Genomic DNA, 144,179 nt, shown 5'->3' on the forward strand with positions numbered 1-144,179 from the left:
AGCGAGACCCTGCGCTCTTCAGCGGGACCGACGACACAGACTGTGAAGACTGGCTTGAGTCGTACGAGCAAGTGAGTTCGTACAATAAGTGGAACGACGCCACGAAGTTAACAAACGTCATGTTTTATTTGACCGGCGTTGCCAATTTGTGGTATCGTAACCACGAAGCCAATATCACGATATGGGACTCCTTCAAAGTCAATCTTACAACCGTGGTTGGTCGTCCAGCAGTACGCAAGCTCCATGCTGAACAATTAACGCCTGCACGATCGATTACAGCGGTCAGGCGAAACATTTACAAGTTACATTGAAGATGTTGTCCATCTGTGCAGTCTCGTCGACGCACATATGTCCGAGAAAACCAAGATAAAGGATATCCTGAAGGGCATCGAACATGACGTCTTTCAAATGCTAACGGCCCGGGATTTGACTACTGTAGCCGAAGTTCTCAACCTTTGCCAGAGTTACGATGAGTTGCGCAAGCAGCGCCTCATCACTCGACCGCCTCCATGGCCTGTGGAACCACTTTCTGGTCTCTCCTCTACATCTGGGAGCTACACGCTGCTGCAGCAGCTCAAAGACTTTATCCGGGAGGAAGTTTCTCGCCAGATATCATTACTTCCCAAGAACTGCAAGCTGTGTAAAAATTTGGCGCCCCTTCGACAGGCCACGCCGACCGCGTGACGTGCGCTCTTCCCTCTGTCGCTCCGCCAGCGCCCATGCCTCAGCCCGCCCCAGCCGTTGAGACCTTCGCATACGCCGATGTTCCTGTCCCTTCACCAACGACGCCCGCTCCTGTTGCACCGCTGACGTACGCTGCCGTCGCTGCCCGATCACGCTCACCTAGCTATCCTGTGGTGTACGCTACGCCTCCAGAGCCTGTACAGCAATTTCTTCAGGCGCCGCAGCCCTTTATTCCACATCGTCCGCAGCGCCGCAACTCATGGCGAACAAGCGACAACCGTCCCAGCTGCTATGCCTGTGAGTTTGCTGGCCATGTTGTCCGGTACTGCCAAAATCGCACTCCCGATGATTTTGTACAGCGCCGAATGTCAGCTTCCTGGCAGCCGCTCCGAAACCAGTACACAGCCACCGATTCATCTGCAAGTTCCGTCGCGAATGACTATGCCACTTTTCGTCGCCGATCAGCCTCGCCACGCATCGCTCCCTATCTCCTCTGCGACGACGTCCCAATCTTGCTCAAGAGGAAAACTGAATGCCGCAGTTCCTGAGGCGAGAACTGCGCAACGAGCGAACTGTCAAAGACCTGCCGAATCTCCGGCAAATCTTGAAATTTCTGTTGAGGGCGTATTAGTACTGGCTCTGGTCGACACCGGCGCTGCTGTTTCTGGCATGGTTGCAAGTTTTGCCGTTCAATGCGCAAAGTGACGACACCAATTTCAGGATTCTCGCTATGCACAGCAAATGCTCAGCCTGTAGAGCCTATAGCAGTTTGCACAGCACACGTCATAATTCAGGACGTTATGTACGCAATATAGTTCGTCCTTTTGCCTTCCTGCTCGCATGGTCTTATCTTGGGCAGGTATTTTCTGTAGCGCCATAATGCGGCAATAAACTGTGCTCGTGCCGAACTGGAGATTTTCGCGCTAGACAAACCGTAGCCTTTCCTTTTCCCAAAGTCGTCGTTGCTGAAGATATTGATCTCCCAGCGTGCTCTTTCGTTCTTGTACCCAGCGCTAGTGGTTTTTCCCGCAGTACTGATGTACCTTTTACCCCATCACCTACCTTTCTAAACCGCAAAAGTCTCCCCCTGCCTTATGCCTACTATCTATATCAGCTGGCCTCACCGCGCTCTGGATTTCTAATCCGTTGCGAGTCAGCGCTCGTCTGCTGTGCGTCTCTTCTTGTGTGTTTCGTATTTTCGCGCTGTTCCACCCACTATGCTAACCCGTTCTCATTTCCCGCATCCCTGCGTCGCGGTGAATGCCTCAGCTCCATCCAGCTCATGGATTCTATTCTCACCACTGACGAAACACCCTATTTGCAGCCCGCTGACTTGGCTGCACTCACACCGCCTGTTCTTGCGCTGGACCAGTCTTCTGCCGACGTTTTTCTCCGCTCCATCGATGACAGTCTTCCCGAGCCTCAACGCTCTGAACTCGCATTGCTTCATCAGTTCCGCTCTTAATTCGACTCTCATCAGCCTGCTTTGAGCCGCACATCACCTGTTGCCCAGAACATTGACACCGGTTCCCATGCTCCTCTGCGCCAACATCCCTATCAAGTGCCTGCCACCGAGCGCAGAGTTATTGAAGCCCAAGTTCATACTATGCTTCAGAATGGCGTGATTGAGCTGCCTAACTGTCCGTGGTCCTCTCCTGTGGTCCTGGTAAAGAAGAAAGACGGTCTATACGCGTCTGCGTCGACGAACGTCGCCTAAACAAAATAACGAGAAAAGACGTCTATCCCCTCCTGCGTATTGATGATGCATTGGACTGCTTACAAGGTGCTGAACTCTTTTCTTCGCTTGATTTACGATCTGGCTACTGGCAGGTGCCCATGGCTGCAGAAGATCGCCCTAAAACCGCATTTGTCACCCCCGATGGCCTCTTTGAATTTACCGTCATGCCTTTCGGTCTCTGTAATGCCCCTGCTACATCGAGTCTATGATGGATACTATACTGCGTGGCCTGAAGTGAAAGACGTGCCTCTGGTACCTTGAGGACATCGTGGTGTTCTCGCCGGACTATGCGACCCACCTCTCTCGCCTGAAGCAGGTCTTGACATGTATTGCGAACGCCGGCCTACAGCTCAACTCGAAGTGTCGTTTCGCTGCTCGTCAGCTGACCATTTTGGGCCGCGTTGTGTCTAAAAATGGTATTCGTCCTGATCCCACCAAACTTCGAGCTGTGACCGAGCTTCCGAAGCCTACTACCATCAAGCAATTAAGAAGCTTTTTGGGCCTGTGCTCATACTTTCGAAGTTTTATACGAAAATTTGCTTCCATTGTCGCCCCGCTGACTCAGCTCCGTGGTAATATCTCTGTAAGGGTGCGTTGAAGCTCAGGTCGGTGTTTCGGTCGACCGTTTAACTAGCGCGTCAGTCTCTTGCGTCTTCTTCTTTGTCTGCCGTCTTCTTTGTAGCACGCGCCTTTCGACATACGCTCGTCGTCTTTGTCACCATCGACAGTCACCGAGCGTTGTTGTGACACTACAATTATCACCGGGAGAAAAAGGAGGCATCCTGTCGACTCATGGTGTGGACACAACAGGCGGGTCATAACAGGGCTTGAGGCGGTCAACGTGCACTGTTTCACGCCCGCGGCGACGCATATCCGGTGTCGGTACAAGCGGTTTTATAACGTAGTTCACCGGAGAGGTCTGGCAAATAACCCGATATGGGCCATGGTATTTGGAAGCAAGTTTGGTAGAGAGGCCGGAGGGGGTGGCAGGAACCCAAAGCCACACGAGGGAGTCTGTACTGTATGAAGGAGCTGGACAAGACGGTGCGCGAAGGAGCTGCTGGTGACCTTGGTTCTGGGTTGTAACTGATCGGGCCAACTGGCGACATTCTTCTGCATATGCTGCTGCTTGAGAGGCGGTGGTCGCTTCGGAGGTGTCAGGGCGATAAGGAAGTATCGTGTCCATAGTTGAGGTGGGTTCACGGCCGTATAGAAGGAAAAAAGGGGCGAAGCCGGTCATGCTTTGTAGGGCAGTAGTACAAGCGTTCGTGACGAATGGGAGAAGCCGGTCCCAGTTTGAGTGGTCGGACGCTACACACATGGCCAGCTTGTCACTTAAGGTGTGGTTAAAACGTTCCATCATGCCATTTGTCTGCGGATGGTAGGCCGAGGTAGAACGGTGGACAATGTGGCACTGCTGAAGAAGGGCTTCAATGGTCTCGGAAAGAAAAACACGGCCACGGTGAACCGTGGCGCAGAACGAGATGGGGCAGGACGAAAGACGCAACGTCTCGCGCCGACGCAGAAGGTAAAGAAGATATTTCTGCGTAGCGCGTAATGTGGTCAACAGCTACGATGCCCCACGGTTACCAGCTGGAGTGACTGGTAGTGGCCCGTAAAGATCAATACCAACAAGATCGAAAGGTCGACTGGGGCAGGGCATGGGCTGCATCGGAACGGTGGAGTGTTGTGGAGGGTTTTTGCGGCGTTGGCATTCCTGGCATGCGCGAACGTAATCACGCACGAAGCGGTGCATACCCTCCCAGTAATAGCGGAGGCGAAGACGAGTGTAAGTCTTCAACACTTTGGCTCGGGCACACTGAGGATCGGCGTGAAAAGCGGCGCATATTTCTGAACGGAGGTGCCGAGGAATGACAAGGAGCCACTTACGTCCGTCGGAAAGGTAATTTCGGCGGTAAATCATGCCGTCGCGGATGGAAAAATGACGAGCTTGACGGCGAAGCTTTCGTGAAGCTGGGCGCAGAGAAGGTGTAGATAGAATCGTGCGAAGAGAAGCGATCCAAGGGTCTTACCTTTGTTAATTGAGCATGTCGGCAATTTCTAGCGAAGATGAGTCACTTATGGTGATAGCTGTCGAGTCAGAGCCGCATTGAAAAGGTGACCTAGACAGGGCGTCGGCATCAGAATGCTTACGGCTAGACCGGTGGGTGACCTGAATGTCGTACTCTTGTAAGCGGAGGGCCCAACGAGCAAGACGGCCGGATGGGTCTTTAAGGGTGGACAACCAGCAGAGCGCGTGATGGTCCGTAACAACAGAAAAGGGACGATTGTAGAGATATTGGCGGAACTTTGCAATGGCCCAAATGGTGGCCAAGCACTCCTTTTCGGCTACAGAATATTTTTTTTTGCCTTTTTTAAGGTGCGGCTGGCATAAGCAACAACATACTCTGGGTTGGCGGGCTTTCGTTGCGCAAGCACAGCGCCGAGACCTACACCGCTGGCATCACTGTGAAGTTCGGTAGGCGCCGCAGGGTCTAAATGGCGGAGAATCGGAGGCGACACTAGAAGGCGGCGAAGCGTCGAAAAGGCCTCGTCACAGTCGGATGTTCAATACGAAAGAATGGCGTCACCGGCAAGGAGATATGTCAGCGGCGAGATGATCGAAGCGAAATTGCGGACGAAGCGACGAAAATACGAGTACAGTCCGATAAAACTACGCAGCTCCTTTAGAGAAGTTGGGCGTGAAAACTCAGCTACTGCACGGTGTTTCGCAGGATGTGGACGAACACCGTCTTTCGAAACAACGTGTCCCATATATAGGAAGCTGGCGAACCCCGAAGCAGCACTTTTTCAAATTTAGTTGCAGGCCGGCATCAGTCAAACACTTTAGCACACGCTCGAGACGGTCCAAATGTGACGTAAAATCTTTTGAAAACACGACAACATCGTCCAGGTAATGATGACAGTCAAAGCACTTGAGTCCGCACAGAATTGTGTCCATCATGCGTTCGAAAGTGGTCAGCGCGTTGCACAATCCAAACGGCATGACGTTAAATTCATAGAGACCGTCAGGTGTCACAAAAGCGGTTTTTGGTCGATCATCAGCTGACATGGGTACTTGCCAGTAGCCCGAGCGAAGGTCCAGAGATGAAAAGAATTCGGCACCTTGAAAGCAATCGAGAGCGTCATCACTACGTGGAAGGGGGTATACGTCTTTTCGCGTTAGCTTTTTCAAACGCCTGTAATCAACACAGAACCGTATAGAGCCATCCGTTTTCCTCACGAGAACAACTGGAGAAGCCCAAGGGCTGTGCGAAGGCTGGGTGACGCCACGCTGAAGCATGTCATTAACGTGCTCGGTGATAACTTGACGTTCTGCAGCCGATACCCGATAAGGGCGCTGGCGTACCGGGGAGTGCGTACCGGTGTCGATGCAGTGAGTGACTACGGATGTGCGCCCCAAAGATGTCCGAGGAAGGTCGAATGATGAACGGAAGCGCCGCAGAAAGCTGACGAGCTGGTCGCGTTGATCTGCTGAAAGGCTGCCATCCAGACAGCCAGAAAAAGCTGCACTGGAGTCGTCATTCTGTACAGAAGCAGGCAAGTCAATAGTATCGAGCTGAAGTGGGGCTGGGTCTTCTGAGACGGCAGATGTCATAGCGTCATCAAAGGACTCGACATGACCAAGACATTCTTCACGAAGAAGCGTTGACGGACAAGGCGACTGGTTGAAGACATATATGGCGCTGTAGCTACCACAGAAAGTCAGAAGGGCGAAAGGCAGGACTAATCAATGGCGACGATTAGCGGCATGAGTCAGAGTGAAAAGAACTGTCGAATCAGAAAACAGGCGTCGGAAATGAGCACGAGAACGGTAGAGCAGGCGGGGATGTCAGTATCTTCGGCCACGGTTATCTTATCGACGTGGAGCGGTGTGTCAGACGAGGCGGCCGGTGAAAGCGGAGACAATTCGATGCTGGCTCGGGCACAATCAATAATCGCATGATGATTGGTGAGAAAGTCGCAACCCAGAATCAGTTCATGAGAGCAGTGAATCAGCACAAGAAATTCGGCGACGTACAAAACACCCTGAATGACAATTCGAGCTGTGCACTCCGCCAGCGGTTGATTGCGATGTGAGCTGGCAGTTCGGAGAAACAATTTCGAAACAGGCGTCGTAACTTCACAAAGTCGGCAGCAAAGGTTGGCACTTATGACAGACACAGCGGCGCCAGTGTCCACAGGCGCGAGAACTGCGACGCCATCAACAAACACTTCGATAACGTTGGCTGGGCAAGACGGAGGACTTGCACAAGTAGAAGAAAACGCAGTTCTTTCCTCCGGAACTGCGGCTGTTAGTTTTCCTCCGGGCCAGCAGGAGAGCAACGGCGCAGCGGCGAGAGGGAACGATGGCGGGGAGACGGCGATCGGCGGGAGGAGTGGGAGGAGCCGTCAGGATAAAATGAGTCCGTAGAGTGCCAGCAGGGACAGGGGGAGGGGAAGGTTTATAGTTTGAACTGTAGTTGGAACTGTACAGGCGGGGGTCATTGCGGTACGGCTACGCGCGCTGGCTACAAACCGGGCGACGTGGCCAGGAACGCCACATGAATAACAGATTGGGCGGTTGTCGGAGGTCCGCCATGGGTTGTTAACCGGACGTCGAGGAGGTAGATAAGGGCGGGGCGGAGGTGGTGGCGGTGGTAACGGCGTAGCATACGCGACAGGGCAGAGTGGTGGTCTGGCGGCGACAGCGGCGCACGTTAACGGGGCTGTCACAGGCATAATTTGAGAGCTTGGCGGCAAAACATCTGCAACTTGCTCCTGGATGGTGCGTCGAAGTGCAGAATCTATCGATGGGGTGGTTGCGGCAGAGGCAGGGAGGAGCGACAGTTGGCGAGCCACTTCCTCCCGTATAAAGGCCTTGATCTCGGGAAGGAGGGAAGGTGGTTCAGAAGTGACACCGCATGCTGTCGGAGGCACGAATAACCGATCGTTCACGAGAGAACGCCGGGTAGAAGCTCGTTGCCTCTTGAGAGCGTTGTAACTCTGACAGAGCTGAACCACTTCGACGACGGTTTGCGGGTTTCTGGCCGTCAACATGTGAAATGCATCGTCGGAGATTCCCTTCAGGATTTTGGTGATCTTGCCAACTTCGGACATATTAGGATCAACACCTCTACAAAGATCCAAAATGTCCTCTATGTAGGTAGTGAACGTTTCATCGGGATTCTGAACGCGGGCTTCGCGGCGTCATTCGGCGCGCAGTTTCCGCACAGCAGGATGCCCGAACACCTCGGAAAAGCTCGTTTTGAAGGCCGACCAGGTGGGTAGGTCGGGTTCGGGGTTGTGGAACCATAAATTTGCTACATCGGTCAGGTAAAAGAGGACGTTGGCTAACTTGGTGGTGTCGTCCCACTTGTAGGCGCTTACGCGTTCGTAGGAGGATAGCCAATCATCTACATCTTGGTCGTCCGCGCCACTGAAAAAGCTGGGGTCACGCTGGCGAAGCCCACCAGGGCACAGGATGGTAGGGGAAGCGGTGGGATCAGTTGAGCGTGGAGTGGCGGTCTGGCTTGTTGCCTCAGGCATAGCGGATGGCGGAGCGAGTGTGCGGCTGCGAAGCTCCAGCGTAGAGGAGGAAACGAAGAGCAGCCTCCACCAAATGTAAGGGTAGTTGAAGCTCAGGTCGGTGTTTGGATGTGGTCGACCAGATCGAGATATTTCGATGTGGTCACCAGCATGTGACGGCGCCTACAACACATTGCCCATCCTGCGTCATTTTGACCCTCAGGCGCCCACCGAAGTGCACGCAGACGCCAGTGGTGTCGGCATCGGCGCTGTGCTTGCTCAGCGCCCCTCCGGCTTCGGTGAATACTTAGTTGCGTATGTCAGCCGTACTCTCACAACGGCGAAGCGAACTACTCTGTAACGGAAAAGGAGCGCTTGGCCATCGTGTGGGCCCTCACGAAGTTTCGCCTTTACCTTTACGGCCATTCGTTTGAGGTAGTCACGGACCATCATGCCATCTGCTGGCTTTCATCTCTCAAGGACCCTTCCGGCTACCTGGCACGGTGTGCTCTTCGTCTACGGGAATATGACATCCGTGTTATTTACAGATCTGGTCGGAAGCATACAGACGCCGACGCTTTGTCTCGCTCACCGCTACCAGCCGACCTTTCCAGCCTCCCCGTCTTTGACTCCGCGGCATCTTCCCTCGGCATCAATGACATTCCCGTTGAACAACGACAAGATCCATGAATCGCACACCTTATTGACTACCTTTCCAACAATTCAGTGATTACCCCTTCACGTGCTCTGCGTCGTCAAGCTTCCCACTATGAGATTCGGGATCGCCTCCTTTAGCGGCGCAACTACAACTCAAGTGGACGGAAATGGCTCCTCGTGATTTCGCGCCATCTACGTACTCAAATATGTACAGCTTTTCATGTCGATCCTCAGTGCGGTCATGCCTCAGTTTTCAAGACGTACACTCGAATCCGTCTTCCCTACTATTGGCGCGGTATGTTCAACTCAGTTCTTAGGTACGATAGTGCTTGATTAGCCAACGTCGCAAACCTGCCTCTCACCGTTCCGCTGGTGACTTACAGCCTCTCACATGCCCCCTTAGACCCTTCGACTGCATTGGAATTGACCTCTATGGCCCTCTTCCGTACACAGCTGATGGCAATCTCTGGGTCATAGTCGTCGTCGACCACCTGAGGCGATATGCCGAAACCGCAGCGCTCCCAGCTGAAACAGCCCGAGATGTCGCCGGTTTCGTACTGAAGAACTTCATTCTCTGTCACGATGCTCCTCGTGAATTGCTCAGCGACAGAAGCCGTGCTTTCTTATGTGACGTTGTTCAAGCCCTGCTCGCTCAGTGCTAGATCATTCACCGGACTTGCACCGCCTACCACCTGCAAACAAATGGCCTTACTAAACGATGTAATCGCACCCTCGGTGACATGCTCGCGAAGTACGTCGGATCCAAACACAGACTGGGACATTGTCCTTCCTTATATCACCTACGCGTACTACACTGCTACGCAATCCCCCCCCCCCCCCCCCGGCACGGGTTTCTCTCCGTTCTTTTGCTTTATGGTCGGCATTCATCTGCTCCCCTTGATACTGTCCTTGCCTACGACCCGGACGCATCAGAATGTATCACAGTCACCGAAGCAGCACAGCACGCAGAAGAATGCCGCCAGATTGCACAGACATTCACAACCGACTCTCAGTGGCGCCAAAAATATCTACATGACACCAATCAAAAGAATGCCCCACACTTTGTGCTCGGCTCACTCGTGTGGGTATGGGTTCTATCCGGCAGCCCCGGCCTCTCAACAAAACTGATCTCGAAGTATCCTGGACCCACCGCGTCGTCAAGCGCACTTCACCAGGGAACTGTATTGTTAAACCGTTTACGCCATCTTCCTATTTGTGACGCCGTGGCTGTGAAACTGTTCATGTGCAGCGCCTTAAGCCGTTCTACGACCCCATTGTATCTTCGTAAGTCGCCAGGATGGCTCCTTTTTCCCTGGGGGGCATTGTGAATAAGAAGATGGTCCTCTTCGCTGGACGCTGATGAGAAAGAAGCAGTAGTGGAATGGCCATCGCGGAGAATGTGTGGTTCTTGATCGCCCCGATTCCTCGCCGACCTCGACGCCGTTCTGGATGTCCCTTTTCTACAAGTACAACAAAAAACGCAATCCTAAAATTTGTATTACAAAAAGAATCATATGGAATTTTTCGGCTGGGCCCAGCACGTGGCCCATTTCACTCTCGGATATGATGACAAAAATTGTTCTCTTCCAGGTTTGCTAGTTTCGCTAATAAGTCTCGAAGGTTCCGCAGCCAACAGAGTGGATAATGGTCAGTTACGATAGTCCGTAGAAATATGAACGGAAACGCTGCACAGCAAAATCTACAGCCAGGCATTCCTGTTCGGTGACTGTGTAGTTTCGCTCCGGTTTGCTCAGGGTACGCTTTGCGTACGCGATAACATGCTCTCGTTCATCGTGCCGTTGGACAAGGACTACCCCGAGACCGATTCCACTAGCGTCCATGTGAACTTCTGCCACTGCAGCAGGATAAAAGTGACGTAGGATGGGTTTCGATATTAAAAGAAACTTCAGTTGACGAAATGACGCGTCGCAGTCTGGTGTCCAGTCAAAAGTCAAGTTTTTGTTGAGAAGGCACATCAATGGGTAAGCAACGTTAGCAAAGCGATGTATAAAGCGTCTAAAATACGAACACAACCCTAGAAAACTGCGCAACTCCTTCACTGTTTGCGGGGGTTTAAAAGACTCAACAGCGGCAGTTTTCCGGGGATCCGGCATTACAACATCACCATTGACAAGTTGTCCTAGCACCAGCGCTTGGCGCTCTCCAAAGCGGCACTTTTTCGTGTTTAGAATTAGGGCGGCGTTGTGCAGACAATTCAAGACGCGTACTAGACGGTCATTGTGTTCTTGGAAGGATTTCCCAAATATGACGACATCGTTCAGATAGCAAAGATAAATGTCCCATTTTAAGCCGCGCAGAACTGTGTCCATAAAGCGTTCAAATGTGGCTGGCGCATTACACAGCCCGAATGGCATAACATTAAACTAATAAAGGCCATGTGGCGTTACGAAGGCTGTTTTTTTCTTATCCGCTGGGTCCATTGGAATTTGCCAGTAGCCAGACCTGAGATTAAGACAAGAAAAATAGGACGCGCCAGAGAGGCAGTCGAGGGCATCGTCAATGCGAGGAAGAGGATAGACGTCCTTTTTCGTTACATAATTTAGACGCCGATAATCGACGCAGAATCGCCACGAACCGTCTTTCTTGCGTACGAGAATAACAGGGGCAGCCCAGGGGCTAGATGACTCCTGTATCACCTTCTTCCGTAGCATGTCCTCCACTTGCTTATGAATGACTTTGCGCTCAGATGGGGACACGTACGAATGGGACGAGCCGAACCAGTGTCGATAGTATGATGGGTCCGATGTGCAGGGCGAGAGGTCGGTCCATCTGTTTGAGAAAAGTCAAACATAGGCGAAAAGGGTAGAAGAATATCAACAAGAGTACGGCATTCAGGTTAGCTGAGATCGGTGCTGATCATGCGGAAGATCAAAGTTTCATCAGCAGGCAGAGGTACGGTGGCGCTCGTAGCATCTGTGACAAAGCAACGATGTGGGGCGTATCGGGTCCACAGGAGGCAAGCTTCAATCCCGTTGGTAAAACTGCGGGCTCAGACGATGGATTGATTGTCCATAATGAGGCACTACCGTGATGCACTGAGATCATACAGTGAGGGATAATAACATTTTTCTTCAGGCATGCTGAGTGAAGAGGATGCACCATGGCCTGAAATGAAACCTGGTCAAGAAGTGGAGCGGACACGGGGACGAACATGGCAGACAAAGGTGAAACTACTGTGTCTTCGGTAATACTAAAAACTGTTTCTTCATTGCGGCCACTTTTGCGAGCCGTCAAAATGAACCTCTTGACTTCGGCAGTCCACGGTAGCGCCACAAAACTTCAAGAAGTCCATTCCTAAAATGATGTCATGCGTAGAGTGGGGTAAGACTACGAATTCGGTTTGAAAAATTGCACCACCCACAGACACTTGCACACTGCACACACTCAGTGGCCGCAACGCCTCTCCACTCACACCACAAAACGTTGAAGCACGGTCATATTCAAACATCACTTTGCGTCCCAACAAGCGCCGAAACTCTTTACTCATCACAGACACAGTCGCACCCGTATCCACCAAAGCTAATGTACACACACCATCAATGAACACACGAATTTTGTTTTTGAGCATTATAGTTGGAGGGATGTTGGCACACAGCCCATTTCCAGCGGCCTCACCCCCATTGGTCGCGCTGGTTAGTTTTCCTGCTTACGATGCTGAGGCGACATGGAGCGCCGTCGCGGTGATGGAGAACTACGCGCACGGAAGGCGGGTGGTGGAGTAACACTTCTATCAGATGCAGGGGAGTGTTCGCGGATATTCTGGTTATGGATGTTGCAGTAATAAACATGCTGAGTATTTGATTGTTGAAACACGGGACTGTATTGCCGATTGTTGGGTACTGTTGGAAGCGCCGGACGGTTATAGCGAGGTGGGAACCCACTGTGGCAGTATCTGGCGATGTGCCCTTCGACGCCGCAGCGGTAGCATATCGGCGGGGAAGGTAGAAAATGCTTGGGTATCAGCGAGCTCAAGTGGACCGGAAGGGGAGAATTTAGCTCCGGTGACCATTATGTCTTTTATTGTGGGCACGAATCCAAGAGAAGGAATGGGGTCGCTCTCATAGTAAATAGAAGAATGGGCAAAGCAGTGCTAGGCTACAACCCCAAAAACGACCGAATGATTTCACTTCGGATCCAAGGTCACCCTTTAAACATAACAGTTATCCAAGTCTGTGCACCAACCACTACTGCTGAAAAAGCTGACGTTGAGAGATTTTATGCGGACCTGCAATGCCTTTTAGACCGCACTCCATCAGACATCGTTTTCTCATAGGAGACTGGAATGCTAAAGTCGTGAGTGAAGAAATACCCGGAATTATAGACAAGTCCGGTCTTGGTGAGCTAAATGAAACTGGGCAGAGGCTAGTAGAGTTTCGTCAAGAAATGAACCTGACCATAGTGAATGCTCATTTTCAACAGCACAGGAGGCGCCTGTACACATGGATTTCACCGGACGGTCTGTACAGGAATCAGATAGATTATATTCTTTGTCGGCAGAGATGGAGAAGCGTTATACAAGCAGTAAAAACAAGGCCCGTAGCCGGTTGTGGCACCAATCATCAACTTCTTGTTGCCAAATTTAGGCTTCGATTGAGGAAAACGCAATAAAACTAGAAGGCCTTTCAGGCATGATCTGGATCAAATTCCATCAGAATATGGTGTGGAAGCGAGGAATCGATTTCAAGAATTAGATCCAGAAGACAGAGAGCCTGAAGAGATGTGGACCGATGTTCGTCATATCATACAACAAGTTGCTACTGAGGTATTTCAAAAGCAAAAGAAATGCAAGAAAGCAAACTGGTTATCTGTAGAGGCTTTGCAAATAGCTGAGGAAAGGAGGATGGCAAAAGTTATAGGAGAAAGATACCAGGTTTTCAACGCGGATTTTCAGAAAATAGCAAGCAGAGATAAGACTGCCTTCCTGAATATACAGTGCCAAGCAGTAGATGACAACAGCCAATTGCGAAACGCAAGAGCTCTGTATAAGATAATCAAAGATATCAAAGGAAGCTTCTGCGCTAAGCTGGGCGTGATAAAGGACAAACGAGGCAAGGACTTTACTGAAGCCTCAGAGATAAAGAAGAGGTGGCAGGAATACACAGAAGAACTGTACAAGGACCCGGATGTGCAAACCCAACATAAAACGGTTGTGATTACTAATCTCGAGCGGGGCATCCTGAAGACTGAAGTTGAATGGGCCTTAGCCAGCCTTGCTGAGAACCAAGCTAGCGGAATTGATGGCATTCCAGCTGAGTTGTTTCAAAACCTCAACCATGACGCTGTTAACATTCTGCATACATTATGTCAGAAGATTTGGACAACCCTGCAGTGGCCACAGGATTGGAGGAGGTCAGTTTACATCCCCATTCCAAAGAAAGGCAGTGCCAAAGATTGTTCCAACTACCGTACGATCGCGCTAATTTCGCATGCTAGCAAGGTTTATGTTGAAAATCCTCCAAGGCAGGCTGCAGCAGTGTGTGGATCGGGAGCTTCCGGACGTGCAAGCTGGGTTTCTCAAGGACAGAGGAACTAGAGACCAGATTGGCAACCTTTGCTGGATGATGGAAAAAGCAAGAGAGTTCCCGAAACCCATCTACTTCTGTTTTATTGATTATGCGAAAGCGTTTGACTGCGTAGATCACAGCACATTGTGGCAAGCTCACCAAGAGATGGGAGTTCCAATTCACCTCATCTGTCTCCTTTGGAACCTGTATGAAGGGCGATAGGTCACAGTCAGAACTGGGCATGGTCTTACTGATTGGTTTCCAATTGAGAAAGGAGTGAGACAAGGCTGCATACTGTCACCCTGCCTATTTAACCTATATGCAGAGTGCATCCTGAGGAAGGCCGGTCCGGACGAGTCTTCAGCTGGAGTGAAGATTGCTGGAAAACATATCAACAACTTTAGATATGCGGATGATACCACTTTGATGGCAGAAAGTGAAGTGGAACTCGAGAGACTTCTGATGCGCGTACAAGAAGAGAGTGAGAATTTTGGGCTTAAACTGAACATTAAAAATACAAAGATCATGGCGTCCTGCCCTATCAAGTCCTGGAGCATCAAGGGACGAGAAGTGGGAGCTGTGACGATTTTCTCTTCTTTGGCTCCAAGATTACCCCGGAAGGAGACTGCAGCCATGAAATTAGAAGACGCCTGCTTCTGGGAAAGAGAGCTATTGTTAGGCTTTACAGCCTAGTAATGTGCAGAGATATTAGTCTGCCAACCAAGATTCGTATAACGCGTGCTATTGCCTTTCCAGTTGTGATGTATGGATGCGAGAGTTGGACTGTGAAGAAGGCTGACCGCCGAAGAATTGACGCGTTTGAATTGTGGTGCTGGCGGAGACTCTTGAGAATTCCTTGGACTGCCAGAAAATCAAATCAGTCAATATTGTCCACCATAAACCCTGACTGCTCATTGGAGGGTCAAATTCTAAAGTTAAAGCTCAGCTACTTTGGTCATCTGATAAGGAGAGGAGTCGCTGGAGAAAGATTTGATGTTGGGAAAGGTTATGGGTCGCCGAAGAAGGGGTAGGCAGCGAACGCGATGGTTAGATGGCATCCTAGAGGCGCTGCATATGAAGTTATGTGATGTTAGGAAGATAGGGCGAGACCGGAAAGCGTGGTGTGACATGGTCCATAGGGTCACGAAGAGTCGGACACGACTGAACGACTGAACTGAACTGAATACGATGCAGTAAGCAAAACACGGCTCAAAGGCAGCAGCAGGCCCTAGGCTTTGCTCAATGCGATACGCGTCTTGAGGGCAATAAAATCTCGCCTTCACCGTTAGTTAAAATATACGCAGTGAGATTCCGTTCATGCTGTCGTGCCGTACAAGCTGCCACTTTCGCGACGTGCCTAGGAGGCCATGCTGGCCGGGACGCCGTGCGGTGACACTGCATTGTCGCATCGTTCGAAAATGCGCACACGCAGCGCCAGTTAGTTTCTCAACGAGCTCCCACAGTCTTCATCTTGCTGTAAAGCTCTACAACGAGTATCAGAACGAAAGACTGATTGACACAGATTACCCACTTTGAAAGGAGACGCTTGCAAAAGGCAGCACACAATGCTGTATGTTGACTCGGGGCTGATGACGCGCCCACCCCGCGTGTAAGAAAGCTTATGTATGAGCACTGAGCAATGTTCAAGCTTCGGGCAACTACTCAACCGATACTAATTTACCACGAGAGGTCGGTAAAATTAAGTTGAAATATTAATATAATTTACTTTATATTAAATTAATATACATATAACACATTTTTCCTTACGCAAGAACAGAAAACAGCATTCATATCGGCGCGTGAATATTTTTGCTATCTATAGTTCTTTGGAGTAATCTTATTTTTCGTGCTTTAATATTTTCCCGCACAGTTCCCACAGGCCCTTTGCAACATCCATCATCATCATCATCCTGATTGGGTTGATGCCGCTGGCAATAGGCAGCTTAGCGCATTTTCTTCAAAGTAGCGCGATGTGTTGCATTTACCTTGTCAGCATTGGTGAGACTGCAGTCCTTGCCGGGTGCTCGAGATGGAGGCAACACAGCAGTTTCTTGTCGCTGCTGTCACGCTGTCTGCGATGGTGCTCTCAGGCATGGTGAAAAATTAACTTGCTTTTCTAAGAATATGCCGGTTGCGACGTTTTCGTAATGCATTCAAGTTGCTTCTCAGTATTAGATGGGATGCTTTCCAGTCTTGTAAGTCTGTCGTTTTCTCGATCACCTGCGGCTATAGCCCTAACTCTAGTTGCGCAGTTGTGGCACGCATTTCGTTACTTTCAAAGCGCTTGGAGCTTATAAAACTGAGCTAGTGGCATGCGAAGGACTGACACGCGGTGCAACACCCAGGACTTTATGCGGTCGGTGTCACACTACATTGTTTCGGCGGTGCTTTCACGCGTGAACTCCCGCCTGCATGTGTAGTCGGATGCCTTACGTGCGCGCTTTGTCAACTTACATGTGTTGGTCAGTGCTGGCTTTGTTGTACTTACATTTTACTGGTATACTTTATCACTGTATTTATTGCCTTGATGTAATAAAGCAGGGCTATTTTCGAGCGATACTTATTCGACACTCTGTTTTGACTTGTGCGGTTAAGCCAGCGCTTTGAAGGTCATGCTGTACAAGTATGCTGAAACTATCCTTTTGGAAGAGGTGGTGGTTTGCTCCCTTCCTGAGCAGTCTTTTAATTGCTGGGCTTGATTGTCAACTAAACTCAGACAGCAGGGTTCAAGCCAATTAGAATGAAAATTGTTGGAGCGCTGGAAGGCGCCCTTCAAAAGGACGGCCTCGAAAATACGGCAGGGTGCATCCAGTAAACTGGCACTTTCTTTTTCGCGCCAATGTTACACGTAGTCCTGACGTCATTCAACGTCACTAATTCAGTTGGCCCCCAAATTTTCAGGTGGCGTGCAAGTGTCCTGAGTCGCCATGTTTTGAACTTATGGGCCATCTATGGAGCCTTCGCCCCCAGTATATACATATAGCTTGCCCGCGCTGTCTAAATGCGGTGCCGCGGTTTTATCGCGATTAGAAGCGCATGCCTCACTGCCAGCCGCGTCCAGACAAGGTTCGCTCGCGCCTGCCCTCGAGCTAGGCCTACGCATGTCGGCCTGCCACTATAGTAGGATACAGGTAAAAAAAAACGGCAAACAGCCCTCAAAGAACCCCTCTCCACCCAGTGGTACTGCTCCAAATGTGTGACTTCGCGGCACACATAAGAAAAGAAAAAACAAACAAACAGAAAAACGCGTTTTTCCGCGCTCACGGACTCGCGAGGTTTAAAATAAGGGGACCCAACCGGCTAAAGGAATAGGGTAATAACCTCGCGACGATGTGCACGTGCTGAGGGCTGCGATAAATAGGCATAGGATAATAACCCCGGAAGGAGACTGCAGCCATGAAATTAAGAGGGACCTGCTTCTGGGAAAGAATGCCATGGTTAGCCTTGACCGCCTAGTAAAGAGCAGAGACATTACTCTGCCAGCCAAGATCCCAATAACTCGTGCTATGGTCTTCCCAGCTGTGATGTATGGATGCGAGAGTTGGGCTATGAAGACGGCTGACCGCCGAAGAATTGCCGCGTTTGAATTGTGGTGCTGGCGGAGAATGTTGAGAGTTCCTTGAGCTGCCAGAAGACCAAAGCAGTCGATATTGTCGACCATAAACCCTGTCTGCTCATTGCAGGGTCAATATCTTAAGTTAAAGCTCAACTACTTTAATCATCTGATGCGAAGAGAGGAGTCGCTGGAGAAAGATTTGATGTTGGGAAAAGTTGAGGGTCGCCGGAGAAGGGGCAGGCAGCAAACGCGATGGTTAGATGGCATCCTCGAGGCGCTGCAGATGAAATTATGTGATGTTAGGAAGATAGTGAGAGACCGGAAAGCGTGGCGTGACATGGTCGATAGGGTCACGAAGAGTCGGACACGACTGAACGACTGAACTGAACTGAATAGCGGGGTGCTAGTGCGCATGCCCAGAGTAGTTACCGCACCCCTCACCTATTCATCGCCGCCGTACGCGCCTGCGCATTGTCGCCCCGCTATTATCCTATTCCCCTAACCGGTTGGGGCCCCTTATTAGGCAGTTTTAGAATAGGGTGACCCTATCGGTTAGGGGGATAGAGTACTAGCGGGGCGCGAGGGCGCATGCGCAGAACCCAGCGTGCCTTGGGTTTTTGGGTCAGCGGACGACTGTCACCCTATCTCGGCGAAATCGCATGAACCCTATTGCCGGATAGGGTCGGGGAACATGGCAGCGTCGGTCGAAGCGGAGACCCCTCGCCTCATATCGCATTCGCCGTGGATTCGTCCCTGTAAGTTGTATGTATCGCAAATAAACCAAGCAGCCTGATGTCGCTTCCTTTCAGCTTGCCTTGAGCGTAAATAATAAACAATGAAATGCTCGTTTTGTTGAGATTGCTTCTAGGCACTCGCAGTGGAGATTTAAGACAGGAGTCTCGCTGTTGTCACGGAAACGTCAGGAACCAGACGTTGTTGAAGCACAAAGAAAAAAAGGAATGTGAAGAGTCGAGCAGTGTTTCACATGGCGGCAGCGAAGATGACCGCGGGCTTCGCGATTGCAGTTCACAGTCACTGATGACGGGCCTATACTGAGCGAGGTCTTAGCAGTAAACCCCTTCAGAGAGTCTTGTCGATCGTCCGTTGTTGCTTACAACCTTAAGGCGGCTCTGAAAAAAAAATTACGCAGCGCGCAATACGCGACCGATGTGATCTGCTGCTGGGGCAATTTAAACACAACGACAGGGCCAACCTGCGCAAGTAAGTACCACTTTCATCATTTTCTTCCAACCTTGCATAATTTTTCTTTCGTGATGTGAGCGTTGTATTTATGATCGCGAGCTGACCCCAGTGCGTAAGGATGGTGTTTACACATGCAGGTCAAGCACGGAAGAGCTGTATGATGAAATGGAGAAGCTGCTGCAAGAAATATGTGATATCGCCTAAGAACACAGTCATATAGCAACAATGGCAGCTGCCAGAAAGGTGGTCTGTGTCCATCCACTGCCAGCGCCCATACGACCTGCGGACCGGAACTCCGCGTGATTGGCCAGGCATGCAGCTGCCACAGCCTACACTGCAGCCCTGGACGCAGATCCCTGCACCGTAACCTTACATGTTTAGTGGAAAACGCATCCCGATAGAAAAAACCGTATGAGAAATGTACAAGAAATGTGTGATAGCTGATTGACTTATGTGATCTGAACGATATATGTACGATAAAGATGATATTTTTGACCGATCTCATACAAAGGTGGAATTATTTCTGTTTGAGATCATATAACTTGTCTGATAGCGTCAGTCATACAACATCGTATGTCACCCGTCTCATTCAGCCCTCATACAACTGGAGTTGATATCATATACCCTGTACAATACTATATAAGGTCACAAGAATTGCGGGATATCCTATCATTCAAAATCATTCGCTGTTACTTTCGTATTACATTATGCAAAATCATTTTTGTGGACAGCATGAGAAAGGTGTCACAGTGCTTAAGACATAAGGATACGTTGATGGGCATGATATAGGTTGTAAAATGTGTCACGAAGAAAAATGAGTAATGTAAATAACTGAATGAATTGCTGCGCAGCTTTGGACTTACATCTTTGGTTAACGCAGTCAATTCAGATCGTTAGTATGAAAGAACACTGCACAATATATAGTTATTGTATTAAAGGAACCGCACACCCCATAAAATAAAATTAGGATAATTTACTAAAGGAACCATGCTGTGCAAATAAAAGTCAACTTCTTTTAACCCTGCCAAACCGTGGCAATAAACAGTGCTTTCACATGATTTGATCGTTTTATGCGGAGTTAAACCGCGGCTAACTTTGTCGACGACAAAAAGGAAAACTCCAGAGCCGAAGCGAATACTCCGAGACGTACGTACTTGTTTCCGCGAAGTTTCGCCACCCTGAACGCCGGCTGAGCGCCTGCTTCTGAACGTATGCTTATGCAAATGTGTCCGTGCGTGTGTATGGACGCGCTGGCGGCCGAACTTCAACGACATTCAAACCGGCAAGAATGCCGCGAGCGGGCGCTGACGAGGCCATGAGTAGAATGCAACCGGCGTCCGCCGCCGTTTTTGAACGGAACCATAGATCTGCCGCGACTATACTAGCTTCGAAGACCCCACGCAGGCAGTACCCCTACCAAGTACGAAGGAGGTAAAAAAAAGGGGATAAAGGAAGACCTGCAGAGACGGGGGAGGGAGGGGGGAGAAAAAGCTGCGGGGGGGACAGTGGCTTGCGAAACGCCGTACGAATCAGTCGTCCGTACCATTTTCTGTACAGTTTTCTTGATGTAGCCAGTTAAACGATTTGTCAAGTTTCACCGGAGTTATGTTCTGTGGCCAATACCCCAACGCATAGTTAATGACAAAAAAGAAACTTGCTTCTTGTCACTGCCATGTGGCACCAAATACCATTTTGAGCGGATTATAGCTTCGATCAATCCAATAGCACCATCAGCGCACTCAGAATTGTGAAGTGCCCGAGGGGACTTGTGCGCAGCGCCGATGCCGGTCAACTAAAAAAAAGTGTGTATTTTCCAGCTGAAAACAAAGTATTTCAAATAATTTATATCTAGCTAGGTGATATATTAGATTATGAGCTGAGTAATATTTTTAGGTGGTGACCCAGTGCGTGCATCCTGCAACCAATGTTTCTGGAAATAGCTGGCTGTCGAGCATTTTGCATTTTGTTCTGCAAACAAAAACACAGATCACGAGAGTGATTTAGTTTTTCTTCAAAGACTGCATCATGATAATTATTGAACTTAATTTATTCAACCACAATACGAGCACTGCTTCTGAGATCAATCCGAGAAATAACGCCACTTTTGAGATATTGAAGTAAACAAAATTTAGTGACAAAATTTTTCACTTCTGCATTAAGCTGAAGCGTGAAGGAACATGTGAATATGTAGGAAAATATGTATATCGAGTTATGTGTTAAATGTGTGTGTTAAAAAAGTATGATCATTGCATTCGCACCAAGCCTTATATTTTCAACACCCGCTTCAAGATGCATTTTTTCTCAAAAAATATTCGGCAGAATACGAATCTTTATACCCATTACGAGGAACGTTTTTTTTATATGATAAATCTGAGATAGTGCCGTGGTGAGACAGGCCGTACACCTGGGATGTTTGAGACGGAATGACCGAACTACAATGATGTAAAAGCACCTGGAGTATACTTAAACTCTAGCATAAATTCAGTTGTCAGTGAGAACCCACATAAAAAACGAGACTGAGAAACTGATCATAGCACGATTATGCGACCTTCAGAAGGTAACCTTTTTATTTCCGAGAAGGAAGACGTTGCCTCAAGGGAAGTTGAACAAACAACCGTGTTCACACTAACTTTTTTTGAACGCTTTTGCTGTAACCATTAGGCACTTCGCACCGCGTCGTCTGTTTGGGCAAGGACCAAATGCGCTGTGCATGTTTTTTACACATATGACGTGCAAAACGTGCAAAAATTAAACACAGGGAGACTCTCGAGATTATCATTTTAGTTTCTTGCCATTTGCAAGGTGCCTCTCTCCTCCTAAAGAAAAAACAAAAAAGAACAAGAAAACAAAAACGGCAGTTACTCGCGCATGCTGCCAAAGTCTCAGCACGTATATACGGCGCTCAACACATAAGTAGTCATGGCTAAAGAATAAACTTGTTTATCATTACAACCTCACTACGCGGTGGAAAAGGAATAAAGAAATACTAGTCAGAAGGAGCGGTTCCTACGAGTTGGAATCGAAACAGGAAAAAAAAAGATCAGCGTGCTTGTCAACGCCTGACAAGTTTGTTGCGTTACCAGAAACTGTAACGTGATTGCGGACAGGGCAAAATCTTCTGGTCATGACAAAATGGAAAACGTTATCCTTTCACGCTACTGCAGGAGTTCCATATTACTCGCAGATGTGTGCATGCCTTTCGTTAGCAGAGCGGCCGGCCACACTAGGTCTTTGCAAGAGGGTGGGGAGGGGAGAGATGGTCAGGATGGGCTCGTACCCGCGCAACGCGCCCAGGAGAGATAGCCATATCTATGCAGGGCTCTACTATTGTACCGGGGTTCGCTCGCTCTCTCCCTCTCTTCTGTCCCTTTGTAGCTCTCAGGCTGCCATCGCCTCAGGGGCTGAGGGGTAAAAGCATTAAGTAGGGATGTGTTGTCCGCGAGGCCCAGTAGGAGAACCCAAAACTAGCAAAAAGAAATAAAAATGGGTTAAAGGGTGAATTAGAAGGCTGCTTATTTTTTTAGACCAAGCGCTTGTGGCTGCTGCTGCGTGGCTGCGCTGCCTCCTCCATAAACGTTCACTTCAGAGCTTGCTGGAGAGGTTACAAGACCTGCGACCGCTTCTTATGCCTTCCTTTAATTTCTTCCTTCGTTAATTTTTTTTTTTTGCGCCTATACATGGTACATGTGCTCTGGTTTGTGCTTGCCACACATTTTGTGAATAGAAGAGCTGGGAAATGTCACTGACGTACGGCGTACAGCAACGGCGGGAAACCATCGCCATTGTCGCACTCGGAGAACGTCGTCATCTTAGACCGTGAGTATATATCCTTGCAGCATGCCTTTGGTCTATACGGGGTTCTGTATAATCTCCTACCAATACCAAGTGTTCTGTTTTTTTTTTTTTTTTTTTTTTTTTATCCTGCTGGAAATAACTGCGCAAAGCAGGACTTTAAAGGACTACGCGAATTGTCGTCAGGGTTACACGCAAGGGAGTGCGTGGACTTATTTTGCTGACGGCGATATGGACAACTTTTGCGCTGAAAATTGAGCAGCCGTGCATAACAGGTGTGCGTGGCACCAAAGCGCGACCGAACGCTCAATGCAGCTATTTGCGCAAATTGTCTTGAGTGCGCGGCGCACCGCAATCAATTAGTGACAAGGTACTACGTGGCCGGCTTTGCTTCTCTCAGGAACCCATGCTTGCTCCTGCAGTTTTTGTATTTTTAATAGTGTATAAAGGGCGGTTTTTAGCTTTCACTTGTACATACATTGTTATGAAAACTGTCTTTGGGGCCTGTGCAAACTGATTTTACAGTGGAGCGGACATTATGTGCGTGATACCATTTGTTTATTAGGCTATAATTTAGTCATAATGAATTCTCATTTAAATAGAAAAATTATATTGCATTGAAAGCCGTGATCAGCGCAAGTGAGCCCCGTTTTAAATTTTTCTCAACGACCCCTGGATTCTCTCCCCTCCCTCCGAGCAAGCGTCTTGTTGATTCCGCCACAGGCACGTGTCTTCACGGGCTGTACCGGGCTGGTTTCGCCACCACGGGAAGCCGCTCTTCAGAGGAGGAAGAAAATAACAAAACAAGCAAAAAGGAACACACGCCGCGTGTGCACTGCGCTGCCCGTGTCACTGCAAAGTAAACAATACGCATTGACAGCCGGTGTGGGGCGACCATACCATCCGAGATATATCGTTCGAGACGCGCTCGGTCACGGCGCGCACTTTCGGCCGAATTTAGACAGGACGTCAGGTCCTCCCGTTTAGCAATTACAGCTCTGTGCCTCATGTGTCGTACACATGAAGTGCACGTCATAGTCATCGCAGAAATGTTGAAACCGAAGCAAAGTCTACCAAGAAATGAAATTCTGGTATAAACTATTCAGCGTCCTAGGTGAATACCAAGACATCATTCGGGAGTAGAAAACAGCAACTGAGATCAGATGTGAATGGTTCTCTAGTGAACAATAGGCATAAATAGGCGGTTGAATAGCTACAGTAATGGAGTGTTGCGTCAGAATTTTTTGCGGCCGTGACTGCAATAAATATTACTCATATTGCTCTGCGTTTTAAGCTCTGGTATTGACAAAAAACTGACTATCAGTGACAAACTGTTTAGAGCTGTTGATGAAAAGGCCGGCCATCATCCTATAATTGCAGGCATATTTGCCCCTTTTTGTACCTCTGTTTCTTGCAAGCAAAACTTAATTTCGTTCCCTATTCCTAGGGACGCTGGACCTCTTGCAACACCCACTGTTCAGTCACTCTCAGTCACGGTACAAAAATGGTGAAATGTGCATGCATTTATAGGACAGCCGCTCTTTCCATTAACAGCAGCAATTAATATGCCACTGTTGCTCGGTTGCTTGGATGTGGAATAGTCAATGGGGGTATCTAAGATGCCGAGCAATTGCCGTGATATTTATAGCAACCACTGCAGTTAAAAAAAAGGTAACCCTGCCCCACAGTAACTGCTGCATGCACCTCATAATGGGCCTTAATTTTATTGCCTATTCATATAAATCCTGAACCTCTTCCTACTGGCTTTGTTCAGTTACCGCCTTTCATTGCTTCAGTTCCTATCTGTCCACCACTTTGTTGTTGCTCTGAGTATGATCATTTCATATCATTGTCCAAATCTTTTTATCGCTTGTGAATGATTTCTCCTAAACATACACACCTTCTTTTTTTCCTTTTAGTTGCGCATCTTGAGTAGTTTTAGCGAAGAAATGGATCGATTGAGTTGAATCACTTGTGACCTGTGTCTAGAACACGTGTGTTCTGTGGTTGGAAGGGGAATTAAAGAAGAGGATAATCACTAGAAAAGCCTACCTAAAATACTTAAACATGGCACAAAAGCGAAATGCAGATCAGGGTGAGTGTTTTATTTCTTCTCAGTTATCCTACATCACTTGCTAGGTGATGTGACTATTGACGGAGCACCATAGTGTAATTTTATGGTATACTCGCTGAAAATTGTGAAACCATCAAATTTTTCCTTGCGCATTTTTTTGGTTTTCAGTGACGGGCGCAATGGAATAAAACTCGGTCATCCACGCAAGATACTAGATGCGTGGATGACCTCATTAGTAGTGTTCTTATGTGAATATGAAATAATTTGTCATATATAATAAACTTTTACAAATCGAATTCGCCTATTGTTAAGTGGAGTAATACACACACTCCTTACCATAGTTTTAATCTGCCTATAATTAGTAACTGCTCTTTTTCAAATTGTACTCCACTATAGTATGCGTAGGTTATCTTACTTCTATTTAACTGGTAAACAATTTGCAATCGAATTATGTTTGTGATGTTTCAGCTGCAAATAACGGATTACGGTTGTGACATTATAGGGGGCTTTAGGTATAACATAAGGCCTGAAAAACTAATATATTCAATGATATTTGTATTCACCGCATTGCCTAAACCAGCCTTTTCGAAGAGACGTAATGAAAATAAATATGGAAGTGTTCGGATAAGAACGATAAGCGATGCCCGACGACCATTATTTTTATTAGATTTTTGTATGTGGGTTGCTAATGTCTCGGCACAAACGAATGACTCTTGGGTTTGCAAGATGCGGTGTAGTTTCGTCGGAAAAGAAATCGTTAGAGAAGAGAAGAGAGATAGAAAACGTCGTTTTTGTCTTTTCAAAAAGTTGCAAGTTTTGAGACCTGCTGCGGCGAACTAAAATTTTCCATACATTGTTTCTTACTCACTACGTCTTAGTAACTTCTATTTTTATAAGAATTATTAAAAGCTTGTCTTGTTTATGCAGTTGAGTTAGTAAAAAAATGGAAAACATTGCTTCAGGAGCAGCGCACTACAAATACGTTCATTTGCAACCTTACATACTGGCAGGATGCTTTGTGTTGCTTGCACTAAAACACTTTCCGTTTATTGCGCAGGCTATATTGTTAATTTAATGCAGAATTTGGAGCTCTAGACAGCTAGGTGTGTTCCCCACAATGAAACCAAAACTCCACAAAAACTCGTGCGCCAAAGCAATTTGTTATGATAGTATATTTGAAGTGCTCATTAAAAAATAATCTTCAAAATATGGTATTGGTAATTATTGCCAAAATCGAGAAATGGAATATTACAATTACAAAACTGGATTGAATACTACTGAACTTCGCAATAAAAAAGAGGGCAAGATACAGAAAACAATCAGCCTTCACTTGCGTTCTGATGTGAAATTTCAAGAAATAACGAATATATACCATTTTAAGCTATATTCAACCCTTGCCAACAAGCAGAAAAAGACTTTACAAGCACTGTGAAAGCTTTGGTATTTACATAAAATATAATATTCCTAAACGCAGCAAGTACTAAACGGAAGTTTTGATACCTACTTTATAAGGTAGCTGTAAGCACGCCTATAGAATAAAAGCATGCGTTTTTATATTGATATTGTTACTTCACATAATTCAATACTTTTAGTCAATGACAATACTAATGTACTAAGCATTGTTCCCAGAAATTTCGATAAAGATCGAAATTGTGCGATTGAGCTTTCCAGCTTTTGCTATTTTGGAATTTTAGCCGACTTCAAAATAATCTGCAGAAAGAACAAACAAATCTTGAGTTTCAAACTTTTCCAAGATTAAAAAACATAACCTGGATATCATAGAAAAATAGTTTCAGTAGCTAAATTTAATTGAATCGTGCCAAATGCAAGGCTGAATTTGGCAATTTTCTGGAGAAGCACTGTTTTATTTTAATATATTTTCAAACATTATAATGCTACGTTTGTTTGTCCATAATATTTCGAGGTACTGAATAACCTTGCGAGAGCAATGAATGAAAATCGAAGATTATCTTTTCAATTGGAATCAAATTTGCCCCCTTTTTTCTGTTTTCAAATTTTGATGCATTGTGGAGAACGCACCTAGTGGTCTAGAGCTCCAAATGTTGCCTGAAATTAAGACCATTAGACGCATATGAAAGAGAAAAAGTTTTAGTGCAAACAACCCAAGCAGAACGCCGTCAGTGGACCGCCACTGGTCCAATATTGGGATATATTGGTCCCAATATTGGTCACTATTTGCGTCTGATTGGGGTGCACAAAGATCCAAGATATAAGTCAACCAATTTGATGGTCTCTCCTATCAAAATCAGTATTGGCATACTACCTTGTTTACTGACATTCAACGGCACTCAATGGCTACTCAATACCATCCACCCAAGCTTCCACTCACTGGCCATCCAATATCTTGCATCCATGCTTATCCACTGGATATTCACAACTGGCATCCAGCCAGATTTATCAGCTGCACAATTTTTCCAATTCACTCTTGCCCACTGGTTTTCATTAGTTGAATCCAGCCAGAACAATTGGCAATCCGGCACATTATAGTGCTGAACGCTTCAATAATCAGTACCACTGCTAGTTGCTTTTTCGTGCTATGGCTAATAGGCAACTACAAAGCCATCCCATACGTATGCAGTGCTGATATTTTTCACGCAGCTTTTTATTCAAATAAAGATGCTGAGAATAATCATGCACAGAAAATAATACAGCTGAAAGGTTCACTGCATGGTGATTTGTTAGATGTGCATGTGTTACAGGGCGTGGAAAAATTTAGGCACGACTCTTAGAATTCAGTTCTCCTGTTTTTGCGTCCCTTGGCAAGGTCTTCTCAGGTCCCAGGTTGAAGGAAGGCGCTGAGTTCATCGCAGCTTCTTTTGTAGTCGGTTGTAGGGGCAGCAGCTCCCAGCAGCCTTTAAAGATATGAACTTGAGCAGCGTGCATAACAGTGTATTTCCTTTCGCAGATGGCACCTGGAAATAAAAGCAACATTCATAAATCCCATTAAGACTGAAAACTTTTGGAAAGTGGAAGTACAGCTAGACCGTGGAGTAAAATTACAAAATAAAGCACCACCTGTTGGCCTGGCCCTCAGGCAACTTTCTTGTCTGGTTTACTCAGGTTGAAATAAGCTGCATACTCGGTGAGGCCGGCCATATTAACTTGGTTACATTGGTTGCGACATCTGGCAGTGCACGGCTTCCCATGTGGATGTGTTGTTGACGCTGGAAACATAAAACAAAATGATATTTGCCGTTATTTATTCGTTAAACGGTAGTCAGTGCTTGCCCCCTTCTACTTGAAGTGACTTTCTGATCGAACACCTGTAGAAGAAAGACGTCGTCATAACTGCATCCCTCAAATCGATAGCTTTCCTTTGGATAGTTTTCATTAGAATAGATTGCTGCAAGAACTGAAAAGAAACTACAAAGGAAAAAAAAGACGCAAAAAATGGAAGTCGCACTAGGACCGCAGCTGCTAAAATTAGTGTACACCACATCATTACTGCAAACAGAACGTTTCGAAAGTTCTCAAAGCTGCAGCCAAATCAGTGTACGACACAGATCTTTTGGGGTTTGTGTGATACATTCAAATTGACCAAATAAAGAAATCCGTAGCTTAGCATCACGTTTGTTGTGGGAACACGTTTGTACATGTGGTAAAGTGTAAGAACTATGGTAGCAACTGTAAATAAGAATCTTCTTTTCAGAATATTTTTCCCATACAGTTCTTCGCGCGGACAGTAGAAGCTCTTGCATGCAGAAGATAAAGTGTCATGTTTCAGGCAAAACCCTTTTCTCTGTGCGATATAACAATCTATAATTGTGGATAAGTGTATTCTTGAACGAAAAGTTTTGTTTTATTATTTCAGCAAATAATCAAATTTAGCAGTGAGAATAAGTGCGTTGGCAGATCTTCTTTCCGGACGCATTTGGTTTTCTACAATTGACAGTAAAACTGCACCTGTTGGCTATTTTATGACACTTCTACTACTCGGGATTAGCGCAGGAGAAAGATCAAACACATGAATAAGCTACACGTCGTGTAGACCTTTCCAATAGCGCCTGTATGACGGCGAAATATAATATTAAATATTCGCTTCCAACTAAAAATCATGTCCCAGAAAGCTAAACTTAACTCTGAGCTTTGAATGTAGTTTGTAAAAGAAACTGATGAATTCCGACAAACAATACACGCGCGATGATGTTGTAACCTGAAAATCGCACAAAACACGCATCATGTTCTACAGGGCCACGTTTTTCTTTTGCAATGCAATTTGGCAACCTATGCACCGTAAATTTTATCATTGTGACCAGAGTTTATGCATACAAAATAGAGCGCTGAAAATACAGTTCAGAATTGACTGGCGTGGTGCGGTCGAAATAAATGTCTTCCTGTTCTCGCAAGCATATCGGTTAGTGAAATGACTATCAAGCTGACAACATACCGCACCAAATCATGCAAAAAAAGATATCTTACGATACGGCTAGCGCAGATTCGCAGACCTCAGCTGCAACAATCCAAAAATAATGTTGCCACTCAAAGTACATCCCAGTGATCTGATGCTTTATTATACCTGGTAAGAAAAAGTAGCGATCTTACAAGGAGACAAAGCAAGAAATATTCTCAGAAAGCTCAGTTATGAACAAACAACTTAAAATGCTGGTGGTACCCACAGATATCCTCTTTCAGGCACGACCATTAAAACAAATCGGAACTTTCACAAGGCTTGGTTTTTCGGTTCTGCGGTCCAAAGCTGCGGCAGCTCGAGCAGCTCGGGCGGGTGGGGATTGCTTGGCTGGTCGGACGCCTCTGAATCAGCCGTTTGGGTCGAGTTTCGAGGCACGGTTGGAAGGGGGCAGAAGGATCATTGTGTTTTCTCTCTCTTTTTTTTTTTGCTTGAGATCTTTCGAAAGAGCAGGCATAAAGCTCGAAAGGGGGTGAAAGAAATGGAAGAGGTCCCGTAGGACCGCGTGAGCCCAGATTGCTGCCGGCCAGGAAAGTTGGCTGGAAGGAAGGGAAGAGTGCGGGGGAGTAGAGTGGGGGGCATTGTGAGCAATGCATGCCTAGCCGGGAGGAAAAAGAGGGCAGTGATGGTCGCTGCCCTTCCGCGATGACTTCTTCACAGAGAGAAAAGGCTACAAGACGGGAAGTTGAAAGCGGTTTGGAGAATTGCTTTAGTCAAGGCCCTGGGGCGGAAAAGCCACGAAATGAAGAGAGAATGGAAACCATATGTTCTTTGCACCAAGCTTGTGAGGAGGAATGCACAGAGCTTTGTCCTTGGCTTCGCTAAAACAACGAGGAGTGTGTTCGGAGCTCTTTGGTCGCCTCGACTGTTGGCTCGGTAACGTTTTCAGTGGCATGATAATTTCGGTTCATTTTTTTGTTAATGAAAAATGCGTTTTACCTCAGTGTTTCAAATAATAATCACATACGTAGAACAATGTTCAGTTTTCACGGAATCGTTCTCGGTTCGAACAAATGGGCATATTGCCGCGAAACATTCAAAATTGTATTTGTTTTTTTTAACAGTCGCCGGCGTACGACCTTATCACTTTGATTCTGGGTCACGTATCTGTTCTGTATTCTTTGTTTGTTAATGCTCGCGAGTCGCACCTTTCTCAGTTTCGTTGTAGCCTAAGTTGCACCGAGATCTGTTTCGAAGATTCCGGCAACTCGTGCGTCTTTATACAATGTTCCCGCTTGCGCTGGTAGCTGTTTACGACGTTATTTAGATTGTTCTGAGCAGCCTTTAAATTGAGCGTTGAGGAGTGTGAAGGGCAGTCTTCGACGATCGGTGAGCACTTTTGTTGGTATCGACGCCGCCGAGTTGCTTAGTTCTTTTGCGGGCACAAGTCAGCCCAATAGAGTAGTATTTCAGTACCATCAAGCCTGTGTCTTACTTTGGTGTCAACGGCCTTGTCACCACTACGTGACATCTGGTGGAGGTGCTGTCTTTGATCCTTTAAGCGAAGACCCCAGCCTTGCTCATATTACCCTGGAGGGACAGCCAACAGGCCACCGAACCAGTCGTGGGCTTCAAGGGCTCCAACCTGAACACGGTCTGCTGCCGGACCCCATTTGATCTCGGAAGGCGTCGACGCTGACAATGGCCCAGCCTACAGCACCGGTTGTTTTCGTTCAACCCCGTTAACCCCCTGCTTCCATGGATGACCGGACAAAGATGCAGAAGACTGGGTGGACCTTTTCGACCGTGTGGCAGAATTCAACAGCTGGAACGACGCCGCGAAACTCAGGCAAGTCTACTTTGTTCTTCAAGGCCATGCCCGAGTTTGGTTCGAAAATCATGGGGCATCTATGAAGGATTGAAAGATTTTCAAAGAAGCGTTTTTGGCTCCCTTTTCAAGCGTCGTCCGAAAGGAAAGAGCCCAGGCCCTCCTTCAGTTAAGACTGCAACTTCCTAACGAGCCTGTCCTGGCGTACGTTCAGGAGATGAAGCGCCTCTCTCGCCGCACCGACCCGAACGTGACCGATAGTGAGAGTCAAATTTTTAATGCCAGGCGTTAAAGAATCGCTTTTTGCAAGTCTTGTCCGAAATCCGCCAAAAACTGTGGTGGAATTTGAAACGGAAGCGTCGGCCATCTAGAAGACATTGAACACCGGGATGCGCCACTACGAGCCACCCCTTCAGCCAGACTACTCAAGCCACTACCACAGCGCATCTGCAAGCGGAGAGAACCTTCGGGACCTCATCCGGGAGATCGTGCGCGAGGAGCTTCGCCGATTGATGCCATCATCGCAATAACCCCAGGTGGCGACGCTCGCGGTCGTCGTCCGTGAAGAAGTCCAGCAGGCGCTGGGCGTTCCTCAAGCGACGGCTGCGACTGTTCCAGCACAAGTGGCAACAGCGATGAACTACGCTGCTGCATTACGTCGCCCTGCGCCCCGACGTGATGACTTTCCGAGCCCTCGCCGCTACCGTCCTGTTCCTGAAAACCGCCCCTTGGGCCCCACCCGCCAAGCCTACCAATGACCCCGAAGCCCCAGGAAGTGCGACGCCTGGAGGACAGCAAATAACCGGCCATTATGCTTCCACTGCGGTGAGGCCGGCCACATTCTGCGCCACTGCCCGTACCGACGAAATGGTCTCCGCGGATTTGCAGTCGACGTTCCCCGACTACGCCCATGTGAACGACCGCAAGAAACTGACGACTATCTTCGTAGCGGTGAGATTGCATCACCAAGCCGTCGATTCAGATCTCCATCGCCGCACAGGCCGTAACTACGATGAAAGTGTGCGCGAAGGTCTCCAAGTCCGCGCACGGGAAACTAAATAGAGCAACCTTTGGAGGTGAGGTTGCTCAATGGCGAAAAGACGAACGTCCTTCGCCGCCGACGACCACTATCCAGGAAACAGCCATTTCACCGCCGCTCCACACGATGACATCGACGACAACACGACCAGAGTGCAAGCCGACACCGCCGCCCAGCGAAATAACAACGGTATGCCCCGGCCATGACCTGAAGAAACGACGGAGCCGAGATCGAACACCGAGGCCCACGTGCAATGCGAGGACGCGAACAAGTGACCTTGAAGTTGTTGTCAACGGTCGCAGAGTCACTGCCCTTGTAGACACCGGAGCTTACTATTCAGTCATCAGTGAACTGTTAGCCTCCCATCTCAGGGAAGTTACAACCGCCTGGGATTGCCCACTGATTCGCACGGCAGGTGGCAACCTGATTACTCCATCGGGACGATGTACTGCAAGAATAACCGTAAATGGGCGTACTTACCCCACCAGCTTTGTGGTCTTGCAGCCGTGCTCCCGCGACGTGATTTTAGACATGGACTTCCTAAATGAACATAGGGCTATCATCGACCTGCAGTGCAAGCTTATCAAGCACTCTGCAAACAAAGTCATTCCTGCGACCACTTCGACGCAACACATCGCTCTAAACGTCCTCGATGGAGAATTGACCGTCCCGCCCCGATCAAGCGTCGCAGTCGGCGTAGGTAGCGCAAACATCGAAACCGCTGAAGGCATGTCGAAGGAAATATCCAATTGCTCGTAGAACTAGGTGTCGGCATCGCAAAAGGCATCGCGAAATTTCGGAGAGGTCAAGCTCAGGTACTGGTAACAAACTTCCCCGAAGAATACCGGCATCTCAACAAGGGCACGACGATCACTTTTCTCGACGAATTCGCGGACCTCAAAGATATGTTCACCATCCACGACCAAACGCTGGAAGACGCATCGGACCAATTCCGTCAGCTCATATTTGACATCAACCCGGCATTTACCCACAGCAGGAAAGACCAGATTCTCAGTCTTCTTCGAAGCTACGGGGAGTGCTTCTCGTCATCATCGAAGGTCCGACAAACACCACTGGCCAAGCACCGTATTATAACGGACGAACACGCCCAACCTTTGCGCGAAAGCCCCTATCGTGTATCACCGCGAGAACGCCTTGCCATACGCGATCAAGTTGAGGAAATGCTGCGTGATGACGTAATCCAGCCATCGAAGAGCCCCTTGGCGGCACCCGTCGTTTTGGTGATGAAGAAAGACTGCACACTTCGCTTTTGCGTTGATTACCGCCGCTTGAATAGCATTACTAAGAAGGATGTCTACCCGCTTCCCCACATCGACGACTCTCTCGACCGGCTCTGCAATGCAAGATACTTCTCATCGATGGACCTGAAGAGCGGATATTGGCAAATTGAGGTCGACGAAAGAGATCGCGAGAAGACCGCATTCATCACGCCGGACGGCCTTTTGAGTTCAAGGTGATGCCATTTGGCCTCAGCTCCGCACCAGCTACATTTCAACGAGTAATGGACACAGTCCTGGCAGGCTTGAAGTGGCAAATTTGTTTGGTATATTTAGACGACGTTGTTTTCTTGTCGTCAAACTTTGAAGACCACCTAAAACGACTGAAGACAGTGCTGGAAGCCATCAAGTCATCGAGACTAACGCTAAAAGCAGAGAAGTGTCACTTCGCCTACGAAGAACTGCGTTTCCTAGGTCACGTCGTTAGCAAGGATGGCATTCGCCCAGACCCGGAGAAAACAGCTGCATTCGCGCAATCCCCACCGCCTGCCGACAGGAAAGCTGTGCGCCGATTTCTTCGGCTGTGCACTTATTATCGATGATTTGTCAGAAACTATTCGCGCATCGCCGAACCATTGACGCAGCTTACAAAGGCTGACCTACTTTTTAAATGGGAAGCGCCGCAAGGGGAAGCCTTTGAGGAACTCAAGCGCCGCCTGCAGTGCACTCCTGTACTTGGCCACTTTGACGAAAACGCTGAGAAAGAAATTCACACCGACGCGAGCAGTGTGGGCCAAGGAGCCGTTCTCGTCCAGAAGAGTGCCGGACAGGAGAAAGTAATCGCCTACGCTAGCAGGTACCTCACAAAAGCCGAAGTTAATTACTCGACGACTGAGAAGGAGTGCCTTGCGATCATCTGGGCCACTTCTAAGTTTCGTCCATACCTATACGGCCGACCATTCAAGCTGGTAAGCGACCATCACGCGCTCTGCTGGCTGGCTAATTTGAAAGATCCCTCCGGCCGCCTTGTCAGATGGAGCCTACGACTTCAAGAATTCGACTTGACTGTAGTCTATAAGTCGGGCCGGAAGCATTCCGACGTATACTGCTTATTACGCGCTCCCGTCGACGCTCGGCCGAAGGACGATGACGACGACGCCTTTTTGGGGCCGGTACGCGCCAGCAGTTTCGCAGAACAGCGATCAGACCCTGAGCTGAAAGCGCTAACCGTTTACTTGGCAGGAAAGACCGCTTCCCCTCCTGGTGTGTTCAGGCGACATTTATTATCATTCGCCTTAAGCAATGACGTCATCGTAAAGAACTTCGCTCCCAACAAGACAGCGCATCTTCTTGTCGTACCTAAAAACCTCACAGAGGAAATTATTCATGCATTGCACGACGAGCCAACAGCAGGGCACCTCGGTTTTGCACGCACGTTGCGTCGAATCCAGAAGTACTACTGGCCGCGACTGCCTGCCGAAGTTGCCCACTACGTGAAGACATGTCGCGAGTGCCAACGACGCAAGACGCCGCCGATCAGACCAGCAGGACTACTAAACCCGATTCCTCCCCCAGACCTGCCCTTTCAACAAATTGGGATGGATCTCCTCGGCCCCTTTCCAGGTTCATCTATGGGTAACACGTGGATCAACGTGGCCACTGACTACCTTACCCGTTACGCCGAAGCAAAAGCACTAGGGAATGGTACTGCGGCAGAAATCGCCAAATTTTTTGTCGAACAAATTCTTTTGCGACACGGCGCCCCAGAAGTGCTCATAACGGACAGGGGAACGGCGTTTACGGCAGAGTTGACGCAAGCTATCCTGGAATAGTCATACAAGCCATCGGAGAACTGCGTACCATGCTCAGACCAATGGCCTTACGGAGCGCCTAAACAAAACCATAGCGGACATGATTGCTATGTACGCCGACACTGAACACAAGACCTGGGACGCCATCTTGCCGTACGTGTTCTTCGCGTATAACACGGTAGTCCAGGAAACGAGCAGAGCGAACCCGTTAGAGCTTGTGTACGGCAGGGAGGCCACGACGACGCTCGACGCAATGCTACTGCACGTAACCAACGAGGACAACCTTGACGCCGCCGCCTACCTGCAGCGTGCAGAGGAAGCCCGACGACTCGCACGGCTGCCAAGATACTTTGTTGGGCGAGTTGGTACTTATTCATTATTAATATAAACAGCGCGAACACGAAAACAAGGGACAAGAAACAAGAAAGCCACAATACATGCGCTGACTCACAACTAAGCCTAAGCCGTTTACTCCAAGGCCCAGAAAAACAAACATGAAGAAAACGAAACAGTCACGTGAAAAAAACCCCTGGGTTCACCTGCTGCATAAAAATTACTTTAAAAAATCACTTAAAAAATCACTTAAAAAGACACCTCTTTGCTTGAAAGAGCAAGTGACGTCTTGCTGACACACTTATTGTCCGTTGAAATAAAATACGCTTCCACTATCTCTCTCGTTATCTTCTCTTTGTGGCGATATAAAATCTTAACACTGTCAAACTTAGGAGTGCACTTCTTCTTCTCCTTCTTCATTATTTCACATGACTGGCAATGGGATACCAGAAAACGTTTTGTCCTTTCCAATTTCCAAGTTGTTACAGTGTTCTTGTAGTCTCTTATTTATACACCGTCCGGTTTGTCCTATATAACTGGCTCCACAAGAGAGTGGAAGCCTATACACCACACCTGTCTTGCATCCAACATAGGGGTTTCTATGTTTCACCCCACATTCTTGCTTCTTCTCTTCTCTTTCCCTTTGAACAGCCGGGCAGATCCTCTTCATCTTGAGCGGGGCGGTCAGTGCGACGTCCACATTATACCTCTTGCCTACATTTTTGAGGCCATGCGAAATCCTGTGCACATACGGTACCACGGCAACCTTCCTCTTCCTCTCACCCATGCTGGGCAGGGATTTCAGTCTGTGCGTTCTTTTAAGGTTCTTCAGTACCCGGCAACTGGCCTCAATAATAATTGACTCCCAATAACCGGCCTTTGCAATTCTCTTCACTTGTCTTTCAAAACTCTTGCCCATGCCGTGGTAACAAGATTTCGTCAACGCATTTAATAAGCAAGTGTTTATCATCCCATTCTTCACTAATTTGGAATGTCCTGAATTGGAGCCTAGCAACGGCTTCATCGATCTCGGGTTGTATTCCCAACAAACATGATCATCACCGAATTGAATCAAAATATCTAAATACTGTAACTGATCGTCCACTGGTTTCTCAACAGTAAATTCCAGGCCGGATCCACACTCAGTAAAAACATCCATTATGTCCTTCATTCGTTGATTGAATCCCTCACGGTCTGGTAATACTAAAAAGTCGTCCACATACCTGAAGGTGGAATAATGCAAGCCCTCCAAGTTATCCTTCAGGTGTCTGTCCACGTACATTAAGAAGATGTCACTCAAGACCGGTGCAACACTTGATCCAATGCAGACTCCAGCCTTCTGCGTATACAGCTTGTTCTTCCATCCTATGAAGGTGGATTTCAGGTAGAACCTCAAAAGTTCAAGGAAACTTTCAACACTAACACCTGAGGCGTCAATGAAGTCACATTCATTATTGTCTTCTGTAATGCACATTTGTACTCGCTTAAGGAGGCAGTCATGGGGAAGGCTATAATATAAATCCTTGACATCCATGCTGAACCCGACACAATTTCTTGGGTTGTGTTCATTGAGGAACACGACAAGGGCTTCAGAGTTAGGTAGCCTTAGAGGGTCTGATAAAGTCAATGAGGAAAGGTGCTTCTGCAAATACTTGGAAACCAGGTGCTGCCACGTGCTCTTCTCAGAAACGATGGCTCTGAACGGAACATCTGGTTTATGGGTTTTTGCCGAAAAGAATACTTCCAAATGTAGTTGCTTGCATTTCTTCACCTGTTCACGTATCCGTTCAAGCCCCAGATCATCTAGAAGAGCCATAGCCCTCTCTTTTATCTTGGTCGCTTCCATAGGAAACCTTTTGAAATTCTCAACAGCAGCCTCGGCTTTTTCTTGAAACTGATTCTCAGAAAAAATAGTAAAATACCCTTCTTTATCTGATAGTATAACTCTGAGGTCTCTTGAGGCCATCCATTTAGCAATATAGTTAATAGGGCACCGTTTCCCCTTCAATCCTTCTTTTGTGTGCTCTAGCACTTCCATGCACTCATGGATGCACCGCGACCTTTCAGAATCTTCAACTCTATTTGCAATACAGCGTGACATGGTCACCTGTTCAGCCTCATCAACTCTAGGCTCAAAAGCATGTTTAGGATCCAGCCTCAGCATCTTATCAATACCTAGAGGTATATCTTCATCAGCGAAATTCAATACCTTGCCTTGCTGATCTTTCTTCATCTTCTTCTTCCGTGGAAGCAGAGGTAGAACCACCTTCCAAAGGAATTCCGTCAATCTTTCACTCAGGGCACTCCACTCTGTCTACTTGCGAAACGCGCGCTGCTTGCTGTACATGCACTCACACACGAGTCGTAGACAATCCTTGAAATGGCGGGCTTGCCTCCACATCTCAGACACCATTATAAGGCAGAGTCTCCTGCAATGAACAGTAGACGGCGTCAGGAACCCAAAGGTCTTCAGGAATTCCGGAGGCACTGTGCCGAGCTTGAGGTACCAAGAGGCCTTTCTGTTTTTCTGGGCCTTGGAGTAAACGGCTTAGGCTTAGTTGTGAGTCAGCGCATGTACTGTGGCTTTCTTGTTTCTTGTCCCTTGTTTTCGTGTTCGCACGGCTGCGTATCAAAGACCAACAGCGCACCGACAGCCGACGATACAACTTACGACGACCGCACGCAGAATACAATCCAGGAGACCAACTGTGAGTTTGGACACCAATTCGCCGTCGCGGACTAAGTGAAAAGTTGTTGCGTCGATACTTTATACCGTACAAAATCATTCGCCGCATCAGACCACTGGACTATGAAGTCATCCCCGACGGAACGTCAGCATCACAACGGCGAGGCGCACGCCCAGAAATTGTACATGTACGACTGAAGCCATATTACGCGCGTTAAAGAATCTGTGGTGTTTAAACTTTGTAGTGTATATGTTTAAGTTGCTTTCTTTTGGAACATCGAGGCGATGTTTTTTAAGGGGGGAGTAATGCCGCGAAACGTTTAAAACTGTATTTGTTGTTTTTTAACAGCCGCCGGCGTAGGACCTTATCACTCTGATTCTGGATCGCGTATCAGTTCTGTATTCTTTGTTTGTTAATGCTCGATGTCGCAATTCGCACCTTTATCAGTTTCGTTGTAGCGTAAGATACACCGAGATCTGTCTAGAAGATTCCGGCCACTCGTTGTCTTTCTACAATGTTCCAGCTTGCGCTGGTAGCTGTTTACGACGTTATCTAGATTGTTCTGAGCAGCCTTTAAATTGAGCATTGACGAGTGTGAAGGGCAGTCTTCGACGATCGGTGAGCACTTTTGTTGGTATCGACGCCGCCGAGTTGCTTAGTTCTTTTGCGGGCACAAGTCAGCCCAATAAAGAGCTATTTCAATACCATCAAACCTGTGTCTTGTTTTGGTGTCAATGGCCCTGTCACCACTACGTGACAATATTTTTTTTACTAAGGATGGCACACAGGTCGCTGTTCCTGACGGAGTACTCTTGAAACGTCATCACGAGCAACTGAGCGATGCGACAGCCCGTATTCTTGCTGTATTCCTATTAAGGAAAAGAATAGCGAAAACGACCATAACTACGGGTACCTCAAGGTTAAAAATTCCCATGCTAATAATTTTTATTTTTTTCAAATCAGGTCGAGGTTTAGAGCAAGAAACAATCCGCATAGAACTAAACGTGGGCATGTAAAGCGGTAAGAAATACAAAATACTCGACGAGATAAGTCCAGAAGAACTAAATTGGCAGTGAAGAAAATATAGAAAAAGAGCAATGGCCAACATTGAAACTTACAGCTACGAACTTGGGACAATGTATAGTCGTCGGAAAGAAGCGCGTTATAATCATCTTTCAGCCCGCGGAAGCAAGGCTTGTGAAAACGGCCGAATATTTCACAAAGGAAGCATAATTCTCAATCATGTGCTAAATTCTTTGAGAGTGGTGTTCTCAAAAAATGCTCTAAAACTACTAAAGTAACGGACTGCATTATTTTTATTATATATGAATTCCCATTAGCTGCCTGGTTGACACGATGGGAAAGAATTATTTAGTTCTCTAGAGGGGAACGCCTTCGGTGCAGTGATTGTATGGTTGGATAATAATTCAATGAATATCTGAAGAATAGTGCTTAGGAGAACGCTGTGAAACGCTGTAGTGAAATGCATCATTATAAGCCATATATTGCAGCTTCCGAACAAAAATAAATTCCGTAAAGAGCATCGTTATTATGCAATTTCAATTTTATTACTATATATGCTGGCGACACATGAGGGCGCCTTCATTACATTATAGGTTTTTGTTTTAAAGTTTTATTTTTTTTTCGTTTGCCTTGCCCCATGTAGTGCTGTTTATGGTTTTATTATCTTCCACATGCACACAACTTTTTGGTAGTGTGCGATTTACGCCGCATTAGAATACGAACCATTCCAGGGCAGTTCAGATTTCTTTTCTTGTCAAATGAATTAGCTAGACATAGTGTAGAATATGTGTTGGTTGTATTTTTTCTTTGAGCTGAAATATTTTATGCGCTGCTGCACCGATGTTCAAAGTCGTTCAGTCTTATCTGTCTGTTGCTGAAGCCCACAGCTGAGCATAAAAGAGTACAGGAAAAAGATGCAAATATATATTGGAACTCTAAGGTCTTGAAAGCAGAACAACATATCTGTCTATAAGAACAGATAGTAGTGAGGAACGGCATAGTCGGTGCTGATGCTGAATGTCGGAAACAGCTAGCGTAATTGAGAATCATGCAGTACGCGTTCGATTGGCTAGCGCGATCGATCTCTTCCACCTCTGCTATCGCTTGAACATGTTGGGTTTCTTTCCATCACGCAAAATAGATGGCAATAATGATGCTACGTGTGCGTGTTTCCAATCATGGACAAACGTTTATAGGATGGGGATTCACCGGATATATTTGATCGTTTCTCCGTTTACTATCCAAACGTAACCCTTGGTGTTTGTTCAAGCGACACACACGTTCGGTGGCGTTCTTTGCATTTGAGTACCTTGCGTTTCTTTACTGCACAGGAGTTGTTTCGCGGACACACATCTATTAAATTTTTGCTTGTCAGATGTGTGCTCGAGCGTGCGCGTATGCTTGTGCACTCGTATGTGTATATATAGGCCCATGGAACGAAATCCCGCGCGCGAGAGTTGTGCGCGAGATGTGTTCAGGATCTGTACATGGATATATCTGTATATTGGATTTGTGCACTGATGTGTCAATCAGTTTCAATCATCCTGATTTGACGAAATCAGAAAAACAAATCTCCACCAGGAATCCAACTCCTAGCCTATCTAGCGCTTTAACCAACTGCGCTAAACCCGGGATCGCGAAACTAGCACCATATATAATTCTCCTTGTCTGCCTCGAGGATAGCGACGAGAATGACGCTTCAATTAGTGATAATGACAATGATGACAGTATCAATGGTAATGACGCTGCGTTTAGTTGATAACGATAATGATACGTGATGCACCCTATGCAGCAGCATTATTCTCGCCTTTGCAAATTTCTGCAGTGTAGAGTCCACGTGCTGTCAGAATTTTATCAACACTTGTCTAAAATTTGGAACACTATCAGTGTTGGCTACGTCCACGCGTGATCGACATCCGGCCTTTTAGTCTGCAGGAATTGTCTCTAAAATATTATATGCAGAATTTCACATGACAATTGATCGTGCCTAAAATCGTAAATAAAGGAGTTCTCTACCAAAATTGTCAAATATAATCACAGGTCATCCACAACAATTAGCGAATCACGGAAAATGTATTCAGAGAAATATATTCTACATTTTCCGTGATGGGTGCTTCTGTGCGTTTTGTGTGGTCAGCTCAGTCAATGTTAGGACAATCTATAAATTCCAATAAACATTATATATATGGTGGCCCAAATTAGGTATGGCATATGAATATCTTCTACAGTTGAACGTAAATTGGCGTCCGGGCAAGCATAAATTGTATTTGGGACGAAATTAGCCCAAAAACACTGTCATATTGGGATACATGCACATTGAAAAATGTCTGTGTCGGTCAGAGTTGCTTCTGCTGTTTTTTAGCGCCGCCGCAGCAAGAAACGTGCAATGGAGGCCAGCCATCAAAGCTACTAGAAACCATGGTATATACAATGTTGGGATGACACCAAAGCTGATGGGACAATACTTACCAATCTATGTCAAGATATATTCAATGTTGACAAGCCATCCATAATGGCAGAACATTATTGTCCAACCAATGCCATTAGGGTGCAATGCTGGCTAGCCATCACAGTCCGTTGAACAGTATCGAACAATATAATGCAATATGTATACATTGTTGGCAGGCCGCGATGACAGGTGGGTCGTTATTGACCAATATATGCCAAGATTTTTTGATTGCTGACAAGACAACCATAATGGCCAGACAATATTAACCAAATTATGCCATCATATGTGCAATGCTGGCCAGCCATCCAAGCTCATTAGACAATATTGACCCCTATAAACCAAGATATATACAATGTTAGGATGCCACCAAAGCTGGTGGGGCACTATTGACCAATGAATGCAAAGATGTATTCAATATTGACAAGACAACCATGATAGCCGGACAATATTAACCAAGCTATGCAATTTTATGTGCAATGCTGGCTAGCCATCACAGTCCATCAAGCAATATTGACCACTATAAGATGATCTATAAACACTGTTGGCTGGCCACTACGACTGTCGGAACAACATTTACCAATGTATGCCAATATATATTAAATGTTGACAAGACGCCTATATTGGCAGAACATTATTGCCCAACCTATGCCATGATATGTGCAATGCTGGCCAGCCATCAAGGCTCATTAGACAATATTGACCGCTAGAAAGCAAGATATTACAATGTTAGAAAGCTGCCAGTGTTGGTTGGACGTTATGGACCACTATGTCGTGATATATTCAATAGTGAGAAGCCGTTGTTATTGACCGGAAAATATTTACCAGGTTATACCATAGTGTGGAAAAGATTGGCAAACCATTGCAACTGGTTGGCCAATAATGACCAGGTTGCCTCATTGTCGATACAATAATGTCAGGCTGTTCAATATGCATGGACGTTATTGACCGCTATTAGCCGGTAGAATGCCAATAACGGATATGGGTGAAATTCACTGGGCCAATCATGGTTATCTTATAGCGTGGCTGCGCATTATTGGAAGCTCATTGACACCATTGGGCCACTTGAGGGCCAGTTCTCCAACCAATCTCCATTATTGGGTCGATAGCATTGGATTATTGGGATGACGTAAACGCGTCATGCCAGTATGTAAGGTTAAAAATGCATATTTTGCACCACGCTGCTCCGTAAACAAAGTTCGCTAATTTTACTAAATTAGCTACAACAACCAAGCAATTTTTGAATAGTTCTTTTAAAAGTAAAAGTTCGGTAGATTTAGTGAGGAAAAATAATGGATGACAAAAGGTTATTCCGCTAGCAACAGGTCTCCAAACTTGCAATTTTTTGAAATGGTAATAATGGCGTTTTCCATCCCTAGTGAAATTGAAGTTTTTTTTCCGAGAAAACTACGCCGGACCATGTAAAATATTAATAATAATTCACCTGGAGAGATTTTCCCACCACATATAAAATCCAATTGAAAAGAAAAGAATGGTCATGGTACCTTGATTGCATTCCTGTCTAAGCACCCAAATTTACGAGCGGATTTGTTGACTTTCTTAGTGCCTAGCTTGACCTAAGCACCACTGATGTAAACGCCATTGTCCACTTGTTCAAAAACAAAATGTAGATGAGGAGAATATCACCTGCAAATTCAGTAGTGGCCAGTGCTGAATTTCATGCGCTTGATAAAAATGCGCATGTTCAATGCATTGTTATTGAGGAGGAAACGCAAATCTAAATTTAGATCTCCGTTCAGCTACTCATTTGCTCTGATTTGCGCTACTCATTTATTGCTCATTTGCGCATTCAGTGGAGGCAAAAAGAAAAATGTGTCCATCTGCAATGCAGAGAACAGTGTCAGCCTGGTCACCTTGAGGACGTTTAAGCCTGCATATGATGTCGTACACTATTAGTCTTATTCTCAGCTGGAGCAGTATGCGCCTCGGATTAAATAATAATTACTGCTGACATCATTGTTTCTGCAGGCATATCGAAGAGTTGTAGCTGGTTTAAAAAATAAAACAGCGCAAAACACACAGACGAAAGAATAGAAACATACACCACAAGCGCTGGTGTATGTTTCTATTCTTTCGTCTGTGTGTTTTGCGCTGTTTTATTTTTTAAACCAAGCAACCTAAATTTAGTATGTAAAATATTCTGCCGACCAAATGCCATTTCTATGCGAAAATTGAGTACCAAGAATTCAGCAGTGTAGCGGAGAAAAGCATTGTAAGGCGCACATGTAATTGCGCAATGCGCTGTATTCATACAAAACAGATAACCTGGCCAAACATGGACATTCTAGAATTAAGATTCTTTAACAGTGCCTTGAAAATGCGGTTTAGCAGCGAGGCGCGAGCGCTGCATTACGTCGACAAACGGATTATGAACGGCAGTTCGATGGAATGCCATCTTACATCTTAGGCTTAGTGCATTGTACGAACTTTCGTTATTTGATGCTGGGCTTTTAAGAATTTCTTTTCGGAAACTGCTCGCCAAGTGGAGCGCCCGCATCGTTCGCAAGATTGGCCGGGTTATTTGGAGGTACAAATGAAATTAACACTTGCCTGCACAATTTCCCAAACGAATAGAAGAGGGAACACCACTGTTGCAGTGAACTACCACTGTTACAGGCGAGAACGACTGGGAGACGCCTAACGGAGGTGCGGAGGGTCTACCATAGAGAAAGAAAGAACAAAAGAGGGCACTCCCATAGACCCCAGCGGTCCAATCTAAGGCTTTAGCCCAATCGACTCTTGCTCGCCTAGCGGCGGTTGACGTTGACTTTCGAATGCTTCTTGTTCCGGTTTCACTGGCACGAATTTCAAATTGCTTACGCGTCGTCCAATGGATTTTAGCGTGAAAGCAACTGGCAGTTAGTTCTTGTTTCGGTTTCATTGCCGCAAATTATAATTTGCTTGCGCGTTACGTTTGTGGCCTGAGGTGGATGGAATGTCTCATCTAATCCCTTCTGCGAATTTCGTCGTCCCGAAATTCATTTGAATGTAAGATGTACACAAACATTGGGGATGTACAGAAACTGTTTGGAGCAAGTAGTCATTCAGCATGCAATATTTATTAGAGACAGAGTGTCGAGGAACATTTTTATTTCAGGGCAAAGTAAAAAAATGAGCACAAAATCTTGGCACAAACTAAGACAAGCATGACGGAGAAAGACTCAATAGCAAGGCAACTGTGTTCCTTAACATAATAACATTTGAATAGATATAATAGCAGAGAACACATTTACAAAAAAGGTCAACACAGCGCTAGTGCTTGCAGAAAAAAAATTAAGACAAGATGGACATACTCAAAGGTACAGGTAATGCTTTGCAGCTGGTACAGAGATTGAAAAATAAAAGGTACGTTAATGTCGGTAGCCCTTTTCCCTCTTTTATGCACCACTTTGTCACAAGTTTGAGTATTGTGTGACCTGTCATTCATCGTCAGCAGTTCGCATATATCATGAACAGAAAGGAACTGTAGTTCTCACTGTCGTGCTTTCTATGGTATGCGGAAAAAACTAATTCTCGACTTCTTGTGCATTCTGTCATTGTTCTGGTACTACGACACAGAGCAGTGGCTGCTGTAGGAAGGGCCGCCGGGCGGCATAGCACAGTGGTCTGAAAAATGTCAGTACACGCACGTGTTATTCTGAATTACCAAACCAAATTCACAAGTAATATTATGTTAAACATTGTTTTGAACGCAGTAGAAAAGCGCTCCGCCATACAGAAACGCTAGCATAATGACACACATAAGAGAACTTCACTAATTTGACTCTAAATAGGAGTTTACGACAAGCGCAGAGAAAGTATACCCGAAATATACCAATATGAGCCATTTCGAGATTTCAAATAAGCGCCAACTCAGCACCTGCGCAAAACAATCTACCTGTAATTGTTAGAGTAACAAACAGGTTCAGGGTTTCATAAATGTGCATGACTTTGCCCTTAAGCTGCACCGCGAAATAAGTGCGCTCTGGTCCCTCATTGCTCTCATCCCATTCCCTTACTTTTGTAATCAATCCTGCATGAGCGCCGCACTTTAAATGCTGTACTGTGCCTTATGGAAACAACCCACTGCGATGTAATAACACAACGCTAGCCTCTGCTGTCTATTTATGTCGGTGTTTTCAAGCAGAAAAAACATCTCACCTTTTGTCCAGCAAGCGAAAAGTCGTTTAGTGCACCACCACAATACCGGGCTGACGAAGCAGACGACTTGCGGTCTTGCATGTTTCTTCAATAAATTACATATTCATATGCATGTTAAAATAGTGGCCTTAAACATCAGTTAATTATTTAACAACAAGGAAGTTGTACGCTTGGATTTAAAAACTTTTTTTTCCCGTTTTCGCCCTCTGGCGTTGGGTGAGAATACTAGGTGCCTGTGCCGTTGTGACGTACTTCCTGAGGCTAGTTTCAGCCGAGTGTCCTCGTCCTCTCTTTATATTTTCTTTCTCTATGGCGGGCAATGAAGTTGCTAAGGATGGTTGTAACGTCACACTCGCCGGCTCACAGTCGGGAGCGCACTGCCTCTGACCCGGCGGTCGCTCTGAAAACGTCAAAAATACAGCTATCCGCTCAAAACTAACCCGAATTATGTGTCTGTACTAGTGTAATTGTGCCTTAAGAATGCAATTGTGGTGCTTTCTGAATATTCTTGGACATTTGTTAAATATACCTTTAAGAGTCTCCCAGATCGACTGAAGGCTTCAGCGCGCAGTGTTGCCAGATAGCGCAGTGCCGAGGCCAGAGTATAGAAAAATTGCAGCCCAAAAATAGCCAACCATACGACCAGGTCAAGATTGTTAGTATACAAAATGTAGCCAACATGAGTCACCGGAAGCTGACAGGAAGTTTTTATTTGCAATTAAAAATTCGAACAGAAAACAGTAAACGTGTGACGAAAAATAGAGGCGGTTGACCAGACCAAGTGACGCAGCAGAAAACGAAACATCACTTTTCTAGACATAGTAGGACTCAAGGAAGTACTCTCACACACCAATTTGTACCAGAACTTTTGGATCATACTAGTTGCGAAACTCCGCTTCAAAATGTGACCGGACTTTGTACGCATTTTTTGGGTTTCTGAATTGTCGCGTCGTCTGGAAGCGCTTAATACAAGCTTTTTGCTATTGCCGCCATTGCCTTTTGGAAATCAAAGTTTTCTCTCCTCTTTTCCATCTTAACTAACTATATGGCGATTATTCTAATAATGTTTGCTGCTGAAAGTGCGCAACTAATTTTATTTTCCATAATGATTGCGCATTTATCAACAGACAGTTTGAAATTTAGACGCAGTTTCTTTTAATGGCCGTGGGTGCCGCCACCATTCGTAAACACTCAAATTTTGACCAATCAAACCTCTGTTTTGTTACACATGGGCCGTATGGGAAGTTTCTTAACTAGTAGAATTGAGGAACTCTGGTTTGTACAGTGTTCTGCAACTTTATCGAACCCCTGTTTGAAAAATTCTCTCGCCTCAACCGGAAGCTCATTTGCGCTAAAACTGCGCACAAAGAGGTAAGTTTGACCATGGTGCTTACTTGGTTTGGCCGCGCATGGTGAGAAACCAGAACCGTCTGCGACGAGATAGAGGAGCAAAAACGCCAGCGCAGAGTTTCTAGCAAAAGGCAGCTGTGGCGTCATCTCGCGTCGCTGGAGGAAAGCACTGCAGTTCAAAAGCGCCGAGGTAACATGGCACGTTCCTGTAATGGCGCTAGATGGCGCCTCTGCTGCCCATCGGCGGAAAATTTACATTTGTGTCTTTTGCTCCTCAGTCTCGTCGCAGACGGTCCTGGTTTCTCATCATACTTACCTCGTAAAGAATGGCAAGCTTTGTGCGCAGTTGCAGCGCAAATGAGCCTGCTGTTGAGGCGGGAGAATTTTTCGAACAGGGGGTTGATAACGTTGCAGAACACTCTACTCTTCATTCATTCCCGTCACTACTCGTACATGGAAGTACTGCTAAATTTATCGAAGAAACGCGGGCTTGTTTAAAAATTGTTGATGCATCCATACTCCTTTGAGCCACTTTGCACATGGAGTATCATTTCCAAAGTACGCACGCTGAGTTTTTTTTTCGGTGGTCTGTTTTAGTTATGGTGACCAGGCTGCAAACCCTCTCTACTGCGGCGTTTCAAATTGGAAAGCAGAGAAGTGCGAATACAATTCCCGACAAGTTAGGAAAAGTAGAGCTTTTGGATCATACCAGTTGCGAAACTACGCTTCAAAATTGACCGGCTTTTGTACACATTTTTCGGGTGTCTATGAATTGTCGCCCAATCTGGAAGTAATCAATACAAACGTTTTGCTATTGTCGCCATTGCCTTTAGGATATCAAAATTTTCTTTTTTCTTTTCCATCTTTATTTACTATATGGCTGTTATCCTAATAATTTTTGCCTCTGCAAGTCTAACTGATTTTATTTTACATGATTGTTGTGCATTTATCAACAATCAGAAAATTTGGAATTTAGACGCAGATTCCTTTTTTGGCCGCGGGTGCCACCACTATTCGTAAACACCCGAATTTTGACTAATCAAAATCGCTGTTTTTTGATACATGGGCACTATGGGAAGTTTCGCAACTGGCAGTATTGAAGAGCTCTGAGGAAAAAGAGGGTCACCCTGTGCTTTTAGTGAGCTCCGTGACCTCCCGCCAGAGTTCACTCCCCCTGTCACTCACTGCAAGGGACGGGAGCATCGGCTGCAAAGTTTCGTGCTCGCTCTCAAGGGCTGATATGGTACACGATGCTGCAAAGTGGAAATTACTGTGTGAAAGGTGCGAAACGGTGTGTCGCGAATGGATCTGGGCCTCAACACCTTGAAATTCTGCAGGAGTTCTAGAATGGGTCAGGCAGAGACCTTTTGAGTAACAATTTGATACGCGCCACAAGGTACACATGACAGTCGTCCAGCATCTGGTCCATCCCGCCACTTTAAAGCGAGCTCTTGTGATCGAAAGGAAAAAAAAAAACAATCCCTGTGGTTGAACGCCCGCGTGTGAAGTCATTTCTTCTCTCACTCTGCAGTTTGACAAGCATGCTTTCTCAGGACTATTCTAAACAGAATCGACCTGACATGCATATCTAAATCTTCAAAACCTTGACCGTGATGTAGAGCTTTCCAAAGAAAGTCGCGACAAAAAATGCGAGTTAAAGATGAAAAAGCTGAAGTAACAACTAGCGAAACGTAGCGCACTTCATAAAACACGTTTCTTCTACCCTTATTTTTTTCAATGAGCATATAGCCCAAACATAGCCACAATGCCAAATCATCTACACCCAGCCAGAAAAAAAAATATGTTGCCCAATTTGGCTATAAATAGTCCGATCTGGCAGCAATGCCAGCGTGCATCGTTTAATTCATAACTTTGCCCGCTAGGGAAGGAACACTATGGGCAGTCTGGCTTTACCATAATAAACTAGATTGTGGCTCTGCTGTGCAGGAGTTATCCCATCGACGAGAAAACTAACCCCCCAAGAGGAACAATCTCGAAAGCAGAACTCAATACCAAGTCCTTCCGATCCCCCAAAACATGGACCCCCTACACAACAGCGAAAGACAAGCGTGAAGTCGCCACATACAAAACAATGTCGTTAGAAGCAAGAGCGACCTACTCTATGTAGACGCCAGTCCATATCTGGGAAAAAAAGCCGCGGTAGCCACCACAGTTGACCACACCGGAAGAGAGGTGACCAGCCCATCGGTCAAGAGCAATAACTACATAGAAGATGCAGAGTAAGTTGCAATCGCCTTTGCAGTGAAACACGCCAGCAGCGAAGGTAGAAAACACATAATGCTCAGCGATTCCCAAAAGGCCTGTCATGCCGTCCTCCTGGGACGCGTATGCAAACAAGCACACTGAATAATGGAGCAGGAGAAAAAAACACGGGCAACTTGAAGCACATAATCCGGTGGCTACCATTACATGAGTGAATCGACGGCAACGAGGCAGCCGACAAGATAGCCTGAGGGCATACTTTTCGGGCACCTGCGCCGGCTGCCCCAGAGCCTTCAACCCCTCTCCATATAGGGGAACTAATACAATTCTTCAAGTTAGGAAGAAAACTATATGCAGAACCACACAGACCTCAGCAGACAGGAGGCAGTAGCCTGGAGGAACATACAGCCTAGGACATTCCAAAACCTAGCAAAGTACCACAAAATCTGGACCGAAAAAATTAAAAAATAACACATGCACTGCATGCTGTGAAGTCTCAAGCATCCTGCACATCATCATCATCATCAGCCTGACTATACCCACTGCAGGGCGAAGGCCTCTCCCATATTTCTCCCCTTAACCCGGTTCTGTGCTAGCTGCATCCACTTGACCCCTGCGAACCTCTTAACCTCATCCGCCCACCTAACTTTCTGCCGCCCCCTGCTACGCTTTCCTTCCCTTGAAATTCAGTTTGTTACCCTATGCGACCATCGGTTATCCTCTCTTCGCACTACGTGTCCTGCCCATGCCCATTTCTTAATTTCCACTAGAATGTCGGTAACCTGAGTTATTTCTCTGACCCACTCTGCACGCTTCCTATCTCTTAATGTTACACCTACCATTTTTCGTTCTATAGCCCTCTGGGTTGTCCTCAACTGATATGTCCTGCACATGATATGGAACTGCAAAGAGCAATTGGAGAAATATAAAGCTCGAGAACTCAGCCAAGCGAAGTCGAAGACAGAGCTGGCCCACACGGGTCTCTCTGAGCAGCGCAGCCTGCTCACCAGGGCCCGGGAGGCAGCCCAAGCCAATGGTACATGCTGGACTGAGAAAATCACCCACGCAATTCCGTTAACCGATTATAATTTACTCTATCTCTCTCTCTCTCTCTTTGCTGTACACCTATAATTAAAATGGCGCTTCTCATTATTTTACTTCACACATGTATTCGTTTTCTCATTTTCCCTTATAGCCATTAATTATCTATCCACGCTCTAATTCACAAGCACCCGTTTTTCGCGCGCAGGCGCTTTTCTCTTGCGTTGTTTGATTCGGCCGTCAGAGAGCGAACGAGCGGCAAATGTGGAATCGGGCGTTTTTCAAATGCGTTAATGCATGGGCTCGAGAAACGTAACTGAAAAGGAAAGATAGGCGCCTTCCAAAACTCTCCCCGCCGGTGGAAGTGCTGTTGGAGGGCAACATATGGTACCTTAGGTGCCAGTAGTGAAAGTTCTAAGCTTCCTTCTCCAAAGAATGGAAAAAACAATAAGGTCATAGACAACGTAACCCATTATGTGTCTCACGTAACTGCATGAGATCTTCCGTAGAATTTCACTCAAAGATAAGGGCTTGCGGGAGCACTGCCTCTTGTGCCTATCACACGCGTTTATTATTATCAGGATCGCGTAACCAATCCCGTTCCTGGATCTCAGCCAGAGTGAGGAATAAAAACAAGACATTCCATTCAGGAGGGCATATAAAACACTAGACATTCTCACCAACGTCTCAAATGAAAAGGCGGGGGTACAAATATGTGGCATGAAATCGCTTCAGGCCACGAGTTCCACGAAGGTAGGAAGAAAGATCCTGACCATTATAGGGGAAAACCATAAGGAACGGTCATACGTGGCAGCGGAAGTGGACCTTCAGGTACGAAAGAAACTGAAGATCGCTCCATTTCCAAAGAATATGCACCCGACACACAACAAGGAGCACAATGAACCTTGAGTCAGTTATAAGAAAAAGTACTGTCATGCGGCCTGCGGCCTAGAATGGGCGGCGGTTATCAAAGTAATCGACGTGGACTGCGAGATGATGGTCACTGGATCCCTCAACACTAGAAACTCGCTCATAACGGAGGAGGCCACTCTGGCGTTAGCCTGCAGGAGCACCGAAGCAATATTCATACTTTGAGACAGCAAGATAGATTAAGAAATTTTAATAAGGAGATCGCTTCGAAAGAAGCTGTTAAGATACGAGGACGATTGGTATTGGATAGAGAGGTTTCCGTCATGTGGGTCGCGGCTCACAAGGAGAATCCAGGCAATGAGGCTGCTAACATTCTCGCTCGAGATATCTACACCCGGGCGGCCGTGGAATCAGCCTTGCCCAGGTCGAAGAACCCGCTTATCACGTATACACATCACGGCTGAACACAGGGATGAAAGACTAGACCTTCTACCTCCATAAAGGCACCTCACATCTAAGGAATAGACTGAAGATGATTACAAACAAACCTATTTCTTCCTTCGTATCTTTACGGGAGGTAGGGTAACCTCCAATGTTCCGCACCCAATGCGGGATAACAGCTAATCAGGATTATATCATTTGGAAATAATGGTCCGATTCTTCGGGGCATATTGATGGAATCACATAGAAAGAAACCTGGGATGCACACCTCCGAGCCGGGCTCCAGAGCAGCAAGGTCGAGCAATCCGTCTGCAACGGAACGCTTTGTGAAATACGTGCCCCTGCGGGGTTCCCTCTCCCTTGAAGGCCCCCTGGGGTTTTATTTATCGAGCGGAGGGGCCTCTACATCAATGGCAATAAAGTTATCTTGAGCATGATCTAAAGAAACCTCTAGAATAAAAGAAAATTGGCTGAAGAAGAAAACAAGACCCTACAGTTATCCACGAGTAGGACACGTTTTATGTGGCAGGCGACAACTTTGTGAGATGTTATGCAGACGGCAGCCTGCGAGAAAATTTCTGCTGGTTGGTGCTCGGTGCGAACGACAGCTTATTTAAAATTGCGTCATATTATGCATGCTTTACGCAAAACTGAACGTAAACCGTAAGTGAATACAGGGATAATTTTATAGCAATCGCGAAAAAGTGCCAGAGGCTCCGACTTGCAGCGTTGCGTCGTTTACAACGTCGACATAAATGAAGCTCAAACCACCCTTCAACGTGAGCTGTACTGCCCAACGCACCGAGTCATACAGGCCCGACACCTGATCACCTTGAAAAGCACTCCGACACTCCCAGCCTGTCTGTACTACTACGGCTGCATATTAAGGCTGCGGCCGTATAAACCGAGTGTGCTTTACTGTTACAACTGTTTCCGGGCAGGGCACATGCGCAAATCTCACCCTTTTGCTACCGCCGATGAAGGTGAGTCTGAAGGAAAAGTTACGTACAGATGCAGCCTCTGCAATTCGGACCACCACGAGATAACATCTCCAAGTTGTCCGACAAAACAAAAGGCAACGCAGAAGGCTCGTCTTCGGAACGCTAAGCGTTGGCCAATGGAAGACATGACACCAGTGCAGACATCCAATCGCTTTGCAGCTATCCAGTGGGGTGATGACGAGTGGCCAGAGCTTCCTGAGCCCGCTTCGAATGCACCTCCAGCTAAGACAAAGTCTAATGATACGGTGCTCAAGAAACGCCGTCGACAACAGCCAATACAGCAGCGTACTGATCTACCAGACGACGATATGGCTGTAGTGAATAAGCAAATCAATCGTCTTTTAGCAGAGATCTCTAAGCTCCAACAATACCGCGAAATGCTTGCTCGATGTCGGCAAGCTGCAGAAGTAACCGCCAAATCTAGTAATTGCCCAACACCGCCGCCTTCATCCCGCGCAACAGGGCTATTTGCTGCCTCTTCCCAGTGTACCAGAACGCCCAATGATAACTCTGCAACATGGCTACGCCGCTATATGGTCAGCCAGTTGCCCAATCTGACATCTGTGATACTGCAGCGCTTGGAATAGCCCTCGAAAATGGCAAAATCCGGACGTCCTGGTGTACTACAGTGGAACTGTAGAGGCATTTCCACGAAGGTGGCCGAGCCCAAGACCCGACTGCGATTTAACAAGCTTCGAGTGTGGGCTATGTTACTCCAGGAAACGAACGCTTTGCCATCAATTCCGGGCTTTAGCGGCTACGTGTCTCCTTCAATGACCGACCGTCGCGTGCAGACTGCTTCTCCCCCGGGAAAGGCGGCGGTATATGTTGAAACGCGTATTCTTCCATGTGCGCCTTTCTCTCAAAAACTGGTGCACATCATACCAAAAGGTAGTAGCAGTTGCTGCGAAATTTCTGAAAGGAACCGTTGTTCTTGTTTTATATTACGTTCGACCAGCTGGAGGCGCCTCTTTCTGTATTTATCTTGGCTGGTTATTAAGTTTTCGTCGGCAATACTCCGGGTGTCCAGTTTTAGTCGGAGGCGACTTTAACGCCTCTCACCCGGATTGGGGGTATCCCACTGCAAGCCCTCGTGGTAGGCGTGTGCGGGACGCCTTCACTGATGCCATGTGTGTTCTGCTTAATCACCCTGGGACAACAGCACTGCCTGTGCGTCACATACGTAGTGCTGCGTATGCTCCAAACGACGTGGTGGTTGGGCGCGGGAACTCCCTCATGGCACATAGAGCCAGACTGCTGGGGAAGTGATCACCACCCTATCATCATCGGTCTCCATCCCTCCCGTCTCCACCCTTTACGCCGCAAATGTTCTCTGATCATCTGGGACAGCTTTCGCTCATGTCTCGACAGTATGTCTTCAGATTCGCCGTCCCTCCTTGTTGACCGTATACAAAGAGCACTTAACAGCGCTACGACTACTACCTGGACTGATGTAAGTCGACCGGCATCAGATCTCGGCCTGCTTAACTTGTGGGCAGCCCGCCGTCAAACTGAGCTGGCTGCTACGCGAGACCCTACTTCGATGCAGGCACGTACACGACTGAATTATCTTACTGCGAAGGCTCGGAGATATGAACGCGATCTCTCGCGACGCCAGTGGCATGCATGGTGTGAACAGTGTTCTGATAAATCATCGAATGCCTCACTCTGGCGAACGTTTCGTGCAATGGAACACGGTCGTCATTCTACTGACGCAGAAGCAACAGCATGCTTTGCGGCTAATCTGTCGCCGGGCAATTTCGCCAAAGAAGCTGCTCGAAAATTTTTCCCAAAATGCGATATACTGCCTCCTTGAGCTGCAAATCTTAATTTCGCAGGTATCCCTGCAGACGCATGGAAACTACTATCTGCTGCCGACGCAGATGGAATTGCGAGCCTCTTTTCGATGTCTGAGCTGCTGGCTGCAATTCATGATGTGAAACGGAAAACAGCGCCCGGCCTGGACAAAATTCAGCATGAGGTTTACAAGAACCTCAGTACTGCTCCATTTCCTCAACTACTAGACGCCATAAACAAAGTGTGGCTTGATGGTGTCGTACCAGAGAGCTGGAAAACCGCTGTCGTGATCCCTATTCCCAAAAGTGGGAAGCCTCCAACAGACCTCGCCAACTTACGACCAATCTGCTTAACACCAACGCTTTGCAAGCTCGCAGAGAAAATGCTAGCCACACGACTCTCTTGGTGGCTTGAACAGCACTGTTTTTATCACCCTGCTCAAATTGGATTTCGTCCATACATAGGTACAGAGGACGGGTTGGCTGTCTTGGCATCAGCAGTTCTATCATCTACCCGCACCGCAATGTACGTACCATATTAGCAATGGACGTTGAAAAGGCATATGACAACATCAGTCATGCTGCAATCCTGAATACTATTGACATGCTTCATCTCCCTCCGAGAGTACGCACTTTTGTCGCATCATTTTTGGACAGAAGAAAATTTGCAATACGCCTCAGTGGTGACACTGTTGGTTCATTCGTTTCACTACGTGGCGCGCCCCAGGGATCAGTATTGTCCACGACGTTGCTCAATATTACTTTCATCCCATTGGCGTGGCGCTTACATGATATCCCTGAAATCAAGTTTTTGCAATACGCAGATGATATCACGGTATGGAGCACTCACCATGATCTCACTGAAGAAGCCGCCCTTCAGTCAGCATTAGACGTAACCTCTGATTACGCATCATTCATTGGCCTTCAACTTTCTGTGTGTAAAACTTCATACACGTCAGTCGCCAACCGCTGGGGACGCCGTAAACTTACCTCAAATCCAATTCGTCTCTCTCTATCAGGCACCCCAATACAAGAAAGTTCGAGCCTGAAAATTCTGGGCTTAACAATTCACCAATCAGGATCAGCGACTGCTTGGCTTTCTCAGGAAAAAAGCAAGCACTTCAAACTATTAGTTTAATAAGAAGAATTGCACCTAAAACGGGTGCGGCTGGCTCGTCTGTTGCACGCCAGTTAGTGAGGGTGGTTCTGCAGCCACGTATTGTTTATCAGTCCCAATTCCACCATCTTACAAGAGCACAATGGGACCGCCTTGAAGCAGTAAATCGAGAAGCTATGAGGACCATTATACGCCTTCCACTACTCACACCGGTCGTAGCGTTACAGGAGAGTGCGCAGCTCAACACCATCGATGAACTGGTGCAGCAGAGCCGTGATGCTCGCAGACTCAAGGCCACTTTGTCACATTCCAGGCAAGCACTGAGGGCGTATGCAATGTCACACATTATTCTTCAGCCACCCGCGCCAGTTCTCCCTCCCTGGAAATTTATACAGTTAGGAGACAACAAGCAAACTGATATCCGCAGACCAACGTCTCCCAACTCGGCATCGTTGCTTCGCCAGAAATTTGAAGGGCAAGATACTCACCTGCCTCAAGATTCCATAGTAATGTACGTGGATGGAAGCCTGCAAGGCTGTGAAGCCAAAACGGCAATTTACTGTCCACGGAGACCTAGCCTGAATCAGACCACTACGTTTCAGCTTTCGGAACCACTTACAGCTTTCTGCGCTGAGCTCGTGGCAGTTCAGGAGGCACTCTGCTCCGTGGCTTCCATAACCATGCTCCCTACAGCCCACGTTGTCATCCGGACTGACGCACTTCAAGCAGTACGTCTGCTCCGACGTGTCAGCCGCCGCCCTAAAATTTGCCAAGACATCCACCAGCTTGCGGCGCGCATCCCACAGTCAATACGCATTGAGTGGATACCACGGGACCTGCTGCCTTCCCAAAGTCAAGCTCATGTAGCAACCCGCTTCGTGAACCACGACGCATCAATTTCACGGCTCCTCGAAGTGGACGACGTATACCCTCCTTTTGTCAAGAAAGGAGCACCTCCGGCTCCGCACACGTGCAATTATCCCTCCGTGCGCGATATCCCTTCCCCGCGGTCTCACCCTTGCAGAGGACGTTGCGCTTAGGAGGATCCGGGTCGGTGTGGCCCTTACACCAGCTGTCACTAGGACGTGGTCATACTTCCAACACTTATATCCCCGCCCATGGTGCCCGATCTGTAAAAACGAAGATGTTGAGGCCGACATCCATCACTTGCCGTGGGACTGCCCAGCACTCAAACCAACACGAATCCGGCACCTGAACATAGCTGGCCTTTCAGCAACCAATTATGCCTCATACGTCACTTGGACGCAGGGACCTCATCATCGCTCACTTCTGGACTTCATAAAATCGGCCAACCTTTTTCCATTCATTTAATCATTTATTCATCCTTCATCTCGTACCCTACTGTCACGAAATCGGCGCACATTTTTATTAAGCCGGCGCGGCACGAGGCCTGCGCGTCGCCGCTTGGTACCTTCCACAAGATTCGAGAAAAACCTCGTTCCCCGCGCGAGAGAGCGCGTGGCTTTGTACGCGTCGCCGTCGCCCTCTTTCTCACTACCTGGCGATGAAGGTGACTCACCAGTTTGGAAAACACCAGACGTCTCTAGAACATTCTACGAGACCTAGCCAATGACGACGCGCGGCTCGACGGGAGGAAGAGAGAGCGCTCTAACTAGCGAAGCTAAGTGTGTGTGCGCGATAGCTTTGGCGCATGTTAACAGACAGACGCGGCGCGCCCTATTTAAAGAGACCGCGCCGCTTGTGTAGTCAGTCAGTCAGTCAGTCAGTCAGTGGTTGCGGCGTGTTCGCCAGCGCTTCGACTGGACTCCCAGGGATCACCCGCTGCTGGCAAGCCCACGGACCTGCGAGGGAGCGGCGCTCGCGTCTTGTATGGCGGCCACATCGTGACTCTCGAGGCGTCGGACTGCAACAGTGCCCGGTGAACAATTTGGTGTTTGTATTTGTGACTCTCTCGTGTCTGATCTGTGTTGTAAAGCCTCTGTGTTATTGAATACCTCTGTAGTTGCATGCTTAGCGTTTGCTATTCTGTGAACCTCTCGTTTGTGCAATTTTAGTGTTTGTGTAATTCTCTGTATCGTCTCTTGCTGTGTATCAAGTGTGTTTTGTTTGTTACTTCTGACTCCGACCCTTTCTCTGGCTTGAACCGGCGACAGCTGGGCACCAAACGGCCACCCCCTTCTGTCACTACAAGGTAGTTGAATTCCGGTTGAGCTTGCCACGCAAGTCGAGGGCATCTCGGCGGCAGCTTTTCGATGGAGGCGAAAAGCAAGGCGCCCGTGTGCTGTGCGATGTCAGTGCACGTTAAAGAACCCCAGGTGGTCGAAATTTCCGGAGTCCTCCACTACGGCGTCTCTCATAGCCTGAGTTGATTTGGGACGTTAAACCCCACAAACCAAACCAAATCTTTGCGACCGGAACAGCTACCCCCCCTCACTCAAAGGGTGTCTGGACGTGTGCGCACCGTTATGGGCGCATCGTTAATAATACCTTCTAATTATTAACGGGTGACAACTGGAAACAAAGTCCTGATTGATTTCCGGCTCTGATGGTTGTTTTGGTCTGCGCTGTATGACAGTACGAAAAAATTTCGTGGGGGGCTGAAGCCCCGGAAGCCTACCCCTGGCTACGCCCCTGGTTCGTATATGTGAATATTTATTTCAGATATTTTATATAATAATGGTTTCTTTATTATTGTGAAGTACAACGTATGTCTATGTGTGTTGAAATATGGATATATTCTGTGTTTACCATGTACATAAAAATCCGCGCTGCCGAATGACAAAGGGGCAAAAACCTCAAGTTGCTTGTAGCAGTTTTTTTCTTCTTGTTCTGAAATTTCTTTTGTACATCGCGGAAGAATGCTAACTAAAGACTGATTTGATTTTATTTAGGTTGGATACCTTTAACGGCCGATATTAGAAAGCAAATTTAGTGCTTGCGGCAGCATATCAGGCTACACGACAATCTTGCATGCTTCGAAGAAACACCCAGCACATATGCAATGTTCTGCAACTTTATCGAAGACGTTTTGAAAAATTCTGCCGCCTCAACCGGAGGCTCATTTGCGCTAAAACCGCGCATGAAACTTCCCCCCCCCCTCCAAACATGCATCCCCCCACCCCCATCCCAGTTTTGTTGGAAACTATGACTGGTGGACAGGATGCGGCCTCACGTGGCGTTGTTTGCATCCCTCTCGGAGCTGAATCAGACGTGTCATAGCTGCAAACTGGCTTTTCTTGTTTTATTTTGTCCCTAGACTAACTAAACCACATAACCAATCACTAGGCACCTAACGCCGCGCCAACGCGAACGATCTGCCGGCATTCTGATCGTGGATATCATTGCGCTTTTGTTGAGGTGGTTGCCGCCTATGTTGATGTGTCTGCGTGGTGTGCTGGTCTGTGTATAGGTCTCGCTGTGGCTTTCGCCATCTTTTTATACTTCCACGTTTACTTCAGATGGTCATGACACCATGGCCATGACACCATTTCTCTTTACTGTGCGATGTCAGTGCACGTTAAAGAACCCCAGGTGGTCGAAATTTCCGGAGTCCTCCACTACGGCGTCTCTCATAGCCTGAGTCGCTTTGGGACGTTAAACCCCACAAACCAACCAACCAACCAACCATTTCTCTTTATACGATGGCTGTGCGAATGCGCTTGCAGCGAGCCGATTTTGTACTTCTGGATGTTGGGGGCAATTGACGGCCGAGGGAAATCACCAGCAACGTGAAGGGGCGAATTTATATAAGTTGTGCCAAGTCGTCTCGCATTTCCCTTCATCTTAAGCATTTTGCCGCTTATCTTGCCCCGCGTACGGCAGCTGCAGCAGCACGTGACTAGCAAAGGTCTAACCAGTTGAACCGTAACCTGACAATGTCGCAGACCAACGAAAAGTTTGAAACTGAAAAACGGCGCGAAAGAAACAAGGACAAGAAGCGTGTAAATAACAGGAATGGCGCCAACTATCAACTAAGGTTTTTTGCACCACACCTTGAGTTTACACAGAGCACTCATCCATATCACCGAAAGCAAGCACAAGGAAAACGCTCAACGACAAAAAACTATCAACCACAATCGTATGTGCTAACCTTATTGCTGCATTCAGCTGTCAGTCACGATCCTCTTTTTTGTCTAAAGATGAAAATAATTTCCTTTGAGGTTCATGCTCTCTTCGCTGTTCTGCCGCCATCATGGGGCCACACAAAGGTCATTTGCAAAATACTGAAATGTGAGTGCTAGATCTAAGTCCGGATTATCCATAAGTGGGCACGCGTCCTTGTGTTGTTTGGAAGCTAACCCATGAAGCAGCAGAACAGCTACAGTAAATGAAAAGGTTGACGGCAAAGACCACCGAGTTTCTTTGGCAACGGACGTTGACGACTCTGCTCTCCTAGCCCAAGGAGTCTTCGGGGGACCGATCCAGCAGACTTGCAGTATTTGGAGGGACGGTCCTTATACGAAAAGTCAAGATTTTGGAAAACGGTGCAAAACGCAGCTTCCAACCATGAGCCAAGTATTATGAGTTGGATATGGTTAGAATTGAGGCTAGCCGTGCATAGGAGCGAGAAAAAAAGAGGGTTATGGGAAACGACATCGCCTAGGGGGTGAGATGCGCTGGGGCCACCAACCGAAATCTGCGCCGTTGGAAAAACTGTCGAATGTTCTCAAGGAAAACGATCTTCTAGCGGTTCAAGCTGACAAAGAAGGTGGTTTCGATTTGCAACCTACGGGCTTGTTCCGAGAAAAGGCTTTGGCGGTCATCGACAGGAGCTTGAAACATGTTAAGTTCAATGAACATACTCGAAAACGACAAGTAATTCACATCCTGGATGATTTGCGTTTGGATGCCCTCAAGAAGACAGCTGCAGATGAAGACAAAGGCTTCGTTGAAGCCTTCTTCACGGTCAAAACCCACAAGCCTAGAATGCCTCTACGCACCATCATTTCAGAGAAAGGAACAGGACAACGGGCAATCAGTGGCTACCTTCAGAAGCATCTTCACACATTGGCGAGCGATGACCCCTTCCTTGCGCGTAGTTCTTCTCACGTCGTGCAAGAACTTGAGTCTGCCTCCCCTAGAATACAGTGGATTTTTGATTGAAATTGAGGAATTTATTACTTTGTTCCTCATCAAGGGCGCCTGAGTGCGGTTAGAGGAAAAGTTACGACGGCAGGCGAAGTTCAGTTCCAAAATGCAGCTAGAATCAGCAGCGATAGTTTCGTGGCCTTGCTTGAAGTTTTCTTGAACTCTACCGCCATATCGTTTGAAGGGAGTTTCTTTGTCCAGAAAAGAGTTGTGTGTATCGGTTCGTCTGTGGTACCCATGCATTGTGATATTTTCCAGTCAGCCATTGGAAATACAATGAAAAGTCAGCTATGTGATCGGCATATTGTTTCTGTTTTTTGTTATGCTGGACATTTTTTTATTATTCTGAAAGATATTCCGGAGGTTAATTTAGCCGCAGTTGTCAAACGGACGCTATGCGCTTTTATCAGTCACAGCCAGGGTCTCACGTTTACTTGGGAGGTGCCGGTTAATAGCGAACTGTAGTTCCTAGACTTACGGGTATTGTTTAAAAAGGATCCGCTGTGTTGGGCGTACAGGCCCAGGTCTCAGAAATGCTTGTTGCCTCTTGACAGTGCCCATTCAAAGCTCGTCAAAAGAGCATAACTACCAATTCCTTGCAGAATACTTTAGGAAAGTCGATTTTGCCATGTTTTGGCGCCAGGTTCGGAGGCTGAAGGAAGAAGGGTACCCAGCCCTTTTGATTGCGGCTTTTTGTTAAATGCTCCTGCAGAAGGACAAGCGACTTCGAGACAAAAATCCGGAAACAGAAAGAAAATCGGCGCAGGTTGTTACTTCATCAAAAAAGTTGCATGTAACTATCAAGTTGACGTTGTAGTTTCTGCACTTTCAAAGCATTCCAAAATTTGCTTCCCAGACACGTCAAACGAAAGGCCAGTTTGCGCAACTAAACGTAAAAAAGCACTATATGCAGATCCCGAGTAGCGTACCATTTTCCTTTAAGTTGTGAACTCGTCTACATAGGGCAAGGTGGTGGTTGTTTCAGCGAACACGCAATTGAACACTCGCGGAATGGGCGCAACAAGCATGGATGTTTCCTTACAGTCAACTAAAAAAAAATCTAAAAAGTTGCTGTGCAAAATTAAAGAAGGTGGTGTTTCTGAAATCCGGTAGAGATAAAGTAGAACGGTAAATAACTGAGGTCTATTTTATCAAAAAAGCAGTAAGCTTGTGCTTCAGCAGCCGTTCATTTCGATCAGTAATACCGAGGTGGCTTTCCCCTAAGGGTTCCTTTGGGTGATACAATCGTGATTCTCACGTCCTCCTGGCATATCCTCAGTTGTTTTTAATCCATAGCAGCCTTTCTTTCACTTTGACATCGAGAATTACTCTCGAAGCTTTCAATGTTTGTTTGCTCCTTTTTTCCGGTTCCTGTCGGTCATTTGTTTCCCATTGTCGCTGTTTTGTTATTCAAAGAGGACACATTCATGTTCACCTTTTTCCAACGTTCTTGTTGGCTATTTTAGTTTTCCATTGCCACTTGGTTTGTTTTAGGTAGGAGCTCAGGAAATTGAAGAAAAATTGCTTGCCGTGTTTTCTCTTGACACGTGTGCTTCTCCTTGGTGAGGAAGCGTTAGGTACCTCATAGGTTTCTTAAAGTATGTCACTTACGCCACTGTTACGTTAATTACGCTACACAGCGCGGTGCTGCGCATGAAGACGAGGACGACAAGGTTGAAACGTGTGGACTGGGAACATTTCTCAGAACGTTTGTTTGCTATCCGGCCTCAAGTTGGCTACATTTGTCGACTACGAGATCCTTACTATTCGGTCTGTCTCCTCATCTGCACTAGCGGGTGCATCCTGATTACAGCGCGAATATAACCCGGATGATAAACAAATTTGTTTCATCGTCCGACCAGAGAGAGTTATGAGAAGTTCTGGCATCCTAAGCCTCTGTGACTTTTCAGGAAGCGAATTTTTCTGTTCCGCCACATTCACGTTTGACACATAAGGTCAACAGTGGTGATGCTATCCCGATCAGAGAAAAACCCTGCCGAGTATCGCCAACCGAGCGTAGAGCAATTAACGAACAGGTACAGGAAATGTTGAAGAAAGGTGTTATACGAGAGTCCTCCAGTCCTTGGGCAGCCCCCGTCATCCTAGTAAGGAAGAAGGACAACTCATGGAGATTTTGTGTTGACTATAGTTGGTTAAACGCAGTTACAAAAAAGGACGTTTACCCTCTCCGCGTATCGACAATGCCTTAGATTATCTTCAATCCGACTCTCATTTCTCGTCAGTAGATCCGCGGTCAGGCTATTGGCAGATACCAATGCATCCGTTGGACCGTGAAAAGACAACCTTTGTGACATCTGACGAACTTTATGAATTCAATGTGATGCCCTTTGGACTGTGCAATGCACCAGTGACGTTCGAATGATTTATGGACACAATTCTGCCTAGCTTAAAATGGGAGATATGCATGTGCTACCTAGATTACGTCATGTAAAGACATTTCAGGAGCATAATCAGCGGCTCTGTCTTGTGCTAGGCTGTATTCAAAACGCCGGACTAATTTTGAACTCCAAAAAGTGTCACTTCGGTGAGCGGCAGACGCTGGTGTTTGGACTTTTAGTAGATCAGGAGGGCATTCGGCCCGACCTCCAAAAGGTTGCTGCACTGCGTGACTTTCCAGAACCTCCAAACGTAAAACATTTAAGGAGCTTTCTGGGTCTAAGTTCATATTTCCGCCGTTTTATTGAAGGATTCGCCCAAATCGCCCATCCACTGACTTCCCTCCTGCAAAAAGATGCTCCGTTTGTTTGGTCCCCAGAATGCGAGTCATCGTTCCAACCGCTGAAGTTTCTGCTCACATCTGGTCTTGTTTTACGCTAGTTCGATCCGGCTGCTACCACCGAGGTTCACAGTGATGCGAGCGGCGTGAGCGTCGGCGCGGTTCTCGTCCAGCTCCAGAACGGCGCCCAACATGTTATCGCATACACAAGCTGCACTTTAACGAAAGCAGAACACAATTATATAGAACTGGAATATCTCGCCGTCGTCTTCGTTGTTACCAAGTTCCGCCCCTACTTGTGCGGCCGCCACTTCAACGTAATTACTGACCGACACTCCCTGTGTTGGCTCGTCGGCCTGCGTGACCCCTCCGGTCGATTAGCTCGCTGGGCATACGTCTACAGGAGTATGACTTTTATGTGTCCTATAAGAGTGGTCGCCGCCACGCCGCGGCTGGCTGTCACGATTTATTCTTCCATTCATGGCAGTCGGGGAAGATGATCTAGACGACTGCCTGGCGCCTGTGACCGAAACATTGCCGGAAAAGATCCGGCAAGAGAAATGTCAATACCGCGCGCTTACTCTCACGGGAAAGTGGGCGCGGATTTCCGCCTGCACCTCATTTTCCGGAACGTGATCTCTTTATTACCTCCTTCTTGCTGATCGCGTGACGTGCGCTTTTCGCATTGGTTTGCATTTTGCACACTTTATAGCTTCGTTTTAGAATGTACGCGAAATGCAACCATTCAGTTGCCGAATTTATATTTAAATGTACCTCTAAGAGCATCAGAATGCGAGCAGCTACTGCCAAAATATTGCGAGATAAGCTTGCAGAGTTCCTGCAATGTTAATTTCATTTTTATTTATTTGACTTACTTCGGCTTTACAAACAACATGCAAAATTAACATGCTTGTATTATTTTTTAGCTTCTCTAAATTGCAACACACTAATTAAGTGAAGCAAACAGGAGTTGTATGAATTATATGGTATTTCAGCATTTATTGCGATCTCACCAAGAACGTTCAAGAATTTTTAAGACCTAATGTAATCTTCAAGTGACATGTGCATTTTACGATACCAGAAAACTATTTTTTTTAAGCCAAAGCGTAAAAAATTGATTGCTTGCATACTACACCTTTGATCCATACATGTTCCCAAACCCAAGACAATTTCTTTACCTGCTCGGATATTACTTTTATCTATAAAATGTATACAGTCGATGCATTTAGCTACTACTTTCGTGTCATTCTTTCAATTCACAAACCGTTTTATTCGCACAGGAGCCGAATTCTTCCTTTTACTTCTTTCCTTACAGTGTAAGGATGACTACTTAAACCTGCGGCCCGAAAATTCAAAGAAATGCGCCCATTCAGAGCGCCCCTCAGGTTCTGAAACTGCGAGAAACCTGTGCAGCCACGGGCGCACCGGCTGAGTTAGAACAGAAACATTCTAGAGGGCCCTTTGGACCACGAGACGGAAGCCATTATAGCGTGGTGGATCGTAGCCCTCCACTACGGCACCTCTATCTCCCTCTCTTCTTTCACTCCCACCTTCCTTCTTTCTTTTACGACGTGGTACATGTGCCCAAGGAGAATTGTGACAGATACTGCCCCTTTTATATCATGTAAATCAATTTCAAACACCGCTGATGTCTGCTGTACTAACGCCTCCTAGATATCTTGGGTCTGCTGCTGCTTGCTGTGTGGTGCGACATTCGAGGAAGCGGCAAATGAAAGGCGCCGCACGGTCGTTTGGATCAGACGCCCGGCTGGGTCAGCTTCGTATATGCATGAATCGCCTGGTGACGTCACGACCTGTGTGATGGTACATCGCGCGCCCCTTGTTGAACACAACCAGCATTTCATTGAACGCATCAAAGTTCACCAGCGTTCTATGATTCGTTTACAGGAAAGGCGCAGTATTGTCACTCGCGGAATCCTACTATCATCCTCATAGTAGACAAGGGTATTATCACTGACAGGGGTGCCAGATCTGCTCGAATTATGAGAACTTCTTGTTTGGTTAGTTGGTATCTATTCATTATAAATTAAAGGCGCCAAAACAACACGCACACACACAAGAGAAGAAGAACAAGACAGAGCGCCGCTCACAACTGATTTATTGTGAAGAAAGACGTACATATATATCACTGCCGGCGCATGCGCAAGGAACACATTTAGCATCATGTAGTACATGATAAGCTATGTTCAAGAAACGCTTCCTCTGCATTATACAGGTTTATCGACGTGTCACTGACCCACAGATTGCCTTTTTTGTTTCGATATAAAACGCTTCAATAAGCTCTCTGGCCATCGTATTGCCACTCCTTGCAAGAATCCGCAGATCAGAAAAAACATGGTTCACAAGTGTCTGAAGGGCAGGATCTGATATGCTTCGGAATATTGGGGCCATCTTTATTTTGCTCTACGCTACGTTCATGTTCCCGGATTCGCTCATTAACACATCGCTCGGTTTGTCCGAAGTAGGAGCATCCGCAAGGGAGGGAAACTTCATACACAACCCCTTCGGCACATTTTATGAATCGTCGCCCATGCCTCGTACCACAGCCTCGTTCCTTTTCTTTTTCCTTCCTTTTCGCTATTCGAGAGAAAATGCTTCCGAGCGTCAGGGGAGCCGAAAAGATGAGTGGCACCTTATGCCACTCGCAGCTTTCTTCAGGTTGTGGGCCAACTTGTGCACATACGGTACGGCCGCCGGTCTCACCTTATCTCGAGGGACCTCCTTCCTTACTCCATTTGCCTTCTTATTCAACTTTTGTAGGAGGTTCTCGGCGACCTGTGCCGCGATCGAACCAGAGAACCCGGCTGAAGCTAGCCTAGCCAATTGGTTTCAAAACTACGGTGCATCTTGTGAAGACATTGCTTCCTTAGTGCGGAGTCGAGACAAAGCTACAAAATACCCTTTTCTGCTCGAATTTATTTTCGAGACAGTATGGAGTGATTTATTGCCATTAAAAAAGTGGCTGCAGAACCTTCCGAATGGCTCTCAAGGGTAGAGCCTGTGTTGTCGTTGCGGGAGTTTTAAAGTGACGAGGCCAGTCTGACACTGGCTGATCATAACATTCATTCATGAACATTGCCTTGTGTTTTTTTTTTTCATCTTTTGATCTGAGTTTTATTTCGTCTTATGTCTTATGTCAAAGCCAGCCAATAAAGAAAAAATCCGGGGCGTTACGCAGTTGGGAAGCGCATAGGCTCCAAGCTGGCCGGGGATCTAAGGAATGGAAGTTCGATTCCCCGTGGAGACAAGGTTTATTAATTTATTTTTAACTCTCGCTCTCAAAAGCGTGACACCTCTGCAGACAACCCTCCGTCGAGAATAATGAGGCAAAAAAGGCTTTCGCCTTAAAATATGGCAGCCGCGGCGGCGCGACTCCCGCGGTTGTGGTACTTTCCCAGTTACAGCGGCTCTAGTTTCACGAAACAGGTCGCGTCATCTAGCGGCTAAAGAAAGAAGTTTGAAGGTTCTTTTTGGGTCGTCTTTTGTACCCGAAAGTGGTTTCTCACTTTGCAACTGCTAGTGGCGCACCAGTCTATGCAGTTGAGGAGCAAATGGGGTAAAATGAATTGAGTAAACACTCATTCCCAAAGTTCACAGGAAGAAGAGCGAGCACTGGTACTGCTTATGCTTCAAAGTCTACTACAGCCGCCGACTGTCGCTATGTGAGAGGCTGTATAATTCTCCGTTAGAGCCTCTATAGAAGGCATGTACGCAAAAAATTTTATTATCGCAGTGCGACTGGTCAAGAAAGTGAACTGCTGCCAGTAAATGAAAATCAATGCAGGAAAAATCAAATTATTCATTATTTTAGTTAGCGTCAATAACATCACGTAGTGATGACAAGGCCGTAGACAGCAAAAGAAGACAGAGGCTTGATGGTACTGAAATTAACTCTTTCTTGGGCTGACTTGCGGCCGCAAAAGGACTAAGCAACGCGGCGGCGGTGATAGCAACGAACGTGCTCGTCGATCGTCGAACAAAGAATGCCCGTCACACTCGTCAACGCTCAATTTAAATGCTGCTCAGATCTAGATAACGTCGCAAACTGCTACTAGCACAACCTGGAACATTGTAGAAATATACGCAAGGGATCGGAATCTTCGAGACAGATCTCGGCGCATCGTTCACGACAAAGAAAATGATAACGCTCTTATCGCGACAACGAGCATGAACAAACACGGGATACAGAATTGATACGCGTGTCAGAATCACAGGGGTAAGACCGCATGCCGGCGGCTGTCAAAAAACAACAAATACAGTTTTGAAGGTTTCGCGGCAGTACTCCCCCATTAAAAACATCGCCTCGGTGTTCCAACATGAACAAAGCAACCTAAATAGAAACATTACAAAGTTTAAACACCACGGATTCTTTAACGCGCGTAATAAGGCTTCAGATGAACAACACATACGATTTCTGGGCGCGCGCGTCGCCGTTGGGATGCTGTCGTACCGTCGGGAATGACTTTATAGTCCAGTTGTCCGACGCGGCGAAGGGTTTTGTATGGCCCAAAGTATCGACGCAGCAGCTTTTCGCTTAGTCCACGGCGGCGAATTGGAGTCCAAACCCACACTTGGTCTCCTAGATTGTACTCTGCGTTGCGTCGTCGTAAGTTGTATCGTCGGGTGTCGGTGGGTTGTTGGTCTTTAATACGCTGCCGTGCGAATCGTCGGGTTTCCTCTGCACACTGTCCTCGTTGGTTACGTGCGGAAGCATTGCGTCGAGCGTCGTTGTGGGCTTCCTGCCGTACGCAAGCTTGAACGGGGTCGCTCTGGTCGTCTCCTGGACTGCCGTGTTATACGCGAAGATCACGTACGGCAAGATGGCGTCCCAGGTCTTGTTTTCAGCGTCGACATACATGGCGATCATGTCCGCGATGGTTTTGTTCAGGCGCTCTGTAAGGCCATTGGTCTGGGGATGGTATGCAGTTGTTTGTCGATGGCTTGTATGACTGTATTCCAGGATGGCTTGCATCAACTCTGCCGTAAATAGCGTTCTCCTGTCCGTGATGAGCACTTCTGGGGCGTCGTGTCGCAAGAGAATTTGCTCGACAAAAAATTTGGCAACTTCTGCCGCGGTACCATTAGGCAGTGCTTTTGCTTCGGCATAACGAGTCAGGTAGTCAGTGGCCACGATGATCCACTTGTTACCCATAGACGAAGCTGGAAAAGGGCCGAGGAGACCCATCCCAATTTGCTGAAAGGGCAGGTCTGGGGTCGGAATCGGGTTTAGTAGTCCTGCTGGTTTGATCGGTGGCGTCTTGCGTCGTTGGCACTCACGACATGTCTTCACGTAGTGGGCAACTTCGGTAGGCAGTCGCGGCCAGTAGCACTTCTTCTGGATTCGACGCAACGTGCGTGCAAACCCGAGATGGCCTGCTTGGGCTCATCGTGCAACGCCTGCAGAATTTCCTGCCGGAGGTTCTTTGCACAACAAGAAGCGCGCGGTCCTGTTGGGTGCGAAGTTCTTAACGAGGAGGCCAATGCTTAACGCAAACGATGAAAATGTCGCCTGAACATAGCAGGAGAGGAAGCGTTCTTTGCTTCTAGCGCTTTCAGCTCAGGGTCTGATCGCTGTTGTTCTGTGAAACTGCTGGCGCTTACCGGTCAAAAAAGGCGTCTTCGTCGTCTTCTTTCGTCGGCGCATCAACGAAGGCTCGTCACAAGCAGTCTGTATCGGAGTGCTTGCGGCCTGACTTGTAGACGACCGTGATGTCGAATTCTTGAAGACGTAGGCTCCATCGGGCAAGGCGGCCGGAGGGGTCCTTCAAATTTGCCAGCAAGCAAAGCGCGTGGTGATCGTTTACCACCTTGAATGGTCGGCGGTACGTGTACGGGCGGAACTTTGATGTGGCCCAGATCATCGCAAGGCACTCCTTCTCGGTGGTCGAGTAATTCGCTTCGGCTTTCGAGAGGGACCTGTTAGCGTAGGCGATTACTTTCTCCTGTCCGGCATTCTTTTCAATGAGAACGGCGCCTAGGCCCATACTGCTCGCGTCGGTATGTATCTCTGTCTCGGCGTTCTTATCGAAGTGGCCTAGCACAGGAGGAGACGGTAGGAGGCACTTAAGTTCCTCGAAGGCTTCCGCTTGCGGTGCTTCCCAATGAAATGGCACGTCTGCCTTTGTAAGCTGCGTGAAAGGTTCGGCGAAGCGCAAAAAGCTCTTGGCGAATCGTCGGTAATATGCGCATAGTCCGAGGAATCGGCGCAAAGCTTTCTTGTCACCTGGCTGTGGAAACTGTGCGATCGAAGCTGTTTTCTGTTAGTCGGGGCGAACTCCTTTTTTGATTACAATATGACCAAGAAACAACCTCTCGTTGTAGGCGAAGTGACATTTTTCTGCTTTCAACGTTAAACCTGAGGACTTGATTGCGTCAAGTACTGTTCGAAGTCTTCTAAGATGATGTTCAAAGTTTTACGAGAACACAACGACGTCCTCCAAGTATACCAAACAAATGTGCCACTTTAAGCTCGCCAGGACAGTGTCCATTGCCCGTTGAAATGTGGCTGGTGGGGAGCACAAGCCAAATGGCATTACCTTGAATTAGAACAGGCCGTCCGGTGTAATGAACGTCGTCTTCTCACGGTCTCTTTCGTCGACCTCTATTTGCCAGTACCCGCTCTCTAGGCCCATCAACGAGAAGTACTTAGCGTTAGAGAGCCAGTCCAGAGTGTCGTCGATGCGGGGAAGCGGGTAGACACCCTTTTTAGTTATGCCATTCAAGCGGCGGTAATCAGCGCAGAAGCGAAGTGTGCAGTCTTTCGTCTTCACCAAAACGATTGGTGCCGCCAAGGGGCTGCTGGATGCTGAATCACGTCTTCACACAGCATTTCCCCAACTTGATCGCGTATGGCCTGGCGTTCTCGTGGCGATACACGCTAGGGGCTTTGACGTTGCGGTCGAGCGTTTTTGTCCTTGATGATGCGATGCTTTGCCAACGGAGTTTGCCGCACCTTCGACGCCGAAGAAAAGCACTCGCTGTAGTTTTCAAGAAGAGTGCGAATCCGGTCTTGTCTGTCTCGGGGGAGCGCTGGGTTAATGTTGAAATTGGGCTGCTTGGGTCGGTTGCGTGCATCGTATTCAAGTTGGCTGGGGAGGGCGAAGAATTCTCCGGTGTCCGCTAGCTCGTCAAGGAAAACAATCGCCACGCCCTTGTTCAGGTGCCGGTATTCGTCGGTGAAGTTCGTGACGAGCACATCAGCTTGTCCATGACGGAAACGGACGATGCCTCTTGCGATGCCAAGTTCTCTATCCAGTAACAACTGAGTGCTTCCTTCGACAATCCCTTCCTTGATTTCGACTTCTGTTGTAACCAAAGGGACGATGACGCTTGATCGGGGCAGTACGGTCGATTCTCCGTCGAGGACGTTGAGAGCGACGTGATGCGTCGAAGTTTTCGTAGCAGGTATGGCTTTGTCAGTCGAGAGCTTGATGAGTTTGGATTGGAGATCGATCATCGCTCGATGTTCGTTCAGAATATCCATGCTCAGAATCACATCGTGGGAACAGTGCTGTAGGAGGACGAAGCTGGTAGGGTAGGTACGTCCATTACCCTTGCGGTGCATCGCCCCGACGGCGTAATATGGTTACCACCAGCGGTGAGAATTAGCGGGCCGTCCCAAGTGGTTGTCATTTTCTTGAGCTGTGCGGCGAAATCTCCACTGACGACAGAGTAGTCGGCACCGGTGTCCACTAGGGCGGTAACCGTGCGTCCGTCTACAGCAACCTCAAGGTCGCTTGTTCGCGTACTAGTATTGCACTTTCTCCAAAAAACAGCGCGAACAAACGAGAACGAAAGGAAGAAATCACAGGAACAAGCGCTGTTCTTGTTCCTGTTACAACAAGCGCTGTTGCGTTGTTCCTGTTAGCGCTTGTTCCTGTGGTTTCTTCTTTTCGTCCCTGTTTGTTCGCGCTGTTTCTTGGAAAATGTATTACCAACTCGGCCGCTTAGCTATCCTTTAGTATTGCACATTGACTTCGGCATTCGATCTCTGCTTTGTCTTGTGCTGAGGTTGCGGCCTGGGCACACCGTCGTAACGTTCCTGGGCGGTGATGTCAACTTGAAGTCTGGTCGTGATCTCGTCGACGTTGTTGTCTTGTGGATCGGCGATTTAATGGCTGCGTCGTCGTCACTCATCGTCGGCGATGGAGGATCTTCGTGTTTTCGCCGTGAAGCAACCTCACCTCCAAAGGCTGCTCTTTTTAGTTTCCCCTGCGCGGGCTTGGGGACTTTCCGCGCACACTCTCATCATAGTTACGGCCTGGCGATGCATAGCGGACCCTGTACGGCGATGGAGACCTGACCCGACGGCTTGGTGGCGCAATCTCACCGCTACGCAGATAGTAGTCGATTTCTTGTGGTCCTTCACCTGGGCGTGGTCGTGGAGCGTCGACTGCAAATCCGCGGTGACCGATTCGTCGGCACGGGCAGTGGCGCAGAATGTGGCCGGCCTCACCGCAGGGGAAACATAATGGCCGGTTGTTCGCTGTCCTCCAGACGTCGCACTTCCTGGGGCTTGGGGGTCGTTGGTAGGCTTGGTGGGTGGGGGCAAAGGGGCGGCTTTCAGGAACAGCACAGTAGTGGCGAGGGCTTGGAAAGTCGTCACGTCTTGGCGCAGGGCGACGTAATGCAGCAGCGTAATTCATCGCTGTTGCCTCTTGTGCTGGAACTGTCGCAGCCGTCGCTGTAGGAATGCCCAGCGCCTGCTGGGCTTCTTCACGAACGACGTCCGCGAGCGTCGCCACCTGGGGTTGTTGCAATGATGGCAGCAATCGGCGGAGCTCCTCTCGCATGATCTCCCGGATGAGGTCCCGAAGGTTCTCACCTTTTGCAGATGCGCTGTGGTAGTGACTTGAGTAGTCCGGTTGAAGTGGTCGCTGGTAGTGGCGCATCCGGGTGTCCAACGTCTTCTCGATGGTCGATGCTTCACTTTTAAATTCGTCCACAGTTTTCGGCGGGTTACGGACAAGCCCTGCAAAAAGCGATTCTTTAACACCTCGCGTTAAAAATTTCCTCTCTCACCTTCGGTAATGTTAGGGTCGGTGCGGCGAAACAGGCGCTTCATCTCCGCTACGTAGACCAGGACGGGCTCGTTTGGGCGTTGAAGTCTTGATTGGAGGAGGGCCTGAGCTCTATTTTTGGACAGAACTTGCAAAGACCATCAGAAACTCTGCTTTGAATATTTCCTAATCCTTTAAAGAAGTCTCGTGATTTTCGAACCAAACTTTGGCATGTCCTTACAGTACAAAGTAGACTTGCCTGAGTTTCGCAGCGTCGTTCCAGCCGTTGAATTCTGCCACAATGTTGAAAAGGTCCATCCAGTCTTGCGCATCTTCACTGGGCAGGCCTTGGAAGATGGGGGGCTCCCGGGGCTGCACGAAGACGACTGGTGCTGTTGACTGGGCCATTTCCAAAGTTGATGCCTTCCGGAGTCGAACGGGGTCAGGCAGCAGACCGTGTTCGGGTTGTAGGCCTTGGAGTCGGCGGCTGGCTCGGTGACCTGTAGGCTGGTCCCCCAGGGCGATAGGAACAAGGCTGGGGTCTTCGCTTGAAGGGCCAAAGGCTGCACCACCACCAGATGTCACGTAGTGGTGACAAGGCCGTAGACACCAAAAGAAGACACAGGCTTGATGGTACTGAAATTAACTCTTTATTGGGCTGACTTGCGCCCGCAAAAGAACTAAGCAACTCGGCGGTGGCGATAGCAACAAACGTGCTCGTCGATCGCCGAGCAAAGCATGCCCGTCACACCCGTCAACGCTCAATTTAAAGGCTGATCAGATCTAGATAACGTCGCAAACTGCTATACTAGCACAACCTGGAACATTGTAGAAGCATACACAAGTGATCGGAATCTTCGAGACAGATCTCGGCGCATCGTTCGCAACAAAGAAAATGATAACGCGTCGTATCGCGACAACGAGCATGAACAAACACGGGATATAGAATTGATACGCGTGCCAGAATCACAGTGATAAAGCCGCATGCCAGCGGCTGTCAAAAAACAACAAATACAGTTTTGAAGGTTTCGCGGCAATAAGATAACAAACTCTGTTTCTCACAGTATAGGTAGCTTGCCCAAGGCGGTCAATTAGATGTGAACGTTCATTGTTTCATCAGTGTTTCAAGGTTCATCAGCTGCTAAAATTCTCGTTAGTATCGCGCAGGTGTCATCTTGCGGAAATCGAGAGCGCTAGTTTGCGACGCACTCTGCTCTGTCTCATCGCGTGATAAACGTTTATTTCACACTGACGACCGGACGACTTCTACACATGTTCATAAAGTTGTGAGAAACAGTAAACGTTTGCCAGGAGCCGCCCACCGCTTTGGTCGTAATTGGGAATGCCTCGATTTTTCATGCCCTTTGCGATGGTGCATGGTTGACGCCGGCGCACAAGAGGCGGCCTGGGTTAGCCGCGTTCATGCCTGTTTCTTGTCTTCTGGGCTCTTCATGTGAATTAATAGTTCATGTACTTCTACTGACCTTTCGCAAAAATGAAGAATTCAAGCTGCACTTAAGCAAGGGACAAAATAGTGTGTGATTTACCCTGCCGCAGTGGCCTATTGGTTAGGACGTTCGGCTACTGAACCCAGAGATCCGGGTTCAATACCGTCCGTTGCAACCGCGTTTTGGTGGAGGAGGAACGCAAGACGCCCACGTGGTATGCATGCGCGTGCAAGGTAACAGAACCTCCAGTAGGGTATCGAAATTGCCCGGCGCCCTCCACTGAGGCGCTCATAGTCTGAGACGCTTTGGGGCATGAGACCCCATAAACGAAAACCAATCCGTGACCTTAGTTATACTAGACAATTTGCATGCACCACGTATTTTTATACTATTTTAATGGCGGCAATTCCATTTGTTCGCAGCTGCTAACCCTGTTGCAACACATTTGTGGTAATATACATGCTTTACTCATTTCGCCTGTGGCAACCCCCTAAGCTGCACTGTTGATGCGATCTTAGGGTGTGTTTCAAACCTTTTGTGATTGGTCGAAAGAGCACGACTAGAGTCAGACTGTCAAGGCTTTGTATTCAAAGAAAGCTTGCTTATACAACTCGTCTGTTCGAATTTCTTCTCGTCGATTATGTGTTCAGGAAGTAACAAAATTGAGCCAGAGTTGTCTACGATGTGATAACAGGCGACTTTACCGTGTTGTTGTTGGAAGCGAATTACAAGCGCGACTGTAAAAAATTCGAACAGCGGAAAAGTAGGCGCTGCACGGTTCTGATTTCCTTGTATCCCAATTGTGCCTAAAATATTTCCGAAGGCATAAAAGAAGCGTCTATTTCTAAGGCACCGAACACGTGATGGTTTCCCGGCAAACTGCATTCTTTCCGCAGTAGTTCTGGCCGAAAATATTCGTCGATGACACCCACAGACTTGAAATCGCAATGTGAATCCGTGACGTCGCGGGTAGCTCGCGCTCTCTCCGGATGCTGCCTAGTGGAAACAAAACAAGTTCCGAGCAAGTACGCTTGCGGTACAGCGTTGAAGAGGATTGCAACGCTGCTAGCACAGCTCGAAGCAACGCCCGAAACAAGCGCTATAACGGTACCGACGCCCGATTGAGCGCAAGAGTAATTGGCGGCACCTGATCCGTAGGTGGCGCGGATGTCAGTGCATTGGCAGTGCCGCTAGACGGTTGTAGGTTCGCTAATCGGTTATATTAACCTTCCTTCGATATCAGGGAGTTCCTGCGCTGACGCTAAGTAAACAAAACATTGAAACCGATTTCATTAGGAAGAAAGGGCTCCTCGAACATTTTTCTTAACACTTAGACTAAATGCAATGAAAATTCACAGTCTTAATCAGTTTTACGCTGATTTCAAATATGCAACCAGTTTTTTATCCGTGTATTAGTTTTCAATTATTCGACGCTTTCGCTCCATCGTGTAGGAAAAAAAAAGAAAAAAAAACACAAAAAACAATTATTAACGCGGGGGTAGATAGTATGTAGTGTAAGGAATTCAACGCTGAAACTACTTTCTGACAACTTGTTGAAGTTGCCCTTGTTGAAGGCAACTTCACACTTGTTGAAGGCAAGTGTGAAGTTAGCCACAATAAAACATATTCATTTATTGCTTTAGATGCGAATTAAGCCCTTCTTGTAAACTAGCAAACAGTCAAAAATTTGTGCTTTGAGAAAACGAGAATATGTCGATGAGGGATTTATTCAGCTCCATTTGCACCTTCTAAAATAAAATAATTACCCAGGGAGGGAACAGATTATTCGGTATTTGGAATGTCATTTTCAAATGTCATGCTTTTTCACATTTTTGGCCCATCAAGAGTCCTGTGCCCCAATAACAAGTGCCTCACATACGGTTTATTTCAACTCGGCACCATCCCAACTAGGTGGGGCCAAAAGGAGGAAACCGGCCAGATTAGCCCTTCCTATATATATATATATATATATATATATATATATATATATATATATATATATATATTATATATATTGTGGAAGAAGGCTAGGTCAAGACGGCGAGGTCGTGGCGGCAAGGACAGCGAAGCCTTGTCTAGCGTTTTAATCCGGTCACCAACCCAGGCACGCGCCGGAGCCGGCGCCGCGGGACGATGATGATGGTATGTACAAATGAAAGAAGGTCCACAGAAGGCTCACAATATATATATATATATATATATATATATATATATATATATATATGAGTGTAATTGAGCGTCATAAGCACATCCGAACAACTACCGTAGGAGGAGAGGCGATGTTAAAGCCATTCACCAAATCTAAATGAGTAAGTTCCCACAGAAGGCGAAAGCCGCAGGCGAGACCTGCACATAGACCAAAAACCCACGCAGGCCCGTCATAACACCGATAGCAAGCAAGCAAGCGAGGTCTACAAACCTAATGCCGGCATATCACGCGCGCTGGCGGGGCGGAACGTGCTTAACGAGATCGTCTATGGACAAAAAAGAGAGACAAGCAAAGCCTTTCATGATTTCTTTGCCGTCGTCTTTTGTTTCATCTTTCACTGCTCCTGCCGAATTCGTGGCAATATTCGCATCGAGGGTCAAAATGTTACGACGCGTTTTATTTTCTTTTTAGATTCCACACCTGCCACCACACGCTTCAGCCATTGGTCACTGGTGTCAATGGTCTTTGAAACGAATTCCAAAAATTGAGCGGGGCGAAGTGGCAGGATAGCAAGAACGTCACCACTCATCAGCTGTTTCCGGTTCCTGCCACAGGAGGAGTAGGTCTGCAGAAGTGCATGGCAATGAGCAACGCCAGGGCAACCCAGGGCTATGAGGTTGCCACGGCGGCCGGCAAGCCACCGCCGCGCTTTCATCGCGGCCCCGTCGCGGAAACAAGAGCGGTTGGCGCGGAGCCCATGCGCGCCCCACATGCTACCAGACAGAAAGCTGTGGACGAGAAGCCGGTTGCAAGGTGGGTAGATGAAAGGGCCCGCCCAAAGGGAGGCCCTCTGGGTGCTGCACCTTTGCCACGGCAATGGACTGTCTGATTTCTTAGTAGAGATACGCATACATTACCGTATAGACCTCCTTCATGTTTGCAAACAAGATGATCGAGGTGGCGCTGCTATCGTCAGCGATCCCACGGTAGGCAAAAAGCACGACCGCGGCCGCGGCACTGTGGCCAAGCTTGTTAAGGCCGTGTTATTGTGATTTGTAGGCGCCTTCTTGGCAGACGAAATGACCATGTGTGAGCCTCGGCGGTGAGGACAGAAGTGATACATTGAAAAACTCTACCTACACGGCGTGCAGCGTACGGACCTGCACGCCGTACCGATGGGAATTGGGTTCAAGGCGCACAAGAGAAGCGTTGCTGCCGCCAGGAAAAATGAGCGAAGTTGACATCTATTTGCTGTTTTCTCCGAGAAAATTAAGCGCGGAACGCATAGAGAATTACAAAGCTTCGGATGCTTACAACTACTTTGAGTCGAGTAAGCTGACGGTGATTTTTTTCGCTCATATATAGCGCCGCAAACCGCGTACAATGTAGTCCGCTCAAAGCATCATTGCGTTATCGGATGATTCTTCACACCGAGCGGCAAATTAGTTAGTCACGCTGTTAGCTTCCATTACAATTACGAGCGGCAGCGGCCAATGTGGTTACGTGGGTTCCGGTAAAAACGTCCCAGGAAAAAGTGGTCCCGGAAAAAAATGGCCTCGGATAAAATGTCCCCAAATAGATGCAATTAAACGTACTACAAAGTCGAGCTTTCGCCTTGGCCGGTGCTTGATTTATTAGCGATAAATTTCGCTCATTGTAATCAACTTTTACTGTTTTTATCTGCCATCTGTGTTTATGGTTTTAGCTTGAACAGTATTTATATTTTGAACCCCGCCGTTTTTTTTTTGTTTTGTTTTTTCACGTCCTGTCGTTCTTTTACTAAAGGCCTATACTGAGTTTCCTCGAGTCTAGCCGCAGTAATGTAGGCTACAGTGCTTTTTCTACCCGTCCGCTTGAAATTTGCAAAACATGGTACTGATGCTGTGCATTCGCAAAAAAAGAAAGAAAAAAAAAAGAAGAAGAAAACCATTATGACATCGAAATTTGTGCGGTGGAGGACAAGCACGTCTCTCGAATGTGTAATATTAGCCGGGTGATTAGACCTATATTAAAGAGCGATATTTCCCAGCTTGGAAACTGGAAACTATGCACCGCATAATACTTGCTGGATATTATATAGTGGTGGGGCCTTTTTTTTTTTTTTAGATATGCTTTCATGCTAAGTCTTCTCCAGTTTCTGTAAGCGCGTAAAGCACCCAGAGGACCCAGTACCTAAATAATGGTTACATCTATTCTAAAAAAAAAAAAAAAAAGGCGTCATAAGATGTTTAATTTTTCGCGAAGTGAGTTCCGGGCAGATTTCAGTCAATTTCTTCGATGACATTTTTTCCTAGGGGCCGCTTCCTGAGGGGACCTTTCTGGACGTTTTTACCGGGGCCATATAGTCCAGGGGCCTTTGTTTCGTGGCTGTATCTTCTGGGGACCTCTTTTCAGGGGCCGTTTTTACCTTCACCCGTGGTTCCGTAGTTAGGGTGGCCCAGTTCGGTCTCGCCACTGTGGCCGCAGTAATGTAGGATAAACGCCCACAACTCTCATTCACAATCAGCCGCTGTGAATACAAATAAAAGCGCTCGGCATAAATAAAAAAATGCAGCTCCGATCCAAATCACTAGCTGTTAACGTGAAGTGGGAGTTTTCATCTGGAAGTAATTAAAATAATTTGACATAAACGTGGCGAAGGTTAGCCACAACATATATATCACAGATCGAGGAGTGCAACACAGATCTTTCGAGCAGCTCACTGCGCATACAGACAATTACCAAAGTGAAAAAACGGGCATGAGGAACAGTTAACATAGTTTAACATCTATGCATGCTCCAACAAAGAAACAGGCCTACGCAATACAATATATATATGACTGCCTCGTCTATGTATGTTACCAGCGCACCCGCGCCCGCACACCAAGATCCCATCACGCGTCGTAAAAAGGCCAAACTCGAGTGATTCGCGACCTTTGATCCGGTAGACCGCTCTGGCGTAAAGGTGAATAAGCTCCAGCTTAGCCGTAATGAAGTGTTTGCCGCATATTCGATGAGCAGGCGTCGGTATTCAGCCTTGGCGCTTCACCGCGGCGGCCCACAACTGTTTACGGCGACTATTGTCGGCAAGAAGCCTTTGCAAGCTTACTAAACTTCCTCTTGTGTGCCTTTCAGCACATGTCATAGTGAAGCGATTAGTCGGCATGGTGCTCTGCATTTTCCGGCAGCAGCAAGCCATCGCACAATCACGGGAGGCAAGGCGACTGAAGCGTTGTTTTGCCTACCAGGCGAAAGTCACTAACGACGACAGCGCCACCGCATTTTCGTGACGTAGCCGGAGTGAAGGAGGTCTATACCTTTAGGTATACGGTACTGTAATGTAAGGGACGGTGTTTCATGATATGAGGAGTAATATGGTATGGCATGGAAGGCACGTAACCTGGAAATTCTTTCGGGAGGGACGCAAGGTAATTTCCACGTGAATTAAGGAGTTGAGCCAGCAGTCAGCAAGGCCAAAGAAAGCGTAGGGGATATTGTTTTTTTGCTATCGACTTGAATTAAGGATGTGATTGTACTAGAGAAGAATATAATTAAGCATAAAGTAAAAGGAAAAATGATGCACTGCTGCTGAGAACCAAACACACGGCCTCCGAATATCGCGTCTGGTGCTCTTACAGACTTAGCTGCAGCAACAAGTGCCCACCATTCTGCATTCCTGGGTAATAATCTTACCTTCAACCGAACCTACTGATTCTTCACCAGCTCCACCTTCATCCTTACGTGGGACATCCCGTCTTGTTCGTGGAGAGTTTTCGGCGTTTATTTCTAGGAAGTCTGCAGGTGTATTAGCCGCACCCCATAGGTGCATTCCGCCTTTAATCTCACGAATAACGAGCTCTATAATTCAACAGCCGACGACGAAGCGCCAAAACGTTCTTGAAGTATTCATCTCTCCAGAAAAAAAAAACAAAACTCCCAAATTGGTTTAAGAGGTTACCAGCAGGCTACTCGGTTGACCACAACGAGGCAGCATTATTGACAGGTGATGCCATAGGCACCTAGAATAACACCTCAGCAGTAACTCCAATGGGCGTAATTACTGCAGAGGAGTAAATAAATGCTTCCTCAGGTCACTATAAACTCCCACTAGAGTTGCATATATGATCAGCACCAGCCGCACTTTGGTGCCACCGCTTGAAGGAGTGCTGGGCTATTAGAGGCTCGACCAGAGGAGCTTGAGCCTCGATATCCGGGTTTGTTCGAGGCAGCCACAGGTGAAACACAAGGCGCCCGTGTACTTAGCGATGCCAAGGCAAGCAAATAGCAGGACGAATTGCCTGGAGCCCTTCGCTACGACGTTCTTCATAGGCTTCAGTCGTATTGGGACCCACTAAAAACACCGAGCTGCAGCAGATGTCGCTGGCAGCCGTTATGATTTAAAGTCCCTTGATAATATGACCCGCGCACACTCGCAGATCCTCCTCTCTCAACTTTCCCATCGGCCTCTTCTCAACGGTGATTGGCTCCGCGGGTCGTCGCCGGGAAAAGCGCGCGAAAAGTTCGTTCTTTTTGTGTTTTCATTTTTAGCTGGAGCCATTTTTTAGGCAGCCGCCGTTGCTAGGAGTTCCGCGCTTGCACTTCGTGCTATTCGTGCTGTTTTAGGGCAGCGTTATGCCGAGTTGCTGCGTATTTCATTGCACAAGCTGTCGTAAAAAAGGGCTCATTGTTTTTGCAATTCCGAGCGAAAAGAAGGACACCATTCGAATAAAAAAGTGGTTCAACAACATCGACCGCAAGAACTTCACCCCGACGAAGACTAGTCACCTCTGCTGCCTCTGCGACGTACCGTTCATTTGTTCCAAGCGACATGAAACTGTTTGCAAGCGTATCACAAAGCTGACAATCTCACTTGACTGATCATTATACGCCGTTATGCGCGTTATTGTTTTGACTTCATGGTACCGCTCAACGTGCTATATAATAGCGATACAATGCGCATACAATAGCTGCTTTAATTTATGAACTAAATGTCTCGCTTTTCAACGCTAACGCGTGCAATGAGGGAGATTGCTAATTCATTAATAGGCTTATGTCGCAGGAGCGTGTAGAGAACTCTTAGGCAGAACTTGTCCACAGAGTGTATATGTATTCGCTCACCAAAATGTTGTCTCTTTAGACCCTCGGAATTGGACCTTGTCCTAATATGGCGAAAATCGGTTTCCAACCTAATTTGAATATGGCGAATTTACTAGTTACGTCCAAATATCGGTGGGGCTCCCTCAGAATGTAGCCCCAGCAACCGCCTAATTTGACCTCATCCGAAGGTTGCAAAATTGGGGACCAACCTCATTTGCGTATGGCAAATACAGTGGTTGCCTCCAAACCTAGGTGGGCCTTTGCCAGAAATTAGCTCTCTTGGACCCCCGAAGTTTGACCTCGTCCGAATTTGACCAAAATTGGTGTCCAATTAACCTAAGTTGCGTACGGCGAATAGAGTGGTGACCTCCAAACCTAGGTGGCCTATTCCCAAAATTTAGCTCTCTGGACCCCCGAAATTTTGCCTCTTCCGAATTGGACCAAAATTGGTGTCCGACCTATTTGAGTATGTGGAATTCAGTTGTAATCTCCAAATTTAGGAGGCTCACTCCCGAAATTTGGCCCTCTGAATCCCCAAAATTTGACCTGGTCCGAGTTTGACCGAAACTTGGTGTCTATAACCTAATTTGGGTATGGTCAACTCAGTCTTGACTTCCAAATTTAGGTGGGCCTCCTTAATTTTTTGCCTAGTTAACGGACGTCCTGTCCATTTTCGTGGCATGGAGCAGCCGTCGGCCTTGGACCCGAGAGGCCTAGTGTGTACAAAGAAAACAATGCTGTGGTCTTGAGTTGGTATAGGAGTAGGTCAAGTATCGGTGGTCGACAGGGCCATTTGGGCTACGGACGACACTTCCCTCGGATGACAGGAAATCGGTGCCCTGATCTTCGCTCTCGGTTTCGGCTCGACGTCAAGGCAGCCGACAGCAGGAGCTAGATCCGTTTCATGCTTAACAGAAAAAAGTTGATATTCGATCGTTTTCAAGCAGCCGCTAAAATGTTTAACTACGAAAATAATTAAGCAGCTGCATGTGCACTGCGCGGTACCAAACTGTCTAAACCTTTTTGAAATATTTTAGGATGGCCATCAAAATAACTGGTTTGGTTTGGTGTGTGGGGTTTAACGTCCCAAAGCAACTCAGGCTATGAGAGACGCCGTAGTGGAGGACTCCGGAAATTGCGACCACCTGGGGTTCTTTAACATTGTCACCCGTTAATAATTAAGGGGGGCTTATTAACGATGCGCCCTTAAAGGTGCGCACACTCCCAGACACCCTTAGAGTGAGTGGGGGTAGCTGTTCCGGTCGCAAAGGAGATGCCCTCGACCTGCGTGGCAAGCTCAGCCGGAATTCAACTACCTTGTAGTGACAGAAGGGGGTGGCCGTTTGGTGCCCAGCTGTCGCCGGTTCAAACCAGAGTAAGGATCGGAGTCAGAAGTAAAAAACAAAACACAATTTATGCACAGCAAGAGACGATACAAAGGAATACACAAGATCACTTGAAATGCACAGACGAGAGGTTCACAGAATACAAACGCTAAGCATGCAACTACAGAATGATTCAGTAACACAGAGGCTTTCCAACAGATCAAACACGAGAGAGTTACATAAACAAACACCAAATTGTTCACCGGGCACTGTTGCAGTCCGACGCCTCAAGAGTCACGATGTGGCCGCCATACGAGACGAGCGCCGCTCCCTTGAAGGTCCGTGGGCTTGCCAGCAGCGGGTGATCCCCGGGAGTCCAGCCGAAGTACTGGCGAACACGCCGCAACCACTGACGAACTGACTGACTGACTACACAAGCGGCGCGGTCTCTTTAAATAGTGCGCGCCGCATCTGTCTGTTAACAAGCGCCAAAGCTAGCGCGCACACACACTTAGCTTCGCTGGTTAGAGTGCTCTCTCTTCCTCCCGTCGAGCCGCGCGTCGTCATTGGCTAGGTACCATAGAAGATTCTGGAATTTTCTGGCGGATTCCAGACCGATGAAACACCGTCGTCCCCGGGCAATGGGAAAGAGGGTGACGGCAACGCTACGCGCTCTCCCGCGCGGGGAAGGAGGCTTTTTTCTCCATGATTTTGCACGCGACGCCGCGCGGGCCTCGCGCCGTACCGGCTTGACGAAAATATGCGCCGATTTCGTGACAGACATGCACGACATCGCACAATACACGGGCGCCTTGCTTTTTGCCGCCAGCGAAAAGCTGCCGCCGAGGCCGGGATTCGATCCCGCGTCCTTGGGAACAGTAATCGAGCGCCGTAACCACTGCGCCACCCCGGTGAGGTATCAAAGCAAATGTTTCAGCCTGTTGCTAGCAACCATCGCATTTCTGAAACTCCGCTCGTTAACAACTGCATCAACTTTACTTCCGCTAAAATTAGTTTGAGGTGAATCTACATTTAATTGAGCATCGGTATGCTGAGAATATTCAGGAATGTTCAAATATATAGTAAATATTTTGCTTAATATTTTATGCCGCGTTGAGACACACGGTAATGAAAAGACAAAAGGAATGTGAGCTGCATGCAGCAAGCGGTTTTTGTTTATGCCACAAGCGCTCGTAATTTGCCCTTTGATTGCGCGTACGAGACGCTAATTTATGTGGCTCGCGGTACAGTCAAGCGAGTCGCATGTCTTACTCGTATCTTTATTCGATAACAGAGCGTGGAAAAATGCGCAAACTTAACGCGCGCGCGCGCGCCAGCCAATTTCCCGGACGGAGAAGGAGCGCTGCCCCAAAAAGCGTGCCGTATGCAGCGCGCGCAGCCGGCAGGCGAGGATATTCGAGGAGGAAAGTGCCGGAGTGGTGGAGAGTGTCGCTACTTTCAAATTATCGAGGGGCTTTATTATGAGTCCGCCACTAGATGCCTCTCAACGGCGATTAATTTGGGCAGCGTTAAAGGTTCCGTTCTCAAGAAAATCTGGCGTCGTCACTGCCAGGTGACATGTCAGGGCACTGTTTGGACGGCGGATTGTGTGACGTCACACATCGCATCTTCGAGTCGGTGCGAGCTACAGACTCTGGTATAGCTCTGGTATAAATCGGCTATTCAATTCAATTCAATTCTTTATTTTCTTTCATGGAAAGGGGAAGCTGAGGCAAAAGGCTGGCTTGCCTGACAAAGGCCTCCGCACCCATATACAGTTCGCAGGACAGTGGCAAACGAAAATAATTGCATTTGCACATGTCAATTCAGAAGGATAGATAAAAAAGAACGCATATCTGGTTCATAACACAAATATAAAGCAAAGCAACAAAATCTTTTCTACAACAATCGCTTGTAATCATTGTTCGTGGAATATACATTACAGTCAAAAAGTAATAAAAGCAATTGTGAGACAAAAAAGAAGCAAAATTCGCAGAACACACTCGGAAACTGTGAGGGAATCGCTTGTAGAATTTCATGGAAATTGAAGATTACTATTTATCAAGTATTGTTTGGTGTTCTCATTGAACCGTTTTATTGAAAATTTGAACTGAAGTGGTTAATGTAAATTAAGCGCTATAGGAACTTGATATCGTAGTGTCTGTGTACCATAATTAGACCGGATGTTAGGAACTAGTTTCGTTTGCGTTCTGAAATGCTACGTTGTGGAAGAATTTTAGGTTATGAAAGCGTATAATTGGTTTTTATGACTGTGTTGAAACAGTCGAAACAAATATGTCTGATGTGCCTTAAGAATGCTATACTCAATGAACAGAAGCTGTGTTGGTAAATGCTGTGGTCGGCCGTAATATCCCTCAATTGCTCTCAGTGCTTTCTTTTGTAGCTTAATTACCTTTTTATTATTACCGAATGTTGTAGTTTCCCACAGTAGAATACAGTAACAGATTCTGGAATAAAAATGCGCATGATATATTGATATCTTTAGCCAGGTAGGGATGATGTTCTTCAATCGGTAAAGTCAACCAACTACTCTGCTCAAACTGTACGCAAGTTTCGAAATATGAGTATTCCAACAGTGTCTCATTGAACCAGACACCCAGAAATATATGGCTAATGACACTAAATCGCTGTATTAATGTAACGAAGATTAAGCGCATGACGCTCTATGGTATTAATAGGCCTGAACACGATTTATTGAGGTTTTTAAAGATTCAGTGATATTTTATTAGCTGGTAACCAGGAGTGAAGATTATTCAGGTAAACATTGGCCTCAACTTCCAGTGGGAGTCGAACCCCACCCTTGCATTCCGAGTTATACACGCCACTTGCACGCAGGCACGTTTTACGAATTGGTTGCATATCTTTTGCTGTCACGAGGGAAGGGATTGGCGTTTGAGCGAGGAGCAAAGCGCATGTACGCGAATGGCGAGCTGCGAGGGGAGCCGCAAATGTTTCATACCCATTTAAACACGAAAAACGATATCCGAAAACTAAACTTGAAGCACGGGACAAATTGCTAATGATGTACGAGTGTCTCAATAGAGCCGAAGTTAGACGTAAAACTAGCTCTGCAGCCTTTCAGTAACACAAGTTTCCGTGAATCACATTCGTAACGTGACACGGGACACTTGCCCCCCATAGTAAGACCGCAAAGCCTGCTTTACTCAAACGAACGCTTCTAAGAGGAGAACGCGATAGCGTTACCGGGTCCCATTCGCATCACGCTTTAAGTAGCTACACGTTTTTTTTTTTCAACGTAATTACGAACGAGTGTTCGTAGTCCATGGGTAGCGTGGCCGGCTTGTAATTCGATGACCTGAAATAAAACTCCAAATAGCGCAATTTAAGTACAGCTGTATTGCTTTCATTAACTTGCAGGGAAATTTGACATCAACCAGGACACCCTTTTTTACCTGCTCGTGAATTTTGTTCATTTTTAACACCAGAGTGACTTTTCCGCCCACAACCAACGATGACGATGGCGGCTTTCCTGCAACATACAATTAACTTTGCCACGTTTATACTTCAATGCAGCTGTATTCGACATCTGGCACGTGATCACTGGATTAAAATTGCGGTCACAATAGGCCGAGCTCAGCCGGCAGAGTAGCAGAACGTTTTTTTCTTGTTGCGCTGCTTTAGCCACATTACGCGACGTCGGCGGCACGCAAGTGGCCGCTTCTTCGGGTGCTTCGCCTGCACATGCGACGCCCGAAAAGAGGCTGCTCGCTCCCGGTCTAAATGCTTACGTCGTGGTCATGTCAGAGTACCCGGCCGGCACGGCGACACGAGTCCTTGCTATCCGCACTATCCAATACAGGGGAGACAACACCGACCATGGGGCGCTGCACCACTCTGTGCGCCAGCACCGTCTTGGAGGCCTTGGCAAAACCTCCGCACAGCACAGCCGCACCATCAGCTCCGTGCAGCAATCGAGCGCTCGCGCGCGCAGTTGTTGCTGTTATCCTCCTGTCGCGTTCTGCCCGCCGTCGCGGTCCAAGAAAAACAAAAACTGCCACGATTAAATAAATGGAGACTTTGATGCTCCCTCCCCCCCTCCCTAAGAGGTTATGCTCAGACCTTTCCTGCAGGCCACCTACTCCACTCCATGGCCCAGCAAGCTCACCTCATTCTCCTCAACAACCCCGGAGTAGCCACAAAGGCGGGCACATACTCCCAGCGCCGCACAACCCCTGACCTCACTTACTGCTCTGGCCCTGTTTCACTCCAGTTGTCAGCCATTGCCAATACCCTTCTTAGTGACCACTACATTATTTCCATTTACGTCCCTGATCGGATCCCCACTCGCAAGCAGCGCATTCGACATACCAAGTGGCATGCCTTTCACTCTCTCCCTCCTCTGCCTCCTTCACGTCCTGTGAAGAGTAGACTAATGCCCTTCTCCAAACGACTTCGTCCTTTACTCGCACGGAGACCATTGCACATCCCACTTTTGATCACGACACCTATCTCACCAGACTATGGAAGCGTCGCAAAAAGCTCTCTGAACAGCAAGACGCAACCCCGCAACCTCCAATTGCAGACCTCTAGATCTCTTTCAAAGTTACGAGACGATATCGTGGCATAGTGTGCTACGGTAGAGGATCCTCGATGGAATACTCTATTCAGCAATCTTGACACGGCGCTCTACAGAAAGTTAATCTGGACCTTTTTCGAGCCCTCCTTCATACCACTCTTGCCTCTACCCCGAATCTCGCTAACGCCCTAGCCACAAAGTCTGCCGATGAGATTTTTGTCACCCTTGGAGACCTTAATCTCACACCTCCTCTCTCCCCTTTTTACCCGGAATATGCAGGCTCTACAGACAATCAACTCGATGCCTTTTTTACACTGCGCGAGCTTGAAGCGGCACTTCTTGCTAACGCCACAAGATCGGTCCTCGGTTATGGTGGAATCCCTTAATCCGCTCTTCGCAATCTTTCCAACAACGCGAAAAAGCCCCTTCTCAACCTCTATAACATCACCTGGGAAGAAGGTTATTTGCCCCTGTCCTGGACTTCCTCAATTATTTCTCTCATTCCTAAACCTGGCAAGCCTCTAGCTCTTTCCAATCTCCGGCCCACCAATTCTCTGACCTGTGTCGGCAATACGATGAAGACAATGGCGCTCATCAGGCTTGGTCAGCAAATGGAGGCTTCAAACTCGCTTCCAGGCCCGATTGGGCATTGCAATGGGGGGAGGGGGGGAGACGTTATTAAATCATCGTTAAAGCATTACACCGTGTCAGCACATGTTAACCATGCAAGCAAAATAAGTGGAAACGTGATGTACAAGATTACCGTAAACAATATTGTTACGTACTTTGTACGCACGGGGGGTTTATTTACAGGGATCTGTACAAAGAGGACTGCGGCGAAGCGTACAAGCGTTCCTCTGCCCTTGCTCTTTCTTCTTCTTCTCCGATCTACCCGACCGCTCTTTTTCATCTTCCGTCGACGTTCTACGAAGGCGCGTGACATTTACCTCCTCGCAGACGAAGACCGTCGAGCGAGTTACAGAGATCCTCTGGAATGAAATCGCTTGAGGCGGGCTACATGCACCACCTGCGACTGCCGTGACCGTCGACCATTCGCCGTTATGCGTGCTATGACGTAATTCAGGTCATTGATGCGTTCTAACACAACAAACGGTCCGGTGTAGTGTGAAAGCAGTTTTTGACAAAGACCACGCTTACGGAGAGGTGTCCACAACCACACATAGTCACCAGGAGCATAGGAAACTTGTTGGTGTCGGGCGTCGTAGCGGTTCTTAGAACGTTCTTGTGAAGATAAAATTCGAACTCTGGCCAGCTGGCGGGCTTCTTCAGCTCTGCAGAGTGTGGTAGCAAGAGAAGGTTCGTCATGAATGAAAAATGGCAGTATGGTGTCGAAGGCACAGCGAGGCGTGCGAGCATAGAGAAGGTAGAAGGGACTGTAGCCTGTTGTCTCATGTTGCGCTGTGTTATATGCATGCGTAATGAACGGTAGAACGCCATCCCAGTCCTTATGGTCTGCAGCGACGTACATAGCCAACAAGGTGGTAAGCGTCCTATTAGTTCGTTCTACCACACCGTTCGTTTGGGGATGATATGGCGTGGAGTGGCGTAAACTGCAGGCGCTGAGGCGAAGAAGTTCTTCGACAATGTCCGCTGTGAATTGGCGTCCACGGTCACTAATGATGACTGCAGGAGGGCCGTGCCGAAGAATGACGAGTCGAAGTAAGAAATTTGATACTTCAGACGCAGTAGCGGATGGTATCGCGGCTGTCTCACAGTACCGGGTTAAATAATCAACGCACACAAGAATCCATCGGTTTCCTTTAGAGGACCATGGAAAAGGTCCAAGAAGGTCAATGCCAACTTGCTCAAACGGGGCTGTTGGAGGTGTGACTGGCTGCAGTTTTCCATGTGGGCTTGAAATCGACTGCTTAAAGCGCTGACATTGCACACAGCTGGCTACATATCGCTTCATCGTTGAACGCATCTTCGGCCAGTAAAATCGCTGCTGTGTGCGGTGGAGTGTTCGGGCCACTCCCAGGTGACCAGACATGGCATCATCATGCGTCATTTCTAGAACTGTGATACGTAGGCTTTCCGGAACGACAAGAAGCATACGTGCTCCCCCAGAGGCGAAATTTTTCTTGTAAAGCACTCCTTCGCGAATGCTAAATGTGTTCTTCATAGGATCGTTGGCGGAATCAAACAGTGAAGTTAATGTTTTGTCTTTGCGCTGCTCGGTTCGGAAAACTCTGAGATCGGGGAAAGTTTGTGCAATTGGAGCCAAATATTCATCGAAATTGTCTGAGTCATTATCAGTCGTTTGAAGCGGCAAACGCGAAAGACAGTCAGCATCTGAGTGTTTACGGCCGCTTTTATGCACCACAGTAAAATTAAACTCTTGTAGGCGTAAAGCCCATCGAGCGAGCTGCCCACAGGGGTCACGAAGACTCACGAGCCAGCAAAGGGAATGGTGGTCGGTCACAATCGTGAAAGCATTCCCGTACAGATAGGAACGAAAGCGCTGTACAGCGAAAACAACGGCTAGACATTCTTGCTCCGTAACCGTGTAATTTCTTTCACATTTACTCAACGAGCGGCTGGCATACGCTATCACGTGCTGATCGCGTCCATGGCGTTGTATAAGTACAGCGCCGATACCGATACCACTTGCGTCAGTGTGTACTTCAATTGGAGCTGATGGGCAGAAGTGGCGGAGGATTGGGCCCGAGGTCAAAAGAAACTTCAGATGACGGAAAGCTGAGTCACATTCGCTGGTCCAATTGAATGGTGTATCTTTATGCAGTAGACTCGTAAGTGGGTAAGCGATGTCTGCAAACCTTGGTATAAAGCGTCGAAAGTACGAGCATAGCCCCAAAAAACTCTGCAGCTCTTTTACTGACTTGGGCACGGTAAAACTTTTGACGGCTTCAATTTTCTTGGGATCTGGTCGAACACCTTCTTTGTCAACTAAGTGACCGAGGACAATTGTTTCACGATCGCCAAAATGACATTTCTTTGCATTCAGTACAAGACCAGCTCGTTCCATGCAATTAAGTACGATATCCAGACGGCTGTTGTGCTCACTAAATGTTTTGCCAAATATTACTACGTCGTCCAAATAACATAAACAAATTTGCCACTTTAGTCCACGTAGAATTGTATCCATGAACCGCTCGAATGTGGCAGGTGCATTACATAATCCAAAAGGCATAACGTTAAATTCGTAAAGTCCGTCTGGTGTTACGAAGGCCGTTTTTTCTTTGTCTGCAATGTGCATGGGGATTTGACAGTAACCGGATCTCAAGTCAATAGAGGAAAAGTATGAAGCTGAGTGCAGACAGTCAATTGCGTCATCTATACGTGGAAGCGGGTAGACATCTTTCTTTGTGACTGAATTTAAACGGCGGTAGTCAACACAAAACCTCCATGTGCCATCTTTCTTTTTAACAAGGATAACTGGAGCTGCCCAAGGACTACAGGACTCTCGAATAATGCCGCGCTTTATCATGTCTTGAACTTGCTCATCTATTACCTTACGTTCAGTTGCTGAGACTCGATAGGGCTTCTGACGTATTGGAGGGGCGGACCCTGTGTTGATCGTGTGATGAATACGACTGGTAGGAAGTGGCATTGAGTCATCCTTGGCAAAGTCGAACACTGTCACGTGTTTCAGTAGCAGTTCCACTAGAATACGACGCTCAGTTGTAGAAAGAGACTTACTAATCATAGCCGTAACTTGGGTCTCCATGCCTGGTCGCACCTGCTGCTCAGTGACAGAGCTGTTTAACGCCGCGACGGAACCGGATATGCCTTCCTCGAAACGGGTGAGTTTCAGGCCCCGAGGCAACAAAGTTGGCTCTTCGGAGTGGTTCACTGTCCATAGCTGAGTGCGGCCTTTAGTCACGGGAATGACGCAACGAGGCACAAGGATACTCTTCTTAGAGCAGGTGAATCTCGTAGGTTCTACTATAGCCTCAAAAGATTCGCACTGGTTCCGAATAGAGAAAACCCGCACGAATGCTGCAGATAACGCTGGCACAATTGTGTCTTCTTCCACAGCAAATGCTCCAAATTCAGGTGTCGAGTCATCCACAAGAACCGAAAGTAGTGAAGGATTCAAAGCAATCTCTCCCGTACCACAGTCTAAAGTTGCACCACACTCTTGCAGAAAATCAATCCCAAGAATCACGTCATGCGTAGACCGAGGCAGTACTGCAAATTCTACTCTAAACTTGAGGCCGCCAATAACATCCGAAGCACACACACCAAGAGGAACTAAAGGTTCACCACCGACACCACGGAATAACACTGCACGGTCACCACTGAACATTACTTTTCTACCTAAACGGTTCTTAAAACTCAAACTCATAACAGATACTGTAGCACCAGTGTCCACAAGAGCCATTGTTTTCACACCATCAACAAACATTTCCAATTTGTTCTTTAACATAAACACGGGCAGAGGTATGGACGTCATCGACTCGCCGGCGGCCTCACCTCCATCGGCCGCGCCCCCTAGTTTCCCGGAGGCGGAGGGGTAGAACGACGTCGAGGGGAAGGTGACCTGCGCGGGCGCTTGGGTGGCGGCGTCACACTACGATCAGATGCAGGAGATGAATTCCGCGAATGTGTCGAATGGTGTGAGTCCCCGGTAGGCATAGTCGGGGATCGTTGTTGTTCGGTGTGCAGCCGTCCGTGAATGTTCGCGTGGGGTCGGTAATCTTGTACAGTTGGAAAACGACGGCGGCAGTATCTAGCGATATGCCCCGCAATGCCACACCTGTAGCACACAGGTTGAGGGCGCCAGCGATCAGCATAAGAGTCCTCACTAACAAAGTCGCAACGTTGGTTGTAGCGAGGCTCTCGCTGCTGACGAACCACATTTTCAGAGTAGGCGGGCCTCTTTTCCATCGGCTGGTGGTCATAACGTTGAGTATAGCTGCGCTGATCGTCCATATGCGAAGCGCCGCTAGGTTGAACCCACGGAGTGGACAGGGCGGCAACATTTGCCTGCGGTGCACAACTCTGCCGCACATATTCTTCACTACAGATGGCGTCCCTAGATCTTGACAATTCCTCGCGTACAATCTCTCGTATCATATCAGCATGGAAACTGAAGGACAGGCTTCATCACTGGCTACAGAGGTGACATTGGCCAGTCTTCCGAATTTAGGTGTAATTCGTCGCAGCTTGAGAGCCTCAAATGTTCTACAATGCTTTATAACATCAGCGGTGGTGCTCAGGTTCTCTTTGCTAATAAGAAAATTAAAAACGTCTTCCGCTATTCCTTTCAGGAGGCGACCGACTTTGTCTTCTTCAAGCATAGTGGGGTTGACGAGTCTGCATAGCTTTAAGATAGCTTCGATATATGCAGTACAAGTTTCTCCGGGTACTTGTGCCCGGTGAAACAAAGTTTGTTCAGCGCGCTTCTTCTTTGCAGGTTCATCTCCAAAATTTTTCTTGATTTCGCTGGTAACGATAGCCCATGTACTTAATGAATCCTCGTTATTATCGAACCAGTCGAAGGCAGTGGCGGCAAGGAAGAACACCACATTAGCCAGCTTAGTAGCGGCGGTCCAGTGATTGTATTTACTCACTCTTTCGTAGTGCTTCAGCCACTCATCAACGTCCTCCTCAGGTTTTCCGGAAAAAGTACGCGGCTCTCGATAATGGGGCCAGTTGTTCGCCGTGGATGGTCCTGGCTGCTCGGTACTGCTGTCTTCAGCCATGTCTGATGGCATTGGTGGTAGGCCAGCAAGTCTACGGCTTCTTCGGTAGATGAAATGCTCCGTGGTCGCTACCCAGCACCTCCACCAAGATGTTACGTACTTTGTACGCGATGTTACGTACTTTGTACGCACGGGGGGTTTATTTACAGGGATCTGTACAAAGAGGACTGCGGCGAAGCGTACAAGCGTTCCTCTGCCCTTGCTCTTTCTTCTTCTTCACCGATCTACCCGACCGCTCTTTTTCATCTTCCGTCGATGTTCTACGAAGGCGCGTGACAATATTATACATGCAAGTCGATGGCAATAAGAGCACTTGCAGTGTAGAGAAGAAAAGAAAAAGGTAAACCAGCGTAAAAACTAGAAAGAGGCGCAGCTCTCAGTTTGGTCCGCAATTTTGGCTAATCAGTCGATAACCTTACCAAAGATTCTCCAATTTTTTCGTGGTTCGTAGCGCAAAAAATTTTTATTTCTTTATTGAGATCGTTCCATTCATTAATTTCCAGACGAAGGAATGAAAATCGTAATACGTTTGTTCGCGCAAAAGAAGGTTCCACTTTGTGATCATGATCGCGGCGAGGAAAGATTTGAATGGGCGGTTTTATTTTCTCGCTACTGTAATTTGAAGGATTATAGTAAAACTTGTAGAAAAACATTTGGCGATGAATTTTTCCGCCTAGTTTCTAAAAGCTCAAGACGCAACTCGCACTTAAAGAGATGCTGGGGTACGAGGAATAGTTGCATGCAATAAAACGGGCAGCTTTAGCTTTGTCCGGCAGAGATTCGAGTTTAGCTCTGCGGTATGATTGATGAGGGATCCAGATAGCCGAGGCGTATTCAAGTTTCGGCTGTATGACTGTGTTATAAACAAGGGGTTTAGTCTCTTTGTTGCTATGACATAATGACCATCGCATGAAACCCAGGGCTTTCTAAGTTCACCCTAATATCTAGTCAATATGCGTGTTCCAAGACACGCTGGCTGTGAGAGTACTTATGACTGGGTGTCCTCTCAATGGCTAAATTATTGATCGTGTACGTGTAGTAAATTGCTAATAGTGTTGAGAAACGAACCAGTTTAATTTTTTTTAAATAGTAATAGTCATCTGCCATTCAGAGCAGCATTTGGTAAGGTATATTGTAGGTCATTCTCGAGTAGTAAACATTCTGTGAGCCTCGTTACAAATCGATAAATAATGGAATCAGCTGCAAACAATCTGAGCGCAATTAAGAGAGACATCATTTATGTAGATTAGAAATAATGTGGGCCTCAAGACGGAACCCTGGAGTACGCCGGATTTTATTGCCTGAAATCAAGATAGGGCATGCTCTATTTCGATGGCCTGTCACCTATTACTTAAGTATTCCTCAACCCTGTTAACTATACTGTGCTATTAATGTTATTGTGTCTCATTTTAAGTAGTAGTCTTTATGTTCTACGTGGTTAAAGGCTTTTTCGAAGTCAGTCTGTTCTAAATTGTGCATACTGTAGTTTCCCACGATCAGTCACACAGAAAATCATGCTGGTTAGCAAAGGGTATGTTCTCGTTAATAAGAAAATTCTTATTTTGGAAAGGTAGTATATGCGCAAGCAATTTGCACGCTATATATGTAAGAGATATGGGCCAATAGTTAATTTTATTCTTCTTATCACCTGTCTTAACCACGGAAACAACGTAGGTAATTTTATACTCATCTGGAACATGTGCTTCATCGAACGATTGTTGAAAAATGCAAGCAAGAATTTGCGCTCAATTGAGTTTTATCATTTTTAGCAGCTTAGCAATGACATCATTAGGTCCAGGGCTGCAGGACGATGGCAACCATTCAATCGCTTCAAGGACACTTCTTGTGTTTATGGTAACGCTAGGCACGGCGGATGTAGTACAATGACTTAAACTAGGTGAACATGCGATTGTTTTGTCCTGACAAACACTGCAAAAATAATCATTGAATTCACATGCAACTTCCTCGGGCTCTAAAGAAATACCAGATTCATGCTTAAAATTCCGAAGACCCTTCGAAGGGCCTAATGAAATGGGCCTCCAAAATATTTGTGGGTTTGTTCGCAAAAAGTTTGCCATATCAATGTTATAAAAGTTATCTTTGGCCTTTTCAATTTCTTCAATTTAAATTTCTTGTAAAATTCAAATATTCGGACCAGTCATTGTGAGTCTGACTACGTGAGGCTTTGCTGTACAACCGTTGCTTTTAATTTAGGCAACGTTCTATATCTCTTCAGAACCATGGCAGGTCATTTGTTTTTGTTAATGCACCTTTTCTTTAAATATTTTTCTTTTAGTTTTTCTTTTTTGAGTTCATCTGGAGATGTATGGTGCAGTTTTCAGACACAGTACAACGTTTATAGCTTTGCAAAAAGGAACCACGAAACATTTCAGACTCGCTGTTCAGTCAATTGCGATCAGTATTAGCGTAATCATAAATAACCTTGTCGAGTACAGATTTCTTAAGTATGGAACACCTGAATAAACGGTGAATTGCATGATAATCGCTGATGCACTCTCTTATTTGCGTACTATTACTTTCGGGGTGTGTTATAAGAACCAAATCTGTGATAGCATCTACGCGTGTCGGAGCCAGAACAGTCTGTGTCTGTTGAAACAGTGATAATAAGATAAGAAAGTCTTTACAATCATTCGTGAGGCGCTCGTATAGGGTCGGAGTATCTCGCCGCAGCAAATGAGGAAAATTGAAATCCCCGGATAACGAAATGGGTGCATTTGCATACTCGTATTACACATGTGATAATACGTCACACAGTTCGTCGCCTAAGTTTATAGAATAATACGGAGGTCTGTAACAGGCACCAATCACGAGCGTAGCGGCTGCCAGGTAACAGGCAAAAAGAAAATTTCAAATTCGCTATCAATATGAATAACTTTTGCGCTGTTTGTTCGCACGTCTATGAGAATGATGCCTCCTCTTCTGAGTTGGCGGTGTTTGTCGATACAAGAATTCTTTTGAGAGCAAGTATTTCTTGTCTTCTACATCTGGCCTAAGCCATGTCTCATTGTCCACAATTGCATTGGCAGCGCAAGTGTGTGGGAGGGTTACCACACCTCCCTGTTTGTTCAAAATGCTTCAAAAGTTCCCAGACACTAATGAAAATGAGGCTTGAGCATTGCGATGTGGCGACGCATTTTGCCGTCTTTGCTCTTCTACCTGTGCTGATATCTGACAAACGCAGCCATCAGTGGAATCTTAGCAGTCCTTTTTCTTGTCCAAGAAAACTTTGTAAAAAAAAAGCGCATATTTTTTTTCTTTTAGCTGAAATTTTCGCGAGCGAAATCAAGGAGATGTTTTCGCACGAATTAGACGCGAGGTGAGAAGTCTTCCTCTATCCACATTTTATCAGTTACGTCTTTTAGCGTAAAAGTGTTAGGCAAAATTTTGCTTTTGGTTTTTAAGCTAGCAAACCTTAGAGTCAGTGGCCTGGGATATTCTTTTCCTCGCCTGCCAATTCTATGAGCGCGCTCGATATCAGAGATATCAAAGCCAAGATCAGCTTTACAGAAATTAATCACAACTGCCTGTGATATTTCGTAGCTATCTTTATCCATTTCATGTAGGCCATAACCGACTGTTCATGTCATGCAAAATATCGGCCAGAACTTCCTGGCCCTTTTTATGGCATTCGAATTTAAGGTCATCTATTGAGCTTTGGACTTCAGCTTTCTTTGCCATTATTTTCAAGGACCTCCAAGGCGGATGCCATCTTTGAAAGGCTCTTTTTGATGTCAGTGATTCCTGCAGAAATGTCTTTTGTTTTAGCCTCAAGATAATTTTCAAATTTTTCTCGCGAGGCAGCGGCTTCTATTAGGGCATCAAGAATTTGGCCGTAATTTTCGAGGCCCGGATTTGTCTCCACATCACCACAGCGTAGTAAAAGTTTAGCAAGACAAAATAGCACAACAATTCTGCTTCGAGGATAAAAGCGATTAAGGAGAACAGCGCGGCTTCCCATTTCTGCTATCTTTCTTCATCTTTGTGCCGTTACTTCTGCCTGAAACGGCCTATTCGTATTGGTATGTGACCTCGTCTACTCCCATTGCAAACTGAGGCCCATCAACATGCGACGGAACCGCAAACACACTTTGTACAGTCTGCGCTCTAAGGAGATCTGCGGCGCAAAATTGTTGACAGAAAGCAGGCACTAGAACACTCACTCACCTACGAAAGGTATAAACGCGTGTAAGTGAACACATTCTTGCCGCAAATCCCACAGGAGTGTCGGTGCGAGCACGTTATATACGTTTCTTCGTCCACGAAGCGTCAGTGATGTCCCGCACGCGATCCAGAGGTGATGTGCAAACCCTTGTCCAGTGGTAGAACTCTGCACCCTCTGAATTGCCTGTAGAAAGGCGCACTGACTTCCTAAGAAAACTGCTCAAGACTGCAACGCCTTATATTCCGCTTCCACTGCACAGCATTTGGCAATTTCGAGCTCTCGCTCTGCGACGACCCCCACGTGTCTTAGCAAATGCTGCTACTTAAATGCGGCATTACTTGAAGTGCTGGAAGGATTGCGAAGTGCAAGTCGAACGTTGGCGTAAGCCACTTTTTCAAACCAGGCCTCATTCGAAAATTCCGTTTCCAAATGCTCACGACATACTAATCAGCTATGTCGGAAGAACGGTCGGTCCCCGTGACGCCACGGGATACATTGTTGAAATTTTACTTTGAACGCCATTGTTTGCTTGAGCATTTGATAAAAGTGAGCATGCCATCACCAATGACTATAACGTAGTGCTCTCATTTTAGGGTTGCCAACCGTCCAGAATATTACGGGACCGACCCTCGTTTTCACATGTGAAGTTCCGAGTCCCGACTTTGCCATTATCGGGGCAGATATATGTCCTACATTAAGTTCGGCAGCTCTTAATGTGATGCAACCAAAGATACTCGTGCTTTCGACCTGCTAACAGCTCTAGCAGGAAAAGCGCTGAGGTCTCTGGGCGCGCTGCAGAAGCATTGGGCAAGCCATTGTGCTCGCCGCAACTACCATAGGCTGACCGGAGCCAAGACACGCAATCTATGCACCCGCAGCGACGAGGCGACAATATTACTCTCGCGCAGTGCCGGCTATCATCATTTTTCCATCTTTCATTCACCCGGTACCAACTGTGGTAACGGCCCCCATTTGTTCACAAAAGCACGGTGGTTGTGTCCAGGGCCAAGCAAAGTGCGGTCTGTATTGTATAGCTTCTACAGGAAGAGCTGCAGAGAAGCTGAGCTTCCCCATGAAGGCTTTTTTACGAACACAGCTCGTAGCAAGATCGTTTTTTGGAGCCTTACAGAAGTCGAAGTAGTTTTACGTGGTCGCAAGTTTAAACGAGACTGGCTCTGAATAAGACAGTGAAAAGTTTTACAAACGCATTTTTTCGTCCCCTTTACCCTCCCCTCGCCCGAACCGTCTTCCTTCAGTCAAGTGTTAGCAACCCTGTCATACAGATACAGGATAAAGGACATTCGCCCATTATCGAAGCACAGTACGACGTGAGCGTTTTACGTGATGGAAAAAAATGATCCAGGTTTTACAGCAAGTTGCTTGAGGAATACGCAATAGGTGTGGCTAGAGTTTTCGGCCGAACCTAATTGACCACCAAGGACTATTCGCTCACCACTTTTCGAACTTACAGCAATCGATTTGCGTCAGCTGCCACGTTTATACAGCAAAATTAACCCATCGATGAAGCATCGAGCAAGATCTCATTCGTGTATGTAGTTAGATGCTTGCTATAGCGCTTGAAAATTGCTCATTTGTTTGCCTTTCGTACATTAGCGCATACGTTTGGCCTACCGTACATGTTTACGACCAATAACAGCCACATTTGCTCGTCAGTTCATGGCAGGGTGCCGAAGCGAAATTTCTTTTGCGCTTTGTTCACGATGGGGTCAGCCATTCCGGATCCGATCCAAGGATGGGCTTTGTGCCGGTTCCGCAACCGGGTCCAACTGGAGGAAACGGTTTCCTGACCAAGGACCAGTTTTATAATCAGCTTGTACACACTTTTTTCCTTTCCTGTGTGACGTTCAGTTGCGTCAGTATGGCGGGTTATATCGGCATTTGAAAAGATTAAGAAAAGAATCGGGGCTAAAAATCTGCCTCTCAGGGTACCTGTATATCTACCTCGTTAAATCCGGTTGGCATTCTCCAAACTGGCTAAATTGTTTACAATTAAAAGGGTATGCTGCTATTCGGTCAGCGGTCTTGTTACAATTTAAAAATCCTACGACTTTGCTTGAACGAAGTCGTATAGTTGCACTTCGGAGGGTAATTATTACTATTATTGCGTGACTACCTTGCTATCCCTTCCTGGCAAGGTGTTCGGGAAGGTTATCTTTAAAGGAATCGGTGGAACCTTAGGCTTGAGTCAACCGAGGAAACAGGCGGGGTGATGAAAAGGTTTTGTTTATGCGGTTTAACGCACCAAAGCGACTAAGCTAAGCTATGGGAGACGTGTTTTGATAAGGGTTTGCGGCAGCAGTTAGCATTCGCCTCATCAACCCCTGTAGCTTATGTTTTAAGCAGCCCCTTGCACAGTTATAAGCGACTTCATACGCTCATTATTTCGCATCCGCGGACACAGATTCTCCCGAAACATCGTTGGCTAAGTGACTGTTCCTGACAGCCGGTGGCCCCAAAAATTCGAAGACCGGACCAGGACTTACTTTTCTTTATCTATACAAGGCTGTTTATCTTATATTTGCAGCCATATAACTACACTTGGGTGGGTACTACTGAGCCTTAACGCCGTTATTAAGAACCTGCTCTACCTGTAAGGATTCTTATAAGCATTTGGTTGGTCTATAACATATTTCGCATACACAAAACAAACACTGTAGCCTATCTTCTCGTGAAGATTGGATGCAGACATGAAGATCATTGCCGGGGAGATGTAGTGCTTCTAAGCCTCGTTGTAGGAATCCGTCCGCCCGTAGTATCCATAGAGCTGCTTAACAAGCCCGTCCTTCTCATTTGCACGTAACGCAAAGCACATGGTATCTCTGATGCTACTTAAAGAGCTCGCATGTCTCTCCTTAGCTGCACAGCGCGCTGGCTTCGCTCGCCGAGTGCATTCGCTCGGCTGCCTGCAGCCCAGTTTTAACGGGTCGCGGTACGGGTGCAGTTCGATGGAAAACTGTGCGTTTGTTGTCGACGTCGGGACAGGAAAACCCTGACTGATCGAGAGTGGCCATGGCGTCGCATGTACTCCTGTTGCTTAAAGGAAAAAGCGGGACCCGAATCATGCACCCCCGAGCCGTATGATGCACTCTACTCCTGCACGCCATCGAGGCGCGTTCTTTTGGCTGTCTTACCAGGGCTACGCTACCAGGGCGACGCTACGAAAGGGTGCACCAGGAGATTCCCCGAGACCGCTGGGACCTTTTAACGCGTCAGAAGATTGGCCAAGTATCCCCCAACTCTTTTAGACGCAGTAAAGCAACTGACAAATAGATTTCAACATCTTTGCGAGCCGAATTTTGCCCGTGTATACTTCCCTTAGTCCTTCCAACCAGGAGTAAACTGGAGCAATTAAAACGAACGCGGAAAGTTATAGTTTTGACTGATACCCAACCCCACGCATTTAAGTGCCAGCGCTGCTCTGGTAGTACGGAGCAGTCGAAGCGTGGACACGCCGGACGGCGGACTGTCAGCGTCCTCTTTCGAACATAGTGTTGTTACCGCAGCTGGAATGTTCTGCTGAACTGCCATTTCTTGGGATTGGTTCAACAGCGCAACCTTGGCGCCGCAGGTGACTAGAAACTTCACTACGAGCCGTGCTGTCGCAGCTTTACGGCAGCATATAATGCCATTAGCGCTGCACTGCGTTCGAGTTCTTTTTATACTTGTTTCCGAAGTGGGCTGTCTTTGAACAGCATGGGCAACCTCAGGCAGATGAAAAAAGGGCACTTGACCCCTTCCCCAAAACACTCATGAGCACTTTCTTGTTTTGCCGCTGACATCGGTGACAAGAAACGTTCTAGAAAGTTTTTTCGACCACAACGGCAACAAAACGTGTGCCCCCTAAAAGGTCAAAATCCTGTCGAGGTCAGTTTTTGGATAGCAAGAACCTGACGCTGCCGAGGAAATGTGCCTTACAGCTCCGATGCAATATGACTGCCGGAGCTTAAATTTGATAACAAAGGGAAACGAGCTTAGCGCAACATCAACATTCAGATGAATGTCTTTGTAGAAGGCGCACCATGCCACGATGAACTTGTTCAGTACTGATTTACGGTACTTGAGAACTTAAATGGCTGATATAGCTACATCTAAGCAAAAACTTAATTGTCCACAGAGATTGCACTTCGCGTGTTGCGGCAAAATATGCGTTTCTTGTGAAAATAGAAGAATGCAGCTTATCTGTAAAAAAAACAACAAATGACTTCCCTTGAACTTCGACAGTTGATAGTTTACAGCCGGCCACCAGTAGCATTCCATGGTTATAATTATTTTTCAAAGCAGATAACGGAATGATGCACTGGTAATCCACTCGCTTTGTTGTGACATTAAAGAAACTGACGCAATTCTGCCCCGTTATATTGAGCTTTACACCAAAATATTTGCAGGTATTTAAACGTAACTTGAATCTAGCTTTGCGAGCGAAGGCTCTTTTACGAAGCATGGTTTAGGAAAGTTCTACACGGTCTGACGATTTGTATTAGGCAGACGCTCAAGCGCCTTTCACACGGCAGTTTCATTCCGCGATTGATTATTGCATGTTTTGTTGAAGTTGGCTCTTGAGGAAAGGAAGGCGCAATTTGTGTCTCACTTTTGGGTGTGCACCAATTACACGTAATTAGGTCAAGGTCATTTGGTGCCTGCGATGCGAAATCCAATTTTGCACTCCGAATAGTAGAGCCCACGCTGTATATGCAGCGAAGGTTATCGTGCACATTACTACTATGGTTCTTCTAGCTCGTGGGCAGATGTGAGCGTCGCATAGTCACAAGCCTGGCGCCTGCGCAGGTCCGTGGAGAGCCGGCGAGGCCGCCTAGCGCGTACGGCACCCTCGGAGGGTGATCAGCAGCTTCCATCCACACGGCGAGAGCAAGCAGAGCTGGTCACCGCTGAATTGAACACCGGCGCGGAGGCTATGGAATCCGTCGTGAGCGTCATCAAGCGTGTCTCAGAGGCCCAGGTACATGAAAGATGCAGGCTCTAGCGTCCCGCTCACAGCCCTTTGTGACGCTACCCTATAGAAACCCGTAAACTATATCTCTGGTGATATTTTAATACCTGACGAAATTTTAGAGATTTCCTTAGTGACTGTCCGAGGCAAATTTAAAAGTTCTGCGTGGACACATTATTTTTGGAATATTTTTGATGGATGCTGCTTCGACCCGTACGAGTGCATACAGGCCTTCAACGCCGCTTTTAACTTTGGGACTACTCCGCGCCACCGTTTTTCCCTCGCGGGGGGCAAACTGGATCACACTTGATGCGACCAACTCATGTGGCTTACCAGCGTCCGCCTCGCAATTGTAATTATGCAGTGACAAAAAGGCGGCCTGCGTTTTTTTGTCCTAGGGGTCCCAATAATCTGGCGATTTGTGACCTTTATTAGGCGTGCTGGGGTCGCTGTGACTCCACATATAATTGACAAGGAATATCGCGAGTTGATTTTCGGCCCAGAGCTCTGCTATCATCATCATCAGCGTCATCATCCTGACTATATCCACTGCAGGGCGAAGGCCTCTCCTATATTTCTCCAGTTAACCCGGTTCTGTGCTAGCTGCATCCACTTGACCCCTGTGAACTTCTTAACCTCATCCGCCCACATAACTTTCTGCCGCCCCCTGCTACGCTTTTGTTCCCTTGGAATCCAGTTTGTTACCCTAAGCGACCATCGGTTACCCTCTCTTCGCACTACGTGTCCTGCCCATGCCCATTTCTTCTTCTTAATTTCCACTAGAATGTCGGTAACTTGAGTTCTGACCCACTCTGCACGCTTCCTATCTCTTAGTGGTATACCCCTACCATTTTTCGTTCCATAGCCCTCTGGGTTGTCCTCAACTTTAGTAGAACCCACTTGGTTATCCTCCACGTTTCAGCCCCATAGGTGAGTACAGGTAAGATGCAACTGTTGTATACTTTCCTCTTGAGCAATACCGGTAAACTGCTAGTCATAATCGGCGAGTGCTTGCGAAATGCGCTCCATCCCAATCTTATTCTTCTTGTTATTTCCTTATCATGGTCCGGATCTGCGGTTACTACCTGTCCTAAGTAGACATATTCCCCTACTACATTCAGTGCTTCGCTGCTTAATGTAAACTGCTGTTCTTTCCCGAGGCTCTTGAACATTACCTTAGTCTTCTGCATATTGATTTTCAAACCTACCTTTCTACTTTTCCTGTCTAGGTCATCAATTATTATTTGCAGTTCATCCCCCGAGTTGCTTAGCAAGGCAATGTCATCAGCAAATCGCAGATTACTGAGGTATTCTCCATCTACCCTTATCCCTAACTGCTCCCATTCCAAGTCTTGGAATACTTCCTGTAAGCAAGCTTTGAATAGAACTGGGGGATTGTATCTCCTTGCCGAACAGATTATAGGAATTTTGTTACTTTCGCTATGCAGAACTATGGTTGCTGTGCAGCCACTATATATCTTCCTGCACTTTCACGTACGGCTCGTCTACTCCCTGATTTCGCCATTCCTGCATCACCACCGAAGTTTCAACTGAGTCAAATGCTTTTTCGTAATCAATGAATGCTATGTATAAAGGCTGGTTATATTCCAAGAATTTTACTATCACCTGGTAGATGGTATGGATATGACGCTGCCGATCAGCATCCTGAGCTGCGCTGCATGTAGATCGCAGTTGTCACAGCTCTCTGCGACGTTATAAAAGCTGTTGCGGCACGCTAAAGTGACTATCGGTCTCGTCGCATGTAAGGGAGCTTGCATGAAGCGATGCATGCTGGGTAATCCACCATGATGATGTCGCTGGCTGCAGATGGCGGGCAGCGCAGCCAGGCTGAATTGAGCAAGTGCCTTGTCGTTTTCGACGGTCTACCCAGCAAACGAGAGGCTGTTCGTGCGCTGCTATTATGTGTCTGCAATTGTCGGCAGATTCCTGAGGAACGTACGCGTCGACGTTTTTTCCGAAAAATCGGGCGCGCATGAACAAATGCAAAACAGTGCGACGCGGACCTGCTCAAGCTACGCGCAGAAGACCCTCGTTGCAGACGACTGACTACACATTGCGTCTGGACTTGTGGCCATCCGTCGACATCGCCGACATTCATGATTTCTAGTTCTGGCGAGTAGTTTGATACTTGCCCGAATTGACGTCGATCTCGCGTGCGTTGGCCCGTGCGAACCATTCGCGTCGGTGTCGCTAGATGAATGCTTTGCCTTCTTGTCCTCGTGCAGACGTAGGCTTGTTTGTTTTTGGAATCGTGAAGAGCCAGCAGTCTGCCTGTCCGATCGCGCCAGCATCGTCTGCGCGCACTACACGACCATGTAGACGAGGCTATGTGGCAGTGCCGGGTTGCGTCATCTGCTGTCAATGACAACATCATGGCGGATTACCCAGCATGCATCGCTCCATGCAAGCTCCCTATACGCACAAGATACGGCCGCAAACGACGCAGCATCGACGAAGGAACGCCAGCCATCAGCGTCTACTGGCATCGAAATGTGGCTCTGGCATGTAGAACGGCATTTTGCAAAGCTGCATATGTTTTTATTAGCCGAAATTAGACGTATGTGTGGGAGCGTTTCGACGACGAAGCACTTCTAACATTACTTTTCCGACTCGGAGGCAGATTCAGGTGTCCTATAACGGTCTGTCTAGTAGAGAAATGACAAAACCCGTTGAGGTGTTTGCTTGTTGCCTGGCTTGCTGCGAGCGAACCGAGTACTCGGTGTATTCTTGATTGTAGTGTAGAGTGTTTTCGGTTCTCTCGTGACATGGTGAGACCGGTGATTCGGGACTGCATGTTCCAGCCACAAATTTTGAATCTAGCAAAAACCAGCATCTTCCAGCGTCTTCCAGTGCGAAAGCAGTACGCTTTTTGAGCTTGTTTTGCACTGGATCTGCTGGGGACACTGGAGGTCTGTGATATTCACTGGAGCAGTGACGGGAAGACCCTTGTTGCACTGGTACGATGGGAGAAAAACACTGGGATCAGTTTTTTGACGCTGGGTGTGTCGCTGGCATCCCCGATGCACTGGGAGAAGCGCTGAATGTGCGCTGGGGCCACACGTACTGGTCCCGGTTAGCATCCCTTAGGGGCCAACATGGCTACAGCGTACTCGCAAACGACCATCGGGGCGCATATGAAAAATAGGATCCAAGTAAGCGCTTTTTGCTGTAAAGTCGTTGCGCACCTGTAAAAAAACAAAGGCAGTATCTTTTTTCTAGAGTTTCCACGTTTCGATAGGTCGTTTCGAGCGTTTCGATAGAGACCACTATCGCCGCCATGACACACTAATGATTTCGTACAACCAATACTGGAATTGAATAATGTGGGTTATCATGCATATCAAACTTACAGCTGATCTTGAGGGCACTCTAACGCAATGATTACGCCAAAATGTTCAATTCGGGCTCAATCGCAGGCTCCAAACAGGGCCTACGCATTATCGAGCGTAGCCTGCACCGCGGCCCACTATAAACAGCAGAAAGAAAAAATAAAACAAGGAAGAGAGTAGGTTACTGAGCGATGGGCACATGAGAGAAAAAAAACAACAACATACAGCGCTTGTAATGCATGATATTTTACGTGTTTCGCAAGATTTTGAGCTCCTTTTTGCTCTGGGTATAAATTATCCGAGCCCTCGGTTATCGCATCGCTCCCGAAATGTTTACATACAAATAAGGTTTAGTTACACGCAAAATAGTGTCGTCGCTGTTGCGCTTGCCGGTATTGAAGCTTGGTCGCAGTTTTTTTCCTTGAAGGTTTGTGCTACAGCTCCGTGTTCAGCGAAAATTATGCCCAAGGTAGCATAGCACCACCGAAGAGCCGGCGCTGGTAAATTTGCCAGCGATACCAAACTCGACATGTTAAAATGATTCCAGTGCACAAAATAGCGCGCATAGGCATCCAGAACAATAGTTGCAAGTCGTGAGAGCAGGCAGCAAGCTCCAATGCTCAAGCAGTTGTAATCGTTATAGCGACAGCAATGGGGGGGGGGGGGGGGGGGGCTTGACACTTCAAAACATGAAGGCCCAACCTTATGAATGCGACCATGACATAACAAGCAAAAATGTTTCAAAGGTTCCCGGTCAGGTACGGTGGCCGAGTGATCCATTACAAATCAGACATTTGTAGCAGCCTAAATCGCGTGGTTTTAACCCATGGTGTGTACTTGTCGCGTAATATTCGTTGTGTGTGTGTGTGTGTGTGTGTGTGTGTGTGTGTGTGTGTGTGTGTGTGTGTGTGTGTGTGTGTGTGTGTGTGTGTGTGTGTGTGTGTGTGTGTGTGTGTGTGTGTGTGTGTGTGTGTGTGTGTGTGTGTGTGTGTGTGTGTGTGTGTGTGTGTGTGTGTGTGTGTGTGTGTGTGTGTGTGTGTGTGTGTGTGTGTGTGTGTGTGTGTGTGTGTGTGTGTGTGTGTGTGTGTGCGTGTGTGTGTGTGTGTGTGTGTGTGTGTGTGTGGAGTAATGTTCTTTATGTGTAAAATCTGATAATAAATTAGGCGATAAAGAAAAAAAAACGTACGTACGTGGCCGAGTGGTTAGCGTAGAACGCTGTGGACTAAGGTGTGCCGAGTTCGAAGCCCGCTAGTGCTGCAGTTTCTTTTTTTGCCTAGGTTTTATTTTATTTTTAGCTTTTTAATGTAGTGTAGGTGCTTCGTTGCTTTCCAGCTGTTACTTTTTATCCGAAGCGTTTTTTTTTCTCCGTGCGACCAGTGCGGCGCGTGCCAGTGTGCCGCGTCCCAGTACGCCCAGTCTCCAGCTTCATACTGGGGCTGGGACCCATCGGCACTGGATTTTGCAATAGGAATGCGGCAGTGGAATATGCTATTTTAGCTTTCATATGTGTGTTGATCCACAGCAGTATATTCGCAATATTGCTTTGCATGGTTATGCTCAAGTGGTAACTATACGGGAAGCTTGACGCAACAGATAGTCGAGGCTCGCAGCCGCTGGTGGAAACCCTCCTTCCGAAAGGGAACTGCCCAAAATTCGCTCGTGGTAAATAAAAAGCATTGGGTACATGCCCGCTGCTCGTCTGTGATTTTTTTCGCCCGAATAATCGTATTTTCGCTTAGGACATTATATTCTTTCACAATAGGTGTTTATATATTGCTAAATAGCTCTGCCAGCTAGGTACATTGCAGCTGCTCTCAGAATACAACATATTGAATTCAGCAATTATTGCAGTTTCCTCTGCCGAGTAATATGGTCAGTGAGAACTTGTCCCTTTTCACAGAAGCGACCCAGTGCGCTCGGAGCTATTTGTCTTGAGGGAACTTGTGGAAACTGACATCGTCGCGGCCGAAGATGCTTGTACACCCGAAGGCACTGCAGTACCGCATGTTGGGATAGGTGTTCAAATCAAGCGACACGTTGAACTTCCGCAACCTCGAAACACGAGCAACAACACAGGCTAAAAACGCACTCTGGTTGCTGGGAGCGCATGGCCTAACCTCACGGTGACGTCACGCATGCCGGCGCGGGTGAGGTTCCTCTCTTCACTCTCCTCCTCTCTTGCGCTGTTGCGGTCCGCGGGAAGTTTGAACGATGCGCTTTCAATCGGCGATTGCTCTGGTATTTTCGCAATAATCATAAAAATTCCCTAGTGAAAAAACCCTATGAGTCACAATAACCTCACAAAAATTCTCATAAAGACTCGTACTAAACTCATACAAATCTCATATAATCTCATTCTAAACTCATTTATCATATAAGAAATATATGAGAAATAATGACATTTTTATGAGTTTAATATGAGAAATCTGTATGAGGTTATTGTGACTCGTATGGTTTTTTTCACTAGGGTTACTTCACAGACCTGACCAACAATGAGCCTACTTCAGTACAGTGGAAGGTGAGCAAGTTTGAAAACCACTGCAGTGTCCAATTCCAACGGAAAGAAAGCATAGCAGGGGGCGACAGAAAGTTAGATAGGCTGATGACGTTAAGAAGTTCGCATGGTCAAGTAGATGCAGCTAGCCCAGGGCAGTGCTTGTTGAAGAAATATAGGAGAGGCCTTCGCCTTGCTGTGGTTAAAGTCCGACTGATGATGACAGCAAAACTGCCGCCGTCCAAAATTTTGGCAAGGGAAGGATCTCATTCTTAGCAGTGAAATAATTGAGAGATTTATTTATTCTCTTTACCGCTTAAACCACTACGGGACCCCTCGATGGCTGAGGCAGTGGAGAGCTCATGCTAAAATATGGGGATATCACGCAGCAATATAGATTCCATAGTAGACTTGTACCCCCGCCAGACATGAAATTAAACATGCAGGCAGTCGCGTGGAGGCGACTGCTGGTAATGGCGAACCACATGTTCTCCGAACCAGAAGCGATAGGAATAATCGTTATGGGGTGAGAGGAACCCTCGAGCGCATATTATATGAATTCCCGTATTCTCCCGAGGAGGGGGGTGCAGGCCTACGGCGGCCACCCCTCGCTCATCCATTACAGCATTCCGCTCTTGCTCATTGTCGCGCCCGGTTCCTATCGCATTCATGCAAATAGGGGTAATGCTCTAGAAAAGCGCATCGCATCAATATGCCAGGCAGGGCTGGATTAAGAGGGGTAAGTCGACTTTCTCCGTGCATGTAAACCCGGTCGTATCGCCTTAAAGGGCAACTCCGGGGGTTTTTTGACATTCGAATATTGTAGTGAAACTTTTACCACAGGTTCTTCTCTCCGTCCTGACGCATTCTACAAAATGTGAGTGCCGTACGATAATCCGTTCACGCGCAATACGGCTTTAAAATATGCCGTTTTCATGGCTTAAGTTGAGAGTATTTCTGCGGGCAACACTGAGTTTCTGACGTCACAAACAGTATACAGGCGTTAATGTCTACTTCCCGCGTGATTATGAAATTGTGAGGTTTATATTCAACGACCTCAGACATTTTATGCAGTGCGTCATGATTTCCATACTTTATTTTCACCATCCAACGCACGTACGAGTGTTTTTCTAATACTGAGTGTGACGTCACCATTTCGTCAAATGTGACGTCGTTTCTGGCCGTGAAATCAGTTTCGGTTTCGATTTGCTGTTTTTCTTTTTTAAAAATACTTCTAATTGGAATTTTGGAAAACGGTTTTTTGTGTTGGAGTCAGGACGTGCCGAGGAATGTAATTCAATTAAAAACACAAAATGATGAAAAAACCACCGGAGTTGCCCTTTAAAGGGACACTAAAGACACCCAAATATGCTATCAAAATCTAATAAACGGCATCTGGTGACACTGTCGCCGCATATCCGGCAGCTAAAAATCGAATTATTGCTGAGATATTGTGACAAGAAGTGGAGATTTTTTTGTTCCCGATTCAAACTGTGTTCTCCTACTACGTAGTAGGGTAGGATGACGCACACTATGACACAAGAGGAGACTCCGTGATTGCTGGCGCGCGGGGAGCGGAGACTACTACGCAGGTGCGTGCCGATTCATTATCTTCATTCGATATGCACTTAGGGTAGGCGCATCTGCAGCTCCGAGCTCGTATTTCAGGCGCCGTAGGCCCAAACCAAACTATCCGAGCACGCACGAAGTGTCTGAGCCGGAACATAACCGAAATTTAAGTGGACGCTTGTAAAGCCGTGTTAGCTGAGAGACTAGCGGTATCTACCGATAAGCGGACGAAATGAGTATATTTTTATATTTGCCTTGCAACATTTACGTTTCTTTTCGTCTCTTCGCCGTAGTTTACGTGTGATAAAAGCATATATTCGAGACAAAACTGAATGCAGCATTCAAACGGTCAAAGCAATTCGCATTTGTCAGCCTTCGGGATCCTTTGCGCATCACGTGATTTGTAGTTGCGAGCCTCGGCCGTTTCGGTTGTGGCAGCGATACCTGTATTCCTGTTCTTCCTCTTTACTACCTTATAACAGCTGTTCTCAGTAAGAGTGGCTTTTTTGGTAGGTTGGTTTGTGGGGTTTAACGTCCCAAAGCGACTCAGGCTATGAGAGACGCCGTAGTGGAGGACTCCGGAAATTTCGACCACCTGGGGTTCTTTAACGTGCACTGACATCGCACAGCACACGGGCGCCTTGCTTTTCGCCTCCATCGAAAAGCTGCCGCCGAGGCCGGGATTCGATCCCGCGTCCTTGGGAACAGTAGTCGAGCGCCGTAACCACTGCGCCACCCCGGCGGGGTAGCTTTTTTGTAACCAGGAACTGGCATTATATCGATGCAAGCCCACTTCATTTTTGTCTTTAGTATCCCTTTAAGAGAAAAATGGCGGCTTCCGGAGAAGCGGTGGCCGTTTGCCTCACCACCAATTCATCGTTGCCGCTCCACTGTGTCTAGCGTCCGCTGCAAACAAATGGTGAACGAAGCTTTTTATTCATCTGAAGATGCCTGCACCCCAAATTCTGGCGATAAAACGTCTCAGATTTTAAGAAAGCTTCTGGAATCGGACAGCTGTTAGGCTTAGCGAGTAAGCGTTGTTTGGGCACATGGAGACAAATATCCAGAAAGCGCGGGTTATTCAAATGGCTTCGGGGTGGATTAACAAAGGCGACGAAGTAATCAATTTAGCTTGACACACTGTTTCTTTTATTCATTACTGCTTTCCTCTTACTGTGGTACAAATAAAATCAGTATTAAATCAAATGTGGCAAATTTAAAACCTGGTGCCACTAATGCTTTCGATATGCGTCACCGCGTGCCGCCACCACCGCGCTGATGCGCTACATGTAAACGCTGTCGTATTGCATTGCCGTGAGGCTCTAAGAAATGCGATACGCGGTCGCCATCACGTACACACGGCTTATGATGCTTAAACAAAATCCGCATTGGTGCTCTCAATAAAGCACCCAAAAACGATTTCTTCTGCTTTTCGGCGGCCTTACTTGTAGGGCCTATTCACAGCGCCAACAACGAAGCACGGTTCTCCATAGAGGGCATAGAAACTGGCACAAGGTGGTGTTCGTACGGCATATTTACTCTGCGCTTGCTGTGAGAGAAGTGCAGTGTATCAACTGATGTCCTCATAAGGAAACATTGCGAAATCAGCGACGACAGCACTGAAAAACAACTAGCGTTGAAAATTAGCAACGATAATAAATTTAAATCAAACCGCACTAGTTAATTTCAGCAGTATCTGGGCTGTATTATGGCAATAAGGTTCTAAGAAACGCAACACAACACTAATCGATTACCGGTCTGTGATTATTTAGCTATTTTTTTTAGTTGTAATCAGTTAAAGTTAAGGTCAAGCAATTGTAATTGTGATCGGTTACTTATTTTCGTTAACGTGTTCAACACTGGCCATTATCCTCCAAGAACTTCCCCAGCAGATGCATCCAGCTGCGGTTGTTAATGTATTCACATCCACATCGGCGATAAAAGAACACGTCTGGGCATAAATATGTGAAGGTCAAGAAAAGAACAGAAGTTTCGGAAAAATACTTCCTTTAATGTTTTTTTTTTTTTAGCGGTGAAGTGAAACATGAAAAAAAATATTGATCTGATTTCAATTTTTTAGTGCTTGCTTTTAGTTTCGGCTTATTTTTTCCTTTGAAAAGACTACAGTAAGCCTCGACCAAAACATGGAGAGTAATTGTCATCGCCTGTTTTTATAATTCCTAAAAGGTTTGACACCCCAAGCTAGCTCATGTTGCGACAGGCGTTGTAGTGGTGCGCTTCCAATAATTTCCATTACTCGAGATTCTCATCGTGCGCTGACAGCACACCTTGCTTCTTTTCTCCATCGAAGCGCGGCTGCCGCTTTCGAGTTCGAACCCGGCTTCCCTGGATCAGTCGCGGAGCACCTGTTTCTTCACTGGAGGCATAGTCACACCAATGCGTCAGGCTTAATGCAATAAATAAAAATTACCTCACGGTTTAAGTCAAAGAAATTGGCGATTTTTTTCATGTAAGCTGTTTTGTCCGCATAAAAACCTTCTTGCGGGCAACATTGTTTATGTATAGGTTTTTTATTGAAGGCTGCACAAAATTTCTATGCGATATATATTCGTGCTGCTATCTGATGAACTTAAGGGGAAACTGAGCAAAAGCTTCATCTTATGCGGCTGCGCTCTCTTGCCTAGTGCACTTTTATAGAGCCAGCAAAAAATAGGAGGCGCATATAGTGCTTCATAGTCGATTAGCATGACATATTGCAGCAAATATTGCGGAAGGTTCGCCTTTCGTTTAGCGTCTGGTGTGAAACAGCCACTGGTGGGAGAAAGCAAGCAGTATGCGAGCAGTATGCCTGGATTTCTAATGTGACGCGTTGACACGAATAGATTTTGGCTATACAGCATACATTTCTGCAAATTAAAGAAAGCTAATTATCCGGATTGCTTATCAATGCAGTCATTAAGTCAAACTGACGAGAAGAGCTGCATCCACTGCGGAAGAAAATCAAATGGTCCAACCACTGCATGCAGGGCTGCAAAGCCTAAATTACGACCTTTGCTCTACTCGAATTCCATACGAGTGAAGCATAACTGAACTGATGGGTGAGTGAATATTCTCGACGAGACACTTATGATTTGGTCTTGCTACACCAAAATCTTTATTCCAGTGGTCAGTAAAAACAGATAAGAATTGTCGCACAGCAGTGTATGTTGCTGGTGAGACGCCCAAGTGTGCGAAACTCTTGGAAATGACAAACTAGTGTCATTAGTCACAGAAAATACGAGCAAAAAAAAGCAGCCCTTGGCACGTTCGCAATTAATTTGTGGAAATTATTGGATTGGATAGGTGACTGACGGCCAAAGCTTGGTTATGATTCATCTGATAAAGGTGAAGTTATTACTGATGTGCGTGCTTAAAAAAAAAAATAAACCACGCTGTTCATGCGTGCGTTGTATTCTATTTCTTATTCTTTATGAAAAAAATCGACATCTTTCAAGCTATTCGTAAGTTTCCAGTAGATCACCGTCGAAATATACGCGAGTATCGATTAAGTGCAATTTCTCTAAAAAAAAAAAACGTAAATAGGTAAGAGCCGTGAAGAACGTGCTGCCACAGACATTGTCCTTTGTACAGTCGTGAGCAAAAGTGGTATACAACACTCAGCTGGTGATGGAGCTCGAGAAAACTGCATCAAAATGCCATTAGCAACAGCGAGAGGGACAGCTACAGTTACACATGCATTAAGATAAGATCGAGCTTCGCCACAATTGTCTCGATCAAAGATAGCTGTCGCTAGATGCAGTTGGAAGGCAGTTTTTTAGTGCTCTGCCACCGGCTGAGTGTTGTATAGCACTTTTGCTCACGACTGTACATCGGAGCTTTGACACTTGCAAACAGTTCAGCTAAAGTATCAAACCGTTGTCGGAGCAACAAAGGCCGCATTCCTATCTTCCACCGTGGCCTTCTCCAGTCACACATATGTCTCCGTGAAAGCAAAAAATCTCATCGCTGATGTTGTCAACTAAATAAAAAGTAAAAGAAAAAAATCTCCAGGCCATGCTGTCACAAATAAAACATCCGACGAATTTTGTTGACGCTGTGGTTGCAGTTACTCAATAACAAAGTGCCTTTTCCCTATTTTCCGCCTTTCCTTGTATACCGAAAGAAGAATACGGATTTGCTGCAGCTGGAAACAAGTTGTCCTGATTGTGGGGAAAGTATGCCTGATGTCAAGTGTTGAGATCGAGTCACTACGAAGGAATATGTTGCTTTCGTTGACCAAATGTATATTTCCTCTGACAAATGGACTGAGAAATATGAAAAATCTTTTGTACCATTCTGCCTTAGTAAAACAAAAATTTGTGAAATCCTGCGCGATAACGGCAGTTTTCTCCTGCCATTTTAAGATAGGAAGGGAACTATTGGCTCCCGAATGTGCCGCGTTTCAGATCACACATAATCCATCAACCTATCATCATCCATCCGACGCCTCCAGCAAGGCTCCCTCCCCCTCCCAGACAGGGGAGGGAGAGTTTGTTGTTTCGGGGCGAAGGTCCTGCCCGGTCAAGGGCCGCGAACGCCATGAAGGCGGTCACGGTCAAGGGACTGCTGCCCCCTCCCCTGATGAGGAGCTCAGTTCCACGCAGTCACACCGGCCTGGGAAGACCTCCCGCATATCACACACGGCGGGACAGAGGCAACCTTGCTTTCGCACGACGGCGATGGCGTCCGCTCGTTTCGCCTCTTGGCCCTCGTGGCGGCTCTCGAGGTCGTCGAGCTGGCCGCGGATGCTGTGCGGTGCAACTTGTGCGGTGGTGGTCAAATCGCGGCTGCGGCCTGCCTTACTTCCTCCGGGTGACAAGAGTGAACTCCTCATCCTCGGATTGGTCAAGGCTGCCGCTCTTCTGGTTCTCCAAGTGGTCCTCATCAACCTGGTTAGGCGCCACGTGCTGCGGGCTCTCGGCCGGCACTACACCGGCCGGAAGTTACCACAGCGGCCGGTTCCCTGGCGGCAGAGTGGACGGGTAGTGACACAGCTGTGGCTACAGCAATCACCATCGCGTGCCTGGCGACGGCAGCGAACGTTCGAAAGCCGCACGTTGTCACTGCGTGGTCTGCACCGCACTGAGGGCAAGGCAGGCTGCACGACGCGTGGCCGAACACCCCACAGCGCGAGCACAAGGGCACGTCGCACACCGCCCGCACGTGCTCACTAGAACCACAGCGCCCGCAGACGCGCGCAACACCCTCGTACTCACAATGTACTGTGAACTCGGCCACCTCCGGGAAATTCGGCACAGGCCTCTTCATCTCCATTCGGACGCTCCGGTTGCCGCTTGGAACGCCGTCGTGTTCCGTGACGTATTCGGTAGCGATTCTCTCCACCGGCCCGTACGTCTCCAACACCTCTCGGAGCTTCTTTTCTGCCACGTCCACTGGGAAACTAAAAATGCGCAGCACAGTACTCACGGGGCCGCGGTACACGAAGCGCACCGCGGTGTCGCGCACATTGATTACATGCGATTCTAGAAAGCGCTGAACTGCTTTCCTGTCCCTGAATGTGACCTCGAAGCGGCCGGCTTGAAAATCCCGCACGCCACCATGGTCGTCCTTTGAAAACCTTTTCACAAGCTCTTTACACATCTCAACATTAGTCCCGCCTTGCGGGGCGCATCCAAGGAACGTGAACGGCCGCAGCCGCATGCCTGTCGGAGCTATCGCTGAGACTCGCGAGCCGGTGCGCTGGAGCTAGCCCTAAGCACGTGTGCGCTGTGCCATGGCGGCGGACGGGCGTCAGACGGGAGCGACAGAAGAGCGACTTCACTCAGCCCACCATTGACGGCGCTCAGTGCAGATGAACGAGGGAGTGGGATCGAGCGGTGCCTGCACCGTGAACTGCAGCTGTGCGGATCATTGAGGACACCACAAGGGAATATTCTTGCTGATCTCGAGCGCGCCTTCACGTGACCAATCAGTGCCTTAGTGTCTACGTCACTCCTACATGTCCAGCCGGTGAGAGCAGGGGACGAGTTGGGCGGTTCAAGATCTCTCTAAAGTCCGATGCGCAGGAAAGGAAAGGAGGGTCTGGCAGGCTGGCCTAATCGCCCGCGACATTCTTACAACGTGCCTCAGGATGTGCCACTGAAGGCGCGTTGCCTTAGCGCATTCAAACGAATGACGGCTTTTAACTGCCCTCGGAGCTCGCCTAATTTTGTGTGTGTGTGTGGGGGGGGGGGGGGTGCGTGTGTGGAAGGAGGGGTGTCACGAAATCGGCGCACATTTTCATCAAGCCGGTTCGGCGCGAGGCCCGCGCGGCGTCGCGTGCAAAAGCATGGAGAAAAGCCTCCTTCCCCGCGCGGGAGAGCGCGTAGCTTTGTACGCGTTGCCGTCACCCTCTTTCCCATTGCCCGGGGAGGACGGTGGTTCATCGGTCTGGAATCCGCCAGAAAATTCCAGAATCTTCTATGGGACCTAGCCAATGACGACGCGCGGCTCGGCGGGAGGAAGAGAGAGCGCTCTAACCAGCGAAGCTAAGTGTGTGTGCGCACTAGCTTTGACGCGTGCTAACAAACGGACGCGGCGCGCCCTATTTAAAGAAACCGCGCCGCTTGTGAGACAGTCAGTCAGTCAGTCAGTTCGTCAGTGTTTTGCGACGTGCTCGCCTGTGCTTCGGCTGGACTCCCGGGGATCACCCGCTGTTGGCAAGCCCACGGACCTTCAAGGGAGCGGCGCTCGTCTCGTATGGCGGCCACATCGTGACTCTTGAGGCGTCGGACTGCAACAGTGCCCGGTGAACAATTTGGTGTTTGTATTTGTGACTCTCTCGTGTCTGATCTGTGTTGTAAAGCCTCTGTGTTATTGAATACCTCTGTAGTTGCATGCTTAGCGTTTGTATTCTGTGAACCTCTCGTCTGTGTATTTCAAGTGATCTTGTGTATTCCTTTGTATCGCCTCTTGCTGTGCATAAATTGTGTTTTGTTTGTTACTTCTGACTCCGATCCTTACTCTGGTTTGAACCGGCGACCGCTGGGCACCAAACGACCACCCCCTTCTGTCACTACAAGGTAGTTGAATTCCGGCTGAGCTTGCCACGCAAGTCGAGGGCATCTCCTTTGCGACCGGAACAGCTACCCCCACTCACTCTAAGGGTGTCTGGGAGTGTGCGCACCGTTAAGGGCGCATCGTTAATAATACTCCCTAATTATTAACGGGTGACAAGGGGGCTAGTGGAAAAGGGGTCTTGCCGTCCTGCGAGCAAAGCACGAAGTTGCATGCACGCTTGCTTGTATTGCTATGTTTGTTCGTTTTTCTCCTAGAAGTGATTAATGTCTGCGCTGGCCGTAGCAGCGTAGTGGAGGGCCGATAAAAATTCGTCCGCTGCTCTATGTAGTATGTTAGAACACTGGGCTCAATTGACCGCTTTTAAGTTACGCCAATTATGTGAAACAACTACAGCGACCAAAAATTATCCATTCATCCGCTAGCAGCGTTTTGTATCATTTCGAAGCTTGATCAGACATCAACGCACACGGGGCCGTTATGCTGGCATAGATATAACTTTTCCGCCCCAGCAAAACATGTGTGTGGGTGCGCGTGGGACGCGTATCAATGGCGCGTGTGTGCATATAATTCACGCGCAGGTACTGCATGCGACCAATATATTTGCACGGGGCCAGCCTTCCTTCACCTCATTTCCGCAGATTCACTTTTTCTACATTTATCTCTGGAGTGCGCAGTGCAGATTGGCGCCGCATTCTTGCTGGTGCCCTGTGCGACCGCACTGGCCGCCCACTCCGAAGGCCGGCCTGTATTTGCAACGCTGCACGTAGAATCCTTGCGCTCTGCGGAGAAGCAGACTCTTCACGACCGCTTCGATTTTGAGCGTGCCCGCCAAACCGTCCCAAGAAAAAGAACAGAAGGAAAAAAGTGCGGAGGCAGACAATGGGCGAGAGCACACACACACAAAAAAAAAAATCAGGCTGACTGTGCATCATCGCCTTTTCGGGTTAAAATATCTGCAAGAGGGTTGCTTGTGCTTTTCTTGTTGAGCCAACTCATCCCAGATTTCACGGCTTCATGCTATAAGCTGTCGAGAGATGTTCTATACGTCAGGTATACGTCCAGGTATCCAGGTAGAATTCGATGCGGGCGCCACTTCAATGGCGCCAGACTTTTCCCTTAAATTCCAACGCGGAATTCTAAGGAATTTACGCATTCGTCTCATCGATGTATTGAATATAGTCTACTACATCCAGGCTTCAGTTACTGAGATGCGTGCCCAGAAGAACACGACTTGCAAAAGGTATGATGCAAAGTATATGCGTGGCAGCATCTGCCTGTAGCTGCTCTCGTCTAGCACGAGTTGGAATGATTGTTCTTGCTGTATGCAGTGACGGCGATCAACGCGCTGTTTACTCTTTGTTTATTAATGCGAGATTCTTTGTTTTATCCCATCCATATCGCTGCATAATGCCGTTTTTTTCGTTTAACCTTCATGACGCGCCGTCAAAACAGTCTAATCAGGCAGTGACTGAAACTGTCAATCGGTTGGCACTAGCCGCAGAGCAATATCGCTTACAGTAAGCCTTACACCACTCTGATCAGTAGAAGTGAGGTTTGCGACTGCGGCTATCGTAGCAGGAGAAAGAAGGATGAGCGCGCATATGTCTTCCAACTTTATTTTGTCTAAAAATATCCAGCCCTATAAATGCATGCATGACATTTCCTGGACGCCCATAATTTTGGCTACTACTTCCCTGACTTGCTGCTGCCAAATTATGTTGTTTTGCAATATGTGAAAAAACAAGTCATCCATCACAATTATACAATGCTGACATTTTTCTTCCTTGAGGTGTCAACTGACTGCACTCCCTATAAATTCGGACTTTCAAAATATTTTTACGATGCGGCAAGCCGATGAAACCAGGAGAACAGAGGACAGAGAGATGGCCGATGACAGTGAGATGACGTTTAATGAAATGTTGCCGGGCCTAGCGCGAGCGCTCCTGTCCGGGCACTGCCCGCTTCTTCTTCCTTGATGTCGTCCGTAACAATATGTTCAGCACCTATAAAAACAAAACCGCCATTCAACATTAAACAGCCCGTACGTCTTCGCTATGTTTTCAGAAAATAATTTATTGAAGAATGTCGCTATAGTGTCGAATGTCGCATGAGAATGCAGGGCTATTAGTTTTTTAGTTCAAAATCTTCAGAAGCAAAGCAAGCCACTAAAAACCTCGTTCACCCCCCCCCCCCCTCCCCTCTCGAAACATAGCAAAGTAAAAACCAACTTTTCTTTAATGTGAGAAACTGGCACAGACTCTGGATAGGCTCTAATGGTTGATGCCTGGCTCACTACTGAGCCCATCCACAGAAAACGGAAGAATGATTGAATGCTTCAATCCCATCAAGATTTACGATTAAAGGAAGAAATGCAGCACTGGAGAGGCTTTTCTGCAAAGACTGCACATTCCACAAAACATTGCTCGAATACGCGTCCATAACGGAGCTTCAAATTGCGTGTGGGTACAAGGCAGACCTCTATGAGGGCATTTCGCAGGCAGCATGTATCTGCTAATGTATCGATTTTCACGAAATGGAACCACGATGGATGACGGCGACAGGAGCTACATATCTGAGGGTGATATCGCGTGCGAAATCACATCGTTGATCGGTCGATTTTCACGGGAAAATTCACGCGGCTGGGAGTTCTAGTCAATAACGTATAGAATAGGGGATCTGCTACATGGTTGTTTACCCGCTAACGAGATACATCAGCCGGCAAACGTCCAGGCAGAGGATGGGAACAGTAGCGCTGTATTGGGAATTGTGAAGGTCCATTGGAGGGCAGGGTTCATTAGGCATCGGTCCTATATTTAGAAAGAGAAACAATACCAAGCTCTTTGGTGTACGCGTATATTTGTACAATGTGCTGTGAAACGTCAATGATCCAGGCCGAGCGCCAAGCGCAGTAACAGGTCGAGCCTAGCCCGCGCTGGACCCGAAAGCATCCTGCGGCGGCTGACGCAGCGTGATATCACAGCCGTATTTTCCACTCGGAAGCATTATTAAACTTTCATGGACGTGTATTTGAGCAGTGTATTATGGAATGCGCTGGAGCAGCAATGAAGGTTTTGGCGTTCGCAGCTACGCTGATGCGGCCGTTCGCAAGAAGTTTTGGCAGCGGTGCAGTATCGCTTTACGAAGTAAATTTGGAATGAAGGCAGTGTGGACAAGTCACTTTTCCGTCATTTTTGTTTTTGCTCTCAATGCGAGCAAGTAGCGCGGAAACCACAGCACAAAACAGACGCAGCTAGTGCGGCGGCAGCAGCCGTGGGAGCGCAGCCTACTCACTCAACCCCTCATAATGGCTTCGCGTAGCGCGGTTCGCTGAAGGCCCGACAGATGGCAGAAATTGTGCATAAGGTCTAGTATACTAATAAGGTCTATTGTACGAGCTCTTTGTGAGCAGGCGTTGGGCATAGGGTGCCTCGATACCAGCGCCACCGTACAGGGTGGTGACACCCTTTGGCATGCCTCGCGCCGCCTCTTTCGCCGCGCTCGCCATCTTGGGGCAAGTCGCTTCGGGCCGTTGCTGCGGAGTGTCCGAAGCGGTTGCGCTGTGCGATGGGTGCTGGGCGATTGAACTATGTTCAGTCGCGAAAACTAGCATGCCAGGTTGTTGTGTTTTATTGTGTGCTGGCTCAGCAAAAAAAAAAAAAGAAAAAAAAAGGAGCCAGATGTTTTCGTTCTCTATAGGATAAGAGACGTATGGGACAAGAGAATGTATGGGACGCGAAAGTTAAGCGTGAAGACTGCGAAGTAAGCCACAATATATGTGCTTCTTTTATGCGTTCATAAATACTTTTTCGAGTGAATAGGTGCATTTCAATCGTGTAAAAAGGTCTAGCGCTGACACAGACCACTAGAAAGATGACACACACAAGCGCTTGAATATGTGCGCGTGTCGTTTTTCTTGCGGTTTGTATCTGTTTATACGAAAGCGTTTTAAAAGATATTTTTGTACTCGTCTAACGCAGTTACGCACTTCTGTTTGGAATTACATTATCTCACGCCGCTTCGCCCATCTGCTTGTAATCACGAGCTTTGTGCGGTTTTTGGCCTCCTCGTCTAGCATTGTGCGCAACAGATTTTGGTCTGCCTTCTTCAACGTTGAAGCAGTCGAAGCATCGCATTTCCTGGCATCGGGAGCAGCGCACTGTGTTTTTTAAGTGTAAATTGAATTTTCAGCGTACGTGAAGGCTTATAAACTAAATATATGGACAATTGCGTCTGTTGTAGTCACTCGTGGAAATTTAGTGTAACTTTCAGTGAGTGACACTCGACTTTAGTATCATTCGCGTAGTGTCACACAATAATATCTGTTGTTGAGGATCTGCCTTTCATGTGTTCATAGCCCCACCAAGAACATGCGGAGAAGGTCGAGCCTGGTATTTGTCAAATGAATGCACCATTGTGCCCTTTCGATCGCTCCCCTTTACACTCGATCTTGAAAGCTGGTGGCAACCGCCGAGGCTATACAGATTCACGCAGATTACATTCCCTCTGTCCTTCTCGGGAAATAATACAATGGAGAGCGACGGATGGCATGTCATCTCGCGACAGAGTAGGAAGTGAAACGCAGGTTGTAACAATTATTTTGGTCGCAAAAAAAAAAAAAAAAAGCACCCCGTGAGTTGGCCGTGCTGGAATTTGGCAAGTGGGCTTATCGCTAGTACAACATTTCGCGAAACAGATAACAGGTCCTCTGAAGCTGTTCTTTTTTAATTATACACAGGAGCAGTTTTACGCGAGGTTTTTGAGATTCGCAATAATATAAAAAATCGGGCTCTCATGAAAATTAAGTCGTTTTAAGCATATGATTGGCAGCTCGAAAAGTCTCAAAGAAACTGTTCTCGTGAGCTGGAAGGTGTAGCGGCATTATCTTGTGAAAGCGATAGTGAGGAAGCAAGGTTCTTGCGCAGTACAAAAGTTCATCCCGAATGCAGCTTTTCCTTTCCTGTATAATAATTACGCATCGCCTTATTACACCCTGTTGTCCCCGCAAGTACTCGTCTGAGGTTAAACCAAATTTAGGTGAAGCTAAATTTGACCGCCTGACACCCGAATTGTGCTGTCGCTTGTTTGGCATCCATGGAAAAATTTTGCGATCGTACATGTAAATATCGCATTGCTTCCGTAACGTTTTCATTATTTCATTCATTTGCATGCACACTAAAAAATATTCGAAATGACTGTTTCGTCGCCTACCTCATTTCAGCGCCAGTTCGAGGGCAAACACAGTGTATGGACGGTGGTTTCTCAAGTCAACAGCTGTCCCGACATTGTTTGATTGCGTGTAAAAATTTATCGGAACAAAACGACATCTGCCATTTCAAGAGTCGAGTAAAATCCTATAAATGCCTTATCGAACAAATCGTTCCGATTCCAGTGGTTGATTGCGCGGAATACCCAAAGCTTATGAACAGACTGTTAGAGCGGTTTGGGACGATGCGCTTGCGCATTTACTTCAGTTGGCTAAGTCAGCCAGAAAAATCGAATGATGGGTACGGCAGTAAAACTGTAGCTGGCGCCAACTTTTATTAAAAAGATGTCTCCTAAGCGCGCATCCAAAATCAGCTTCAAAGTCTTAATGAGGATTGTTTTGGAATAAAATGCCATGTGCATCAGCATGCGACACGTATCTAAGGTTGATTTACGCATCGTTTTTTGCTGTGTCTTTTCTACGGTTTACGATGGGCCATTGCGATACAAATTATTTTCGATATACGGCTCCCTGAAACGTACACATGGTTGTTGATCTATAGCAATTTAGACGCAACTGAATGTTATGCACCTCATAAACTCATTCATGTCCGGCAGTGCAAAATGCATTCCTTTATAAAACAGCCAGTCGTCAAAATAACCGCATTTGAACATCCGAGACGGGGAAAGAGTAAATGCTTACCATCTGCAATTTGATCATTTCCTCTTAAACTACGCATGCTAGCGAGCAGTAGTTGCTTTCATATTTTTTTTTCGAGCAGAAAAGCGCTCAGGATTGCGAGTATGTGTGTAAAAACGGTACACAGCCGAGCCTGCTAGCGCAAGCGCGTGCTGAATAAGAAATCGGGCCGCGGCTCCATAGCCCGCCGTATCTGAGTTTGCCCCAACATGGCGCCGTCGAAGGCGGTGTCTCCACCCTGTACGGCGGCGCGCTACATCGAGGCACCCTAGTTGGGCAGCGATACAAGCGACCCCTTGGTTATGTTTGGTCTGGTGTGCGAAACATCCAGCTGCGGACGGCGTGGTACGACAGATAAGGCGTGTTCCAAGGCGGCTGTAATCGCGGGACAGAGGTGAAACGTTCGACACATAGTCGGAGAAGAAACACGAATAGCGATAAATGTTTCAACTCTTACGCGGAGATCACGGGCACTCGCGGACTCCAGCATTTTAAAAGGCCGCATTGTGCATTTCTGCACGTAGTATAAGTATGCCAAGCCTGCATTCCGTGCGGCCCTGTTTTCTACCTCTTCGGGCTATGTAATCTGGGTGCCACAAGAGATCGTGACAACAAGATATTAATGACGGTCTGCGGCGAACATTTTAACGCACTTGATGTTTCTTTTTTGCACCAATCCCGATAGGCAACGATCTTGGCTTTCGCAAATCATGGCCGAGCCCAGACAGAAACAGCTTTCAGCAACGATTGCCTGTGATGTCGCTCCGGCTTGAAAAAGAAGCTATCTCCACTATTTTTTTTTAATGGCGCAAATAGGCTGTGGGTGTATAATTTAGCTCCATGTTCCCGTAATGCAAGCCCCGAATTTTGCGTACATCTGGTAGCTGCTAGTTGTAAGCACTGCATCTATTGAATCGGGCAGGAAACAAAGTTTCTTAATTCCTCAAAACAGGTGTATACCTTGAAGTGGTCGCAACAAAAAAAATTACTCTCACGAATGATTCACAGCTTACACCAGTCATTATAACTTCTCACTGCAACAATGCGCACTGCAAACCTTCATAGCCTTCATCACAGGCGTTCCAATGCGAACTTTGGCTAAGCTCATACATAAAAGCAGAAATAAAGCGACAACCCTATCGCTTGAACTGTCAATATAGTGTGTTTCTTCGCCGACCAGGTTTTATCCCGATGCTTTCAACAGTAAGTGATCGACTTGCTTTTACAGATTTTGACTTGATTGTCCTCTTCTTCCTGGGCATTAACCTAGAGGTAATGTGCAAGTTTCTCTCGACTTCACAATTTCAACACTGGCGTATAGAACATTCGACTGCTTTCAGTTTTCTGTTTGCACTTTTTGCTCTGCCCAAACAGAAATCATATATTAACCTGTTGCCATGGTTGCAAGCAAACGGCTACTCGAGACGCAGTTACGAACTACAAGCGCTGTTCGACAGAATGACATGCAAAAACGTTGGGCAGTAGACGCCGCGCCAAGCTGGTGAAGTACGCGCCGTTCGCCGGGTATCACCACAAGGGCCGATACGGCTAAAGGCCCCAATATAGTCCAACGTTTTTGACGTGACTGGCAGAGCCGTCGACGTCGGCCACGGTACGTTGGCTATGACGGGCGCGTAAAAAAACTGCCGCCTCTACGGTCTGGCGCGGCTGGCGTGCACGATGCCGCGGCACGCATGCGCAAAAATGTCGTCGAGAGCTGGCATACATTTTCGGCGTGCATTTTCGAGCAGACGACAGGGCACCTGCAGGGAAGAACTGGTCGCCTATCGAGGCACTAATTATTGTCGTGATCAAGGCAATGATGCGATGTGTTTACTGCGAATGTTCAAAATGTTGCGAATATTCAAATGGCACAAAGCATTTAAAGCCAGCTGTGGAGACGTCCAGCCCAGAAACGGCCTGAGCCCGCGTCGACCATAGCTACGGACGGAACGATAATGATTCTGTACGTGAGTCTTTTACTAAAAACTAATCATCATTTAAGTATCTGTAGGATTACAGAAGAATTAGATATTACACAGTCATGAAGATCACTTTCTCGGTTGGCCGCAGCTCCTGTAGAATTCCATCGATTTCGCGAATTCCCAGGTTGTTGAGCCGCTGACGCTCCGCCGTGTGGCCAAATGGACGGCTATCGATTGCGGTGTGCACCGTTTTGAAGAACAGCGCGACTTGGACATGACAAGCGCCTGTCCGTATATGTCTGCCTTCCGTCCTTGTCCAAGTCGCGCTGTGCTTCTTCAAAATGGCATACCAACTCGTCCAAGCATCAGTTCTGGCGTGTACCGGTCACAGCTCTATGCGAAGCCGCTTCCGTAGTTTCTGGTATTCTTCCATTGAAAGTACTGCAGATAAGAGAAACAACACCACCATTACACCTCCTCGAGCGCTGCTTTAAAACGGGCATAACACATTACAGACTGTAGCGAAGAGCTTCCAGCTATGCCCGGCCGCTGACCGATTGCCATCCCAGGCATTTCTTTCCCCTCTCAATTTCTCTGTAGTCAATCTGTAGTCAACAGGGATCAGCTCGAATGCCTTCTAGCAGCTTTTCCTCAACAGTGTTTGAAATGCGCGTGCGGTCGCTGTTAGCAAGACGCCATTTTCACTGCGCTTGAGGAATGCTGGGATGCGTGGCGGGCGCGGTCGACCAGAAATAGGCGAGATTCAATCCGCCTTTTGCGCGAGTTTTCTGTGCAAGCGGAGAAATATGGGAGAGGCCATCGCCCTGCATTGGGTATAATCAGGCTGATGATGATGATCTGTGCATGCGTGAAGTCGTAGCGGCGAGCGATGGAAACACATTGGACGGCGTCGACGGCGTTTCTCGGCGCCGCCAGTGCACGGGGGCTGGCGGCACCGGGCGACACGGTGGCCGTCACAGGCTTGGAAAAGCGATGCCAACCACATCTGCCGCGTACGGTTGCCACTCTCTAGACGTGCCGGGATGCAAGAAGCGGTTTTTCAGGTTTTACTTCAGCGAGCCGCGACCAACAATGGCGTGAAGCTTGAATTATGGCCACCAAACGTCAAGATGTGAATGGCCGACCTTAGCAACCGACCGCGTACTCTCGACTGTGCGAAAAATACTTCGTTACGTGTATGTATGCATCTAAAGGAAATATGCACGATGAAAAGTATTTACTGGAGTTTTTATCAAGCCTATAACCCACCAGTAAAAGCCGCAATGAGCATTTGTTCGGCGCGTGTTTGCTTTATGTGCGACGGAGCCTGATGGCGATGTATTTTGTCGTTTGTTTTCTTTATGTGCGAAGGGGCCGGGTAGCGCAGATATAGGTGGCTGTGTGCGCCAGACCGTAATATTTAGCATGTTTTATCGAGACTGCCGCCTGACTCAAAAAAAATATTGGGCGTTTGTTGTGATCCACCACCGTTCGCGAGCCGAGTAGTTGAGCTGTTCATGAGGCTCGCGCACGGCAGTGCATTAAAACGCCCTATTTTTTTTTCTTCGCAGTCAGGTGGCAGTCACGATAAAACATGCTAAATATTACGGCCTAGCGCACACGGCTGCCTGTGATATCTAAGCTGCCTAGCCCTTTCGCACATAAAGAAAAAAACGACAAAATACAGCTCCATCAGGCCCCGGCGCAACTAAAGCAAACATGCACCGAAGTCCTCCTTGCAGCTATCACTGGCGCGTTACAGGCTGGGTGCCAATTCCAGTAGGTACTTTTCATCATGCATACATACCTGTAGTATCTGTGTTTTTGCAGCTCGGAGCATAGACACTCTTGCACGACGCACAGTATTTTTTTTTAACCTTACAGGCTCACCTTCGTGCTCGCCAAAGCATTCGGATTTTGTTCCTTCGGTGTACGTAATCAGATGTACTTCGTTAGGGAGCTTGATAATCGTTGTCTTCGTCCAATCGTTTGCAACGGCAAAGAAACCGCCCGGCAAAAATGAGTCTCCTGGAGGGTTCATGCTCGTTCATTTGCTGAGTGGATCGCTCTGGACGTAGAACAGCGTTGGTTCCTGACAGAGATGCGCATCCGATATGTAGGAGATGCAGATGTGTCACGAAGTCGTTGATTCCGCAGAAATCGCGGCGGAGGCAGAAAGGTTGTGGATCCTTTCACAACAGAATGACCATTCTCTCTGCACCGAGAACATTTTCACCACTGCGACCACATCCGTTCTGACTCGATCCTGAAGGCAGAAACCGGCTACAGTGCTGAATCATCCGTTGCCAGAAAAATGCCGCGCGTTTCCTGCACGTGTGCATTCCGGCCGGGACAATGCCCTTTTCAGGGGGTGTGTATAGGTGCCTCTCTACCGAGCTTCGTAGATGAAATTCTATAGCTGCAAGCTTGTAGATGACGCGAGGAGGAAGCGACGCCCATTGCAGCAGGCTGGCGCCGCAGTAACCGCGTTGTGCTCGGTAACTCAAGACACCCCGCGCATATGCGCCGCTCGTAAGTCACAGGAGACCACCTAGCTCTGCAGCATCAACACACCCCTGGCTGCTTTGCCCTTTGAGATCCCTCTCTCTCTCTCTCTGCCTCCGCGCTCTCCTTTCTGCCGAGAACCTGCACCCTGAGAACGTCTCATTCTGTTACGTCGAACACGGCCCGCGCTACACGCTCTTTACGAAGATAGTATACGTGTGCGTTATGAGTGGATTGTGAAAACGCTAACATTCCCCCATACTGCGTGAACGTGATATACTGCAATCACTGTCACTACTTTTCGCCCCGAGGCTTAAAAAGGGGAGAGCTTTCGCTTTCTACCTGCGTTGGCGTGGCCATTTCGTATGGTGAGCTTTCGCGTCGTCTGCTACACTGCCGTTCAGTGTGTTTCTCGCCCGCTCCCGCATGATGGCGCCACATCCTCCCTTAAAAGGAGGATTTGCGCGGTGGCGACGTTGGGCCGAATCGGCTCGCGCTCGCTACCTCCGTTACAGTGCTCTAGAATATGGGCAGTGTGATGACCGGCGCCGGAGAGCGGGCCGCTTTTGCGATGACAAGAGCCGACTCCCGCGAGAGGGCGCGACGTGCAACAGGGGTGCCACGTTCGCCGCTCGGCGCATAGCCGCATAGCGGCCGCGGGATAGCGAGGATACAGAGGAGGGGTGCGGTTCTCTTTGGAGCGATTTTCAGACGCTACGCAATTAGTGTGATAATTAATTAAGAGGCGACTTATTCCAGGTGCTTAAACTGATCCCTGCCATTCTTTTACGTCTATCTGGAGACATCGTGCACGCTTGGGTTGTCCTTCGCAGCAGCGCGCGATGTTTGAATCGCTATTTGAAACTCTCAACATTTCTTCCTGCGGACAGTTACAAATTGTCCAGATGAGCAATTTGTACTTAATGTTTGTAACGAAGCGTGGTGTTTTGCATTCGTTTTTCCCGTAAGGGAATAAAGGCTACTGCCCAGGAGCGCTATTAACACGCGGAGAAAAACAGTGTACATGCGAACCAAAGCTTGTGCTTCGTAAGGCCTCTTTAGGAACACCTATTTTTTACAAACCTTATTTACGAACACCTGCTTACATTTTGCAGCTTGCGCTTATTAATACATAACAACGTTTATCTTAAATCGCCAGTAAACTGTAATATATCTCTTTAATCGGTGTTCTTTATGTGCCCTAATCACCGCTTATAGAAATTACAAATACAGTGTGCGAGCAAAACACATTTATTCCCTACCGTACTAATTTAAAGCACTGGTATTTACCGGCAAAAAAAACAATAAACAAGGTATACGCGACTCAAGCATTTATTTTTTGTTCGTGATTAACATATACGTATATCACGGACATTTGTTTGCGTGCCACTAACCAAAGGGTGAACCAGCTGTTTAGAAGAAAAAAAAAGTCAAGTACAGTTACGGCATTGCATCAAATAAAATGTGAAAAATTAAACCTGTCACATACGTAACACGTTCATAGTGGGCACTTGAGTGCGGACGCTTTACTGGCATCAAATGGTACAACCAAACAAAAAATAAAAGCACTAATAATTGCACGTCGAATTGGCAGGTATGATGCAGTTCTTTGCGCGTACCGAGAGAAAGCGGAAAAATGCGAAAAAGATGACGAGCACCTAATACGCAAGCAATTAATATAATGCCGAAATCAAATGCGGACATAATGCGTATTTATTCTTTGAGTGTGTGGTATGGAAATATGAGTAATCGACTGGATATACTTGCAACTACTGCTTACCGGACTATATATAATCGGGCTACTTGCCGCGGGTGCTCTTTTCAATACTAACCAGACTATAATTGTTAACAAGGTTGATATTACACGTGAAATACTTCCAAGGGATTTTAATTATTTTCCCTTTGGGAACTCTTGTCGTGATTCGCTTACTTCGCAAAGAGCGAAGCCGCAAAAACACATTGCTTCAAGTGGGAGCTTTTCTGGTGCTCCAAGTAGGTAAACTTTTTGAACCTTCACATTTTACAGGAAGTTTGCAAAATCTGAAGTGCAAAGCAGTCGAAAAGAACCGTGCATCCGAGCCAAATTTTTGAGTAAATTGCGACCTAGCTTCGGACCTATAGCGCTATTTTTTGTTCGTGGTGACAAACCGTGCCGGCCTCACAACCTCTCTTTCGCAGAAGGATGATCTAGCGGAAGCGAATAAGCGTACCCCATAGCCTCTGCGGCCTCTATTTTCCGTCGTTATATCTTTTCCAAAGCTATTATTTTTTTTTATTTTGTATGTACATAAAACAGGACTAGAGCTATCTTCTGGAGGCAATGACTTGCATATTACCGGTGGCTTGCGGACCCTAGAATGGAAACATTTTCTTGAAGAATTAGGTCATCTCTACCTCCATGCAGGGTAGTCCACATTTAATTCATTCCAACTGAATGCCGACTTCTCTTGTGGCTTCAGTGGCGTACTGTAGTCGGCATAGTTGGCGTGGGAAACAACGGAATATACCATTTTGGACTGTTTTGATAATGGGGTTACTGTGACCAGTTTTAGGTCGTGGCTCGAAGGCACGTGTTGTATGTTTCACTTCTTCATACATCCTGCCTTCACACTGCCCTCTTTTCAAAACGACTACATTTCTGGACGTGAATTAGGCGCTATAGGAATGCTAAAGCAAGCTGTACGGCGAGTGAAGCGTGCTGTGCGAGTCGTACGCCGGCCCTCTCCAAGCTGTTTTATTCAGAGCCCAGCTCCTGTACATGTTGCTTCCGCGAGGTGTTTCCGACGGCCAAAAGGGAAAATAAATTAGGTGACTGCTAACAGTACTGAGCACCGTTAACCGGCATATTAGTAAAGTCGCGAACAGCTCGAGACGACGCACAAGCAAACAAGAACGTACAGTCCGCGCGGTATCCGCCCCGCCGCACAGCGCGCATACGCGGGCGCCCGGACGGCTGACACACCAGTTGCTGGTGGCGCCCTCTGCGCTGCGGCGCCTCCGTCATCGCAAAAGCGGCCCCTCGCTCCCGTGCATTTCGCGGCGCGGTCGACACACTGCCCAATCTTCTAGAGCACTATACCTCCGTCGCGCCGTGTCATTGGAGTATAGACATCGGTTTTTCGCCGACGTAACGTCGCGGAGGCCGACGCGCGCGCGCGTGCGTTACGTCGGATTATGTTGGGGCCTTAAAGCCCAGGGACTTTAAAAGCGGCCACATGGCGGCGACGTAGGAATTTACCGCCAAACATTAGACTGTCATCTTTGCGAGAGAAAACTGCTCATATTTTGAATCATGCATGGAGTGCAGCAATAGCCGGTGAAACCTTCGGCAGATTGTACATGCTCGGCCGCTGGAGAGCGGCGGCCCTTGGTTATGCAATAAATCCAAGTTTTGAGCATTTTGCGGCCGTAATGTTTGAAACACATTGCATTATCGTACAATAATTTGTTGTGTGATGCGTTACGTAGCGCTGAAATTAGTTTGCGACGCAGCGACTGTAAAAATATACTCTGATCGAAGTGCAGGAGGACAAGCAACTGTAGCGCGAGTCAGGTTCCAGGAAAATAATCGCATCTTCGCCCCTTCTTTAGCACTTACTTTGTTAATTTCGCACCGTTCTGTGCAGTTCGCAAGCGCGGAAAGGTTTCTCATGGATTCGAAGCGCACTGGAAGCCCACGGTGCCGAATTTACCCGTCCCGAATGGAAAATGCTGACGTTGACATTCCGCACGCATTCGGAGGCCACGCGTATTTTGGCGGCTGATTCTCACGTGTAGCTCAGAGGTTATGCATCAATTATTCTTTCATGTATATTAGTGCTGAAGGGTATTCGCCGTCAACATGGCGTACAGAGTCGGATTCGCGTTTCGAGGATTTTTTTGCTCGGCGGCCGATCTCATGAAGACTCGGCCACCCAAAGTCGGCAGCTGATATTGTCGGTGTCCCCAGCTTCAAAACCTGTCACACTGAGAACACATGTGGCTTTCGGTCGGGTTGAGGTCATTACCGGCCTAGTGTGACAGCTTGATAGGCCGCATACGCGGTCTGCCAAAGAGTTAACCTACCTTCGGTGTCTTCAACGCCACGTCACGCATCACATAGGAGATTCTTGTACGCAATTTAATGCGTGTGGAGCATTATGTGCACGAGGATAGCAGAACTTGTATTTATAGCAGAACCAAGAGCAGCCGTTCGTTCCCGCGGTCAGCCCTGTAAATCTTCCGAAGATTTCGCCTGCTGTTGCACTGTACGGCATGATTGAAAATGCCAGCAGTTCTATCTTAGGAAGCTAGACAGTCGACAGTTAAGCTGTAAATTTCTATTGCCCCTACAGCAATCGCGATTTTCACACTACAAGAAAGACAGCATATCAGATAAAAATATATCAGAAGATATCAAAAAACGTGCTCGATAGCTCTTCTGGCGGGGTGGTGGTTATCACAGTTGCGGCAGTTGGCTATGCAACACGAAGCCGCAAGTTCGATTCCCCCCTTCCCTCACAAAGAGCAACGTTTTTTTCTTCCACTTCCTGTTATTTACCGCGGAGTGCTTTTATTTTTGAACACTGCTTTTCTGCACCTAGCAGACACTGCCGTGAAACACTGCGCAGTAATTAGTATCACCCCATAGGACTGGTGAGGTGCTTGTTTTGATGTTGTGTAATCTAATGAAGAGAATTAAAAACAAAGCATCCCTGACTATGCTACTGACGAATAATGTGATTAAAATAATTAAAACAAAACACAGGAGTAACTCTAAATAAAACAAGAAAAAACAGCATAATGACAGAAGAAGGAGAGTGAGAACTAGAGGACCGAGTAGGTGGGAGGTTTGGAAAAAAGGCATGACGTTGGCCAACCGAATCGGCGTCGGTAGGTGTAGCCCCTGATCTCGACCCGACTATACTGACTCTAGGCCCGACTAGGGTGCCAGGGCAACGTTAATGAAACCAGCTTTGGCCTAGGGACGACGGTTCTTGAGGGAGAGTGCGCCTCTTCCCTCGAGACCGGCCGTGGCCTGGCTGCCTCAATGCCATCGCCTCCACTTTCAGCGGCGCTGGCCATCGAGGCTCCTTGACTACAGGGCACTTAGATGCAAGCGGTGCCGCGCGGCGGTGCATTACATCGAGGCACTCTAGGTTCAACAGAAACGGGTTCCTGCAAATCCAGTCGGGTGATGACAGCCCGACATCCGGCTCGACTCGCTAGCCTCGGCCTCATTTATACAAGGCCTGTGAAACACCTCTATGTGAAGTTTACGCTACTACACCCATGCGTCATGTGATAGCCGGCTCAGCTGACCGGCAAAAATATCCCCCCTCTTTGGCTTGCACGCGCATGTAGGAATTTAAGGAGAGGAAAGGGCCTCACTCTCGCAGGTTCACAACAGCAACAACAAAATAAAGTGGTGGAAATCATGTTTCTGTCTGCTGGAATACCTTTGTCACGCTTCGTTTGATGTGTCGTCTTCATTAGTCATATGTTGTGGACGAAACCATGCGGGTAGAGCAGAAAATTCGCATTTTTACACATTTACGTTTCGTGGATGGTGAAATGTTTTGAAGACCTACGGTAAGTGTTGGTCTTAATTGCTGTGCGTTTCGTTCATTCAGCATGCCGCCGTAAGCGGATTCAGCCGCCCGCGGCAGCTGCCCGGCATAAAGCGATAGTCTGCTTCGCGGAAATTGCGGTGCCCTCGCAAACGTGCTGAAACTCCGCAGGTACGTGATCACTTGGTCGAGGGGAGCCCTGACATCCGGCTTCAAAAAATGGGGCCTAACTTTTAATTATTTCCTCCTCCATACTTATAGCTCGCCACCGATTAGGGCGACACCTCACCACCCCGCGTTCTCGGTTGTCCATGCCCGCTAATGTCAACTGTGCTGACTGGTTGCGCCCTTACCTGGTTGTGCCCAAGTTACGCAGAAGGGCGGGTCTTGAAGAGGTGCCGCCGCGACCTCTTTATTTTAGTGCGTAGCTCTTGGGCGCCTGTTGCCGGATTACTCGTGATCGTCTTTGCGGGTGTAAAATCTTGAGGTAACAGCGCGGAACACAGGACGGGAGCACAAGATTAGAGGACGACACAACGAGCGCTGACTTTCAACAACGTTTATTTAGGAAAACCCTCAACTTCTTATACCCTCAAGCCACAGATCGCGTACAAATGACGCACATATCCGCATAGTTATAATAAAAAAAAAAACATAATAATAGATAAGTAAATACACGTGCCGCATAACCTTCTCTTTCACACAGCGTGGTGCACTCTCTGAACACTCATGGAGAAGATTGGGTGTAGAATGTCGGCGTAGTAGTCGACTACCGAAGAATGAGCGCAACCACGCGGTGGCCGCACGAGAAGCCGGAAGGCGTGTAAACCAATATTTATCTCCAGAGCAGAGGAAACGACGCTCTACAAGCGGGGGGGGGGGTCACAATGAAACGTAGATAATTGGATATACTCGTAGTGAGGAAGCGGTATTAGTTGCCTATCAGTTCATCTTATAAAGCGCCGTGTCGAGAGTCCTCTTGGGTTGCATTGGTAATATGCTGAGAAGAGGGACAATGTAAAGCTGTTAAGCTCCCCCCCTCCCCCTTCCCCGGCTGGTGTCTCACACGGGATTAGTGACGGCATCTGTGTTAAAAGGCAGCGTGCATTCGCAGTGTCTTCTATTAAATGCAAGATTTGATCGAGTTTAGTTCATCCACCCATTGCTAAGTAGCATTGCCTGAAATTTTGTGCTATGGTAACCTGCTCCCTTCGGCAAGCTGTTTCATCACATAAGGTCCTACTTGATAGAAATCGTGTGTCAGCAACTTTCCGAAGAGCCCACGGAATGCGGCCTCGTACAAACATCTACTCTCTTAGTTGTCATTCCACTGTCTAATATCGGGCTGTTTACCGAGAGCAGTAGTCCAACGCCTGAGACAACTTTTTCGTTTTTGTTTGCGCATTTCCAGGCTACCCTCAGAAATGTCGACACTACCCTGAGCAACATCTTCGAGCGCATCAAGTCCTGGGGGGAACACTGCAACCCCAACATTTCTGACGATGAGGCCAGGAGCGACCACAGTGACAGCAGCTACACTTCGGCTTTGGGTGACTCGCCAACAGCCCAGCCCCGTCCATGATGCTTTGAAAACAGGTGCTTCCAATAAACACGGCAGGACGACAGTGAACCACCGTTGTTGACTGCTCCAACACAGCGCTGGGGTTCGGGGACCAGCCTGCGCCGCAAAACATTCACAGCACTTTATTGTATACAAGCTGCGTTATTGCTCCGCTTTTGCTACCTGTGCGCAAGGAGCCACTAAATAACATCTTTTCGCGAGAGTGATCATGAGCCCTGCAATCACATCGCCAAATTACATCAACTTTTTGTTGCATGCAAGGGGCGTCTGTATTGGAATCTGTGGGAAGCGCCCAGGGCAGCATTATCTTCAATAACAGCAAAAAGCTAAGTATGTTGTAGAAAATGTCAGCAATGCACCATAGAAAAAGAACGCGGATGGTCCCATGGGCTTGGCTTAATACTGCTATTTACTTTCCAATCTCCACTTCCTCTCACGCAAACTACCCGATTTTGTCGCGAACCATTCAAATCTTTGTTGTTCTTCGACAGCAGCGGGAATACGGCTTTATCACTGATTGTAGCGCGCAGGACAATTCTGTACCACTCTTTTTTCATGCTCGTTGCCGCGGGATGCAGCTTTATCATTTTATTTGCCACGCAAGGTGAGCCGAGATGTAAGGATTCCAGCCACTCTCGTGTTTTTCTACATAGTTCCAAGTACGGCGAGTTACCGTTTTCGGCTTTATCTACATGTTTCTTCGGCGACTTTTAATTGAGCATGGTCGGGTGCGACGGGCATTCGTAGTTCGACAACTGAGCACAAATGCTGCTATCGACGCCGCCGAGTTGCTTATTTCTTTTGAGGGCGCCAGAAAGCCCAATAAAGAGTTTATTTTTAGTGAAAGCGAAGTCTGTTTGATAGTTGCCTACGGCTTTGTCACTGCCACGTGACATCTGGTGGAGGCGCTGAATCCAGACATCGTGACCTTATACCCCCGAGGATGGCACTCGTCGAACAGAAAACACCTTTGGTTTTCGCCCAGCCCCGGGAGCCCCTGCTTCCAAGGACGATTGGATGAGGACGTGGAAGACTGGTACGACCTATTCGAACGCGTGTCAGCGTACAACGCCATACATGACGGAGCGAAGTTAATGGTACTTTCCTCTTCAGGGATCCGTCGGAATCTTATTTTATAATCGCGAGACGTTTTTTGAAATATTTTGCCACTTTCAAGACAGACCTGTTAAATGTTTTCGAGCATCATCAGAAAAGAAAGAGCCCAGTCACTCCTTCATTCAAGCATGTAGCTCTCAAATGAGCCCGTCTTTAATTATGTCGAAGAAATTAGGTGCCTATTTTGCCATGTATACCCTGAAATGACTGAGGCAAAGAAAGTGATTTTTAATGCGAGGCGTCAAAGAATCTCTTTTCGTTTGCCTCATGAGAACCCCACCCTAAACCGTGGCGCAATTCGAACGAGAAGCATGCTTAGACGCCTGGGCTCGATAGTATTACAGGCCTCTTCAAGCGCTCTGTACAAGCAACTGCGACGCCGCAGATACAAGTGGAGGTAACCTCCATGATATCATGCGTCAGGTTGGATCGCGAAGGATTGCGCCCACTCCTCTCATCGCCAATGCATCTGCAGGTTCCGTTGCTCACGGACGCCATCCGTGAGGACGTCCAGCATGCATTGGGTGTTCCCCAAGCGAAGGCTCCGACAGCTCCGACGCAAGAAATAAAGCGTGGATCTATGCTGCTCAATTACGCCGTCCTGCACCCCGACACGACCCCCTAATTTCATCTAGATGCGAACAACCTCCACCTGAATGACGCCACTTGGCCCCCACCCGCCAAGCCTATGAACGGCCTTCAAGCCTCAGGATGTTAGACGTTTTGACGACTGCGAGCAACCACCCACTGTGCTTCCATTGCGATGAGGCTGGCCGCACCGTCACTGGCCATACAGACGCATAGGCCTGCGTGGCTTCGCCATCGACGCATCACGGTAGGAAACAGACGACTACCTGCGCAGGGCAGAGTACACGTCGTTAAGCCGCCTATTCTGCTCTTCATCGCCGTACCACTCACAATTTGCATCGCCGAGCCACAACTGGGAGCGAGCAAGGTCCTCTAGTCCCCGGAATCAGTGACGAAGGGGAGGTTGCCTCAAGGCGAAAAACATGATCCTCCTCCGCCGCCGAAGAGCGACGACGACGCCGTTTTACGCCGATGCTTCGTATGTAGACGCCTTCGACGATTACGTTCCCAGTAATAAAAGGGACAATGGCGACCAGCTACATCATAATCGCATGCCCCAGCCACGACTTCGGTATACAGAATAAAGGCGAGATCACATACCGAAGCCGACATGGAATGCTTGGATACGAGCAATGACCTCCAAGTTGCTGTCGACGGTCGCACGATTACCGCTTGACACCGGAGCCGACTATTCCGTCATCAGTGGAGTTTTCGCCGCCCAGCTCAAGGAAGTGACGACCACTTGGGATGGAAGGCCCTATAATCCGCACCACTGGTGGTGACTTTATTACGCCGTCAGGGCGATGTAACCGAAGGGTGACAGTGAATCGACGTACTTATACTACGAGCTTCGTGGTCTTGCAGAACTGTTCACGAGACATTATTCTGGGTGAAGAATTTCTCAGTAAGCATCGGGTGACCATCACATCGCTCTAAACATCGTCGACGTAGACATGCGTGCCGCCGCAATCACGAGTCATTGCCTGCGTTGGCAACGACGACATCGAAACCGGCGAAGGGAATACACAGTTGCTCTTGGAATGACTGCTAGGCATTGCAAGAGGTATCGCCCATATACGTGGAGGACAGACTCAGGTACTGGTGACGAGCTTCACCGAAGAATAGCGGCATCTTAAAATGAGGCCCAACGATCGCTTTCCTCGATGATCTAGCATACATCCGAGACGTCTTCTCCCCCTTCGACAAACCCGCGGGAGGCCGACCTAACCAAAGTCAGCGTCCCACTTTCGGCATGAATCTTGCCCTATCCCGAACCAGATAAAAACCTTACATTCACCGTTTCTGAAGCTACGCGAGTGGTGTTCGTTAGCATTCAATGTACATCAGGCTAGGTTGGCCAAGTATCGCATTATCACTGACGAGCACACTGGACCTCTTTGTCAAAATCCCTAGCGTGTATCGCCACGAGAACGCCAGGCCATCCGGGATCAAGTGGACGAAATGCTTCGCGATGATGCCATCCAGCTATCGAAGAGTCCCTGGGCGGCACCAGTCATTCTTGTGAAGACGAAAAACAGCACACTTTGTTTCTTCGTCGATTGCTGCTGCTTGAACAGCATAACGAAGAAGGATGTTTACCCTCTCTCTCGCATCGACGACCAATTGGACCGGCTTCGCAGTGCAGGGTACTTTTCCCTTGATGGACTTTAAAAGTGGCTGCAGGCAAACTGAGGTCGACGAAAAAAATTGCAAGACTGTGTTAATTCCACCAGATAGCCTCTTCGAGTTGAAAGTGAAGCACTTAGGCCATGCTGCGCACCAGCCACTTTCCAGCGAGTAATGGATACGGTACTGACAGGCTTGAAGTGGCAGATTTGTCTGGTATATTTAGATGACGTCATGGTCTTCTAACTTGAAGACCACCTGAAAAGGCTTCAGACAGTACTCGATGCAGTCATCTGGGCTACCGTTGAAAGAAGGTAAGTGCCACTTCACCTGCGAGGAGCTGCTGTACCTTGGCCACATCATAGGCAAGGACGAAGTTCGCCAAGACGCGCAAAAACAGTGGCGATCGCCCAGGTTCTGCAGCCTGGCGACAACAAAGCTGTGCGCCTATTCCTTTGGCTGTGCTCGTTCTACAGGCGATTTGTGAGGCACTTCTCGCGTATCATCCGAACCGTTGACACAGCTTACAAACACTGATGTATGCCTTTTAAACGGGAAACGCTGCAGCAGAAGCCTTCCACGATTTTAAGCACCACGTAGTCTCCTCCTGTCCTCGGACTTTGATGACAACGCCGAGACTTAAACTCGCACCGACGAAAGTAGTGCGGGCCTAGGCGCCGTCTTCACCCAGAAGAGTTTCGGACAGGAGAAAGTTATTGCGTATATTACCAGGCCCTCTCAAAAGCGCTAGACAATTATTTGATGACCAAGAAGGAGCCTGTTGCGATCATGTAGACCACATAAAGCTCCGTATATATATATATATATATATATATATATATATACTGCTGATCACTAAAGGTGGTAAGCGACCACAATGCGCTCTGCTGGCTGGCCAATTTGAAAGACACCTTTGGCCGCCTTGCCATATAGAGCTTACGCGTCTTCGGGAATTTTTTCTTTGTGTAGTCTACAAGTCGCCGCAAGCATTCCGACGCAGACAGCTTATTCCGAGCCCCCATTGACGCTGCCCTGAAGTTAAACGACGACGAAGCCTTCTTGGGACCGGTGGCGTATTGCCAAACCATATCCCGTAGGCGCACTGGAGCAGACGACGCTCTAAGCGAGTTAAACGGCGATTGTTGCTGAAAGATGTCTCTGAACGCAACCTAAAGGTAACATACACTCACTGACACTGGAAATGATATTGGGGAATGTAGTTGCTTAGTGTAACCGACCTCATGCCTATTGTTGCTGAAAGTCTCTCTGAACGCAACCTAAAGGTAACATACACTCACTGAAGGCCGGATATAACTGTGGTGCAGGCAATTGCAAAAAAAATATTCCGAAAAAAATCACAACACAGGAGTCGAACAGATGTTTCAGCGGCATCAGTGCATAGATGGGTGATGTTGATTCATTGCGCCACAAATGTTTTTCTTTATTTCCAATTTTTTAAGCACACAGCATACACTCTGAATACACAACAAAGCAAAACAAAAGGAATGCTAAAAACACTAGGCACGTTCTGCCTAAAGCGCTAGATTTAAAAGGGCTTTACTGAAGCCAGCTGGTCTAGTACAGGTAGCCACTCCGGAGAATTATCTTGTGCACGCAGAATTTCTCTCAGGTATACCACGCTCTCGATGAAGTAGTGTCGAGCGGGGTGTACAACGGTTCGCTCATGCCTAACATCCATACGCGTTTTCCATACGCTATGCATACATAATAGCATCAGCATGTCATTCGGCACTCCTTCAGGGTCGGCGCATGGCAGATATTGGATACCGAATGGCGTTATTGGCAATTCCTTTTTTAAAGTTCGCTTCAAGATATACCAGAGGAAAACTCAGTCATGGCACTCCAAGAAGATGTGTTCAGTGGTCTCGCGTTTTCTGCAACCGACAGGAACGGTGGCCTTTAAATGCGTTCTTATTAGTTTTAGACAATATATACATTATTTGTCGCCAGGTGGCGCTGCTCAGAGGAATCACGTATTAGGAATCGCTGACCCTATTACACTCGAATGTAATGGTATCCATCCGGAAGTTGATGCAGCGCAGTCACTGTTCCTGAAGCTCTGGGGTTTAAATACCAGTGGCCGGGTGAATAAACCGGCGGTGGAAACTAGCAAAAAACGACTGGAAGATTGGTGGCTTAAAAGCAGAGAAGTGACGTAATGCTAGTAATGTAGAAACAAAAATTTAATAAATAGAATGATGGTTTAGTTAACCAGTCTAAATCAATAATTAGGATATAGGAAGGAAAATGAGTATGATAGCTACTGCTACCACCCCCTTTCAAAGGGGAAGCTCCTATATTCTGTAAGAGAAGGTTTCATCTATACGTCGAGGACGGCGTCGAGGTCGGCAAGGAAGCGCACGATGATCAAACCAGCACGATGATCTGCGTGATCACAATTCCACAGACTGCTTCCTCTTCATCAGCGTCCAGCCAAAAGGGCTCATCTTCTTCTTCACAATGCCCCCCAGACAAAAAGGCGCCATCCTGGCGACTTAAGGGGACGAAGGTACAATTGGATCGTAGAACGGCTTAAGACGCTGAACATGTACAGTCTTGCGGCCACGGCGTCGCAAATCAGAAGATGGCGTAAGCGGCTCAACAATATAGTTTACTGGTGAAGTGTGCTCGACGACACGGTAGGGCCCGTGATACTTTGAGATCAGCTTTGCGGAGAGACCGAGGCTACCGGATGGAACCCATAGCCACAAAAGTGAGCCGGGCTCAAAGTGTGGTGCATTCTCCTGATCGGTATCATGGAGATATTTTTGGTGCCACTGAGAGTCGGTCGTAAGTGTGCGGGCAATCTGGCGGCATTCTTCGGCATACTTGGCAGCTTCTGTCACTGTAGTGTATTCTGATGGATCGGGGTTGTAGGGGAGGACAATATCAAGGGGAGCAGATGGATGCCGACCGTAAAGCAAAAAGAACGGAGAGAAACCCGTGCTAGATTGCGTAGCAGTACTGTACGCATAGGTGATATAAGGAAGGACAATGTCCCAGTTCGTGTGGTTGGATACGACGTACTTCGCGAGCATGTCGCCGAGGGTGCGTATAAATCGTTCAACAAGGCCGTTCGTTCGCGGGTGGTAAGCGGTGCAAGTCCGGTGAATGATTTTGCACTGATCGAGCAGGGCTTCAACGACTTCGGATAAGAAAGCACGGCCTCTGTCGCTGAGCAATTCACGAGGAGCACCGTGACGGAGAATGAAGTTCTTCAATAAGAAACCGGCCACATCTCGGGCTGTTGCAGCTGGGAGCGTGGCGGTTTCGGCATATCGCGTCAGGTGGTCGACGGCGACAATGACCCAGCGATTGCCATCGGGTGTGTACGGAAGAGGGCCATATAGGTCAATTCCAATGCGGTCGAAGGGTCTAAGCGGACATGTGAGAGGCTGTAACTCACCAGCCGAACGGGGAGAGGCAGGTTTGCGGCGTTGGCACGTCAGGCACGATCGAACGTACCCGAGAACCGAGTTGTACATACCGCGCCAATAGTAACGAAGACGGATTCGTGTGTACGTTGTGAAAACTCCGGCGTGTCCGCACTGTGGATCGGCATGAAAGGCTGTACATATTTGAATCCGTAAATGGCGCGTAATCACGAGGAGCCATTTCCGTCCACTTGAGCTGTAGTTCCGCCGGTAAAGGAGGTTATCCCGAATCTCATATTGGGAAGCTTGGCGGCGAAGGGAGCGGGAAGGGGTAATCGGTGATTGGTTTTAAAGGTAGTCAATAAGAGAGATGATCCATGGATCCTTCCGTTGTTCGGCAGGCATTTCACTGACGTCGATCGAAGATGCCACGGAGTCTAAGACGGAGAGGCTGGCAAGGTCGGCTGGAAGCGGTGAGCGAGATAAAGCGTCGGCGTCTTTATGTTTGCGACCAGATCGGTAAATAACGCGGATATCGTATTCTTGCAAACGCAGAGCCCACCGTGCCAAGCGGCCGGATGGGTCCTTTAGCGATGAAAGCCAACATAGGACATGATGGTCCGTGACTACGTCAAAAGAACGACCGTAAAGGTAAGGGCGAAACTTTGTGATTGCCCAGACAATGGCCAAGCACTCCTTTTTCGTTACAGAGTAGTTCGCTTCGGCTTTGGTGAGAGTACGGCTGGCGTAAGCGACTACGTACTCACCGAAGCCAGAGGGGCGCTGAGCAAGCACAGTTCCGAGGCCGACACCACTCGCGTCTGCGCGCACTTCGGTTGGCGCCTGGGGGTCAAAATGGCGCAGGATTGGCGGGGCTGTGAGGAGGCGGCGCAAGGTGTTGTAGGCGTCGTCGCATGCTGATGACCACAGCGAAATGTCTGAGTTGTTGCCGAAGAGCTCAGTCAGCGGGGCGACAATGGAAACAAAGTTCCGTATAAAACGCCGAAAGTATAAGCACAAACCCAAAAAGCTCCTCAGTTGCTTGATGGTAGTAGGTTTCGGGAATGCAGTCACAGCTCGAAGTTTGGCGGCATCAGGACGGATACCATCTTTGGACACAAGATGGCCCAAAATGGTCAGCTCACGAGCAGCGAAACGACACTTCTTCAAGTTGAGCTGCAGACCAGCGTTCGCAAGACATGTCAAGACCCGCTTCAGTCGAGAGAGATGGGTCGCAAAGTCCGGCGAGAACACCACGATGTCGTCAAGGTAACAGAGGCACGTCTTCCATTTTAGGCCACGCTGAAATGTATCCATCATACGCTCGAATGTAGCAGGAGCATTGCAGAGACCGAACGGCATGACGGTAAATTGAAAGAGGCCATCGGGGGTGACAAACGCGGTTTTAGGGCGATCTTCCGTAGCCATGGGCACCTGCCAGTAACCGAATCGTAAACCAAGGGAAGAAAACAGTTCAGCACCTTGTAAGCGGCCCAATGCATCATCTATACGCGAAAGAGGGTAGACGTCTTTCCTCGTGATTTTGTTTAGGCGACGGTAGTCAAAGCAGAAGCGATTAGAACCGTCTTTCTTCCGCACTAAGACAACAGGGGAGGACCAGGGACTATTAGAAGGCTCAATCACTCCATTCTGTAACATTGTTTGAACTTGGCCTTCAATAACTCGGCGCTCAGTGGCCGACACTCGATAAGGGCGCTGACGCAGAGGAGCATGGGAACCGGTGTCAATGTGGTGGGCAACAGTTGATGTGCGACTCAAAGCAGGCTGGTGAGAATCGAATGAAGAACGGAACTGATGAAGCAGCGCGAGAAGTTCAGAGCATTGAGGTTCAGGAAGACTGGTATCGATGGAGCGGAGGAAAACGTCGGCAGAAGACGGGTCCAGCGCAAGAACAGGTGGTGTAAGTGCATCCAAGTCGGCGGGCTTTGAAGCGGGTGTTGCGTCACCAGGGAGAATAGAATCAATGAGCTGGATGGTGCCGAGGCATTCACCGCGACGCAGGGATACGGGAAATGAGAACGGATTACAAATCCAGAGTGCGGAGAGGCCAGCTGACACAGAAAGTACGGCGTACGGCAGGAGAAGATTTTTGCGGCTTAGAAAGATAGGCGATGGGATGAAAAGTACATCAGTACGGCGGGAAAAAGCACAAGCGGTGGGCACAAGAACGACAGAGCACGCAGGGAGATCAGTATCTTCGGCAACGAGGACTTTGGGAAAAGGAACGTCCGGCGACGGTTCGTCTAGCGCAAAAAACTCCAGTTCGGCACGTGCACAGTTGATCACCGCATTATGACGCGACAGAAAATCCCAACCCAAGATAAGATCATGATAACAGGAAGGCAAAACTACGAACTCTATTGCGTACAAAACTTCTTGAATGATGACTCGAGCGGTGCAGACCGCTATAGGCTCTACAGGCTGGGCACTTGCCGTGCATACGAGAATCCTGAAATAGGTGTCATCACTTTGCGTGAGGAATGGCAAAGACTTGCAGCCATGGCAGAAACAGCAGCGCCGGTGTCGACCAGAGCCAGTACTATAACCCCCTCAACAGAAACTTCAAGCAGATTTGCAGGAGATACGTGAGGCCTTTTACAGTTCGCTCGTTGCGCAGTTCTCGCCTCAGGAACTGCGGCATTCAGTTTTCCTCTTGCGCAAGATTGGGACGCCGGCGCAGAAGAGATAGGGAGCGACGACGCGGCAAGGTTGAGCGGCGAGTAGAAAAGGTAGTACGGTCATTCGCAACGGAACCTGCAGATGAATCAGCAGCTGCGTACTGATCCCGGGTTGGCTGCCAGGAAGGTGATGTTCGGCTCGATAGAAACTCATCGGGAGTGCGATTTCGGCAGTACCGGGCAATATGGCCAGCACCTCCACCAAGTGTAAGAGAAGGTTTAATCTATACGTCGAGGACGGCGTCGAGGTCGGCAAGGAAGCGCACGATGATCCGCGCGATCACAATTCCACAGATTTCTTCCTCTTCATCAGCGTCCAGCAAGAAAGGCTCATCTTCTTCACAATTCTATCATCCATCCACGTGCCAACTCGTCGTCTGCTCGAGTGCTCCTACGGGATATAGATTGCTAATACGCGGACCGGTGAGCACCAGCAGGTTTGCGCAGCAGCAAGTCTCGGACCCTAATTTGAAAGGCCTAGCGCAGTGCTTAGACGGCAAGACGGTCTCTGCTCTTACTGTGCTGAGACATCAGTTGTCCTTCGCATTGCTCAGCGACATCCTCGGGAAGCTGAACGTCGCACCCAGCAGGAGCACATACCCCCTTGTCATGCCTGATGTGATCGGGGTTCGGGGGCCTAGGTTTCACCGCAGTGAAACCTTGAGGAGCCGAGACAGCGGAGAAGAATGTAGCAAGAGGAGAGGAAAAGAAAAACCATTTTATAGACCTTTTTACATGATGAGCATTGTACTAGTTGAAGAACCAAAACAAAGCTCTCCGTGCAAACAGAATCGGTCGGTTAAATTTGGTCACTTACCCCACTTCCCTAGCAAGGGAAACAGTTCATCTGTGCAGTAAAACCGGTGGGGACAAGAGATCACTGTGGTGCTGTCCTCTGCCGAGAGTGGTGTTCGAACTTCCTTGGACATTTTTCGGTAGCGAGGGTATACTTCTCCGACCTCGATGACGACATTTTGCTGGTGGTGGAGATTCTGCATCAAGGCGAAACAGCCCGAGAAGTATTCTGTTGGCGCAGGCGATCTCCCCAGCGGTACGTTCCAGAAGTTCACCCGCCTGCCACGAGAATTTGGCGAGCGGGATC

The sequence above is a fragment of the Amblyomma maculatum genome, chromosome 7, assembly GCF_055883805.1.
Source record: "Amblyomma maculatum isolate TAMU_Amacu chromosome 7, ASM5588380v1, whole genome shotgun sequence".
Lineage (NCBI taxonomy): Eukaryota > Metazoa > Arthropoda > Arachnida > Ixodida > Ixodidae > Amblyomma > Amblyomma maculatum.